At 39.2% G+C, this 144179-nt stretch overlaps 5 protein-coding genes and 1 long non-coding RNA gene across 12 annotated transcripts in view; 3 read left to right on the forward strand and 3 right to left on the reverse strand.

Moving 5' to 3' along the window:
• Positions 1–4876: 4876 nt before the first annotated feature.
• Positions 4877–44916, reverse strand: EXD1 (exonuclease 3'-5' domain containing 1). Its single transcript, XM_069596041.1, has 13 exons — positions 44656–44916; positions 42935–43007; positions 42346–42530; positions 34833–34901; positions 28542–28599; positions 28166–28293; positions 26102–26160; positions 22931–23017; positions 17166–17270; positions 17009–17089; positions 14567–14710; positions 13233–13424; positions 4877–6355 (listed from the first exon to the last, which is right to left on the reverse strand). Exons 3-13 carry the CDS (start codon positions 42476–42478, stop codon positions 5696–5698), a joined length of 1716 nt encoding a protein of 571 aa, XP_069452142.1. The 5' UTR covers positions 42479–42530; positions 42935–43007; positions 44656–44916; the 3' UTR covers positions 4877–5695.
• A 99-nt stretch (positions 44917–45015) lies between these two features.
• CHP1 (calcineurin like EF-hand protein 1) lies at positions 45016–81162 on the forward strand. 2 transcript variants are annotated; one of them, XM_069596042.1, is made up of 8 exons: positions 45281–45621; positions 51759–51831; positions 61912–61992; positions 65748–65875; positions 74869–74930; positions 78045–78101; positions 78929–79051; positions 79199–81162. In XM_069596042.1, exons 1-8 carry the CDS (start codon positions 45555–45557, stop codon positions 79250–79252), a joined length of 645 nt encoding a protein of 214 aa, XP_069452143.1. In that variant the 5' UTR covers positions 45281–45554; the 3' UTR covers positions 79253–81162. The 2 variants fall into 2 exon arrangements, with proteins under 2 accessions (XP_069452144.1, XP_069452143.1); XM_069596043.1 differs by lacking the exon at positions 78045–78101 and having other exon boundaries at positions 45016–45621.
• A 5422-nt stretch (positions 81163–86584) lies between these two features.
• LOC138443512 (uncharacterized) lies at positions 86585–97316 on the forward strand. The gene is made up of 2 exons (XR_011258185.1): positions 86585–86746; positions 93315–97316. It is a non-coding gene; the product is annotated as an uncharacterized lncRNA (long non-coding RNA).
• OIP5 (Opa interacting protein 5) lies at positions 92833–115676 on the reverse strand. Of its 2 annotated transcripts, none has more exons than XM_069596044.1 (5): positions 115215–115668; positions 114923–114989; positions 112334–112456; positions 110077–110158; positions 92833–93505 (listed from the first exon to the last, which is right to left on the reverse strand). In XM_069596044.1, the coding sequence occupies exons 1-5, from the start codon at positions 115534–115536 to the stop codon at positions 93293–93295; spliced, it is 807 nt and encodes a 268-aa protein (XP_069452145.1). In that variant the 5' UTR covers positions 115537–115668; the 3' UTR covers positions 92833–93292. The 2 variants fall into 2 exon arrangements, with proteins under 2 accessions (XP_069452145.1, XP_069452146.1); XM_069596045.1 differs by lacking the exon at positions 92833–93505 and adding an exon at positions 104570–104762 and having other exon boundaries at positions 115215–115676.
• A 139-nt stretch (positions 115677–115815) lies between these two features.
• The window catches only part of NUSAP1 (nucleolar and spindle associated protein 1), a 29212-nt gene continuing 848 nt past the window's right edge, over positions 115816–144179 (forward strand). Inside the window, exons 1-11 of one of the 4 annotated variants that reach the window (XM_069596046.1) lie at positions 115816–116005; positions 121394–121462; positions 122613–122807; positions 124027–124186; positions 128480–128578; positions 129375–129484; positions 133143–133324; positions 134367–134524; positions 137531–137647; positions 142969–143077; positions 144141–144179. The exon at positions 144141–144179 is cut by the window's right edge and continues 848 nt beyond it. In XM_069596046.1, the coding sequence (XP_069452147.1) occupies positions 115913–116005; positions 121394–121462; positions 122613–122807; positions 124027–124186; positions 128480–128578; positions 129375–129484; positions 133143–133324; positions 134367–134524; positions 137531–137647; positions 142969–143077; positions 144141–144179 (1331 nt within the window). In that variant the 5' untranslated portion in view covers positions 115816–115912. The remainder of the gene's footprint in view (positions 116006–121393; positions 121463–122612; positions 122808–124026; positions 124187–128479; positions 128579–129374; positions 129485–133142; positions 133325–134366; positions 134525–137530; positions 137648–142968; positions 143078–144140) is intronic. The other 3 variants (XM_069596049.1, XM_069596047.1, XM_069596050.1) reach the window with 3 other exon arrangements.
• Positions 135905–144179, reverse strand: part of NDUFAF1 (NADH:ubiquinone oxidoreductase complex assembly factor 1) — a 30469-nt gene continuing 22194 nt past the window's right edge. The window contains exons 6-7 of one of the 2 annotated variants that reach the window (XM_069596053.1): positions 143972–144017; positions 135905–136587 (exon numbers count right to left, since the gene is read on the reverse strand). The gene's annotated coding sequence lies outside the window, so the exon portion shown is untranslated. The remainder of the gene's footprint in view (positions 136588–143971; positions 144018–144179) is intronic. The other variant, XM_069596052.1, reaches the window with a different exon arrangement.

Raw genomic sequence — 144179 nt, forward strand, 5'->3', positions numbered from 1 at the left:
TGGTCAAGAAGCAACAGTTAGAACCAGACATGGAACAATGGACTATTCCAAATTGGGAAAGGAGTATGTCAAGGCTGTATATCGTCACCCTGGTTATTTAACTTATATGCAGAGTACATCATGAGAAATGCCACGCTGGATGAAGCACAAGTTGGAATCAATACTGCCAGGAGAAATATCAATAACTTCAGATATGTAGATGACACCACCCTTATATGGCAGAAAGTGAAGAGGAATTATAGAGCTTCTTGATGAATGTGAAAGAAGAGAGTGAAAAAGTTTGGTTAAAATTCAACACTCAAAAATTAAGATCATGGCATCTGGTCCCATCACTTCATGGCAAATAGATGGGGAAACAATGGGAACAGTGAAAGACTTAATTTTCTTGGTAAAAGGTAAGGCCACTCTTACCTTCTGAGATGGCCTACACTCTGTCTGTGGAGTGTGTTTCTCTCTAAATAAATCCACTTGTTACCTATCACTCTCTCACTGAATTCTTTCTGTGATGAGACATCAAGAACCTGAGTTTCATTAAATCTTGAGACCAGGTGTGTGATCTCAATTAAAAGAGTAGGTTCAAGTTCCAATCTGAGTCACCTGGTTTCATGGCCATATAAATTTTGGAATCATCCTGTCAATTTCTATGGGGCTTCCCAGGTGGCACTAGTGATAAAAAAATCCACCTGCCAATGCAAGAGATAAAAGATAGAGTGTTCTATCCCTGGGTTGGGAAGATTCCCTGGAAGAGGAAATGGCAACCCATTCCAGTATTTCTTGCCTGGAAAATTCCATGGACAGAGGAGCCTGGCAGTCTACAATCCATAGGGTAACAAAGAGTCATACATAACTGAGTGTGTCAATTTCTACATAAAGCCTGCTTGGATTTTGACTGTGATTGTAATAAATCTATGGATTTGGAATAAATAAATAAATCTATTAGAATTTGGGAATAATTTACGTCTTAACAGTACTGAGCCTTCAGTGGTAGTTTCCATTTATTTATGTCTTCTTTAATTTCTCTCAGAAATATCTTATAGTTTTCAATACACATCTTGCATATGTTTTATTAAAGGTATTCTTAAAGGTATTCTTAAAGGTATCATGTTTTTGTACATGATTGTAAATGGTACTTTTAAAATTTCAGTTACTAATTGACCATTGCTAGTTTTTTTTATACTCATATTCTTTTTTATATTGGCAGTATACCTTGTAATATTACTAAATTCACTTATGGATTCTAGTAGCATTTTGTACATTTCTTAGGATTTTATGTGCACATGATCATGTCTTGCAAAAATAAATTTTACCTTTAAAATTTCTAATCTATAAGCTTTTTCTTGCCATATTCCACTAGTTAATACTTACAGTACAATTTTAAATTGAACTAGTGAAAGCAAATGTCCTTTCTTGTTCTCCATTATATGGGGAATGCATTTAGACTTTCATCACTGTAAGTGTGATGTTAGTTTTTCCCCCAATTTTAAAAAATGTGCTAAAGCATATATAAAATTTACCATCTCATTCATTTTTATATGTACTGTTCACTGATATTAAGTACATTCATATTGTTGTGCAACCATCACAACCATCAGTCTCCATAAATCTTTTCAACTTGCAAAACTGAAACTCTATAGCCTTTAAATAATAACCTAATGTCTTCCTTCCCCCAGCCCCAGAAACCACCATTCTACTTTGTCACTATCATTTTGATTACTCTAGACACTTCATAGTTACTTTTTGTGACTGGCTTATTTTATTGACCATAATGTTCTCAAGTTTTATCCATGTCATAGAACATTGCAGAATTTCCTTCCCTTTTAAGGCTGAATAATATTTCATAATATGTATATTCCACATTTTGCTTATCCACTCATCTGTTGATGGACACTTAGGTTCACCTTTTGGCTATGTTCATAATGCTGCTATGAACATGTGAAACAAATATCTCTTCAAGACTCTGTTTTCAGTTCTTTTGGGTATACATCCAGAAGTGAAATTGCTGGATGATATGGTAAATATGTTTTTAACTTTTTAAGCAACCACCATGCTATTTTCTACAGTAGCCACTGTTTTATACTACCATCAGTGGTGTACAAGAGTTCCAATTTGTCTACAACCTTGCAAACACTTTCCGTTTTTTTCATAGTAGCCATCCTAGTGGGTGTGAGATGGTATCTCACTGTAGTTCTGATTTGCATTTCTCTAATGATTAGTGATGTTGAGCATTTTTTCATGTACCTGTTGGCATTTTGTATGTCTTCTTTGGAGGAATGTCTATTCAAGCTCGTTGTCCGTTTTTAAATCATTTTTGTTGTTGTTGAATTTCAGGATTTCTCTACATATTTTGGCTTTGATTCCCTTATCAGATACATGCTATATATATATAACTACATACTATATATACATACATACATACTATATATATACATATATATATACACATACATACATATATATATATATAAAACTATGCAGGGGGGAAACCTAAGTATAAACACTTATATTAACAAAAATATTACCTGCTTTTTCAGTGTGGTTAGAGAAATGAATATATTTTTTCTTCAGTTCAGTCGCTCATTCATGTCTGACTCTTTGCAATCCCATGGACTGAGCATGCCAGGCTTCCCTGTCTATCACCAACTCCCAGAGCTTGCTTAAACTCATGTCCATTGAGTCAGTGATGCCATCTGACTAAATTTAGGGGAAGCTAAATTTTTTCTTAGTTTCCCATTTTCCAAATTCTATTTAACAGCACATGAATTTTAAAATGAAACATGCTTAAAATGTTGGTTTAAAAAAATAACTAAAATGTTGGTTGTTAGGATTATAAAATGGAAAAATACTTGATATAAAAACACAATAAATGTATTTATGGTATGGTTATGACTGTGTGTGTGTAGAGATAGAGAATGAGACAAAAAATTGACAGAAAAGTACCAAAATGTTAGGCAGGGTTGTTTAATATGGGATGATTGTTGAGTACTTTTTTTTTCTTTATTTTCTAAATTTTCTGTAAGGTGTTTATTGATGTTACCTTTATAATAAATGCATTTTTATAAGTATACCAGGATAATCATCCTTAGGTCTCCAAGTTTCCACTAGGTCTTATCTTGGCTTTCTGCTGAGACTTGCCTCATGTCAAAACAATGATAGGCCTATATATAGTGCATTAAAATTCTATTGTGTAATATTAGGATTTACCAAGCCCATAGCCAGATCCCAGGCAAAGCTGCTGCAATGATTTTTCACACTATAGTTGAAAGAACATTGAATGGACCAAGAAGCAAGAAACATTGTTTCTATTCTCAGAGCAGGATCCTTCTTCAGGGAACTCATTCAATTCTGTTTCCTAATTCCTAAACCAAAAGGATAGATTGCTTGTGAGACTCTCTAACTGCAGATCATATACTGAAAGGTCAGCTCAGAAAGGTGAGATCTGAGTAGGACAGATGTAGAAACTTGGTGCAGAATGAAGCAAAACTCCAAGAGAGTCTGGAAAAGCACACAGTATGGTTTATGAACTCTCACCTAGAAAAATACTGAGTAAGAACTCAATGAGTTGGGTCAAGAGCCAAAGATTTCCCAAAATTCTGAGCAAACTTTAGACATCTGAGTAATGGCACAGAGCATTGACAACAGGGCTTGAATCACCCAAGAATTCTTGTACATTCTTTTCAGGAAGGGACAGAGTTTCATGGAAGGATCTGACCACATGGAATTTAAGTAGGGACTCTGGGCTAGAATGGAGAAATGTATGGTGAAAAATGCAGTTCCAGTTATATAAGTGTTTCACTAAGAAAATACTACACTGAAACCCAAAAGTTTCATTTAGTTCTGGGAGTCAAAGTACTTCTCAAAATAGCGCTGTCCATTAGAATTTGTTGAAATGATGGAAATGTTCTGTATTTGTGATATTCAATACAGCTACCCAGGTAGCTCCTGATTATATGAAACTATTGAGTAGCAAGCAGTAGCCACTGGGTTTATGGAAACATATAGCAAGTGCAACTGAATTTTTATTTCATTTTATCAATTTAATTTAATTTTAAATGTAAATAGCCACATATAGCTAGCGGCTACCATATTGAGCAGTACAGCAAAGGTCCAACAGAATCCTGTTGTTCTTTACAGTCATAGAACATAAATAATGAAAAAATTCTTTTTTTAGATATGAAGAACATGACATTTTTCTTTGTAGCCTGTATACAAACATGTATAAATGTCATGTGTGGTATGGTTCCATAAGGTGCTAAATCAGTTCTACATTTTTCACAAAAATCCATGCCCTTCCCAGAGTAAACCTAGATGAACCACTTTCTGGGATCAACCTGAAAATGCATTCATCCAAGATGAACCAGAAATCACCTTTGCTCCAAATGAGCTTCTAAACTATGGACAAAGTGAGACATAGCACCCACAAGGCTGAGCTGACAGCTCTTAGGCCTGCCTTCATCTTAAGCTCAGGCCAGATCTGGGCTCTGGGGTTTGGAAGGCACAGCAGGACGTTCTTTCAGTGGTACTCACAACAGAATCAATGAGCACAGACAAGGATGTTCCTAACTGAAGACTGTCTCTACGTTTTCCCTAAGTGCAATAAATAATAGAGGGCTGTATAGCAGTCAAATTAGCAAATTTCTAGGGAATTCCCTGGTGAACCAATAGTTAGGGCTAGGCACTTTCACTGTTGGAGCCCCGATTCGATCCCTGGTCAAGGAACCAGAATTCTACAAGCTGTGTAGTGTGGACAAAAAAAAAAAAGAGAAAAAAAAGATTTCTACCCCAGATTCTAGACTTAGAAATGCAGAAACATTCCAATTTATTCCTGCTGCTGCTGCTGCTGCTACCCTGACACAATGAAGAAAAGTGAGAGATAACCTAATGCCAAAACAGGTTTATTGCTTATTATACACAAAAGAATGTGAGCAACTTGCAAGCATTCAACATAAAAAGACTCAGGACAACTTGCCTTGTTTTCACCCTAAGAAAGCATACCATCTCCAGGCAAACAGAGTACAATCAAAACTTCAAGTTTACATAATAGACATACTTTAAAGAAGTCCCTGCTTTTTAGGGAAAAGGAGAAAATTGTCTAAAAGTAAGTGAAATGAAAAGAAACTAGAATAGTTATACTGATTCCTGTAGTAACATTAACTATTGTTTGTCTATAACATAAGACAGACTGAAAATTTAAATTGAAAAATAAAGTTGGATTTTTCAGCTTTATTGAAGTATACCTGATAAACTTACTTATTAGTATTTTTAAAAGGAAAAAAGTTCTGATAAACTTGTTGAGTATCATTTTTTTTAAACTTCTGGCTAAGAGTTTTATCAACCCCCTTCAAACCAAAAAATACAACAAAAAATTTTAAAGTATAGGTTCTTCCAGACACTAAGTCCAAAATTTTTCCCTTCAAATCTTTTAAACCCAAATTATGAGAAATAATTTAGTCTGGCCACAGGGAACATTTCTACAGAATGACATAATCAGAAAATCTACTTCTTCCATTATTTAACTTATTCATTCCTATCCTAATCAAATTCCAGGAATACAGAAAGTAAGAGGATGCAATTTTCCCTAAAGGCTGTGACTGAGGCAAAACTGAATTTACAACATGAGAAACTTAAGCACTGAGGAAGGCCCTGATGACAGAGGAAATAAACCACCTTAATGGCCTCAAAAACAAATTGCAGATCTCTAAGGCAGATTGGGAGAATCTGGATTTAACCAGGAATCAGTCTTTTCCGAAGCTGGGCAGGGAGGAAGTGTGGGAAGCACAGCTTTTCTAAAAGGATGAAAAATGTCACTTGGAGACACTCTGGTTTCCTGAGGAAGGGAAGGAGACACTGAAACATCTTGTTTTGTACCTTTTAGATCTTCCTTGTTTTCCGCCATCAATAACTGTTCTATCTCCTCTTTCAAAGATAAACTTGTCTGAAACTCTTGTTTAGGTATCTTGAGATGTTTTTTTTGAGTTATTCTCTGGTCTTTAACCCCCTCTGACTCAGGATAATTTAGGTTGTAACTGGAATCCTCGCTGGCATCTTCCTTTGTGGGAAGTAGATATTGAGGCTCTACTGTGGTTTGTTTACTCTTAGATTCTTCTTTCAGTAAATTTACATCCTCATGAGATGTAATATTTGGGGCTTTATCTTGTGTAGAATTTTTACAAAGTAAGAAACCTCGTACCTTTCCCTCTTTCCCTGCTGTCTCTGTCACCGATTTCTTTGGATGTAGTACTGTCCTTATTAGGAGTCCCTGAGCATTTACTCTATATTCTTTTGCCGCTCGCTCTCTGCGCTGCTTCTGGAAGTCCTGGAGTTGAAGCAGTTCCTCCGGGAGCTCCATACATGTAGGCTAAGAAAGAAAATTAACACAAGTCTACTATAACTAAACTTCTAAACATAGCCCTTAAAATCACTTCTACTGAACAATATTTGGCAAGCAAGCATCTATTCAAATGTGTTCTTATGGCACCCTCTAGTGTCTTCAACTATAGTAGTATTATTTTTTGAGTAATTTAAATATGTTGAATCCAGTTTTGTATGTTATGCATGTGTGTATACATAAAGATTATATGAAAAAAGTAAGGGTCCATTCCAATCTTGCCCCAACTACCTTAGCAGGTGTACCCTGTAAAAAGCAGCTGCTTGTGAACCTCCCAGACAGTCTTTGCATATTTGATTTCTTACTAAATATCTTTTCATTGGATTTCATTTTTCAATTTTTGTTTTCCTCCAACTTTTTATTTTGATAACTCTAAAAATATTTTATACAAATGGCAATATTATATTTTTTCCATCTTGATTTTTCCAACTAAGAAAATCTGTCTTAAGAGATTTTTCCATGTTGGCAATTTTAATGGCTGTATGGATATACCATAATTTGTTTAACCAAACTGTTATGGATGGATATTTGGGTTGTTTCCAGTATCTTGTCATCACATAAATGCTACAATAAAGGATATATTAAGAAAATGTGCTCTCTGTTATGAGACAATTTTTCCCAGGTTGCTTGCCCTTTGACTTTGTTCACAGTATTTTCACTATACAAAATTTTTGAAGTCAAATTTATTTATCTTTTTTGAATTCTGAGTATTTCTGTTGTGTAGAAAAGCATTCTCTCCAACAATTCAATAGCAAAAACATAATTAATTTAAAAGTGAGCAAAGGACTTGAATAGACAATTTTCCAAAGAAGATATTTAGATGGATAACAGGTACATGAAAAGGTACTCGATATCACTATTCATCAGGGAAATGAAATCAAAACCACAATGAGATATTATTATTAACATTTCTTAAGATGCCTATTATCAAAAATACAGAAAACAAGTATTGGTGAGAATGTGGAACAAAGGGAACTCTCATACACTGTTGAGAGGAATGTAAAGTGGCACAGCTACTATGGGAAGCAATATGGAGGTTTCTCAAAAAATTAAAAATGAAACTATTATATGGTTCAGCAATCCTATGTCTGGGTATATATTTGAAGGATTATGAAAACAGGACCGCAAAGAGACAGGTACATTCCTTGTTTACTGTGTCATTATTAACAATGGTCAAGAAATGTAAACAACCTGTGGCTATCAACAGACAAATGAATAAAGATGTGGTGTATATATACACACACAATAGAATATTATCCAGCCATTAAAAAGAAGGAAGTCCTGCCATTTGCAATAATATATTTGAACCTGGAGGGTTATGCTAAGTGAAATAAGCCAGAGAGATAAAGACAAATGATGCATGTAATCACTGATAGATGAAACCTTAAAAAAAAAAAAAAGCACCAAACATGTTACTTCTTAAAAACAGAAAATAAAATGGTGGTTCCCAGGTGTTGAAGGAAAGGGAAATGGGAAGATGTAAGTCAGAGAGTAAAAACTTTCAGTTTTAAGAAGAATAAGTTCTGGGGATCTAATGTACAGCATAGTTACTATAGTTAATACTTGAAAGTTGCTGACAGTATACGTTAAACATTCTCAGCACACACATAGAAAAAAGGTAGCCGTGAGGTGATAGATGTGTTAATTATTTTAATCTTGGTAATGATTCCACAATGTATATTGTATCATAATGATGTACACTTTCAGTTTAGTTCAGTTCAGTCCCTCAGTCGTGTCCGACTCTTTGCGACCCCATAGACCACAGCACGCCAGGCCTCCCTGTCCATCACCAACTCCCAGAGTTTACTCAAACTCATGTCCATTGAGTCAGTGATGCCATTCAACCATCTCATCCTCTGTCGTCCCCTTCTCCTCCTGCCTTCAATCTTTCCATCATCAGGGTCTTTTCAAATGAGTCAGCTCTTCACATCAGGTGGCCAAAGTATTGGAGTTTAGATTCAACATCAGTCCTTCCAATGAATATTCAGGACTGATTTCCTTTAGGATGGACTGGTTGGATCTCCTTGCAGTCCAAGGGACTCTCAAGAGTCTTCTCCAACACCACAGTTCAAAAGCGTCAATTATTTGGTGCTCAGCTATCTTTATAGTCCAACTCTCACATCCATATATGACTACTGGAAAAACCATAGCTTTGACTAGACGGACCTTTGTTGGCAAAGTAATGTCTCTGCTTTTTAATATGCTATCTAGGTTGGTCATAACTTTTCTTCCAAGGAGTAAGCGTCTTTTAATTTCATGACTGCAGTCACCATCTGCAGTGATTTTGGAGCCCCCGAAAATAAAGTCTGCCGCTGTTTCCACTGTTTCCTCACCTATTTGCCATGTTCTTAGTTTTCTGAATGTTGAGCTTTAAGCCAACTTTTTCACTCTCATCTTCCACTTTCATCAAGAGGCTCTTTAGTTCTTCACCTTCTGCCATTGATGTACTATGCATATAAGTTAAATAAGCAGGGTGACAATAGATAGCCTTGATGTACTCCTTTTCCTATTTGAAACCAGTCTGTTGTTCCATGTCCAGTTCTAACTGTTGCTTCCTGACCTGCATTCAGATTTCTCAAGAGTCAGGTCAGGTGGTCTGGTATTCCCTCTTTCAGAGGGAATTTTCTTTCAGAATTTTCCAGTTTGTGGTCATCCACACAAAAGCTTTGGCAAAACCAATAAAGCAGAAATATATGTTTTTTCTGGAACTCTTTTGCTTTTTCAATGATCCAGCAGATGTTGGCAATTTGACCTCTGGTTCCTCTGCCTTTTCTAAAACCAGCTTGAACATCTGGAAGTTCACAGTTCACATATTGTTGAAGCCTGGCTTGGAGAATTTTGAGCATTACTTTAATAGCATGTGAGATGAGTCCAACTGTGCGGTAGTTTGAGCATTCTTTGGTATTGCCTTTCTTTGGGACTGGAATGAAAACTGACCTTTTCCAGTCCTGTGGCCACTGCTGAGTTTTCCAAATTTGCTGGCATATTGAGTGCAGCACTTTCACAGCATCATCTTTCAGGATTTGAAATAGCTGTACTGGAATTCCATCACCTCCACTAGCTTTGTTCATGGTGATGCTTCCTATAAGGCCCACTTGACTTCACATTCCAGGATGTCTGGCTCTAGGTGAGTGATCACACCATTGTGATCATCTGGGTCATGAAGATTTTTTTTGTAAGTTCTTCTGTGCATTCTTGCCACCTCTTCTTAATATATTCTGGTTCTGTTAGGTCCATACAATTTCTGTCCTTTATTGTGCCCATCTTTGCATGAAATGTTCCCTTGTATCTCTAATTTTCTTGAAGAGACCTCTACTCTTTCCCATTCTATTGTTTTCCTCTATTTGTTTGCACTGATCACTGAGGAAGGCTTTCTTATCTCTCCTTGCTATTCTTTAGAACTCTGCATTTAAATGGGTATATCTTTCCTTTTCTCCTTTGCTTTTTACTTTTCTTCTTTTCACAGCTATTTGTGTAAGGCCTCCTCAGAGAGCCATTTTGCTTTCTTGCATTTCTTTTTCTTGGGGATGGTCTTCATCCCTGTCTCCTGTACAATGTCACGAACCTCCATCCATAGTTCTTCAGGCACTCTGTCTATCAGATCTAGTCCCTTGACTCTATTTGTCGCTTCCACTGTATAATTGTAAGGGATTTGATTTAGGTCATACCTGAATGGTCTAGTGGTTTTCCCCATTTTCTTCAATTTAAGTCTGAATTTGGCAATAAGGAGTTCATGATCTGAGCCACAGTCAGCTCCTGGTCTTATTTCTGCTGACTGTATAGAGCTTCTCCATCTTTGGCTGCAAAGAATATAATCAATCTGATTTCGGTATTGCCCATCTGGTGATGTCTATGTGTAGAGTCTTCTCTTGTGTTTTTAAAAGAGGGTGTTTGCTATGACCAGTGCATTTTGGCAAAACTCTATTAGCCTTTGTCCTGCTTCATTCTGTACTCCAAGGCCAAATTTGTCTGTTACTCCAGGTGTTTCTTGACTTCCTACTCTTGCATTCCAGTCCCCTATAATGAAAAGGACATCTTTTTCTAGAAGGACATCTAGTTCTAGAAGGTCTTATAGGTCTTCATATAATTGTTCAACTTCAGTTTCTTCAGCATTACTGGTTGGGGGATAGACTTAGATTACTATGATATTGAGTGGTTTGGTTTGGAAACGAACAGAGATCATTCTGTTGTTTTTGAGATTGCATCCAAGTACTGCATTTCGGACTCTTTTGTTGACTTTAAGTATAAATAATTTTGTCAACTCTTCCTCGATAAAGTTGGTGAAGACATTTTCCTACTGTGAGATAATTTTCTTTTAATATTTTTTGCCAATAATTTCATGATTCCATTTTTTATATAAATACTTGATCTATGGCATTTACTGCAGCAAAAGATGTAACAATACAACTCTGATTCTCCTCCTTCCACAATGGTTAGTCAACTGTCTAAAGCCATTTACTAAATAATCTTTTTCTCACTAGAAATTCTACCTTTATCCCAATCATTACTGATATATATGAGATCTATGTTGGGGTTCTCTCCTCTCTTCCACTGATCTGCCTATACATGTATCGCTGACATTTAACGTAGACATATAATATGTTTTAATATCTGACAGGACTATTCTTCTTTATGCTTATCTATCCCTATAAACATTATAATCACAGTTTACCAAAATAATTAGTTTTAATATTTTTCCTAGAATAAAGTTAAATTTAAAAGTTAATTCAGGAATAACTGATAGGCAAAAATATTTAATGTCCCCACACATTTAAATCCTCTTTTACACCATTCAGTAATACTTTAACATTTTTTTCATCTCTATATAATCTATTTTTTGTTACAATTATAAATGAAGGTTTTTCTCCCATTATATTCTCTAGCTGTATAAATGGGTATAGGAAAGCTATTAATTTTATATTATATTTATACCCTTTACTAAATTGCCTTTTTGTTTGTGGCAGTCTTTTCCAGTCGATTCTCTTTAGTATTCGAATGTATCATGAGCAAGTCATAATTCTTGTTCCTCATGTTCAGTTTTTATAGCTCATTTTTTTTCCTAATCCCACTGGCTAATAGCTTCAGAAACTACTAAAGTAGTGGTTATAGTCACCAATTTTGTATTTTTCTTAATATTAATGTTCCTAATCAAATATTATATAGTCTTCTTATTTGAGATATGTTTTATCATGTTAAAAGTATCTATTCCAACTTTAGTCAACAATGTACATAGAAAATTATCAAATTTTTTCAGCAAATAACAGTGAGAGTAAAATATTAAAAAGATAAAAAACTGTCCTTTACAGTGATAAATGAAAAACATTAAAATTCTCCAATCAAACTAACTATACAAGGACTTTCATGTTGTTCTTTTCGTGTTAAACAGTGAGAGCAAAATACATAAAAGTTGCAAAATAACCTTCTCAGCATTTATGAGATAATCATAAGACATTCTTGGCCCTAGTGAAATACTGAATTTAACATAATATAGTCTCTCGGTCATGTCCAACTCTTTGTGACCCCATGGACTGTAGCCTGCCAGCCTTCTCTGTCCATCGGGATTCTCCAGGCAAGAATACTGGAATGGGTTGCCATGCCTTCCTCCAGAGGATCTTCCCAACTCAGGTATCAAACCCAGGTCTTCCGCATTGCAAGCAGATTCTTTACCGTCTGAGCCACTGAGGAAGCCCATAATATTTTCTATCAATTACTAAATATTATGAACATAATATTAAAGCATGCTTGTAACTATAATCCAGAGACATATTAATAAAATAGAAAAGTATAGGGTTTCCATGGTGGCTCAGTGGTAAAGAATCCACCTGCCAATGCAGGAGACATGAGTTCTATCCCTGATCCAGGAAGATTCCACATGTGACAGGGTAACTAGACCTGTGCACTACTATTACTGAGCCTGTGCTCTAGAGCCCAGGAACCCACAACTACTGAGCCCATGTGCCATAACTACTGAAGCTCATGTACCCTAGAATGTGTGTTCCACAACAAGAGAAGCCACAACAAGAAGTCCAGATACCACAATGAAGAGTAGCTATTCTTCTCTGTAAGTAAAGGAAAGCCTGTGCAGCAACAAAGATCCAGGACAGCCAAAATAAAATAAGTATTTGTAAAAATAAAAAAGCGTAATACATCGAATGGAGTTTGTATCAAAAATGCTATTGTTTTATTTAGGACTTTGCATCAATATTCCTAAATAAGAATGGTTTAAAGCAGCAGCCTGTGAACTTTTTATGTAAGGAGTCAAATAGCAAATATTATAGGCTTTGTAAGCCACAAACATGGCTTCTGAACACTTTTTTTTAACAATCCTTTAAGACTCTACAAATCATTTTTAGCTTGTGAGCTGTATAAAAATGGGCAAGATTTGGCCTTAAAGCAATAGTCTATCAACAATATAAGTTTTCTTATATTGTGCTGGGTTCATAAAAATAACTAATGAAATATTAAATTTATCCTTTCCTTGAAAGATATATTTACTGAAAATATAATTTAATATTGTGAAAAAGTTTTTACAATATTTAACAAAGGAGTTAGGACTTCCAGCACATCAACTTTTAGTTTGATTGAAATGCATGTCACCAGGTGTATCATATGAAATAAGTGTCAGTGATCATAAAAATATATATATGTATTTATACATATATAAATACATATATATATATATGGTTTTAAAAAAAAGTGCTCAAGTAGCTGTATTAAGCCCTTCAAGAATATTTATCACCAAGTCTGCTGAAAAAAATCTGGTGCAGCTGTGAAGAGTGGGTATCACTGTGACCCCTCCATGAGAAAGCAGAAGTCTTGAAAACAAAGCAACCGAGTGGGTACCTACCTCCATGCCTCCCAGTCGGTCTGCAGACCCTTCTCGGTAGGTGTTTAGGTATCCGTCCACCAGGGTAGTTAGGTCAGACATCATTTCATCCAAGAGTACCAAGCGAAGGGGGAGCAGGTAGGTAGCTTCCAAAGCCAAAATTTTCAGCAAAGAAGGTGAAAGAGGTCGTGTAAACCATAGTTCTGGGTTTTTCTAGAGATATCAAAACAATTTTCTCAGAATCTTAAACAAAACTTTAAAGAATGGTTTGTTTAAGTGTTGCTTAACTTAAATCACCATTACGGTCATTTTCTTCAGTTATTACCTTCTAATTTCACACTATGGGTAGCCTTCTGAGAATATACACACATACACAAACATACTGTGTATACACAAAAAAAATCTGTATACATTTGAGTGTGAGTATGTAATAGGGGAAAGATGTGGGGGAGAGAGGGGAGGGAGGGAATAAGGTGGATAGGGGGAGAGCGAGGGCTTGAGAGAGAGATCAGGGCTTCTCATGCAAAACTGGAAGCAGCAGGACTGATTATATGGTCAAAACTGCAGCCAGTATGATTATGGCTTAAGTTTACATGCAAGGCTGTTAGAAGCTGAAGAAAATCTATCTAACTTTGGGAGAAGTAATTGGCATGATTTTTGTTCCAGTGCCTTAATTCAAATTCCCAATAAAATCCCCTCTTATCCAACTTGAAAATTTATTTTCCTGTGGTCATGTATGGATGTGAGAGTTAGACTGTGAAGAAGGCTGAGTGCCGAAGAATTGATGCTTTTGAACTGTGGTGTTGGAGAAGACTCTTGAGAGTCCCTTGCACTGCAAGGAGATCCAACCAGTTCATTCTGAAGGAGATCAGCCCTGGGATTTCTTTGGAAGGAATGATACTAAAGCTGAAACTCCAGTACTTTGGCCACCTCATGCGAAGAGTTGACTCATTGGAAAAGACTCTGATGCTGGGAGGGATTGGGGGCAGGAGGAGAAGGGGACGACAGAGGATGAGATGGCTGGATGGCATCACCGACTCGATGGACGTGAGTCTGAGTGAACTCCGGGAGATGGTGATGGACAGGGAGGACTGGCATGCTACAATTCATGGGGTCGCAAAGATCGGACACAACGGAGCAACTGAACTGAACTGAACTGAACTAACCAACAAATCTGGATGCTGGGTTTTTCCCACTTGACACCACAAACTGCTCCCATTTGAAACAACCAAGATTTTGGCAATGTCCATATGCTTTTCATAGAAGCTGTCATATTTCTATATAAAATGCTAATAATCCCACTCACAAAACACTTGAAAATATTAATGTCATATGAGACATATTTTAATACTCACTTGAATCCATTTTTGTCTCACTTCCAGAAAGGAGAGATGTTTAGGGGCTATTTTAAGGTGTCTGATTAAACTTTCCTGTAAAGTACTAATGCAGTTTGGAAGAAAGCCTCCCGTTTCCACGGAAAATTGAAGGACATCTGCTACCTGTGGCATTCAAAAAGAACAAACAGACCAATCCATAAAATATATTACAGAGAGCTATCTCATGACAGAAATATATTTGGAGAAATGTCTTTAAATACCATTTTTCCCAAGGACTCATGTGACAGACAATGCCATCAGAAAATTTTAAGTTGTTAGGTTAACTTATTCTGAGAAATTAGAAAAGAAAAAGGACCAATTTTAATGTGTCCCTATTTTCTCTTCCACTTCTTTTATTTGCCTGCATTATGGTTATTTATTACTCTTTGGTGCCTTCAATGAATGGGGAAAGGAAAATAAAATTAAAGGCTCACTTCTATTATTAGCAACTATGGTAAAGTTTTGGTAAGGAAAGCTAATAAAATTAAGAATTATAATCATTATTTATCTGTGTATGGTATGCTAAATAATGGCCCCTGAAGATATCCACATCCTAATTTCTAGACCTGTGAATATTCTCATAAATGGCAAAATGGACTTTGCATCTGTGATTAGTTAAGGATACTGAGATAGGGAGATGAACTTGAATTATATGGGTGGGCCCTAAACATAATCACAAATGTTCTTATAAGATGAGGCAGAGGGAGATTTTATTACAGTCAGAGGAGAAGATGATGTGATGATGAAAGAAGATTTGAGTGATATACTTGGAAGATGGAAGGAGTCACAAGCCAAAGTACAGGTGAAAGCTGAAAAGGCAAGGAAACAGACTGTTCTCTCAGAGCCTCCAGAAGAAACCAGCCCTGAGGACACCTTGACTTTCACCTGGTGAAAATGATTTCAGATGTCTGACCTCCAGAACTATAGGAGAGTAAATTTATGTTTTAAGCCACACAATTTATGGTGATTAGTTACAATAGCAACAGAAAATTAATACACTGTGTTAAAGAAAGACAAATTGAAATAATTCTGAATTCCTGCTTCTTGCACTATGAAAATCTGAAAAGAAAAATATGGAAAGACATGCCAGGGATTTCTTGGTGGTCCAGTGGTTAAGACTTCGTCTTCCAATGCAGGGGATGAGGGTTTAATCCCCGGTTGGGGAGCTAAGATCCCACATGCCTCATGACCAAAAAAAAAAAAACAACACCCCAAAACAGAAAATAAAAGCAATATTGTAACAAATCCAATAAAGACTTTTAAAAATAATTTTTAAAAAAGACATGACAATTTCTTCATTAGACAACATATATGGGCTCTAATCAAGAAGCTGAATGGCCTCAAGAAAATGATAAGCAATTTTTTTACATTCTGGAGTTAGCAAAGAAGCAATCCCTATACAGTGAATGCTCTTGAAAGAAGACCCACAGGTCCTCTGGCACAAAGTTCATTATAAGCAGATAAATAAAGAGCAAACTTCAACCACATACAATAACATAAAATTGAACTTTTAGGAATTTCTGTTTAAAAATAATTGGCTAACTCATTTTTTAACCCCCCTCAAAGGTTCTAGGTTTATATATTCAAGATCTTCTTTTCATGGCATTAATCTAGAAGATTAGAAGAACTTAAAGAATACATAATGAAAATTAGTAGTTTTATGGCTCTCATAGACAAATCAGAAACCCAGATCAGCTCTAAATCTAGTATAGTCTAGGAATTTCTCTAGGTCCTTTAAACCAGAGAAAAATCACTTATCTTCAGGCTATTTGGGGCCAGAATAGGCTTTGGGGGCACATCTAGGACAACCTGCATCCCTGAGCTAGAAGCCCATTAGCCATTTGCCTTAACTGATACCCGGTGGCTTAGATGGTAAAGAATCTGCCTGCAATGCAGGAGACCCAGGTTCAATCCCTGGGATGGGAAGATCCCCTGGAGAAGGGAATGGCTACCCACTCCAGTATTCTTGCCTTGAGAATTCCATGGACAGAGGAGACCGACAGGCTACAGCTCATGGGGTTGCAAAGAATTGGACACAGCTGAGCAACTGTCACTTTAACTGATACATGTGTGGTAAAGGCATAGACATGACTGTTCACCTCACAGTAAGAGTCCGTGTCAGATTTCCAAATAGCCCCCAAATTGTTCGAGTTTCTGAATGTTATAGAGCTTAGAGCTTGCTTCTTACTTGAAAAATTCTGGAGCAAAATGAAGGGGGAAAAACCCTAAATATTTACAAATAACTTTTCTGCAGTGCTTCTACAGTTCACCAAATGTTCTCACATATTGTACAAACATATTACAGGAAAGTGGGCAGGAATGAGGCACACACAAAAAGACTTCAATCATTCATCAGACAACGCTTATTTTCTACAGAAACCATATGTACAATGGATTGATTTAGAGTTTCCCTGTGTGTACCTGGGTGTCAAAGACATTATTCAGCAAAATTCCATACTGATGAGAGAGGCAATCAGAAAGCCAACGACAATCATGAATAACCTAAGGAATCAGAAGACAGAGTTATTAGAACCTTGTTATCACTCTTACTAGCAGATAAATCAGCTAACACACTCACCTTCAAAATTCTCTTGTCTTCTAATACCATCTGAAGTCCATTGTTGAAAGCGCGACTTCCCAGAAGGAAAATGTCAAACAAGTAAACCCGGCTATTTGTGGCCACCTGCAATAGACCATCCACATATTGTAAGACAGAACTAGGGAAGAGGAAGACATGAAAGAAAGGGTCAAGAAAGACCTGAAAGTAATATTTAACATCCATATTTTTAAAGTAAACAATACACACTCATTGACTTTTAGGGAAATAGGTTTAAATTTATCTTAAGTTAAAGAAAAAAACCCACACTGGGATCAATAAGTCCACATTGCTATTTTTTTTCACACTGCTATATTTAAAATGGATAACAAACAAGGTCCTATTGCATAGCACAGGGAACTCTGCTCAATATTATATGGCAGCCTGGATGGGAGGGGAGTCTGGGAAGGAATGGAAACGTATATGTAGGAGAGTCCCTTTGCTGTGCACCTGAAAATGTAACATTGTTAATCAGCTACACTCCAATATAAAATAAAAAAAGTTTTTTAAAAACCCACAAATACACTCTCTCTGTGATCTTTCAAAAGAAAGAAAAGGACAAGTTGGTGGTTTGGCCTTTAGCTTTTTTCTTTTTTAATGTTTTATGTTTCACCTGTGGCATCCTAATATTCCAGAATTATAGGTTTAAGGGGAACTAACAGTATTTAATTCTCAATAACACAAAATGCTATTTGTCTGAATTCCATAACATGCATGGTCATGTTAGGTGTTACATAAAATTACTCAGAAGATCCTTGTCCTCTGGCAGTTTAAAACAGGCTGGCACAAATGGTAGGATGTGAAATACTGTCACTTTGATCAATTTTATACAATTTTAAGAATTATAGGTTGTTTCTGATCGTAAAAGTCACAAAGGTTATATGGTTGTATAATGTACTGAGTCAAAGAATAAAGGTAACAACAGATCCAAATAGGGCTTGAGAGCCAGTTATGAGACAGGTGGATGGCATCTTTGTAATTTCAGGAGCTACTGTTGGTACAGTTACAATTACCAGGCCAACCAGGCACCCATTCTCAAATCTTTCATGTTGTTGCTAGAATGTGACACCTGAAATAGTCAATCTCTGCTCTTTCTCTACCTCTTTAATTATAAAAATTGAATAGACACATTATAGAAGCTTGGAAAATAATTCTTTGCTAGACTGTAAACTCTGTGAGAGAAGAGATTATGTCCACCTCACTACTCGTAACTGAAGCAGCAACTAGAACAGAGCCAGGCCCATGGACGACTGTTGTCCATCTTTTCAGTGAGTCAGTGCATCATGCAATACAACACTCCCTTCCTTTTTTTCATATAAAAATGTACATGACTCAAATAATATGCATTCAGATCTATACCCTGCTTTTTTCTCTCATAAACTTTCAGACATTTTTCTATACTATATTTTTCAACTTTTGGCAGCCACATAAGATCTATCAAATATACTGTATTACCTCCTACTGTTAATTATTTAAGTGGCTTTTGACTTTTCATCACTATAAATGCTGCCAAGATGAACAGGTTCACACAGAATTTTTTCTCCATATTTTGAATTACTTAGGATAGATTCCCAGAAACAAACCTGAGAAGTGTGCCAAATGATTTAAAAAAAAAAAAAAAAAAAAAAACCTTTTGACTCTAAACAAGTATTTGCTACCTTCACCTTAGGACACAATGTTATATCTGAACATATTTGACCACAGATGAAAGTTAAACATTTAAATAATTTAAAGAAAAGCAGTGGGAAATATAGAAAGATTGCAGATTAGGAAAAACAGAACAGAGAAAGAAACACAAAATGAAAATAAAGATTTAGGAACTGAAGGTGCCAGATACTAAGAAAAGTGAGGAGCTAGAAATAAGGCGATAGGCTGAAGGTCTGTATAAGTAAGTCTCTGAGTTATCCCTTTCCATTCCCATGGAGGACAGAAGATATGTTCTCTGGATAAACCCAACAAGAGAGGCTCTAGGGTTGGGAACATAAGATATAGAAGAGGGCAGGGGGTTGGTAATGGAGTCAGAAATGAGTCTGCACACTGAATTCTGAGCCTCCAGGCCTCTTCCCTTGTAGCTTCCAGCTTGACATCACCAGCTGGCATTGGAACAAGAGGACTGAGGGTTCCAGGGAAGATGGCTTCAAGACAAAAATGCAGCCCAGGTTATCAGAATAAACGTAAGCCTGTGAAAAACTATACTGAGGGGAAAATATGGGAAGGCTTAGCCACAAATGAAAGGAAAACAAAGCTAGTAAGATGGCAATTATCAATTCTATGAAAAACAAAAAGTTGGGCAAGAAAAGAATAATCTTACTGGCTCAACAAGGAGCAATGGTTACATAGTCATAATCACATACAGCCTGAATCCTGTCTTAATCAAAAATTGGGATATAAATCCCCCCACCCAAAAAAAAAAAACACCCCACCAGAAACACTACTTTAAAAAGACACACAACCCAATATTCAAAGCAGCATTATTTACAATAGGTTATTACCTGGAAATAACCTAAGTGTTCATCAACAGGTAAAAGGAAACAGAAGTGGTAGGAGACACACACACACACAATGGAATACCACTCAGTTATAAAAGAGAACACACTTTTGTCATTCACAGCAACATGGATGGACCTGGAAGGCATTACCAGACACAGAAAGAGAAATACTATAGGATATCACTTATATGTGGAATCTGAAAAATACAACAAACCAGTGAATATAACAAAAAAAGAAGTCAACTCAGAGAGAACAAACTAGTAGGGGAATACAGGGGTAGGGGAGCAGGAGGTACAAACTATTGGGTGTAATACAGGCTCAAGAACATATTGTACAACATGAGGAATACAGCCAACAATTTTGTAATAACTGTAAGTGGACAGTAATCTTTAAAAATTATATAAAAATATGGGTTTCTCTGGTGGCTCAGTGGTAAAGAATTCACCTGCCAATATAGGAGACACAGGTTCAATCCCTGATCCAGGAAGATCCCACACACTGAGGAGCAACTAAGACTGTGCACCACAATTATTGAGCCTGTACTCTAGAGTTCGGGGGCTGCAACTACTTAGCCCACTTGCCCTAAAGCCCAGGCTCCATAAGAAGAGAAACCACCACAGTAAAAAAAGCCTGTGCACCACAGCTAGAGAGTAGTCCCTGCTTGCCACAACTGAAGAAAAGCCCATGCGGCAATGAGGTCCCAGTACTCCCAATTAAATAAATTAATCAAATTATTTTTAAAAAATCAGTTGTATTCTTATAAAAAGTTATATAAAAATAAAAATTCTTAAAAATTGGGATATAGCTACATTGGTAGGTTCTACGGAATGTGGGTGTGATAGCAAAATCTTTATTTAGTATAATAAAAGTTAATAATTTGTAAAACTAATTAATAAAGAGAACAATGACCAATTACTAGAAAAAGGAAAACAGAAATATTTCAATATGTTAAAAGGCACTGCCTCTGTATTTTATGTGTCTGGTGCCCTGGTTTTTGAGGCTGCTACCAGAGGATGCCCCTTGATGGCATGGCTCTGGTGCTGGGGTGGCTTGTATTTGTAGGTCCTACAGGACTGTGGCAACTGGAGGGACAGTTCTTGGCAGGCTCCCACAACCCCCGCACAGGGCACTACACAGACAGTGGACTGGGGCACATGCTCCAGTCTTTCTGTGAAGGGGAACTCTTTGCTTGTCCTGGAGCTTCAGCCTGAGGGCCAGGTTCCAGGGTTGGTACACTTCAGTGGCCTATGGAGCTACTCTCAAGGAACATAAGCTTTGGACTACATCTCGACGCTTTCCCTCACTCCAGTTTGCCGATGTCACCCAGAAGAGTGCCTAATACACTCATCTGGAACCCTGATTTCTGTAACTGCCATGTAGGGGACATCTCCAGATTTCCCAGCTCTACTGGCCAGCAAGGTTTATGCTTGTGGTCCCATCAGTTCAGTTCAGTTGCTCAGTTGTGTCTGACTCTTTGAGACTCCATGAACCGCAGCACACCAGGTCTCCCTGTCCATCACCAACTCCAGAGTCCACCCAAACCCATGTCCATTGAGTCGGTGATGCCATCCAACCATCTCATCCTCTGTCATGCCCTTCTCCTCCTGACCTCAATCTTTCCCAGCATCAGGGTCTTTTCAAATGAGTCAGCTCTTCACATCAGGTGGCCAAAGTATTGGAGTTTCAGCTTCAGAATCAATCCTTCCAATGAACACCTAGGACTGCTCTCTTTTAGGATGGACTGGTTGGATCTCCTTGCAGTCCAAGGGACTCTCAAGAGTCTTCTCCAACACCACAGTTCAAAAGCATCAATTCTTCGGCTCTCGGTATTTTTTTATAGTCCAACTCTCACAACCATACACGACTACTGGAAAAACCATAGACTTGACTAGACGGACCTTTGTTGACAAAGCAATGTCTCTGCTTTTTAATATGCTGTCTATGTTTGTCATAACTTTTCTTCCAAGGAGTAAGCGTCTTTTTATTTCATGGCTGCCGTCACCATCTGCAGTGATTTTGGAGCCCCCCAAAATAAAGTCAGCCACTGTTTCCACTGTTTCCCCATCTATTTGCCTTGAAGTGATGGGACCAGATGCCATGATCTTAGTTTTCTGAATGTTGAGCTTTAAGCCAACTTTTTCACTCTCCTCTTTCACTTTCATCAAGAGGCTCTTTAGTTCTTTTTCACTTTCTGCCATAAGAGTGGTGTCATCTGCATATCTTAGGTTATTGATATTTCTCCCAGCAATCTTGATTCCAGCTTGTGCTTTATCCAGCCCAGCGTTTCTCATGATGTGGTCCCATAGGACTGTATATATTTGCATACTTTAAAAAGCTGATAGCTAAGGGTTTCGCTTCCAGTCACTCTGAGTCTATGTGCTGAGATCATCTCCATGGGGACACTGACAGGTCTCGGGATATCCTCAACTAGTGGGAGTTATTAAAAGTGTAACAGGCTGCTTAGACAGCAAAGAGGTTTGAAAGACAACCAGGAGCTGAGGCAGAGCTGAATAACAACGTAGGCTGATATAAGTCTTCATTCAAGAGATGGAAGACATTGGTTGGGAATTCAGCTGGCTTTTTTGGCCCACTCCCCCTTTAAATACCAACCCATGGGGCCTGAGTGGTGAAGAACCCACTTGCCAATGCAGGAAACTAAGAGACAAGGCTTCAGTTCTTGGTCCGGGGAAATCTCCTGGAGGAGGGCATGGCAACCCACTCTAGTATTCTTGCCTGGAGAATCCCATGGACAGGAGAGCCTGGCAGGTTACAGTCCATAAGGTCACAAAGAGTCAGACATGACTGAAGCGATTTAGCACACACACCCCTTAAATACTGATACTGCTGAGTTTGATCCCAACATGGTTACCCATCCTCTAGCTATTCAAGGCTCAGTACAAACTTCTTTGGATATAATAGAGACCCTCATCTGACATCTCCTTGATCCAGGAAAATGAAAATGATGTGGCAGAAATCTACTGTGGAAAGTTACCAACCAGAAGGAAAGATAAGACATTCTCTATATATCTAAGGCAAGAGAACAGAGCTGAGAAAGAAGACCTTAAGTAGAGTCTATGAGACATCACCGATGATTATAAAGCTCTTTCCTTTTGAAAATAATAAACTGAGTACGAGGAAACTGAAAGACATTCCAAACAAGTTACAGGACAGCAACACTGGGGTGACATAAAAAGACAATTACAGTAAATTTACCGGTGAATCTACAATTATTTCAAAAGTTTGAAGAACTCTCTCACCTGAAGCCAACATAGTTTCCCATGACGACACACATTAGCTCCTTCTGCAGCCACACTCAGGACACTTTGCTTCTTGATGTGGAGCATCTGGTGAGAAAAGGAAGAAAATAAAAATCTCCAGGAAATAAATGCTGCAATTATGATATCATGAATGGCACAAGTAAAATTGCTAGAAATAAACAAATTGGATCATACTTTTTAAACTTACAAAATCCCAAACACATTTGCTTCATACACACACAAACACACACACACACACCACACTGAATACCTCTGATCTTCTTTTCAGTGTTCACAAAGTTATTCCACAACTGGAAAATAAATCATTCATATTGCAAATGCTAATAAGAGTTGAAAACTCAGATACTTTTGTCACCACTGATGTTACAGTGAACAACTTCTAGTCCTTATGGCAAGATTCTTCATGCAAAAAACAGCAAACTAATACAGGGCAACTTACTGTACCAAAAGGGAACTCACACGGTGGCTGAGTCTCACAGTATCTACTGCTCAGAATGAGAAAACAGACTCAACAGATCCTTTAAAGTCTTGGATTCATTAAATTACTCAAAACTGAAATAAGAGTATCCCCAAAACACACGTTGGTCCTCAATTTAAATCTACAATTTTATATTTCAAAACATTATACAATTCTAAAATCCCTACTCCATAATCCATGAAAATATCTATACGGCACAAGATTCTCCCCATTTTACAGGTAAATAAATTACTCAAGAATAGAAGGGCAAAGCAATGTACACTAGCACAATATCTTTCTTTTTAGAGCATAAAGTTTTCTATACTCTGAGTATCTTTCATCAATGATTAAAAAAGGGGACTGAATTTCAGTTCCATTCTCAATCAATAAGAAGGCTGCAAAACCAGGAACAAAGGCTGTATTTCCCTATTGATAAGAATTTCCAACCAGCTCTTTAAATTTCCAGAGCAAAGGTTCTCATCTTATTTTTTGCTGCTGTCATGGATCCTTTAAAGCATCTGCTGATATATTTTAAAATTCTTATAACAGTTAAAATGACAATGGAATAGATATTTCTCTAAAGAAAATATACAATGGGAAAAGAATCTTTAAAAAAAAGTAGGTATATGTAGAACCAATTTACTTTATTGTACACCTGAAATTGACACAACATTGTAAGTCAATTATACTCCAGTAAAAATTTGTTAAAAATAGCCAATAAGCACATGAAAATATGTTTAATGCTATTAGCCTTTAGGGAAATGCAAATCAAAACCACAAAGATGTATTATTACTTCATATCACTAGGATGGCTATAATTAAAATGACAGATAATAAGTGTAGATGAGCATGTGGAGAAACTGGAACCCTCATGTCCTGCTGGTAGGAAAGTAAAATGGTGCAGCAGCTTTACAAAACAGTACCGTCTAATCCTCAAAGAGTTAAACACAGAATTATTATATGAACCAGCAACTCCACTTGTAATTATCTATCCAGGAGAAACGGAAACATATGCCCACACAAAGACTTGTACAATGTGTGTTCACAGCAGCATTATTCATAACAGCCAAAAAAGTAAAAACAACCCAAGTGTCCCTCAAATGGTGAAAGGATAAATGAAATATGGTATATACATACAAAGGAATATTATTTGGCAACAAAAGTAAATGAAATACCAATATGTGCTATAACACAAAATTTGAAAGTATTATTCTAGATGAAAGAAGCCAAACCAATCACAAATAACCATACATTGTATGATCTCATTTATATGAAATATCCTAAACAAGCAAATTCACAGAGGCAGAAAATAGATAAGTGGTTGTCAGGGGCTGGGGGACTGAGGAGGGATTGGAGGTATTGACTAGGAATATGGGGTTTCCTTTTGGGGTATTAAAAATGTTCTAAAATTCATTTTGGTAATGGATGTACAGTTCTGTGAATATGCTAAAAGCTGGTGAAGCATACATTTTAAATTGTCAAATTTTATGGCATGTGAATTATATCTCAATAAAGCTGTTTAAAAAAAAGAATATAGTTGAAAGTTAACCCTCCATTAAAAAATATACCTGGGCATACATGGCATAAGCTTGTATCTAAACAGAAAAACCTAATGACTTCCCTGACATCTATCTGTGAATCATAACCTAGGCTGAATAGTTAGTTACTGCCACATGTCAAATTAATGAATCATAAAGAAATTGCCTAAACATAGATCCAGTCTTTTTAAAATTATAAGTAAAAAAATTTCTGACTCTCCTCTAAAACTGCCAATGACTCTCCATCTTACTCAAGTCAAACTTGAAATCTTTATGTCTAAAAATCCCTACCTGATCTGCTTCCTGCCCACTTCCATTTCTTAACACTCTTTCACTGTGGTCCTGCCACAAGGACCTCCCTGCTGCCTCTGCATACAAGTCAAGTGTGTTTCAGCTACAGGGCCTTAGCTCTTGCTAATCATGCTTTCTTTAACTTTTTTTACCTATTTATCCACATGATTACCCTTACTTCTTTTAAGGTTTCCGCTTCACTGTCACCTCTTCACAGAGGTTTTCTGTCTGCCCTAAATAAAATAGAAACTCTTAACTTTCTATTCACCCTACTATACTTTTGTTTTCTTTATAGCATTTATCATCAATTGACATATAATTATTTACTTTCTTGTATTAAAATAAGCTCCTTCAGGGCTGGAACTTTATCTTTTGTTTTTTTTCTGTTTTTCATATAGAATTTTTAAAATTAATTTTTGGTCATGCTGAGTCTTCATTGCTGTCTTTGGGCTTTCTCTAGTTGCAGTGCTTGGGCTTCTCACTGCATGGGTTCTCTTGCACAGGCTCTAGGTGAGCAGGATTCAGTAGTTGCAGCGCATACGCTTAGTAGTTACGGCTCTTGGGCCCTACAGGGTATGCTCAGTATTGTGGTGAATGGGCTTAGTTACTCTGATTCAGGGATCAAACCCATGTCCCCACCATTGGCAGGCAGATTTTCGTCCGCTGCACCACTAGGAAAGTCCTAGAATTTTATCATTATTTTATCCCAGACCTCAGAACAATGCCTGGCACAAAGCAGGCACTCAGGTATTCTGTTAAATTATTAGGGAAAACAGTGATCTTACAATAAGAGAAAAATTTATGAGACATAGACATGATATCCATTTGCAGACAATACTGAGGATGACTAAGGGCAGTACTTACTGCAGCACCAAACTTCTGCTGGAACTGATCAATGACTGTGTATGTCACCTCCTCTTCCTCTACAGGAGAACGATATTATATATATTTGTCTTCCTTGGCAACAGAATAGCCCTCCCACTAATTTTAGCCATACTCCTAAACTCCAACTCAACTGAACTCGAATGTCTAGAACTACTGAGACTATGTCTAGAATACTGAGAACTATTTCATTATCACCTGTATTAGTCCATCCCACTATTAGCATCTGACTTGTCAACTGAGAATAAACAAAAGCCCCAGTGATCATAATCTCATAAAGTGAAATATTAACTCATTTCCTGTGATAATACATGTTTCCCTCATCATAGGTTTATGTTTTAAATATTTCAAGACAAGTACTTCCTTTTTTAAAAAAATTTTATACAATTGTAAAGGTTACACTCCATTTAAAGTTATTACAAAATAGTGACTGTATTCCCTGGTGTTATACAATACATCCTTGTTGCCTATCTTACACACAATAATTAGTACCTCCCATTCCCCCACCCATATATCACTCCCTAAACTGGTAACCATTAGTTTATGTTCTGTATCCATGAATCCACTTCTTTTTTTGTTATATTCACTAGTTTGCTGTAATTTTTAGATTCCACATATGCGATATCATACAGTATTTAAGGTGTTCCTATATTAGGCACATATATATTTATATTATATCTTCTTCCTGGATTGATCCCTTGACCATTATGTAGTGCCTTTTTTTGTCTCTTGAAACAGTCTTTGTTTTAAAGTCTATTTTGTCTGATAATGAGTATTGCTACTCCAGCTTTCTTTTGATTTCCATTGTTGTGTAATACTGTCTTCCATCCCCCCATATAGTATTTAAGACATATGCTTTCTAAAAGCACATTCATAATAAAAAGTAGCATTTTAAATTAGTTCTGGTGATGGGCCGATGTCCACATATTTGGAATTCTCTGAATCCTGAAAATTATTTTTCTAATTATGTAATTTAAAATATTAGAGGTATAGCATAACATATACTAATGTGTCTAGAAGGAAACACAGGAGGAAATCTTTGTGACTTTGAGTTAGGAAAGATTTCTTAGATATGACATCAATAGCACAATCCATGAAAGAAAATGGATAAACTGTACATCAAAGTTTAAAATGTCTTCTCTTCAAGAGATTCTTGAAGACAATGAAAAGGCAAAGCATAGACTTGCAGAAAATATTTGCAAAGCATGTATTTTAGAAAAGACTTGTATCCAGAATATATATAAAAAAACTTCCAGCACTGAATAATAAGAGAACAATCAAATAAGAAAATAAACAAGATATGAATAAACATTCACCAAAGATGTTCAGATGTCAAATAAGCACATTAAAAAATCCTCAACATCCTTAGTCATTAGGGAAATGAAAAAAACAACCAACCAACTTCCAATGGTTTCTCTTCTCACTGCAGAGTAAAAACCAAGTCCTTTTAATGATCAACAAAATCTTCCATGATCCACTCACCCCACCTCATTCCAAATTGCTCTCCTTACTCCAGCTATACTCATTTCCTTACTGTCCCTTCAAATTGTGGCATATTCCTCTTGTGGGCCTTTGCATTTATTCATTATTTATGCCTAAAAACCAGTTCCTCTGATATTCATACATTTTGATCCCTCACTTCCTTCAAGATTTTACTTTAAATGTCACCATTTCATTGAGACCTTTTCTGGACACCCCAAAATTGTAAAACCGCCCTCTTCACACATTTCTTCTCATTCATTTTTTTTTCTACTTAACATGTGGCACCAGCAAACTACACAGTATACTAATTTATCTTATTTAGTGTGTTTCATGAACCATAACTCAAGGAGTGCAGAGATACCAAACTTTAGTATCCCCAGTGTCTGGCAGATAGTGTGCATGCAAATATTAAATAAACAAATGAATCACAATCTTTTATTTGGACCCTAGAAACAATGTCCTAGCTGAGAGTTCCATATAGAACTCTGACTTTGGTTTATATACCAACTCTGAAGAACTCTGAATCACAAAAAAGCCTAGAAAATTCAGAGCCCTAGTACTCACCAGATGGGCTGTACTTGAGGTCATTCAGAAGAGAGGTTATTGGCACCTCAGGGGCAGGAGAAGCAGGCTTATGTACATTTAGGTCTTCATCTTTTATTGTATCCATCTTGGTTCTTTCTGTATTTAGACTATACTTACAAAAAACAACACTTAGGTGAACTTGTTCTTTGTTGTTAATGCCATACACACATCAGTGGTAAGGACTCTAGACCTTTCATAGAGAACCCATTCATCCACAGCTTACACTGATTTGAAGATACCATCTACCTGTTTCTTCATTTTAGGAACTACACAACTAGTGAATTAGAGTTAAGGTTTCCTACCCTAATGTGTATATTTGGGTAACATCATAATTAAGAAAATCATTCCATCATACCTAACAGATGAAGTCTTTTCTCTTACTGCACCTTGTTCCACTTCATCCAGTAGTTCCACTGTAAAATAACCAGATGGATTTCAACAGGGCTTCCAACCTGAAAGCAGTTTACTACTCCTCTCTCACCTACACCCACAGTTTGATTAAGTAACACAGACAGTAATTGGGAATGAAATGTTAGTCCATAGAGGACTTCACTGACCAGTAACAAATAGAGCAGAAAAGACTAACCAAAGTACTGAAGACCCCTAATCTTATATCTCTACATAGCTTTCTTGGTCATTTAGCAGCATTAGGAACCTCTCTACATGTCCACTTTACCCTTTCTGTTCCAGGGCACAGTTGTGGTCAAGCAGATTGGTTCTAAAGACATCTTTTCTTTCCTTTTTATTCCCATCCTAATGCATCTTCCCTCATACTATGAACTGTTTGGGGTTTTACTCTTAAATCATTCACACTGACTCTTTCACAGGCTGGTACAGTAAAGGTCAGAAACAAAAGGTAACAAAAGGTAAACTGGAAATCACAAAAGAAATATGAGAGAGACATTCCACAGAGACTCTGAAACCACTTTTTTTTAACCTAATGGTTCATGGAATACAGGGAAATGTATTGATACATCATTGATTCTAAGATGCACATTTTAAACAGCTCTGAAATTGGCTATGACTTACAGTAAATACATATGATAATTAAACTGGCAGCTTTTTTCTTTCTTAGAGTGGAAAAGGAAATAATGCACCTTATCGTTGATGGCATCTAAGATTCAATTAAGTATACTTGGGTACTACTCAGTACCGGGAGAAGCTTCTCAGGGGTCACTATGTTTCAAAATGTCTCTTTTTCCTACATTCTAAAAGTAATGAGTTTTGGTCAGAGAAAGCAAAATTCACTGAAAACAGGTATTAGTCAATTATTATCCTTCATCTTGACAGTTCTTATTTGAGTGCTTTCAGCACCTTGGAGACCCCTCCATGGCTGACTAAGCCACAGAGCAAAGAAAGAAGGAGATGACCATTCTCTGATCTTAAAATTATGAATGAAGTCCAAATCGTGAGAATGAATTTAGGAAGAAATGAATCCATCTGTACAGATCCCAAAGCTGGACAGTGGTTAGGCTTCTCCTGAGTTAGGAGATGGTGGGAGTGATTCCTTCATTTATTTTTACAAACTCATCTACAGCCTAGCTTTGTTCCAGTCCAGAACTCTGCTCTATTGCAAAGTCTAACAGTCAAAACAATTAAGAATCACTCTACTACTACCACCATCACTGGCATTTTGAAAAGGTGTTCAAGGGACAAAAAGTGTTTCAGCAGCGTTCAGTTCGGTTCAGTCGCTCAGTTGTGTCCAGTCTTTGTGACCCCATGGACTGCAGCACGCCAGGCCTCCCTGTCCATCACCAACTCCCAGAGTTTACTCAAACTCATGTCCATTGAGTCGGTGATGCCATCCAACCATCTCATCCTCTGTTGCGCCCTTCTCCTCCTGCCTTCAATCTTTCCCAGCATCAGGGTCTTTTTCAAATGAGTCAGTTCTTTGCATCAGGTGGCCAAAGTATTGGAGTTTCAGCTTCAACATCAGTCCTTCCAATGAATATTCAGGACTGATTTCCTTTAGGATGGACTGGTTGGATCTCCTTGCAGTCCAAGGGACTCTTAAGAGTCTTCTCTAACACCACAGTTCAAAAGCATCAATTCTTCGGTGGTCAGCTTTCTTTATAGTCCAATTTTCATATCCATATATTACTACTGGGAAAACTATAGCTTTGACTAGACGGATCTTTATTGACAAAGTAATGTCTCTGCTTTCTAATATGCTGTCTATGTTTGTCATAGCTTTTCTTCCAAGGAGCAAGTGTCTTAATTTCATGGCTGCAGTCACCATCTGCAGTGATTTTGGAGCCCCAAATAATAAAGTCTCTCACTGTTTCTACTGTTTCCCCATCTATTTGCCATACAGTGATGGGACTAGATGCAATGATCTTAGTTTTTCTGAATGTTGATCTTTAAGCCAACTTTTTCACTCTCCTCTTTCACTTTCATCAAGAGGCTCTTTAGTTCTTCTTCACTTTCTGCCATAATGGTGGTGTCATCTGCATATCTGAGGTTACTGATATTTCTCCAGGCAATCTTGATTCCAGCTTGTGCTTCTTCCAGCCCAGTGTTTCTCATGATGAACTCTGCATATAAATTAAATAAACAGGGTGACAATACACAGCCTTGACTTACTGCTTTCCCAATTTGGAACCAGTCTGTTATTCTATGTCTACTTCTAACTGTTGCTTCCTGACCTGCATACAGATTTCTCAAGAGGCAGATCAGGTGGTCTGGTATGCCCATCTCTTTCAGAATTTTCCAGTTTGTGGTGATCCACACAGTCAAAGGGTTTGGCATAGTCAATAAAGCAGAAATAGATGTTTTTCTGGAACTCTTTTGCTTTTTCGATGATCCAGCAGATGTTGGCAATTTGACCTCTGGTTCCTCTGCCTTTTCTAAAACCAGCTTGAACATCTGGAAGTTCATGGTTCACGTATTGCTGAAGCCTGGCTTGGAGAATTTTGAGCATTACTTTACTAGCGTGTGAGATGAGTGCAATTGTGCGGTAGTTTGAGCATTCTTTAGCATTGCCTTTTTTTGGGATTGGAATGAAAACTGACCTTTTCCAGTCCTATGGTCACTGCTGAGTTATCCAAATTTGTTGGCATATTGAGTGCAGCACTTTCACAGCATCGTCTTTCAGGATTTGAAATAGCCCAGCTGGAATTATATCACCTCCACTAGCTTTGTTCATGGTGGTGCTTTCTAAGGCTCACTTGACTTTACATTCCAGGATGTCTGGCTCTAGGTGAGTGATTACACCATCGTGATTATCTGAGTCTTGAAGATCTTTTTTGTATAGTTCTTCTGTGTATTCTTGGCACCTCTTCTTAATATCTTCTGCTTCTGTTAGGTTCATACCATTCCTGTCCTCTATTGTGCCCATCTTTGCATGAAATGTTTCCTTGGTATCTCTAATTTTCTTGAAGAGATCTCTAGTCTTTCCCATTCTATTGTTTTCCTCTTTCTTTGCACTGATTACTGAGGAAGGCTTTCTTCTCTCTCCTTGCTATTCTTTAGAACTCTGAATTTAAATGGGTATATCTTTCCTTTTCTCCTTTGTTTTTCACTTCTCTTCTTTTCACAGCTATTTGTAAGGCCTCCTCAACCAGCCATTTTGCTTTTTTTCATTTTTTTTTTTCGTGCAGATGGTCTTGATCCCTGTCTCCTGTACAATGTCACGAACCTCCACCCATAGTTCTTCAGGCACTCTATCAGATCTAGTCCCTTAAATCTATTTGTCACTTCCACTGTGTAATCGTAAGTTTGATTTAGGTCATACCTGAATGATCTAGTGGTTTCCCCTACTTTCTTCAATGTAAGTCTGAATTTGGCAATAAGGAGTTCATGCTCTGAGCCACAGTCAGGTCCCGGTCTTGTTGTTGCTGACTGTATAGAGCTTCTCCATCTGTGGCTGCAAAGAATATAATCAATCTGATTTTGGTGTTGACTATCTGGTGATATCAGTGTGTACAGTCTTCTCTTGTGTTGAAGACAGTGTTTGCTATGACCAGTGTGTTCTCTTGGCAAAACTCTATTAGCCTTTGCTCTGCTTCATTTTGTACTCCAAGGCCAAATTTGTCTGTTACTCCAGGTGTTTCTTGACTTCCTACTTTTGTTTTCCAATCCCCCATAATGAAAAGGATATCTTTTTTGGGTGTTAGTCCTAGGACATCGTGTAGGTAGTCATAGAATTAATTGTTCAACGTCAGCTTCTTCAGCATTACTGGTTGGGACATAGAGTTGGATTACTGTGATATTGAATGGTTTGCCTTGGAAATGAACAGAAATCATTCTGTCGTTTTTGAGTCTGCATCCAAGTACTGCATTTCGGACTCTTTTGTTAACTATGATGGCTATTTCATTTCTTCTACGGGATTCTTGCCCACAGTAGTAGATATAACAGTCATCTGAGTTAAATTCACCCATTCCAGTCCATTTTAGTTTGCTGATTCCTAAAATGTCGACGTTCACTCTTGCCATCTGTTTGACCACTTCCAATTTGCCTTGATTCATGGACCTAACATTCCAGGTTCCTATGCAATAGTGCTCTTTGCAGCATCGGACTCTGCATCTATCACCAGTCACATCCACAACTGGGTGTTGTTTTTGCTTTGGCTCCATCTCTTCACTCTTGAGTTCAGTTCAGTTAATTCGCTCAGTCATGTCCGACTCTTTGTAACCACATGAATTGCAGCACACCAGGCCTCCCTGTCCATCACCAACTCCTGGAGTTCATTCAGACTCACATCCATTGAGTCAGTGATGCCATCCAGCCATCTCATCCTCTGTCGTCCCCTTCTCTTCTAGCCCCAATCCCTCCCAGCATCAGTTTTTTCCAATGAGTCAACTCTTCACATGAGGTGGCCAAAGTACTGGAGTTTCAGGTTTAGCATCAGTCCTTCCAAAGAAATCCCAGGGCTGATCTCCTTCAGAATGGACTGGTTGGATCCCCTTGCAGTCCAAGGGACTCTCAAGAGTCTTCTCCAACACCATAGTTCAAAAGCATCAATTCTTCAGCACTCAGCCTTCTTCTCAGTCCAACTCTCACATCCATACATGACCACTGGAAAAACCATAGCCTTGACTAGACAGACCTTTGTTGGCAAGGTAATATCTCTGCTTTTCTATATGCTATCTAGGTTGGTCATAACTTTCCTTCCAAGGAGTAAGCATCTTTTAATTTCATGGCTGCACTCGCCATCTGCAGTGATTTTGGAGCCAAAAAATAAAAAATAAAATAAAGTCTGGCGTTAGTTCTCTACTAATCTCCAGTAGCATATTGAGCACCTACTGATCTGAGGAGTTCATCTTTCAGTGTCCTATCTTTTTGCCTTTCATACTGTTCACGGGGTTCTCAAGTAGCATACTCCAGTAGCATGCTGAGTGAGAAAGTGCAGTTAGATAAGCTGGCTGGACTTGTCTGCTTTAAAGTAGGTCTGGACTGGCAGTCATTAATTTAGTGAGATTTTCATCTCTCCCTAAATTCTATTTAGCTCACAAAACAATCTTTCAAGAAGTAGTAATCTCTCATTTATAGGAGTCCTTTTCCTTCCTCGCATTTGCCTCAATGATCAGAAATGCACAGTTCTATGAGGTCTTAGGTCTTCCATTCCCCCAATCCCTTCCACCCAATACTGATATTTACTCTTCCTTGGAGGGCTTTTTGCTTTTGTGTTCTTGAAAGCAAGAACAGCTCTTGTTTGCAACCTTTTTCCTGTTATTTCATTTGGCTTGTCTGAAGCACACTGACCAGATGAGTGTCTATATTCCTTTAGGCAAGTAATTGGATCTATTCTTGCTAAATGGTTTTTGCTGGCAGAAATACAGAGTGGGGCCGCTTCCTGTAATTACAAAACCCCAAAAGGTCTGAAAACCAAAAATTTTGTGTAACTCTTTTGGGAGCAAAATCTGAACTGTCATACTACTAATAGTCCTATTTTATCCCACTTAGTATGATTATCCACCCATTTTTCTGCAGAAATGTGTTATTAGAGTACTGACCAGACCCACTTGAAGTGTTATGTAATTGACCAGTATATACCCTTTGTTATTGTTTAGTTGCTAAGTAGTGTCTGATTCTTTTGCAACCTCATGGGCTCCATAGGAGTCCACAAGGTTCCTATGTCCATGGAATTCTTCAGGCAAGAATTCTGGAGTGGGTTGCCATTTCCTTCCCCAAGAGATTTTCCCTACGCAGAGATCGTACCCGGGTCTCTCTCATTCCAGGCGGAGTCTTTACTGTCTGAGCCACCAGGGAAGCCCCCTTACCCTTTGTTAGGTTTTCAAAAATCCAGAACTAGACTTGGGTTCTGAAACATTTGGCTCCAAGGTTTCAAACAGTGTACTGTGGATGTACTGTGAACATGTGGTAAACTCACTTGTTGAACAAGGTAACTCCTCTCTGTTCAGACTGATAACTCTGCTTGCAAACTGACCTCTAATATTGAGAACCAGCTGTCCTCACATTGTAAAATCAAGATGATTAAAATTCTTTAAAGACAGTTCTGTTCACAGTACCTACTACAACAGTAAGATAAGGGACACTTCTCAAATACCAACTTTAAGAGTTCGTAAGTGCAAGACAACATCTTGAGCCACCCCCTCACCACCAAATATTGGAATGAGGCAGAGCAGTGAGCTTCCTGCTACTGCAAATCCTGATATCAGCAAGTAGGAAACATGAAGCTCTCACCATTCACAATCTCATGTCCAAAAAACATCTTCACTCCTGGGACACTTAGACCAGTCTCTACGTTCTTCACTGTTATAGAAAACAATTCATTTAATTAATTAAAAAGTAATATTCCCTAAAACTGTAAGAAAGTATGACACCTCTCAAAATTGCCCAAATCTGAATTTTATAAAAATCACCAAACTATCTTCCCTAATAAATAAAGAGTCAAAGCTAAAATATAGCTAAATTACAAAGCTATAACATTGAAACAAGTAGTATAAAGAAGAGAGGGAACCCCAGAATGATCAAAGATCATTCACTGAAAGAGCTGTAGTAATAGACCAAATTTAAACTTCTGCCAAGAATATTCTAAGGCCTTTGGAGCTAAAGACTATCTATTTATTATATTTTTACTGATTTTTTATTCCACTTAACTCCAGGAAAAAATTTAAGGCATCTGACTACTTCTAGAGTCCACACCCTTTTCATGCTACATGCCTGATCTATGAATTTTCAGAGACAACAGCCCAACTCCTGGCCCAATTACAGGCTCTTCCGTGAGGAAGTAAAGGATTTAGAAGTTTAGATGTCATGTTTACAACACTGTCATTTTTTCTGGTTGGAAATGCTCACAGCATCTGTATATCTCCACATCTCTCAGCAACTGAAAACAATGGAGTTTCACTCTCACTAGTCCATTGAATATATTCTTTGCTGTTGTTGCTGTTCAGTCACTAAGCCATGTCTGACTCTGCAACCCTGCTGATTGTAGCACACCACGCTTTCCTGTTCTTCACTATCTCCCAGAGTTTGCTCAAATTCATGTCCATTGAGTTGGTGATACTATTTAACCTTCTCATCCTCTGCTGCCCTCTTCTCCTTTTGTCTTCAACCTTCCTCAGCAGCAGGGTCTTTTCCAATGACTCAGCTCTTCAAATCAGGTGGCCAAAGTACAGGAGTTTCAGCTTCAGTATCAGTCCTTCCAATGAATATTCAAGGTTGATTTCCTTTAGGATTGACTGATTTGATCTCTGTGCAGTACAAACTCTGCAGACTCCTAAAAGGCTTTTCCAGCACAATTCAAAAGCATCAATTCTTTGATGCTCAGCCTTCTTTATGGTCCAATTCTCACATCTGTACATGACTACAGGAAAAACCATAGCTTTGACTATACGGACTGTCTTAATTTCATTGCTGCAGTCACCATCTGCATTGATTCTGGAGTCCAAGAAAACAAAATCTGTCACTGCTTCCACTTTTTCCCTATCTATTTGTCATGAAATGATGGGACAGATGCCATGATCTTAAGTTTTTTGAATGCTGAGTTTTAAGCCAGCTTTTTCACTCTCCTCTTTCACCTTCACCAGGAGGTTCTTCAGTTACTATTCACTTTCTGTCATTAGAATGGTATTATCTGTATATCTGAGGTTGTTGGTATTTCTCCTGGCAATCTTGATTCCAGCTTATAATTCATCCAGTCTGGGATTTAACATGATGTACTCTGCATATAAGTTAAATAGATAGTTTCAATATACAGCCTTGTCATACTCCTTTCCCAACTTTCAACCAGTCTGTTGTTCCATGTAAAGTTCTGACTGTTGTTTCTTGATCTGCATGCAGGTTTCTCAAAAGACAGGTAACTGGTCTGATATTGGTTTTCTGATATTTTCATCTCTAAGTGTTTTCCACAGTTTGTTGTGATCCACACAGTCAAAGGCTTTATTATAGTCAATGAAGCAGATGTGTTTTTTTTGGAATTCCTTTGCTTCCTCTATGATCCAACAAATGTTGGCAATTTGATCTCTGGTTCCTCTGCCTTTTCTAAACCCGGCCTGTACATGTGGAAGTTCTCAGTTCATGTACTGCTGAAGCCTAGCTTGAAGGATTTTGAGCATAACCTTACTAGCATGCAAAATGAGCACAACTGTACAATAGTTTGAACATCCTTTGGCACTGCCCTTATTTGGGATTGGAATGAAAACTGACTTTTTCCTGTCCTGTGGCCACTGCTAAGTTTTCCAAACTTCCTGACATATTGAGTGCAGCACTTCAGCAGCAGCATCTTTTAGGATTTTAAATAGCTCAGCTGGAATATATTCTGAGGTCAAAGATCACCAACTGCCTATTTGTAAAATCCCCTGGAAGTTTACTATCTTATACTTGGCTCTCATGCATCCTTTGACAATACTGTTCTCTACTTTCTTGACTTACAAGACATTCTTAGTGTTTATTTCCTTTCCTACTAATTATCCAGAGTCATCATACTAAGCACCTAAGTGAGACATCATGCTAATTAATTGCCTATGTTTAATTTCCAGTAACATAATGAGACAGGCATTTCATTATCTTCATTATGGAGGAATCTGAGGCTCAGAAAGGTTGAATAACTTGCTCAAGGTCACACTACTAGTAAAACAGTCAGGATTCAAACCCAGGCCTCAGTGATTTTAAAATGCATCTTGTAACCAGCATTCCAGCATCTCCCTGATTTGCTCCTTCTGGTTTCAGCTGCCTCTACCACCACTGCTTGCCGCTTACACACTGACAGTCCCTAAGGTTATGTTCTTCATCCTTCTACCTTCTCCTTGAGTGATCATATCTACTTCCTAGTTATCCTAATCCCTCATTTCTACAATATGGATTATTTCTCTGAGGCCCACTTGAATTTTCAACTAATGGAAGACTTACTGCAAGATTTTTCAAACTGATCATTATCTTCCTGCAGTAACCAACAAACCTGTTCCTCTTCCCATTTCTATCAATAACAGTATTATATGTCAAATCTCAGTCATAAATGTAGGAGTCATTTTCCATTGCTCTTTGACTATCTAATTGATTACTAAATTACTAATCCCCTCTCTTAAGCATTTCTAGAATCTGTCTTCTCCATTCCTTGACAAGATTAAGCTCTGACTCCCATTACTTCCTCTTTACTGGGTCCCTTGATTGCCTGAATAGCTCCCTGTCTATTCTCCTTGTCTCTTGTGTCTCTCTACTTCAAAGTTTCCTTCACACTGCTATCATAGTGATGTCACTCCCTGCTTTACCCAAATAGTACATAAAAAAAGTAAATCCATTCAATTCATTCATTTAGTCAGGTCCAACTCTTTGCAACCCCATAGACTGCAGCACACCAGGCTTCCCTGTCCATCACCAACTCCTGGAGCTTGCTCAAACTCATGTCCATCGAGTCACTGATGCCATCCAACCATCTCATCCTCTGTCGTGCCCTTCTCCTCCTGCCTTCAATTTTTCCCAGCATCAGGGTCTTTTCCAAGGAGTCAGTTCTTCACGTCAGGTGGCCAAAGGACTGGAGTTTCAGCTTCAACATCAGTCCTTCCAATGAATATTCAGGACTGATTTCCTTTAGGATGGACTGGTTGGATCTCCTTGCAGTCCAAGGGACTCTCAAGAGTTCTCTCCAACACCACAGTACAAAGCATCAATTCTTCAGCATTCAGCTTTCTTTATGGTCCAACTCTCACATCCATACATGACTACTGGAAAAACCACAGCTTTAAGTAAATAGGTATAAAGAAATACATTCAACTTCCTTAGGAATATTTTTTAAAACATGCCAAAATAAAATATCACTCTTTGCCTATAATACTAACAAACGCTGAGAAAAGATACACATACACATTTGCATTTCTTAAAAACTCAAGGCTAGGTTATTTACTGAAATTCACTCACACATTACTAGTAGCGAAGTAAAAACACATAACCTTTTGAAAAACTATTTAGAAACATGCATCAGAAACATTTAAAATATCTGTAATTTTCACCCAGTATTTTCACTTCTAGGAACTATTCCTAAGACAATAATTATAAAATATAACAAATATCAAAATGTATTTTATAAAATAATTCATTATAACTCATAATTATAAAATATACAATTGTATTGTAAGTTACTATAATTTATAATTATAAATATTACAAATTTTTTAAAGTTTTTAAGCTTTTCACTTTAAAATGTTTAGCCATTATACTGAGGTTTCAAATAATATAAGAAAATGTTACACTGTTAACTAAAAAAATGCGTATATGATATACCCAATTTCTTAAGTCAAGTACATTGCTGCTGCTGCTGCTGCTTAGTCGCTTCAGTCGTGTCCGACTCTGTGTGACCCCACAGACGGCAGCCCACCAGGCTCCGCCGGGCTGCGCCGTCCCTGGGATTCTCCAGGCAAGAACACTGGAGTGGATTGCCATTTCCTTCTCCAATGCATGAAAGTGAAGAGTGAAAGGGAAGTCGCTCAGTCATGTCCGACTCCTAGCGACCCCATGGACTGCAGCCTACCAGGCTCCTCTGCCCATGGGATTATCCAGGCAAGAGTACTGGAGTGGGGTGCCATCGCCTTCTCCGGGTAACTTTCTAGTCATTCATTATTGCTGTTGTTCAGTCGCTCATTTGCGCCTGATTCTTTGCGACCCCACGGACTGCAGCCTACCAGGCTCCTCCGTCCATGGATTTTCCAGGCAAGAGTACTGGAGTGGGGTGCCATTGCCTTCTCCATCAAATACATTAAAACTATGTAATTAAACACTAGAAAGAAATATACCAAAAATTTCATCAGAATTGAACACTGTTGAATGAGCATGTGGCATTTACTGACTATTATCTACTTGGTGCCATTTATTCAGGCTACCAGTGTGCTCATTCTCCCCAGACAGTGGTGTCTATTAAATTTCCAAGACATCTCTTTAAGATAAGAAACAACCCCCTACCCTATCTTTCCTCTTCCTCCTGTGTTTAATTCCACCAGCTACTACCATATGCCCTTGAGGTTTGAAGCCACATGGTGAAGATGGTACTACAGAAAGATAAAGAACAACTTTGGGGAGAGTCACAGTAGCTCTGGGATACCTCTCTTCTTTTACATGATTTGTTTAGGCCACTAGAAGTGAATCTGTTTCTAGCAGCTGAGCACAGTTCCTAACTGATACAGCATTAAAAATTTCAGGCAAGTAATTTGAAAATCTATATGACTCCCATTTAAAAGATATTTCAGACTGTTCCTCTTTGCTTTCAGAAGTTCCAAATGTTATGACATGTGAGGTCCTTCTGATCTGCCCCATGCTTATTTCTCTTCTCCAGCCTTATCTCTCACCATATCCTCACACTGAAATTTATTTCGATTGTCTTTTGAGGTTTTTTTGGCTGCACCATAAGGCATGAAGATTCTCAGTTCTTTGACCAGGGATAGAGCCCCTGTCTTGGGCAGTGGAAGTGAGGAGTCTTCACCACTGGACCTCAGGCAACTACTTAACGTTTTCTGAATGCACCAAGTTTTCAGTTCTCTACTTTTGCATATGCTGCTACTTCTTCCTATAACAATGGTTCTCTCAAAGTGTGTTCCCCAGCACAGAATCAGCATCACCTGGAAACTTCTTGGAAACACAAATTCTTGAACCCCACTTAAGACCATAAGAATCAGAAACTCTTTGAGGGGGTGGAAGGCACCAATCTGTGTTTGAACAACTCTTTCAAGTGATTCTGAAATATAGATGAAGTCTGAGAATCATTGGCTTAAAACAACCTTCCCCGCTTTTCCCAACCAGTTAACTCTTGTGAAGTTACATCTAACTCCAAATACATTTCCAACATCAATTCCTCCTTTGGGAAGCATTCCTCACTGTCTCAGGTCTAAATTAGAAACTTTGTGTTTCCATAGTATCCTGTGTGTCCTTCTATCAGAGGATATCACACTGCATTATATCTTTCTACTTATTTATCTGTCTCCTACAGTTCAGTTCAGTTCAGTTCAGTTCAATCGCTCAGTCATGTGTGACTCCTTGACACCCCATGAATCGCAGCACACCAGGCCTCCCTGTCCATCACCAACTCTCGGAGTTCACCCAAACTCATGTCCATCGAGTCACTGATGTCATCCAGCCATCTCATCCTCTGTCGTCCCCTTCTCCTCCTGCCCCCAATCCCTCACAGCATCAGGGTCTTTTCCAATGAGTCAACTCTTCGCATGAGGCAGCCAAAGTATTGGAGTTTCAGCTTCAGCATCAGTCCTTCCAATGAACACCCAGGACTGATCTCCTTTAGGATGGACTGGTTGGATCTCCTTGCAGTCCAAGGGACTCTCAAGAGTCTTCTCCAACACCACAGTTCAAAAGCATCAATTCTTCGGTGCTCAGCTTTCTTCACAGTCCAACTCTCACATCCATACATGACCACTGGAAAAGCCATAGCCTTGACTAGATGGACATTTGTTGGCAAAGTAATGTCTCTGCTTTTGAATATGCTATCTAGGTTGGTCATAACTTTCCTTCCAAGGAGTAAGCGTCTTTTAATTTCATGGCTGCAATCACCATCTGGAGTAATTTTGGAGCCCCAAAAAATGAAGTCTGACACTATTTCCACTGTTTCCCCATCTATTGGCCATGAAGTGATGGGACCAGATGCCATGATCTTAGTTTTCTGAATGTTGAACTTTAAGCCAACTTTTTCACTCTCCTCTTTCACTTTTATCAAGAGGCTTTTTAGTTCCTTTTCACTTTCTGCCATAAGAGTGGTGTCATCTGCATTTCTGAGGTTATTGATATTTCTCCTTACTAGTCTAATTTTTTCAAGGACAGAGACCATATTATTCTTATCCATATCCCTGGTACCCAGCACTGTACCTGGGATATAAAACTTAATAAATGATTACCAAATGAATTAATATTGCAAAAGCCTGATATAGTCCCAACCTAGCCTACAAAAGTTTAACTAATAATATGGCTTAACAATAATACTAATCTCTCAATTGTCACACATTTCAATTGTGAACTTGAAACTTACTGTGCCAGGAAAACAACTACCCTAATAAGTCAATATTCTAGCTGAATAAGAACCCTACATTGAGGCTTCAAGGTGAACACATGGAAGAGGCTAAAAAGGTGGTATGCTTAGAGACAGTAGAAACTCTGAGCCCGTTCCCACAAACCTTGCCCTATATATCTCCTCCATCTGGCTGTTCCTGAATTATATCCTTCATAAAGGAACTGGAATTGAAAGTGGGAGGTGCAAAGGCTACACTGTGACCATGAGGATAATAGGCGATCACTGAAGTGGCTGAATAGGAGCACAAGATGCCTTATCTCTCCCAGAATCTTTCAGCCACTGCACTATTTCTCAGCAGTCTACCTCTGGGCTTCTTTGTGCATGACAAAAATTAAACCCTTACCATCTTTGGAATTTGTCTGTTGAAGCTAAAGCAATTCTATCTAATACAGTGTTCATTTTTAATTTCAAGGTGCATATGGAGAGAAATTAAAAGATGTACACAATTTTAAAAAAACCTATATACTGAAATTTTCCACTATCATGTCAATAGAAGTACAGAGGTGGACAAGCCAGCATGCACAGTCATATGGCTCCGTTAGGGAAAATAACATTCTAATCTTCCTCCCACCTTTCCTCTAAAATAGGAATAATGCCACTCTTCCAGTTGCTAAGAGAGCCCAGAATCATCACCCAAACACACTTATTAGTCTCCTAGAAGGCAGGAGATTATGAGAAATAAAATGAGACCTTTCTTCAGAACAACAATCTTGTCAGGGTCCACATGCTGCAGCACTCCTTCAAAAATGCCACAAACTAATGTGAGTCTCACTCTTCTCCACAAAATCTGGTTGAGGAAATGGTAGTCACTGCTGAGATCCATGCTATTTGATTCCAAAAGGAGTCTTCAAATAATCTTCTTTAATATCTAAACCCTTGAAAATAAAAGAGATCTATGATTTTTTTAAATATTTTGGGAGAAATTAGGTTATTTTTCCTTTCCTCATACTTGGGACAAGAAAAATAAAAATATTTGAGTAATTCTGCTTATCGTTTATAATTATAATGAGAAAAAGATCATTGCAAGTATCAACTCTAACTTATACATGGGAAACTGAAAATTATAAGACTTCAGGCAAAGAGGGTTTGATTTCTTTGTCTATAAAATGGCCTAATATCACCTATCCTTCCTTAGCTAAATGGAGCAAGAACATTTAGAGGCCTTTCAAAAGCATATACATACACCATTTTAACATCAGCCAAAAAACTAAAAGAGCAAATGAAAAAACAAATGATATTGGCAAACACCTGACAACACATGTTGCAATGAATTGTTTACCCAGAAATGTCCAGGATCTAATCTCTTCTGGATATAACCTCTTCTAGATTAATAACATTTCCAGAGTTTCACACTGTTAACAACGAAAGAATAAGTGAGTTAGAATTATCACAATTTCTGCATTACCAATCCAGTTGCCATGTCACTCTGAGGGTCATTCCACCCCACCCTAGCCACAGCTCAGGGACGGGGCTGCTGTGATGTCACCAACCAGTCATGTGCAGCCTGACAGATTAAACCGTCACATGCTACACAATGGTTTTCTAAAATTCAACTGTTTTTGTAAAAATGATGTATGCTCATTATAAAAAGGAGAACAATGCAGAAATGCACAAAAACTTTATCTTGCAGAAATAACTATCATTCACAGTAGATACTCTTATATTCCGTAGTGTAATACTGTAATTTAAAAGATGAATTCTTTTTTTAAAAAAAGATCTTTTAGAACAATCCTGTTATTTGGATGTCTTTGTATTTTGAACCTCAGCTAAGTGTTCCTCCACAGTGGTGTAAATTCAAAAGCGGCTTGCCTTCACCACACTTGGAATAGTCAACTAGTGAATTTTGCAACTTAGTTTAACTACAAAACATTGACCAAATAACTAAGGCCCAATTCATCTAGGAAGAAGGTGAGAAGTTACATAGTGTTTTTAACCAGATAAATAACTTACACTTTAATATTTTAAGGTCTAGCAAGTGTTTTCACAACTGGTATTTGTTGCCCACAACTGCCTGATTTACATATGTAGAAACTGAGGCTTAAATTAAGATTTAAGACACCTGCCCAAGGTTAGACAGCTAGAAAGTAGTGGAACCTGAACTAAAACCAGGCCCCTAGTGGAGATGAGTCCAGTACCGAGTGTTATGCTTCCAGAGGGAACACAGAACAAGTCACCAGAGTGCCTGGAAAAATCATTCTTCCTTGTCCCAGTCAATCCAACAAGCAAAAGGGGAATTTTTACAGAAATAAAAGAGAATATAAAAATGGAAAAAACAGCCCTTACTAGAGACAAAAATTAACTTACATTTTTAAAAGATACGTAAGACATAAGCTTGTGAAATGCTTGGGGAAAGAGGAAATTTAAGAAATGTTAAAGTAAATCAGAAAAACATTAACACAAAGCAAAGATAGCTCTACTGCGGACGACTGCAAAAGGTAAGATTCAAGATTGGTAAGGAGCAAGGTCAGGATCCAGAGATGGGCTTCACGGCACACTCAGAAAACGGACACTCAAGTTGCTGACAACACAGATTTTTCTACCGTACTTATACTCTCAAGAAAAAAAGAAGCTCCTGTGGCCGAGACGGGCATATCCAACATGTCACCCTTTGCTGATGAAGGCAGACATCATTAAGTCAGAGGAGGCCAAGTCAATCATAAAAACAACTCAGTAAAACTGGAACCTCCGTAACCTAAGCTGACTACCAGCCCGCTAAGAGAGTCTTCTAGGACTTAAGTACTAAGTGAGATCTGTCAGAATTTGGTTCTTCTGTAAGTGAAACCAGTTTTGTACAAAATAACAGGGGTGGCAAAGGCGTGTAAAGGCATTGAAGCCACAGCAAATGAACTGATTCTCCTGAGAAGGTGTACTAATTTGACAGGTGGCTTTAAACGTTTTCAAGAAAACAAACAAAAATATGCCATAAGAACCAAATGCAAATTCCCTCATTTTTCGGGCAAAATGAGAAACTTGTTTAACGCCGTTTAACGGCGGCCATACGTTAAAAAGTCTGTCCTCCGCCGTTAGGTTTTTTTTTCCTCCAACGGAAATTTGTGCCTATTTCAGCCAAAGGGTAAATTCCTCGAGCTTCAGTCTTGAACTGAAAAGAGAAGGACTGCTTTTAAGGAAGAAATCTCGGGAAGTTCCAAACCCTCAGCAGCAGTTACCAGAGGGCAATCCCGAAATCAACTGGGGAAAAGTACGCAGCTCGGGCGCTGACACTCTGGAGCCGACGCCTGCCGATTGTTTCCCGAGGAGCCAATCGGCGCGCGGTCCCGGAACTGGCTCACGAGCTCCCCCTGCGGCTTGGAGGAGAGAGAGCCTCCAGGAAAAAAAGAGGTGCAGTGCAACTCCCAGCATGCAGTTCCCAGGAGACACACCCTAGCGTTCAACCAAGCCACGTTTTGCCTCTCTGTTTTTGTTTCTCTCCGCAATCCATACTAACTGTAGGGTGGGATTTCTAATGTTAGAGTTCTGTGAGAAACAGATTGGCTACACCAACTGCCACAGGTCAGTGTGTTGTAAAACAGTGGCGTTGCCCTTTTAGTTGCGGGCTCTAGGGCCAGCGTGGCATTGCCCCTTTAAGACCGGTGGCATCATGGTTCCGGGGGCGTGGTCCGCTTTTAGTTAGACCCGGCCGGGTGCTGGGCTAATTCATTCGGGGCTGGAGCTAGAAACGTCGACGTCGGCTCCAGCGCTGAGCGCAGCCTCACTCGCAATTGGCTGGGCCTCCGGCCTGCCCATCGCCGCGCACCACCCCTGGGTTCCCTTCCCAGTCCGCAGTAGAAACACTGCCCTCTCCCTTCTTTGACCCCGGCCCTTCTTCCCCTTCGTCCCTCCCTCTTACCGCCTCTGTCGCTTCAGGCGCCCCTGCTCCCAGCGGAGCTCCCGGCTTGGTGATGGGGTCCCGGGCCTCCACATTACTGCGGGACGAAGAGCTCGAGGAGATCAAGAAGGAAACTGGCTGTGAGTTCGAGTAGCGGGTGGGAACGCGGCCGGGCGCCTCCGGCTGGCCTCACGACCGAGGGCGACTGTCGCTGAGATCTGCAGCTGGGGTGCCGAGAGGTTGGGGGTTCCTAGGCATCCTCCAGCGCTCGAGCTTTGGGGATGATGGAGGACCTGTTCTTACAGCTAAGGCTACCCGCGGTGGGACTCTGGCTCTTGTGCGGCTCCCCTTCTCATCAAAGACAGGAGTCGCGATGACCCGTAAATCACTGATCCCGCTCTTTTCTCCTTCCCCTGCTCTTGAAAGTCTCCGAACTCTTTTCCTTTGTCTTTCCTCGCACCAAACTTAAATTCAGGAACTCTGGATAGGTCCTGTAGAAAACATTGTCTTTCCTGTGACGTTTCTAGACAAGGACTTAAAAACTTAAAACCCCTGACAACTGTGGGAAATCAGACAAATTCTTGCCGCAACTGGAAAAATAAATCCAGAAAGTGAGATCGTGTAGTAAGGTTTTGGAAAACGTGACCTGGTGATGGAACACCGTAAAGAACCAGGGGTCTGAGAGTATATTTCTTTCATTCTGAGCTTGTGGAGAAAAAGTGCAGTGGTTGTGACTACCAGTTTTTTATTTACACTGAGGATGCTGGCTGTCCTAATTTCAGATATATTGATTTTTACTATGCTGGTGTATTTCATGCAGTCGCCATGGAAATTGGATGTGCTCCAAAAATTTCAGTGAATTTGTAGAGGAACTGATTTTTATAGTCTAATTTCTTCCTCTGAATCTGAAAGGGGCAACAGGGTTTTGTGAATTCAGAAGCCCTGTAAAACACCATGGTACATTTGTGTAGCCCTTGATAATGGATACAATATTTCTCAGTAATCCATTATGACTCTTGTATTTTACATGGGTTATGTAAGCATCTGGGCTCTGAGTCTTCATAATTTCTGTTTTTGATAATGAGATGGCCACAAAGTAATTCAGTGATTCATTTGCAGATAATATTGAGTGCTGGGGGAACCTCAGAATCACCCAGGCAAAGGTGGCCTGAGATCAGTTGAATAAATACTGTCCCATGCTTTCTGATAGCCCAGCTTTCTAGAATCTTCAAGTTGGAAGGGATGTTATTTAGCCTCATCCCTTGTCGTATTGGCTTACTGTTTTCAGCATCTCCTAACTTAGTCATTAAGCCTCTCTATAAAGATTTTAAGGAGCTCACCACCTACCAATGAGTCCTTTTTATGATTTTGAATGAAGACAAGAAAGTAGGTAGATGTTTATAATGTGCAGTACTTGTTTAGCCACTTCACCTTGTGGTCATTTTATTACTTACTCTGATTCCAAGAGTAGAAACATAGACGGTTTGGATTCAGCAAGCATTTTATTACATCTTGTGGCTATGACCTCTGGCCACACTTGTAAACATAAGAACTACTTTAGGTCTAAGGTGACACCAGAATTAAAGCATTCTTTCTTAAAATAAAGAGTCACATAATGAGGGAGTATAAACCAGAGTGCTGGTGGGGAAAAGCTGTTTTTCCCTCAAGAGGAAAGGAGCAGTAATCCCATTCTGGTTTTATTACATTTGACCAAATGAAAGAGGCCTTGATTGCCTTAGGACTCTAGGTTTTTTCGCTGTGTGACTGTGAGAATGGAGTACTCCTGTAGAGCTATTTTCTTAGTTGCCGAAAAGAGAATCAAGCCTGAGGGAGAGTCTCAGCCACACCAGGACAAATGTACATATAGAGCCAGAAAGCGTAATGAAACAAGTACTTATTGAATTTTTGCAGTGTCTATACTCAAAAGGAAATGGCAACCCACTCCAGTATTCTTGCCTTGAGAATCCTGTGGACAGAGGAGCTTGGAGGGCTGCTGTCCATAGGGTCGCATAGAGTTGGACACGACTGAAGCAATTTAGCATGCATACATGCATTGGAGAAGGAAATGGCAACCCACTCCAGTATTCTTGCCTGGAGAATCCCAGGGACAGAGGAGCCTGGTGGGGTGCCATCTATGGGGTCGCACAGAGTCGGATACAACTGAAGCAACTTGGCAGCAGCAGCAGCATACTCAGTACGATAGTGGGTATTCAGAATAAGTAGTGACAAAAGATGCCCACAACCACGTCATGGAGATAAGCCCACAAGAGTTAGGATTAGCGTCAAACATAAGATACTGAAATTGTGTAACACCCCTTCCAGAACTCAGGGAACAGTCATTGTGAACTGGCCTTGAAGAGGATAGGAATTGGGCCATGATATATGCATCAATTGATTAGATTTGGATAAATTAAGCTAGAGCATTTTGAGTGGCTTTCAGGCATGTCCCCTGACCTGCTACACTGTCATTCTGCTTTGGGAGTTGAGCTGTCAGTTTATCCAGTTTGTGCCGTCAGTAGAATTGATTTTTAAAGCAATAGTCTTAGCATGATGCAAAAGGTTTAGAAGAATAAAAACAGCAAACACCTGAGGGTGGGGTAGAGTGATGCAATTAGCCCTGTTTTCCTCTGCTGCTTGTTCTATAAAGAGTTTGGGGAACTGTCATTCCGAAACACTTCAAGTTAAGAACAAGACATTTCACTACTCCCTTTGCAAGAAGAAAATGTACCATAAATAAGTAAAATTGACTTTATATTCGGTATGAAAGCTTTGTATTTGTAAGTCTAAATTGGTTAGAATTCATATATGACTAGTTTATCTGGTATTTGAAATGTAATCTCTTAAGTGTTTAGAAAAGTACTTCTAAGTAAGAATTCCTTGTACACCTTTAGTTTCATCATCTGTAAATGAGAATAAAAATAGTACAACTTTTTGAATTCTTAGGATTAAATGAGAAAAATTATGTAAACTACTTAGAATAGTGTCTGGGTATGTAATAAGCACCAGATGCTAGCTATTTTCATTTTGAACTATAGGTAACAATCATCTTATTGTGAAAACACTATTACCATATGCTAGTTATAAAAACCATGTCTAGTATGTAATTGGAGAGGTGACAGTATTTTGCACTTTTCCTGTTTTCAGGGGACATTGGACTAGGAATCAGGTTTTCCCAATTTGAAGAAATAAAACTTTGGAAGGAGTAGAAATCTTGACATATCCAAGAGTTTAAAAAAAAATACTATCCAAAAACACGAATTGGCATAAAACATTTGCAATATTGTCTTAGTTCTGTTACCTTCTTTCACACTTCAGCATTTCCATAAATTAAAGTCATTTGAGTAAAAGCTGTCACTAGGGGAAAGGTCACAGTGTCTTGAGAGTTTATGAAATCTCCACCCTTAGTTCACTTAACTATATGGCAATAACCTGGCTGTGAATTACTTAAAACCTTTACAACAAAAAATAGCCACATAATCCTTGAGGAACAATTCACACCAGCTGGGTAGTGATAAATTCCGATTGATTTATTTTTAGTCTCTGTCTTCTGGTATGTGTCACGTGATATGGCAAAGGTGCTGAACAGGTTTGGGAAGTAAGTTCTACAGGCCAGTGAAGTTCTGTTTGTTTGAAAGGGTGTAGTGATCATGGCACTAGTGTGGATTTCTCTGTAATTGGAACAAAGAGCACAAGCCTGGCAAAGGCAACTGCTTGAGAATAATTTCCTGAGCTAGAATGTAAGTGGAAGTTCAACTGAAGGCTGTTCCTGCCTCATGATACTGGACACATTCATGACCCTCAGCTGCCTTGCCGTAGTGCCTGAGGGCTCTGTAACCGCAGAAGACCCTGCTGTCTCCCAGCTCCTACTGAAAGAGCATTGCACATATTACTAACATTTTCAACTGGTTTTGGATTAAGTGATTGGCAAAGCTCTGTACCTCCCCCTCCCTGCCCCCCACCTTTTTATGATGAAAAATTTCAAACATACAGGAAAGTTAAAATAGTATAATGAACATCCATATAATTTTAATTCAACAGTTGTTAACATTTTGCTATATTTGTCTATTTGTGTGTGTGTGTGTGTGTGTGTATATATATTCTTTTTGATGAACCATTTTAAAGTTGCAGATAGCCAAACTTTTCACCCCTTAAGCCTTAAGCATGTATTCCTGAGGACAGGGATTTGTTTCCTGCATAACCACAATAACATAACCACAGTACTATTATCACACCTAAGAAAGTTTGACTCTGGCTAGGAAGACTGAGGAATTCGGGTGTTGGGGAGACTTTTCATTACGTACACTTTTTGTACTATTTTTACCATGTGGATAGATTGTTTTCTCAAACTAAAAAAAACCTAGTATAAAAAGAAATACAATTTGAATGTGTTCATTGTTAAAAGTAACCTGAAATATAATACTCTAAGTATTAAAAACTGACCCCGTGGGCTAAATATTATGAGGTTATTAAAAAGCACTCCAAAGCAATATAGAAAAATAATGAATTAATAAATGAAAAATAAGCTATTATAACTGTAAACTGCACAAGTGACATATTAGGTAATATACAAAGACATGAAAACAGTGGCATTGATATTGTAAACAAATTTTGTCTTTCCAAAAAAATCTTTTGAGAAAGGTAGTCATTCTTGAACCAACTTATTTTGTGAAAACTAAAAAAAAACTTTAGTTCTAGAGCAACATTTGAGGCCTGAGGCCAAAGCCTGTTCAGGTTCCTGAAGAAGACGGTTGTGGCTGGCAGAATCAAGAGAAAGGTGGAGATTAATTAGTACAGCAGTAAAATTGTACCTGCAGGCTCACAGTATTAGGATAATGATAATAGCTAACCTGGCATGCTTACCAGGTGCCAGACGTTGGCCAAGCACTTTTCTCTCCTGGACTTAGTTCACTGCACAACCCCATTCACTCAGCCCTCATTGGTGAGCCAGGTTGCCATGATTGGAATCAGAATCGGTCAGCCTGACTCTCAGAGGAGTGTTTACTGAGCTGCGCACACCTGCCTTTCAGGCAGAAAGGTCCCCACCAGCTTCCTCAGTGTCTGGGCTCCTGCTGGCTCTGCCCTGGCAGGGGTGGTTCTGCCTCCTCCTCTGCTCCCTGCTCTCCTTGAGAGCTAGTACAGAACAGAGCCCAGGCTGGCTTGAAACCTGAGGCTGAAGAGTTTACTGCTTGGCCCGGTGTGTCCTCTCATACTAGCTTTGGGCCACTCACTTCCTGTTTCTCCTGTGCATGCCCCTGTTAATTTTTTTTTTTTTTTTTTTTTGCCCCTGTTAATTTTGTCCCATTGTTCCCAAAACTGCGAGTGGATTTCTGTTGCATGAGCTGGGGGAGGACAACTGTCAGAACTCTCTGAGCCACCCCTCTACCCGTGAAGGTACAGCCTAGGACAGAGTCCACACTGGTCACGCCCTTTTTGGCTGTTGTCTTTTCTCCTTTGATAACTAATTTTTTCCCTCCTATCTCCAGTCTACCACAAGATTAAACTATTTCCCAGAAATTCCTTTTTGCATTTTCAAAGTTTCATTGTCTACCTGTGGTTAGTGCCTCATTTTAATTGTCAGCTTGTACCTGAGTTAGTGCAAAATGAGGAACAAAGTAACTTCCTGGTATATGTCATCTGAAGATAGCACAACCATTTTACAGATTGCCTAATTTTCTTTCTTAGAGCCCATTCCTTTACTGGGAACTCAGTGGAGCTCATGCAGTTGCAGAGAAAGAGGCTGACCCAAGGCTGTAGTTATCTTTTACCCAAAGATCAGCCCTGAGGGAAAAGATAAATCACTGATGCTTGAGGAAAAGTAAACTAGATTCTAAAAATACTGTCTGTTTCACATGCCCCAGTCCTTAATTCAGCACATGTTACCTACCCCGCTGTGCCAGTCTGAAGCTGGAATTTTCATACCTTCTAAGTCAGGGTACTGAAAGATGAAAGTTTCACACTTTCTTTTTAAACTAAATTTAGCTTTGTTTTATTAAATCTTAACCAACTGATGTTTAACAGAGTCTTAATTAAGCCTAGCCTTCACTCTTGAGAGTCTATTTTGTTTACTCTTGATTTATTTTCTAACTCCTTTCATTCTTTCTGCTTTGACACACTAGAGGTGAGTTAGTTGAGACATCGCACCGCTTTACTGACTTTGAAGTGTTTAATGGTGAGCTGGGACCAAGAGTGCAGCTGGTTTCCAAAGGGTCACTCACATTCAGGTTCAATTTGAGCAGAGGACAACTTCTCCAACTGCAACTAATTCTGTGTTCTTTAGTTTCCCACAGTCAGATCACCCGCCTCTACAGCCGGTTCACCAGCCTGGACAAAGGAGAGAATGGGACTCTCAGGTAGGCATTTCCTTTCTTTATTTCCTGCTAGTGGCTGAACAGCTGCTTTTATCCAGAGAGCTGACATCTGGCAGGCAGAGAGCAGGGACCATATCTTCACACATCTTGAAGTGTTATCGATCCACAAGGGAGTTAAACAGAACAGTGGATTTGCATTTATTGCTAGGTGCTTGCTGCTTTACCCCCGCTCTCCTTAGTTTGATTGGCCATTACTCTGGTCCTGGAAATGTACCTTCGGGAATTTCAACTCTCTCTGCTTGAATTTTCCCACAGCCCTTCCCCAAACATGTTAGCTTTCAGGAGGCTGATCCATGGCAATCAAAGGTGGTCTAAGTTGTTTTGTCCCCTTTTCTCTAATTTCTCAACTCAACCCAACCCCTAGGGTACATCAGTTTATATGTATTAATGTTAGATAAGGTGGTCAGTATATTTATCTAGAGCAGTGTTTCTCAACTAAGGGCTATTTTCTCGACTGGCCAAATATCTGGAGACATTTTGGATTGTCACAACAGGGGAATGCTACTGATGTCTAGCAGGTCAAGGCCAGGAATGTTGCTGAACATCCTACAATGCACAGGACAATCCTTCCTAAATGTCAGTAGTGCCAACGTTGAGAAACTGGTCTAGAGTAAGTGTATGACTTCAGATTTACTGTAAAGCTCTTTCATTTTATATTTGTAAATGTCTTGTCATAGTCAAATGAAATATCTCCTGAGCACCACCTCCCAACCTAATTCTTAAGTAGCACCTAACTCTTGTTACTATTGTTTCTCAGCTTTGATTGACTGATAGAACAAAGCTGTTTGCCTTTCTGGTGGATGGCAAGAAATAATATAGGCTTCTAGCACAGGTGTGGGCTTAGCATAAAAGGGGAAAGAATATAGTTGCTAAGCCTTTGTGTATAATCCTCAGGCAGAAGAGCTTAGAAATCTATAGGACCATGTTTGTTTAGAGCCATGTCTGGTTTTGCTGGAAGCTGGAGTTGACCAAGATCATGCTGTCCAGTCATTAAAGTCAACGACTATGGAGTACCTATCATATGCAAAGACCATACTTGGTACTTTGTATTTTTAATTTAATTTTACTTTTGAGGCAAAAGACACATAACATAAAATTTACCATTAAAAAGTGTCCTTTTTAGTGGCATTAAATACATTCACAACACAGTTTAATATGTTCATGTATTACCGCAGTCTAGTTCTAGAACATTTTCATCAGCTCAGATGGAAACCTCATACCCATTGAGTAGTCACTTCCCATTCCTCTTACTATGGACATTTGATATAAGTGGAATCATACAGTATGTGGCCTCTTGTTCACTCACTCTTTGATTTTACATGGTGTCTTCAGAGTTCTTCCATAGTGTGTATCAGTACTTCTTTCCTTTTTATGGCTGAGTAATATTCCATTTTGGGCTTCTCTGGTGACTCAATAGTAAAGAATCCACCTGCCCGTGCAGGAAATGTGGATTTGATCCCTGGGTGGAGAAGATCCCCTAGAGAAGGAAATGACAACCCCACTCTGCTATTCTTGCCTGGGAAATCCCATGGACAGAGGAGCCAGGTGGGTTACAGTTCATGAGTTTGCAAAAGACTTGGACAGGGCTTAGCAACTAAACAGCAACAACAATATTCCACTGTATGCATAGACTATATTTTGTTTGTTCATTCATCATTTGGTGGGGATTTGAGCTGTTAACATCTTTTGCCTATTATGAAAATTTTTGTGTGGACTTATGTTTTAAGCATATAAACTTAAGCATATGTACTTGAGCATATACCTAAGAGTAGAATTATGGGTCCTATGATAATTTTATGCTTAATTTATTGAAGACCCACCAAATTATTTTCCACAGCTCTGTACTATTTTACATTCCCACCAGCAATGAAATGCAAGTTCAAATTTCTCCTCATCAGCACTTTTTTTAAAATTTATTTTTAAAATTGAAGGATATTTGCTTTATAGAATTTTGTGGTTTTCTGTCATACATCAAGAATCAGCCATAGGTAGACCCATGTCCCCTCTCTCCCCAACCTCCTTCCCATCTCCCTCCCTACCCCACCCTTCTAGATTGTCACAGAGCTTATGTTTGAGTCCCCTTAGTCATACAGCAAGTTCCCATTGTCTATCTATTTTACACATGGTAATGTAAGTTTCCATGTTACTCTCTCCATGCATCTCACCCTCTCCTCCCCTCTCCCCGTGTCTATAAGTCTATTCTCTATGTCTCTTTCTCCATTACTGCCCTGAAAATAAATTCATCAGTACCGCCTTTCTAAATTCCATATATGTGTGTTAGTATAAGATATTTATATTTCTCTTCCTGACTTACTTCACTCTGTATAATAGGCTCTAGGTTTGTCCACCTCATTAGAACTGACTCAAATGTGTTCCTTTTTATGGCTGAGTAATATTCCATTGTATATACGTACCACAGCTTTTTTATCCATTCATCTGTTGATAGACATCTAAGTTGCTTACATGTTCTAGCTATTGTAAATAGTGGTGCAGTGAATATTGGGGTACATGTGGCTTTTCAATTTTGGTTTCCTCAGGGTATATGCCTAGGAGTGGGATTGTTGTGTCGTATGGTGGTTTTATTCCTAGCTTTTTAAGGAATCTCCATACCATCTTTCATAGTGGCTGTATCAATTTACATTCCCACAGCAATGCAAGAGGGTTCCCTTTTCTCCACACCCTGTCCAGCATTTATTGTTTGTAGACTTTTTGTTCATTAGCACTTATCATCTCTCTTTTAATTTTAGTAGATGTGAGTGGTAGATCATTTTGGTTTTGACTGCACTTCCCTAGTGGCTAGTGATGTTGAGCATCTTTGTGCTGCTTGACCATTTGTATGTCTTCTTTGGGGAAATGCATATTCAAGTCCTTTGCCTGTTTTTCAACTGGAGTTTGTCTTTTTTGTTGTTAAGAGTTCTTTTATATCTGAGATACCAGACACGATTTGCAAATATTTTCTCTTATTCTCTGAATTGTCTTTTCACTCTCTTTCTAGTGTTTTTTGAAACATATAGCTTTAAAAGTTTTGAAGTCCAGCTTACCTAACTTTTCTTTTGGTGTGCATGCTTTTTGTGTTGATTCCGTGAAACCGTTGCCAAGTCCATGGTCATGAAGATTACCCCTATGTTTTCTTCTAAGAGTTTTATGATTTTAGCTCTTATATTTAGGTCTTTGATTCATTCTTCATCACACCATGTGGACTGTGAAATCTGAGTTCCCCTACCAGGATTTGGACCTGGGCCCTAGCAGTGAAAGGGCCAAGTCTTAACCACTGGACCACCAAGGAATTCTCTCATTTTTGAGTTTCTTATTTGTATATACACACACAATTTTTTGGTATATTTACACAAAATGGAAAAAAAAAAAGGCAGGCTTCCCTGGCAGTCTAGTGGTTAAGACTCCTTGCTTCCACTGCAGGGGATACAGGTTCAGTCCCTGGTGGGAGAACTAGATCACACATGCTGTGCAGTGTGGCAAAAAAAAAACCCAAGCAAAGCAGTGTTGTGTGTGTGGCAATAGATAGAAAGAAATATGAGTCAAACCTTATTTTTTGACCTGTGGATATCTAGCTGTTCCAGCAACATTTGCTGAAGAGACTATATATATTTGTACTTGAAAAATAAATCAGACTAGAATATCTATATTTCCTTAAGGTCAAATACTTGAACAATTTACTTGAGTTTGGGATTACGTCTTTCTCATAAATTTAGATTTAACCATTAAGTGAAGCTATAGAATTCACATTAGTTTTGTGTCCTTTTCTTTTTTCCAGAAAGTAGGTGATTTGTAAATCTGTATATTTTAATCACTTTCATGGTTTGCTGGAAAAAAAAATGGAACATCTTTTGTAAAAGGAGCTGTTTTTCCTCAGAAAAGGTGAAACTTTTCATGTGTCAGCTAGTGTTACCTGCTCCTTAAAATGTAGGCAATATTTGCTCAGCCCCTAAAACGTAATTTCACACTCTATGAAAAACCAGTGAACTAACTCGCTCATTTGATGTGTATTAATTAAATACCTGTAATGCACTAGACACTGTTTCTCTTCTGGTTTCTACAAATTCTTGGTAAAGGAAAAGGTGGTAGGAAGTGATGGGGTAATTTTTTATTTCGTGGTTACCTAGATCTAGCTGACTTTTTTGTATTCAGCTTTACAAAGTACTTGGTCTAAATTCTGTGCTTTGATCTCTGTTATGGATGTGGATGAAAATGTGGGGAAAACCCCAAGCCACCTTGAGTGCAAGAGAACGTTACCCTGTTGTTCTACACAGTAAACAACTGGCATGTTTCAGTCAACCCTTGAACGAGGCAGAGTCAGAGACGGTGGCCCTCTGCACAGTCAAATCTGAGAATAACTTGTAGCCTGCCCTTAGTGTACGCAGTTCCATATCCGCAGAGGCATCCAATGACGGACCTGTAACACTATGATACTGGCTATTGAACAAATCGCACATAGATGGAACCATGTTCAGGGGGCAGCTAAGTATGTAAATCATTTTGTTGTAGCCACCCATTGTCAGGAATTTCACACTGGCTGTGCCTCCTGACAGTGGCCATCTCAGCCTCTGGCCATCTTGTTAGATTGTCTTCCCCTTTCTCTCCCTCCAGCCTTAGAGAATACCTGGTAAACTCAAAATTCTTTTTTTTTTTTCCAGATTCTTTTATGGTAATAGAGTGATTTAGCTGTCTCCTTTACTGCCTTTAGTGCCAGACTCAGCTCAAGTCCTGTCTTGACCTTTCAATAACCCATCAGGGTACTCAGCTGAATACAGGTTACCTCCAGTCTTCTGTTACCTGTAACAGACCCCACTTTCCTAAGAAAGTTATTAGGAGAAATTTTTTTCTTCCATATTTTCTTCACTTTCTTCTCCCAAGATGCTTCTATGTCTGGGGCTTGAAGCCAAATTCTCCAGAGTGAGAGACTAGAGTGTACCGTCCAAGACATTCTGTACTCCTTTTTTAAAAGTGTCAGTCTGTGAGAGCATGAAGCAGAAACTATGGAAGGCTTTGGTTAGAAATGGAGCTTCAGCAAAGTGCTTTCAAAGGTTCAACCCCAAAGTATCTTTTATAAAACACTACGTCCATGGCCTACCCATAGGTATTAAGTTAAAATGATTGGTAATCTTCAGATTGATATTTCATATACTATAACTTCACAAATCTTACTTCCTTCAGGTGCCATTATTTTGAGTGAAATATTTCTATCTCTGCCATTGAAATTGGTCTTTGAAAAGGCAACTGGTCTTACAAGGTGCCCTGAAATGGTCCTTTGTAGGTCAGGTGAAGGTGAGAGCCTGGTCATTATCTGAATACAAAGAAGGCTTCTTTTGTTTAAATATCCTTGAAAAAGTGAAAGTCACCTTTGAAAAGGCAACTGGATCCGTAAGATGCCCTGAAATGGTCCTTTGTAGGACAGGTCAAGGTGAGAGCCTAGCCATTATCTGAATACAAAGAAGATATCTTTTGTTTAAACATCCTTGGTACTGATCTAATCTGTGGGGTTAGATGTCAGGATAATGACTACCCTTTGGGTTGGGGATCAGATTGACACAAAGGGAACATGAAGGAAGGAAGGAAGGACAATATCTGGGTCCTGATAGTGATTGATTCCTTGATTTGGGTGCTGGTTATAATCTGTGCTGGTGAAATGTCATCATACTGAATGCTTGTGATTTGTACTCTTCCCTGTATGTAAGTTATACCTCATTAAAAGTTTACTTTAAAAATATCCTGTGCATTGAGCAAGTTTAACATTGGATCTTTGTCAGATACTTTCTCTGATGTAATACCATGATGAAAAATATTCCTGGGTATTAAGTCATGCAGGTTAAATTGACTGCAGGGAGCAGTACAGACCAGTTAAACCCTGCAAGGAAGTTATTACTGAAACTACTAGTTGGCTGTGTTGTTATATATCACTTTTAAAAAGATTACCTATAATTTTTAAGAGATTGTGTCCTAAGTGGTAGCCATTTATCTGCTTAAAAACTGAGTGCCTCTGAGATTGATTTTCTTGTTTGACTTTATCCAGAGGATTGATGATTTCAATATCCTGGATAAGCTCTTGCTTTGTACAGAGTGCTCTCAGTCATTCCATAATGGAGTTTCACAGATGCGAACCATGATGCCAATCCAATTCTCATTTTTTTATTATAGTAGGTAATCTTTTTTTTTTTTAACTCTCTTGAAAGCTTCAAATATATCTTCCTGATGTTCTGAAATTTCACAAAATTGTATCTTTTTGTGGGTTTTCATTATTCATTCCTTGGTATCAGGTGAACTTGCTCAATCTAAAAATATGTCCTTTGGCTGAAAGTTTTCTTCTGTTATTTGTTTATTTCCTCCCTCTCTTCTTTCTTACTGATTTTTATGCCTTTTCTATTGGTTGGCTATTGGACCATCATGACTCAGTTTTCCCATATTTTCTGACTGATTTTTTTCCTTTGCTTTCTGGAAGATATCCTCAAATTTATTTTATAGACCTTTTGATGAACTTGTCTACAATCACATTTTTAATTTCCAAAAAACTTTCTTGTTCTCTGACCTCTACTCTATCATAGTAGCTTATATTTGTTTTATAGATGCCAAAATTTATCAAATGTCTATTGGGTTACTTATTAGAATATTTCAAACTCTCTTTTGTTCCCTGAATTATCATTACATCTATTCATTTTGGGGGGCTTCCCTGGTACTCAGTGGTAAAGAATCTGCCTGCCAATGCAGGAGATGCATGTTCAATCCTGGGATGGGGAGGATCCCCTGGAGGAGGAAATGGCAACCCACTCCATTATTCTTGCCTAGAAAATCTCATAGACAGAGGAGCCTGGCAGGCTACAGTCCATGGAGTTGCAAAGAGTCAAACACAACTGAGCATACACGCACGCTTTTCATCTTGATCTTACTCTTTTATGTTACTAATTTTTCTAAAATTCTGGTGAGCCTTAATTGTCCATTCCTATTTATGAAAAAGCCTGGATGGGGTAATGTAGAAAATGGGCATAGGTTTGTTTGTGGTTGGTTTCTCACAGGGCTTTCCCTGGATGGAAGGACTGACGACAAGCCTTCTATACTCTGAACAGGACCAGTAAGTTGGTAGACCTTACTTTAGGGCAAGTGGTTAGGGAGCAAGGGGACAGATTTGCAGTTCTCTTCCCCCAATGAAAGGACTGTGTTCCTGGGGAGCCAGCCTCCCATACTTGGCCAAAACCCTGCCCAGGTGGCTCTTCCAGTTTCTTTCCATAGCAGCTCCCCATTTTTATCCTGGGGACAAATGGTTTTATGTTCCTGGGATGGGTGCTGGCAGCAGTGGGCAGCTGGCCCATTCTTTAAAAGTTCTGGTAATTAATTTCCCTGAATGCTGTTAATACTTCTCTCGCCTGGCAATTCTGAGTGTGGTGCCTTGCTGAGGCTGCAGGGCAGAATGGCTATCATCAACTCTTCTACTCTGACTTATCACTACATTTATGTCTGTCTTCTAACTTCCAGAATTGGTCAGAGTTCCTTGTCTACTAACACACTCCTCCCACCCTGATTATTTATGTCTTGGCTATATTCCCATGTGTAAATTTTTACTGACATTTCAGAAGGGTTTAGAGAATGAGAGAAGGTAAATATGTGTGTGATCACTTTCTCAACCAAAAGTCAGATGCAGCTTTGCAAATAAGTGACTGGCCCTAGAATACCCAAATAAGTAGCAAAGGCTGGGTTTAGAACTTTGGCACTTTATATGAAAAATTCTACTATAAAACAGAAAACCAAGATCATTTTATCAAGATCAGTCAACAATAAGAAACTGTATATTGTTTAATAGTTTATAAACTGTTTCTTAATACTCTTTTATTTTTGTGTTGATATTTTCAACTGTATTCCCCTTGATCTTAGAGACCTCATTGTATATACAATCTAAATTCTAAGAGTAGAGTTAAAAAATGTCAAAAGACAGGGTTTAGAACCTTACTGATGTTGGAAATCCATGACTGGATTCCTCATGGAGACTGACAGAGTTAGGCTAGATTGTGAACTCACCACTTGACACTAGACCTGGTATTTTAAACTGTGTCTTTTTGCAGCTAAAATTACTTAAGCTTGTTAGACATTAAACTGAGGTATGTGGCCTTGCAATTCACATTAGCCTTAATCTTCTTTTAAAAGGAAGTAGTTATTGTTTCTTAACCACTGTCAAACAAGAGGAGCTTACATTGTGTTGATAGTGTGGACTTTGTATTACAGAACATATTATGTAATAAGAACTTAGTACATGTTTGTTGAATTATATAATCACGACCTCCATAATTTTCTTCAATAATTTTAAGCAACCCAGTTATCTTATGAATGTCTTCTTCTAGTTCATTTATTGATATAAAAATTATTACTCTAAATGATGGAAGATTAGAATCCAGAGTTATTATACCAGAGCTTTGCGCTTAGTCGCCTGGGTCATTTCTTCCTTTGTCGCCACCAGATGTGGTGGTGTTTAATTACTTAATTAAGCATCCTGTAAATGTTAAACCACAAGAGGATCAGAGAGAGATAGTTGAAGGCACCTGGGTAAAATATGAACATTTTGTTAGCATCTTATACAGAGAAGGTAGAGGAATGTTCTATCTCTTCTGTTAGTAAATGTCTTGAAAGCAGGAATCATTTTTTTGAGTTTATATCCTTTTTACCCCCTTCTTATCTGGAAATAATTGCAAACCTACAGAAAAGTTACAAAAATAATGCAAAGAACTTCATATACCCAGTACCCAGATTTACCACTTGTTAACACTTTGCCACATACTTTCGTGTGTATTCCCTATAATTAGGAGATTCTCATAGCAAAATCAAGAAGTTTAGCATTTTCTACGCATTATATAAAATTCTGTATTCTATATGGCCCATATTCCACATTTATTTATTGACTCAGTAATCTCCTTCACACAGTTTTGTTTTTTTTCCTAGTCTAGGATCATGCATTGAGTTCTGTTGTATGTCTCTTTAGTCAGTTCTCTTTGATCTCAAACAAGCCTCTGCTTTTCTCTGTCCTTCATGACATTGATATTTTATAGATATATTATCTCTGTTGTAGATAGCTTTGTATTTCTGGCACAGGATATCAACCCAGGAATTTTTTTTTTTGAGAAGATAGTTACTAAACATTTTTGGGGAGAGCACCTTTCTTTCAAAAAGTTTATTTAATATGGGAAAGAAGTGTAGGTTTTTTAGGAAAAAGAGCATATGTTTTGACTTACAGTTGTTATTTAGTCACAGACTTAGTTTTAAATTATAGTTCTTCCACTTTTTACCTTTGTAAGTTGGACAGGTTACTTTATGTCACTGTCTCACAACTTCCTCCGCTCTGAAAGGGTACAGATAAAGTGTTGACATGAAAAAATGAGATAAAGTTTATTAACAGAGTAGCACATGATGTGTATAGGGTGAATGGAAATTAACAATATTCACTTTAACAGACTTTAAGTTGTGAGAGGATGACTGCTCTTGCTGTGTTCAAGGGTTAAATACTTCTCTAGCTCTAGACTGTAGAAGGCACTGGAGAAAAGTCCAATCAGAGCAAGGAAGCATGGAATCAGTTAACGCATTTTGTTCTCTACTGAGATGTAAATATCATCTAAGAATTCCTTGCATTTCTTAAGTGCTATATATCTTCTTACCAAGCTATGGAGGCCACTCTGAATTTTTCCTCCGATGTTCAAGCTCTTTGGTGTTTGATACTTTGCAGTTGCTGTTCCTTCTACAAACTTAATAACTAAGTGCAAAATGGTCATGTTCAAAGAATCATTTACAAGGACAGCTTACAAGGATTTGCTTGTTGGTTGATTTACTGACATAACCTGTGTGCTGAATTCATTGGAATGTGACATAGTCAAATCTGGCTTCTTCCACTCCTGAGCTGGTGCAAGAAACACTTGGCAGCTATTAAAGTGCTATTCTTTGCAGTTATTTGGTATAATTTGCCACAGAAGTAAATTCCAGGAGGTAATATTCTTGCTCGGTTGTACTCTTGCATGACCGAAGGAGTTCATGCAAGGGCCAATGGTCTCTAACCCAAGGTGATTCTCTTGGCAGCCGGGAAGACTTTCAGCGGATTCCAGAACTTGCCATCAACCCATTGGGGGACCGGATCATCAACGCCTTCTTTCCAGAGGGGTGAGTCCTTGCAGGTGCTGGACTTCCTTTTGGAGGCTAATCTGGAGTATTAATATTGGTTGGGTCATCTCAGACCATGATCTTCCTCCTATTGGACATTCCTAACTCAGTCATATCTATAATATCTCTACCCTCTCCCTGTTTTAAACTTCAAATAGGTATGTTAGCTCATTTTCACAGTTCTGTCTTTAATCTCTGTTTATCTTTGATGTAAAACTAAACATTTTAAAAACTATGAGATAATTTCAAATTTATAGAAAAGTTGCAAAATTTGTAAATAGTATGATGAACACTTGCATGTCTTTTACCCAGATGCATCTGTTGTTGTATTGTTAATATTTTGCCTCATTTGTGAGTGCTCTCTGTCTCAGTCCTAGACAATAAAAACATCATTCAAGCCACATACATAGTTCCTACCAATTTTCTAGTAGTCACATTTTAAAAAGTAAAAATAAACAAGTTAAGTTAATTTTGGATAAATAAGCTAAATTAACTTTGGCAATGTATATTTTATTTAACCCTGATATATCTAAAATGTGTAAATCAGTATTTTAAAATTATTGTAGTATATATTCTTTTTCATAAGTCTGGCATCTATTGTGTAATTTATACTTAACCATACCTATCAAGTGCTATAAGAATATTAATATAAAATATGTTTCTTCCAGCTTTATTGAAATGTGACTGACATGTAACATTGTATAAATTTAAGGTGTACAACTTAGTGATTTTATATATGTATATATTGGAAAATGATAACCATAATAATATTAATGAACACATTCATCATCACATATAGTTACTTTTTTCTTGTGATAAGAACTTTTAAGATCTCTCAGCAGCTTTCAAAGATACAATTCAGTGTTGTTATCTATAATCACCAGGGTATATATTTCACCCCCAGAATATATTTATCTTAGAATTTGATACCTTTTGACCACCTTCATCCACTTCCCCTATAGTCTACTTCATTCTAATATATTATTGATATTCCAGTTTTCTCAGTTTATCCAACAATCTCCTTCCTCCACCATAGGATCCAGTCTGGCTCAGTTATCATATATTCTTAGCCTCCTTTAATCCAGAACATTACTTTTCTTTTCTGACACTGGCTAAGAATATAGTTCCCCTACCACACACACACTTTCTCAAACAGAACTAGGCATTTGATATGCTTCACTAAAACTAATATACTGCCTTCAAAGTACTGAGTCAATATTTAATGAATCGATTAGGTACCTTTTGCTGAATAAAGCTTATCATATAATCTTGTTTTAAGTAACAGTCTCTTTAACAGTGTCTTCCTGGTTCCTTGTGACTTGTTTATGTGACCCAGAGGACTTTTAAAATGTTACATGGTTGCCAGTTCTTAACTAGACTAAAGTGTCAGTGAAAACACTCAGGTAAAATAAGTGGAGACGGAATTGTAGAACTCTGAATTGAAAACAAAGGAATTTGCAAGTTGAGAAGTTGGTCCCTCAGTAAGCTTGAGTGACAGAGAAGACTAGCAGCCAGTTCCTGTGAAGACAGCACTCAGAGACTGAGAGCTGCCCTTTTCAGGTTCACGTTGACCATGAGTGATCATCTATTCTTCCTCATTTTCTGATTTTTTGTCTCCCTGAAATGCCCTGTTTGTTTCAGTTGTGGTTTTAGTGCTGAATTCTTGTCTTTTTTAAACTTCTTTTCTTTAGCCCTTGCAGAGAACTGAACTGTGTCCAGGGATGACTTTCGCTGCTGTGTTTTGTTTCTAAACCTTTTGCAGTGCAAAGTAAACCCTGCAGAATCATTTGCCAACCTTTTTTTTTTTTAGTGTTCACTAGTCACATTGATCATTTGAAAAAGCAGCTGTGGAAAGCTGTTTTAGAAAGGCCAGACCACCTTCATCGTGACTGTAGTGGTGCCTGTCATCTTATTAATTGATCTCTTGTTAAGGACACAATGAGTGCTGATGTACTCGAGATATATATGAGGAGGCTGAGGAGGACGCTGAGATACACTGCTAGGCAAGCCCCCCTCTGCTTCTTGCTCTGTCACAAATAGATATTTGACTTCTAGGTTGTATGCAGGTTCAATTTGGTTTTGGTTTTTTTAATTTAATTTTATTTATTTATTTTTCACTGCACTGAGTTTTTGTTGCTGCACTTGGTCTTTCTCTAGTTGTGGCAAATGGGGGCTAGTCTTTAGTTGTGGCGCAGGGGCTTCTCATTGTGGTGATTTCTTCTGTTGTGGAACCTGGGCTCTAGGGCTTAAGAACCTCAGTAGCTGTAGCACGTGGGCTCAGTAACTTCAGAGCACGGGCTCTAAAGTGTGGGCCAAGTTGCCCTGCGGCATGAGGCTTCCTCCTGGGACTGAACCTGTGTCCCCTGCATTGGCAGGCAGTTTCTTAAGCACTGGATCACCAGGGAAGTTTCTCAGTTTGTTTTTTTTTTTAATAGAATGAGATTTGAAAGTAGGACATTGGTATTTAGTTTCCTTTTACTCAGAGACACTGTGTCAGTGATATATGTTTACCTATTTGTTCTGGCATATGACTCCAGTCTTATTACACATTCCATGATTCCTCAACTCTGACTCACATTTTTTAGAAGTAATGAAAGATCATTCTTTTGAGTACAGAGGGTTCATGACCTAGCATTTGAACTCTGCCTTTAGAAGGTCTCCGATCTGTATGTCTGCTTGTGCTTGAGACCCGATATACCACATCTATTCAATGGGGACAAAGACTAGGGTTTATTTTTAGGTAGCCGCAGGAACCAGACAACCTGTTCTCTCCATGACTGCCTTAGATAAATAACTATTCACATGGGACATTCTTTTTCAATATTAAAAAGCATTCTTTATTCATTCAAGTTTTTGAATTATTTCTTATAAGGTTACTGATTAACTGTGGCACAATAAAAAGATTTTCTCTAATCTTCAGTACTGAAAAAGCTTTATACATAAAGAGGTCTTTCAAAGCATTATGAGGAAAATATCTATCCAACTATGAGAGAATAATAAAATCATAATACAGCCACACAATTATGCAGATGGTTAAAATGTTTTGAAGTGTTTATATTGGTTAGAGACATGCCTAAAAGTTTTTAAAAAGCCAGCTACAAAATTATATATGCAGTATGTTCACAATTCTCCAAAAAGCATAGAAAAATTACTGGAAGATATATTAACAATGATTCTAACTGATTGGTAGAACTAGAAGTGGTGGTTTTCTACTTTTAATCAAAATTTCAAAATGTATTTATTGATTCTGTGACTAAATAAACTTTATGTCAAAAGCAGTTGTTGTATAATATGCCTTAACTTTAAAATATCACTAGATATATATGACTGCAGGGGAGATATGCAAGGTGGATAGGGAGACATTTGGATGAAATGGCTAACTTGCTGTTCACTTCAGAGCCTGAAGCAGTGAGTTCAAGTGTTGGCTTGTCTGATAGCACAGCCCAGCTGCTACTTATAGTCCTCTTTGGGAAAAGAAATTTAAGTAAATTTAATAGGTAACTGACTCTGGTAAGTCCTATTACCTTTCTAACTCTGGTTAATCATTTATAAAGTAAGAATAATAATACCTACCTCAAAGGATTGTAGCAAGACTTAGCTGAAAATATTTTATGAACTCTAAAGTACCATGCGTATGGAAAGAGACTTCATTAAATGGACCTTCAGGCCACTCTAGCTATAACTGTTAATATATTAAATTAATAATAAATAATCACCTTGATTGACATGTTCTTTTTGTTATCTTTCTTGTTCAGAGAGGACCAGGTGAACTTCCGAGGATTCATGAGAACCTTGGCTCATTTCCGACCCATTGAGGATAATGAAAAGAGCAAAGATGTGAACGGACCAGAACCACTCAACAGCCGAAGCAACAAACTGCACTGTAAGGAGATAGTCATCTGGCTTAAAATATTTGCTTTTCATTTCTTACAAATCATTTTTTATTTGTTCATTTACTAAACAATCATTTATTTGAACACAGTGGTTAAGAGCTCAGACCCTGGAGCTAAACTGGCTGGATTTGAATCCTAGCACTGCCACTTTTCGGCCCTGTGATGTTGGGCAGGTTACTTCAGATCTTTGGGCTGCAGTTTCTTTTTCTGTAGAATGGGATATTAAGAGTTTTCACACAGGAAGGTTGTAAAGATTTGATGACAGATCTTCATCTTCATCAAGTGCTAGAGTAACAGCAGTGAAAAAGATCCAGCCCACCTTAAAATTTGACAGATGCTGGGATGTCACTTAAGAGGGGTGGACAGCCAGGTTAGTGAAAGATTTCATTTTTCTCCCCATGCCTCTCGCCTCCTTTCTTTGGGTACTTAGATTTCCCTCTGTCCTTTATTGGTTTGTGTAGGATATTGCCTAATCCCTTATAATACTTCTCCAAGAAATTGAAATTGATTTCTCTTTTCATTTAACACAAGTTGAAGTTAAAATTATATTGAATTGGTTTTGCCAAGCTTCTGTTACTGGGGTGCCCACCAAATTTTTACTAGATGACTTAAAGAAAAAAGGCTTTATAACATTGAAACAAATATGGATAAACTATAGGACATAATGCTAAATTTATATACATTTGAAAGATGGTACATGAAACTTAAAGCTTTAATTTGTAGCCCTTGGCTCATATCCCCAGATCTCCCTTTCCATAGGAGTATGAGTTCACTCCTCCTCTATTTCAGGTAGAGTTTGAGAAGGACTGAAATAAATATTGTTGTATAAGACAAGAAAGGTTTTTGAACCCAAATAATAAAACACTGCTCTTCTTCACTACAAAATTGTATACCTTAGTGAACAGCAAAAGACTTGAATACAAACAAAATTGAATATAGAAGAAAACAGAATTCTGATGAATTGTTCTCAAGTTTATTGGATACTCTGTGTTTATTAGTGAATTTCCCTTTCTTTTTTCAAGACTAAGTACTGTTTGAAACAAAGCCTTGTGTCTTAATGTTTTATGAGGTTTAGTGTATATTTAGTACAAGTTTGCCTGATGCTGGCATTAGTATAGGAGATTATTTTCTTATTCATTGTTGTCAGACCAGGAGTTGATCAGTAATTGAAAAAGTTGGCTTTAGCATGGAATCAGAAAAGGATACATGGCTTAACATTTTAATTTACCTTAAAATATTTAAAAACAGATTCATTGGCCAACCTCTGGATGTAGGACCAAAAGTTGTTTTGGTTTGTTTTTTTAGAATTATTTCTTTCCTTTTATTTATTTAGTTTTTAATTGGAGGATAATTGGTTTACAATGTTTTATTGGTTTCTGCCATACAACAACGCAAATCTGTCTTAAGTATATATTGTTTTGTTTTAATAAAGTTCTGTGGATGGGAGTCGTGTGACATCTTTTGCACAGAACCTATCTGTAATGTATGGTCTAAGGTTTCTGGTTGCAGTTTCTTTTCAGTGGAAAGAGGACTTAAAGGTACTTGGAAAGCATTCTGAGAATAGAATTTTCCAGGTGTTTACATTTCTTCCTTCATCTTTTACACTTGTCCTGCCACACTTTCACAACAGTTTGGTTTTGGTTTTTTTTTCCTCTCTTCAGTGACTTGATTTTGAGTCTTTCAAAAGCTGTTTAACTAATTTTCATTTAAAAAATAACTTTTCACATATGTTTCATTTCCTATTAAGTTATACAGTGTTATGAAAAGTACAGATAGCACAATTCTAAGAGAGTTGACACACCTGACTCTTGGTAAGGATCCAATTCAGCAGGTGGAGTAGACACTCCAGAGTCGCCCATTGGCTGCAAGAATGCTGTGTGCTGTCAGCTGGAACGACTGCAGAGGGGAGGGGAATGTCTGTGGATCAGTGAGTTGGTTAAGGAGAAAGCAGTTCAGAGACATTCTGTGCTCTACAAAACTATGCTTACTTTTAGGTTATCAGATGTAATACCGACCCATTACCTGAATTCCCATTACAGCGTGGGCTCTACCTTTTTCAAGTCATGAATTCCCTTAGCAGTCTGGTGAATACTAGCAATCTCATCTCAGAATGTTTGTGGAAGTATAAAGTGAAACACATACAATTATAAAGAAAACCAATTATACTGAAATACTATTAACAAAATGTTAAAACAACTTTGTGATGCAGTGATACTTCCGTATTCTATGCTAAATAACAGGATGTGATTTGGAGCCCTTTGGCTATAGAGCAGCTCTGTATCTTGATTGTAGTGATGGTTACTTGAAACTACATAGGTGATAGAATTGCTTACTCCTTGGAAGAAAAGTTATGACCAACCTAGACAGCATATTAAAAAGCAGAGACATTACTTTGCCAACAAAGGTCCGTCTAGTCAAGTCTGTGGTTTTTCCATTGCTCATGTATGGATGTGAGAGTTGGACTGTGAAGAAAGCTGAGCCCCGAAGAATTGATGCTTTTGAACTGTGGTGTTGGAGAAGACTCTTGAGAGTCCCTTGGACTGCAAGGATATCCAACCAGTCCATTCTAAAAGAGATCAGCCCTGGGATTTCTTTGGAAGGAATGATGCTGAGGCTGAAACTCCAGTACTCTGGCCAGCTCATGCAAAGAGTTGACTCATTGGAAAAGACTCTGATGCTGGGAGGGATTGGGGGTAGGAGGAGAAGGGGATGACCGAGGATGAGATGGCTGGATGGCATCACCGACTCGATGGACATGAGTTTGAGTGAACTCCGGGAGATGGTGATGGACAGGGAGGCCTGGTGTGCTGTGATTCATGGGGTTGCAAAGAGTTGGACACGACTGAGCAACTGAACTGAACACACGCTTGCACATGTACACATGTGAAGCCTGGATAAACTCTGTGGGTTGTACCACTGTCGGTTTCCTGGTTTTGATGGTATGTTATAGTTATGCAGGATGTTACCTGCAGAGAGCCTGGAGTGAAGGGTATATACAGAAGCTCAGAGAGATATTTGTACATCCCCATTTGTGGTGGCGTTATTCATAAGAGCTAAAATGAGAAAGCAACCCGTATTCATGAGTGAATGAATGGATAAGCAAATTCATTAATTCACATTGACCCTAAAGAAAATATTCCAAGTAGCGTTAGTGGATATGGTAGTTACTTAGTGTATCAGCTAGGATACCTTCAGCTGAGTCAGCTGACTTCAACAGTAAGGAGCTGTATTATCGCACTTTACAAGTGAAGCAGGGCACGTGTCAGGGTTGATTGTGTTGTCAAGGACCCAAGTTTTTCCTGCTGCTCTGCTCTGCCATCCTTAGGGTCTGCTTCATCCAAAGCTGTGGCTCCTCATGGTCACATGATGGCTCTAGTGGCATTTAGGCTATGTGCTTCCCTGTTCATATCTGACAGTGGGGAGACAGAGACAGACAGGATGCCCCCTCAGCCATGGATGAGCTTCTGTTAGGAAGGGAGACGTCCAGGGTGCCACAGAAATGGCAGAGTTTAGGGTGAGATAGAATAACAAGTGCAAGTTATGCATAGTTCTTACCATTACTTTAGTCTTGGCTTTCAGATCGATTTTTACAGAAAGCTGAGCATGAATTAGAATGCGGTTTAGGATCACATTCATGTGAGGAGACCAGTGAGACCAAAGCTACAGGAGAAGTCCTTGATGTCTGCTTCTCTGTCTATAGATTGGTTTTTCTGAATTTACCACAGAGCTGTGGAAGCAGCAAGAAGGTGCTTCTTGTTGTCGACCGAGGAGAACAGCTGAACATCATATACCTAGCAACACGTCTGCTACTAAGGCAAATTTGTTTACCGTCCATCTTCCTCAGAGGATAGTCTCTTCAGGAACTCTGAGCGCATGCTTTGTCCTATCTGTTTTTCATGCCACAGTGAAAGAATGTCAAGGATAGTTAACAAGGCTGAGCTGTACCTATGTAGGCACAGGCCCAAGCACACAGAGTACTGCTCTTCTGTCTGTCTCCAGGAATGGTTATTATTCCCTTCAGGTCAGTGAGGTTATAATGTCTTACATGGAAGGTACAACCCATCTTAGAATGTTCCAGAGCATGGTAAGCAAGGGAGGGGTCGATAAGCTTCCATTTTGGTATTCTGTTGTCCTCTGAAGTAATTTGTTTTTTATAACACATAATGAGTAATGTGGGAAATGAGTCTGCATGAAGACATTTTATTTGGATGATGAAGAGTATTGGTGAAGTGGAGTTTGGGAGAGTAGCCAGGAAGAAACTGAGCAGCATTATTCACAGTGGCTAAAAGGTCACAGCAGCCCAGGTGTCCATCAGCAAATGAATGGACACAAAATGTGGTATGTGCATTCAATGAAATATTAATTGGCCTTATAAAAGGAAATTGTGTCACATGCTACAACATGGATAAATTTACTTGATACTAAATAACAATAAGACCAACACAACAAGGATGAATATTATTTGATTTCTCCTGTGTGAGGTTCCTAGGGCAGTCAAATTCATAGAAAGTTGCCAGGGCCTAGAGGCAGCGGGAAATGGGGAGTTATTGTTTAATGGGTCAGAATTTGAATTGGGGAAGATGAAAAAGTTCTGGAGGTAGATGGTGGTGATATTTACACAACAGTGTGAAAAGTACTCAGTTGTATACTTTAAAAGGGTCAAGTTTATTTTACTACATTTTTTTTTAAAGAAGTAACAGTGATTAAAAGGTAAAAGTCTGACTGAGTGCTTTCATTTTCTTTCATTAAAACCAAATTGAATGCCAGACACGATTTTAGGCCCAGGATACAATCAGGAAAGGCCTTTACTTTCATAGACCTTATGATCCAATAAGGGAGACAGACTATTTGGAAAAAGACAAATGAATAAACAGAATTTGTGATCATGGAAACTTCTGTGAAGAAAATGAATATGGTGAGAAGAGAAATGGATGGGGGTGTCACTGCTTTAAAATGAGGGGTTGGGGAAACCTTTGTGAGGAGTTGAAGCTTTAGCTAAGAATGAGCCAGCCATGCCAAGAATAGAAGTATAGTCTAGGCAGAGGGGACAACTGGTGTAAAGGTCCTTGGGTAGAAATGAGTGCTTGATGTTCATAGGACAACGAAGCATGATCAAGAAAAGAGAGAGAGGACGGCAGAGGAGAGAAGAAGAAAGCTGAGAGGTGACACAGGTACATGACACTGATTGAGCTCTTCCTGTGTGCCAGACGCTGTTTAAGATGCCTTTCATGTGCTAACGCATTCAGTCCTCAACCCTCTGAGGTGGATTCTGTTACTCTCACCTTGCACCTCTTGGACAGCTGGGGAACAGAGAGGTTAAGTGACTTGCTTGCTTAGACATAGTAAGTAGGCTGTCAGAGGCAGGACTCAGCAGAACCAGAGTCTTAACCACTGTGCTATATTGCTCTGATGTCAACATCAGGAGCTCAGAGGAGGGAGCCAAGCTGGAGATGCCCATTTGGGAGCCATCAGCATTAGATGGCATGTAAAGCCCTGAGGCTAGAGGTGAGAAACTATACTTCTGGAGACAGGAGAGTCCCAAGTCACAGACCAAGAATGGGGGAAAGGGACAGGGAGAGAGGAAAGAGAGAAGGTAACCAAATGTCTCAGTCATTTGGCATTTGACCATTAGTTATCTCAGGGAAAATGCTGGTTCTACTGGTTCAGGACCAGAGCTGATTGACGGGAATCCAAATCAGTTAAGAAATTACTGTTAACTGCAGTTTTTTCTAGAAGATTGTATCATGTGATCTCTCTAGTTACCCCTCTGCTGCTGTCTAGTCTGTTCAAGCTGCTTTAACAGAATACCATAGACTAGGTGACCTAAGCAGACATTTGTCCCAGTTCTGGAGACTAGACTCAGATTAGGTTGCCAACATGGTCTGGTTCTTGGTAGAGGCCCCTCTTCTGGTTCACAGTCTTCTTGCTGTCTTCTCACATGGGGAGTGAGGTGGAGACAGAAAGAAAGAGGGATAAAGAGATCTCCTGTCTCCTGTTTTTATAAGGGCATTAATCTCATCATGAGGGCCCCACCCTCATGAGCCAGTCTAACCCTAAAACATTGGGGTTAATGGTTCCAACACAAGAATTTGAAACATTCAGTCCATGGCAACTAGGTTTCAAAAATTAGCTTTTCAGGTTTCTCTAAATACTTGGTCAGAAAGAAATGTGTTTATTCCAGTACCCAATTAAGTAATTCAGAAGCATATTTATGGGTTATATAACAAACAGATTTCTATCCCTGCTACTGCTGTTGCTAAGTCGCTTCAGTCGTGTCCGACTCTGTGCGACCCCATAGACAGCCTCCTACCAGGCTTCTTTGTCCCTGGGATTCTCCAGGCAAGAACACTGGAGTGGGTTGCCATTTCCTTCTCCAGTGCATGAAAGTGAAAAGTGTAAGTGAAGTCGCTCAGTCGTGTCCGACTCCTAGTGACCCCATGGACTGCAGCCCACCAGGCTCTTCCGTCCATGGGATTTTCCAGGCAAGAGTACTGGAGTGGGATGCCATTGCCTTCTCCGTTTCTATCCCTAAATCACCCTAAACATTCCTTAGTAAATAACACATTTTGTGTTATTTTAGAATGATAACAGCATTTGCAGAAGAAAGAGGGTGTGTGTATGTGTTTAAATTTGTATTCTATATTGAACTATAGTTGATTTACAATGTTGTGTTAGTTTCAGGTGTATAGCAAAGTGATACAGTTATGCATGTACATTACATTCGTTCTTTTTCAAGTTGTCAGTACTGTATTAAACACACATTCATTGTGGAGCACTTATGATCCTGTCCCTTTCCTGGGAGTCAAAAACTTCCTAATCATATAAATCTCAAATTTGGTAAACATAGTTACTCAACTAACCAAATTAAAGAAAACTGACAAACATCAGGAAAAGTCTTTCCTGTTTATTCCCCCTTTGAGAATTTTAATATGTACCTTACAAAAAATAAGTTGGATTTTTCTAAAATTTTTACCTGGTCTTTTAGTGGACTCACCGCCCTCCTCCCTCTTTTTTTTTTTTCCTTTTGGTGGAGGCAAGGGGCGATGTTTAAACTTACAGATATTCATCCATGTTTTCGTGCCTTTGCTCTCAGTGTTAGCTCTTCCTGGAATCCATCCTTTATCAGATTTCTGTTTATCTTTTAATACCTTGTTCAAATGTTACTTGAACCAGAAAGACACATCTGCAGTGTGCTGTGTTCCCTGGTATTTCGTATGTATGACAGCATTTAGAATGTAGTAAAGTGCATAGTGCGTGGTGTTCTCTACTGGATTGTGAATTCCAAGGACCAGATCTAACTCTGTGGATCTTGATAACTATAAAGCAACGGATATGGGCCTTTTAGTATTTTCAGTAACTTCAGTACCTTCAGTACCTTTTGGTTTTCAGTACTGAAAAGCAAAAATCTTAGCAGCATACTTGAAGTGATTCAAAGCCTCGAAAGTACAACATTCAGCTATTGTGTGGTAGTCACGTCCTCAGTGTGACGTCTCACAGTGCCTATAAAATCATCCAGTGTTACCACACTGTTCACTTGGTGGCCCTTTAGGAACATGACAGTGTCTGAGTGATTTCTGCTCCTCTGAATCCTCTCTCTCAAATATCCTAGTTTCTAAAAGATCTATCTATTATGTTAAAGAGAAAGAAGCATGAAGAGGCCAGGACACCACCAAATGCTTGGTCTTTCTGTTGGAGACAAGTTCTTTACTTTCAGGACTCCCAAGTGAAAGAGGATTATGTCAAGTCTTATGTGAGGTAAAATGAAGACTATAGCCTGGGACACAGCATTTCAGATAGCTCTGAGAAACTGCTCCAAAGAGGCAGCGGGGAAAACCAGTATATATGTGATTTGGGTGAAGGGGCAGTACTTGCAGTCAGGCACGTATATTTTGCAGAAAGTTTTTGCTAGTCTTGTGAAGGTTAATGCTCATTATGAGGAGCAGACATCACCATGAAGGATTTCAGTGCTTTTCTAGATATGAGAAGATGCAAGAATTGGTCTCATAAAATTGGCTCCTGAAAATATATAACTATCTGAAGACCTGTCCTGCCAGTTTTCCCCAGAGCACAGAGTACCTCATTTCTGCTGTCCAGCCTGAACTCCTTTCACAGGGTGTTGAAAATCAGCGACTGCAGAAACACATGATTTAATCTTGTAGAGGTGGATGGCAAGTGCCAATTTGTAGCTGACAGTTATTTGAAATGTGACACAAATTTGCCGAAGAGGTCATTTCCCACAGTGATAGGTCCTGTAGTCTGCTGCTTGGTGCCTGTATGGCTCCTGCTGTTGACTATCCCTTATGGTGGTGCCCGGAAGACTTGACGGGCTGGATAGAGACAGCCTAACTGACAGAATCGCTGATGGGATTTGGGTTTTTTGTGTGTTGGGGGAGGAGGGGTTAACATTCTAAGTTAAGAAAAAGGACATTCGATTTATTAAGTTTTTTGATTTGTCCAATGAAAGGCCGTTTTTCATCCATGCTAAGATGCCATCATTTATGAGATGCATCCCAGTTCCTTAAAGTGTCTTAAAATCAGTTACAGTGTCTTTAAATCTCTACAAGTAAGGGCAGTTGCTCTTGGAAAAACTATTAATTCATTGTCAGTTTTCTGTCTGGTGTCCTTTATATACTTGGTTCTTTGAGAAGGGACAAAACATTATTGCTGCTGCTACTGCTAAGTTGCTTCTGTCGTGTCCGAGTGTGTGACCCCATAGATGGCAGCCCACCAGGCTTCTCCGTCCCTGGGATTCTCCAGGCAAGAACACTGGAATGGCTTGCCATTTCCTTCTCTAATTCATGAAAGTGAAAAGTGAAGGGGAAGTCGCTCAGTCGTGTCTGACTCTTAGTGACCCCATGGACTGCAGCCTACCAGGCTCCCCTGTCCATGGGATTTTCCAGGCAAGAGAACTGGAGTGGGTTGCCATTGCCTTCTCTGCAAAACATTATTGAAGTTCCACTAAATTCTTGTTTTTTCCTACCAGTTGCTTTTCGACTGTATGACTTGGATAAAGATGACAAGATCTCCCGTGATGAGCTGTTACAGGTATGTGGGAGAATTCTAATGCACACGGCTAGCTTGTGTTGGGGCCCTGCTAACTTAGTGATATGGATAGGAATTGTTCTTTCCTTCAGTAAGCTTTTATTTAACACCTGCTATATGCAGTGTCCTGTCCTGCATATATAGGATAAAGCAGAACAGATGACCTGGGGAAACTTGAAATGGCTCATTGAGTTCTCACAGATGTCACCACTGTTTAAAAGGTAAGCACTGAAGAATTGATGCTTTTGAACTGTAGTGTTGGAGAAGACTCTTGAGAGTCCCTTGGACTGCAAGGAGATTCAGCCAGTCCATCCTAAAGGAGATCAGTCCTGGGTGTTCATTGGAAGGACTGATGTTGAAGCTGAAACTCCAATACTTTGGCCACCTGATGTGAAGAGCTGACTCATTGGAAAAGACCCTGATGCTGGGAAAGACTGGGGGCGGGAGGAGAAGGGCATGACAGAGGTTGAGAAAGACTTCGCCTTCCAGTGCAGGAGGTGCCAGCTTGATCTCTGGTCACGGAGCTAAGATCCCACATGCTTCATGGCCAAAAAACCAAAACATAAAACACAAGCTATATTGTAATAAATTCAATTAAAAATTTTAAAATGATCCACATCAAACAAAAAAACTTTTAGAAATTTTATGAATCTTTAGGATCCTAGGGGGCTAACACATTCAGGAATTTCCATGGGGAGATTTCTCTATTTCAAGATAAAACTAAAAAGTAAAGTGCTTTCTAGTTCCCTTGAAGTGAGTCTGAACTCATTGCTTTGAGAACTCTTCTCAGTTGAAATTAAGGACCAACCCAGGGCATTCCTATTAATTTCTGAGTCATAGTAGAAACCAAAACAGTCTGCAGGTCAATGATTGTGTCCTCTGGTTTTGAACTGGGGACATCTTTTTTTGTAAGAAGATTTCACTTTATTTAAAATTGCTACATATGGCCTTCTGAGTTCTGGAGAGAAACATAGAGGCAGTCACTCTGTAGTTGCAAGTTTTTATCCTCTGGTCCAGATCTAGCTGCCAGAAAGATATATTTTGGAATGGAAGGTTGATTTTTTCTTTTTTCCTATTATTAAGATAAAAGAGCCTGCGGCAGGGTATGAGGAGGAGATCATGTGGCCAGAGTGCCAGTCAGTGACTAAAGTGTTCCTCAGGCCTGAAATGACTTTAGAACAAATGTGCTTATGGATTATTGAGGTGTCAGAAGACTAATGTTATCCTAGCAAGAAGAGAATTTGAACATTTTACCAAAGTTTACAAAATTAACTTTTCTAAACTCTGCCATTTCTAAGACATTTGATAATATTAAGTTCTTAATTACTAGGTGGATATTTTAAAAAAATTGCTATTTGTCGTAAGGAAAGTCTGAGTGTTCTTATTTTCCTAGTTTGATTTTTATAAAAAGTTCTGACTGAACTTTTAAGGGTGATGGATATGTTTATTATCTTGATTGGGGTGATGGTTTCACAAGTGTGTGTACATATGTCAGAACTTATCAGGTTGTACATTTTAAATGTGTACAGTTTACTGCATGCCAGTTATACTTCAATAAAGATAGTTGCTATACTCATTTTATGAGAGTAGCATAACTTGGACATGAAAATATTGTAAAGACTATAATAAAAAAAAATTACAGTGCAGTCTCTTTTACTCACATGGATATATAAATCTAAAACAAAATATTAACACATCAAATCCAGCAGTATATAAAAGGAATACTATATTGTAGCCAAGGTGGCTTTATACCAGGAATTTGAAGTTGGTGTAAAAGTAGAAAACCTACCAGTAGTATTTCTCCATGTTAACAGATTAAAGAAGAAAAATCAAATGTTCTTTTTCATAGAATTTTTATAAAATTCATCATCCAGTCATGATTTTTTATGGTAGGAATATTGACTTTACATACTTTTTGTAATTTTTAAATTTTTATTGGAGTGTAGTTGACTTACAGTGTGATGCTAGTTTCTGCTGTACAGCAAAGTGAATCAGTTACATGCATATGTCCTCTATTTGTTAGATTGTTTTCCCATATAGGTCATTACAGAGTTTTTAGTAGGGTTCCCTGAGCTATAGAGTAGGTTCTTATTAGTTATCTATTTTATATAAAGTAGTGTATATATGTCAATCCCAACCTCCCAATTTTTTCCTCTCTTTCCCCCAACCCCAATTCATGATTTTTTTTAAAGTCTTAAAACAGAGAGAGATGGGAGCTTTCTTAAACTAATAAAAGATATATACAGAAAACCTCATCACTCATTTTAAAAACAGCAATAATAAAAGTTCCATTTGCTAATAAACTTCTGACTGGAGCTAAAAGTGACACTGTGGAGAGGTGGAAAGGGCATTGGCCAGGTGTGGAGGCCTGGGTAGACAGCTTGGGCCACTGGCTGCCGGGACCCGTGTCCAGGCACTTCTGGACCTGTCTGTCCTCACTGACAGACTGAGTGATTTTTACTACACCCCCACTCCTATACCCACCTCACTGTACACATATAGCACATAATTCTAAAAATAAAACACTTCAGAGAATAATTGGACTGGGACCTGAAGAAACTGCTCTTTGAGGATGGATTTGTCTAGTTGGCCATACACGGTCACTGTGTGAGTGCTCAGTTGCTAAGTCCTGTCCGACTCTTTGCGAGCCCATGGACTGTAGCCTGCCAGGCTTCTCTGTCCTTGGGATTTCTCAGCCATAAATACTGGAATGGGTTGCCATTCCCTCCTCCAGGGGATCTTCCTGACCTAGGGATTGAACCCACATCTCCTGCATTGGCAGGTGGCATGTTTACCACTGAGCCACCTGGGAATCCCAATCACAAGGAAGATAACAAATGGCTTGGCCAGTTAAAAGTTTTTGCTAACATTGCCTCTTTTTATTTATCCTTTAGTTTGTATATATTTCTCCCCAAATGTACAACTTCCAGTTTTCAAGAATTGATTTGGGGATCAGGGTGTATTGATACAAATCAGTATTTCAGTTCTTTTTTTTTTTTCCAGAATATCCCATAACATACTTTTAAAAGTCAATTTCAAGAGATTGGGGAAGTGTATAAAGGAATAGGGCAAAGGGAGTCCCGTGAACAGCTGGCTGAGAAGGTCTTTCTTTCCTAGGGGAAAGCTCAGCTCTTACCTGTTGAAGACAGAGGTGGTAGACTAGGGCAATGCAAGGTATCATAAAAGCACCCTGTCCCCCATTTCATGTTGTTTTAAAAGTCATGTTATTAAGAGTTGTTTGTTTCATTTAAGGTAGCAATTTTCAATGTATATTCACACCCTAAAAATGTTAGCAGAATAAGTGAGGAGGTGGCGGGTTTTTTGATACGTTTGGGAATAAATTTGGTGAAAGTGTTTTTTAATTCTCTTTATCACAGTTCTCACAGCCCTTTAACTATGCTTGTCATTTTTCTAAAATAAGGGATTTAGTATTTAACCCTTCAAGGATCTTTATGTTCTTTGACCATACTTTAGGAATAGCTGAGTTAATGCACTGTCAAAGCGAACTGTATTCTGGTAAGATTCCAGAAAGTCTTACCAAACTGACTTAAACCTATAAGTGACTAGTTTGCCTCATGCAACAGGAAGCCTGGGAATATACTGTCCAGGTTTGTACAGTACCTAAATGATATCCAGGAACCAGGTTTCTTCTTACTGTGGCATCCACAGTACATTTGACTTTCACCTAATGGTCCCAGGATGACTGTTGTTCGGCATCATGTCTACATCCTGGGCAGGAAAAATGGAGAAGACCAAAATGCAAAAGACTTTCCCTGAGGTGAAGGTCTGCCTTCCTATTCAATAACTTTGCCAAAGAGTTCTGCTCATATTATTGTCTAAAATGGCCTAGATGAGAAGATATCCTTTGAGGCTTTTTGGCTGTTATATTAGAGGACATCAAAGGAACAGAGGGTGCAGGTGGCTTTTTATTTTTCAAATTTTAGTAAGAGAGTCCTCGTGACCCCTAAGTCTCTCGTAATTCCTGGCTCTCGGTCCTGCAGGTGCTACGCATGATGGTCGGAGTGAATATCTCAGATGAGCAGCTGGGCAGCATTGCAGACAGGACCATCCAGGAGGCTGATCAGGATGGGGATAGCGCCATCTCTTTCACAGAATTTGTTAAGGTCAGTCACTTACCTCTTCGCTTGAAGAACTTAAATACTACTATGCAGGAGAGAGGGAGAAAAACATTAGAGAAGAGCTTGAAACAGCATCTCCTGTTGTAACCTTCGTAACTGTAGCTGGGTTTGTTTTTGTTTTTTTTTAAACAGGTTTTGGAGAAGGTGGACGTAGAACAGAAAATGAGCATCCGATTTCTTCACTAAAGGACTGAGACCAAACTATTCCTTGCTTTCTAGTATTTAAGAACTGGAACTTGAAACCCCTCCTATCCACCAGCCCCACCTCCACCCCATCATTCCCCTTCTCCCAAAGTACTACTGCTGTTGCATGACAACCCCAAATATGTTCTGTCAACGCAAACCTGCCTTTGGTGTATAAATAGGGCATTACAGAATGGTACAGCCAGTCTAATTCTGTTTAGTGTTGTTTGCCGGATATCTCCATTTCTAAATGTCACCTTCCCTTGTTCTGCTGCTGAGTGCCATGCATCCATCCAGTCTGAGAAAGTGAGAGGGAATCAACCAAAGAACAGCCAGCAAAGCTCTTTGGCTGGATGTGAACCGTAGCCAGGCTGCCTTTCCACCAGCTTGGCTTTGGCATGCTCCTTCATCCTTTTTTGTATGTTCTTTGCTTCCACTTCTCTTCTGCCCAACCTACCACTCTCTTAGTCTTTCAGTATCCCTGGTTTTTATTAAGCTTCCATCCTCCCTGTTCTACTTGGCATCCTCAGTTACGCCTGTTAAATATGTTTCAGACTTGGCAGTATAGTTCAGTGATCTGGCAGTTTTTAATCTACCTTTACTCTTAAATGGGTATCTGGGATGTTGCCTCCCCAGGAGCTCTTTAGTAACCAACACTTCTCTCAGAAGAATGTCTTGACCATCTCTTGGTCCCCTCTGCTCTGTCACCAAAGGGCTGTTGGTTAGAGAAGCTCTTGAAAGATAAGAAAGATAAGAGGTGTAGAGCCAAGTCTTCTAGGTGGCTTGCCCAGGTCACTCTACCTCTGGCCTCTGACTCTCAACACACATACCTACATGGCTGCTCTCGTTAGTACAGTGTTGATTCTCTAGAAATTAGCCGTATGCCTGCAGCTTGCTTCATCTGAGGATAATGTCACCACCAGAATGGCTGCTCTGACCGTTTGCTTGGTGTCTTTCTCATGGCTTTTCGAACAAGGAGGCTGGGCACCCTAAAATATTCCCACCTCTACAGCATGGTTTATGCCTTAGTGTGATGTGCCCTGGAATTCTTTTCACTTCACATTTCTAAGTAGAAAGATAAGTGCCTAACTTATCCCAGGCCATAAGATTTAAAAATTGTCCTCAGTGTCTTGAGGTTTTGCACAAAATTCTCTCTGAATTTTACACCTGGAACAAGTTAATGCCGGATGCCATAGTCAGGTCTTAATATAGGTCCAAAATATTGAATGTATTGTATCATTAGCAGCCTGGTTACATGGACTTCCTAGTTCCTCTCGTACACTACTGCTAATCCCTTAGGAATGAGAGCTCTGGCACTGGTGACACAACCTGAAGTGGCATTACAAGCCTTTGCTTGAACCAGAGCAACTCCTCTGCCCCAAGGAAGCTTAGTATGGATGTCACTGAATCAGGCTGTGGTCATCCTAAGATCTGTCCTTATGCATCTCTTCATCCATATATCTGTCCTTGGCTGATTCTCTCTGACTCATTGCTTGCTTGCTTCTTTCCTTGCTTTGGAAGGCTATCCAAGATGTATACACACTACTTTATGAAGGGAATTGCTTAAAAAAAAAAAAAACTGCAAAGGGTTTGGGAAGAGTGCTTAAGAAAGAGTGGCCAGGCTGGATGACTCAAGTATAAATGAGAGAGGATTTCATAGAGAAGTATCAGTGTGACTTTGTGATCAAGTGATGTAATATAGGAATTGTATAAAAGGGAAGAACTGTCCAACACTGGTCTGTTCGTGAGGTACTTCAGAGGCTCCTTGACCTGCATATTTAAAGTTCCTAAGATGATGGCCTTTTCCTCCTCTTGGCTGTGTAGCAAACTGTTTTAATCCACGGTTGTGCCTTATTGTTCCATTAAAATTGTACTCTTCGATCCATCAATAAATACTTGTGGTTAAAACAAAACAACATGGTTGATTTTTGTCCTCATGTTTTATAAGTATTTTTCATGACTCAGTCCCTTTCTTCAGGTTTGAAATCATGTGTCTTCTTTACTTGGCTTTATGTCTGTGCTATCAAATGCATTTATTTGAACATAATTGAGCATGATGTGAGATTCTGTCAGCATTTATATCTGCTGCTGCCTGGACATACAAGGCAGAGGTGTTCGTCTAGTGGCCAGCACTGAATGCATCTGAATGTGATTGACAGCCTCGGCCACTTCCCACTCTTTCCAGGTTGGATTCTATTTCTGTTCTTGAACCCCTGACTTCTTAAATGTAGAAGAGGTCTAAAATGGGGTATCTGTCTATTGCTTGTTATTAATTTGTCCACAGTCTAAGTGACATAGTATGCCCAGCTATTCAGTTCAGTTCAGTGGCTCAGTTGTGTCCGACTCTTTGTGACTCCATGAACCGCAGCACACCAGGCCTCCTTGTCCATCACCAACTCCTGGAGTCCACCCAAACCCATGTCCCTCAAGTCAGTGATGCCATCCAACCATCTCATCCTCTGTTGTGCCCTTCTCCTCCTGCCCTCAATCTTTCCCAACAAAAGGGTCTTTTCAAATGAGTCAGCTCTTTGTATCAGGTGGCCAAAGTACCAGAGTTTCAGCTTCAACATCAGTCCTTCCAATGAACACCCAGGACTGATCTCCTTTAGGATGTACTGGTTGGATCTCCCTGCAGTCCAAGGGACTCTCAAGAGTCTTCTCCAACACCACAGTCCAAAAGCATCAGTTCTTTGGTGCTCAGCTTTCTTTATAGTCCAACTCTCACATCCATACGTGACCACTGGAAAAACCATAGCCTTTTCAGACTGTATTTTTTGGGGCTCCAAAATCACTGCAGGTGGTGACTGCAGCCATGAAATTAAAAGACGCTTACTCCTTGGAAGAAAAGTTATGACCAACCTAGATAGCGTATTCAAAAGCAGAGACATTACTTTGCTGACTAAGGTCCATCTAGTCAAGGCTATGATTTTTCCTGTAGTCATGTATGGATGTGAGAGTTGGACTGTGAAGAAGGCTGAGCACTGGAGAATTGATGCTTTTGAACTGTGGTGTTGGAGAAGACTCTTGAGAGTCCCTGGGACTGCAGGGAGATCCAACCAGTCCATTCTGAAGGAGATCAGCCCTGGGATTTCTTTGGAAGGAATGATGCTAAAGCTGAAAGTCCCGTACTTTGGCCACCTCATGCGAAGAGTTGACCCATTGGAAAAGACTCTGATGCTGGGAGGGATTGAGGGCAGGAGGAGAAGGGGACGACAGGATGAGATGGCTGGATGGCATCACTGACTCGATGGACGTGAGTCTGAATGAACTCCGGGAGATGGTGATGGACAGGGAAACCTGGTGTGCTGCGATTCATGGAGTCGCAAAGAGTCGGACACGACTGAGCGACTGAACTGAACTGAACTGACTAGACAGACCTCTGTTGGCAAAGTAATGTCTCTGCTTTTGAATATCCTGTCTGGGTTGGTCATAACTTGTCTTCCAAGGAGTAAGCGTCTTTTAATTTCATGGCTGCAGTCACCATCTGCAGTGATTTTGGAGCCCAGAAAAATAAAGTCAGCCACTGTTTCCCCATCTATTTGCCTTAAAGTGATGGGACCAGATGCCATGATCTTAATTTTCTGAATGTTGAGCTTTAAGCCAACTTTTTCACTCTCCACTTTCACTTTCATCAAGAGGCTCTTTAGTTCTTCTTCACTTTCTGCCATAAGGGTGGTGTCATCTGCATAGCTGAGGTTATTGAGATTTCTCCTGGCAATCTTGATTCCAGCTTGTGCTTCTTCCATCCCAGCGTTTCTCATGATGTACTCTGCATATGAGTTGAATAAGTAGGGTGACAATATACAGCCTTGACGTACTCCTTTTCCTATTTGGAACCAGTCTGTTGTTCCATGTCCAGGTCTAACTGTTGCTTCCTGACCTGCATACAGATTTCTCAAGATGCTGGTCAGGTGGTCTGGTATGCCCATCTCTTTCAGAATTTTCCACAGTACTGTGATCCACATAGTCAAAGGCTTTAGCATAGTCGATAAAGCAGAAATATATGTTTTTTCTAAAACTCTCTTGCTTTTTCGATGATCCAGCAGATGTTGGCAATTTGATCTCTGGCTCCTCTGCCTTTTTAAAACCAGCTTGAACATCTGGAAGTTCACGGTTCATGTATTGCTGAAGCCTGGCTTGGAGAATTTTGAGCATTACTTTACTAGCATGTGAGATGAGTGCAACTGTGCAGTAGTTTGAGCATTCTTTGGCATTGCCTTTCTTTGGGATTGGAATGAAAACTGCCCAGCTATTATTACATGGCTTTTCACACTTTCAAGTTTCAGTCCACTACATAGGATATGAGTAATTTCTTATTTTAAAGTTTAGTGTCATGCCACAGGACTCAAAGAAGTAACAACTGGAGTCAATCCTATAACTTCTAACACAATACCATCTTCTTTTCCCATCCCTCTGCCTCAAAAGTCCATTCAAAATAACTTGCACTGTTTTAGCTTTGCTTCACTTTGAGTAATTTTACAATCTGGAGAAAGTGAAAAATAGTTGGAGTAACCATAACATCAGTTTTGGAGGAACTTTAATATTACTGACCATGCCATAGGTATACAGTCTATGACTAAAATAAAACAATTGATACTGTAAAAATAATTTTAAGAACATTACAAAATTACTTGCAGTTTGAAAAGAATCCCCTTAATCAATTTTATCTCCCTTGCTCCCTTATGGTCTATACATCCATTACATATTTTTAACATAAATGAAACAAACATGAGATACCAGCTTTTAGAAATTAACATTGTGATATTTCCCTATATGAACCGTTTTTCCCTGTTTATATTAATGGTTGCATAATATTTTGCCAACTTGATGTATATTTACTTAGCCATTACCTTGTTTGCTTAGTTTCCAATTTTATGTTTGAAAATAATAATACAATGAGTGCCTTTCTACCTTAATTCTTTTTTTCTTTGGAAACATTTTCTTGAAGTGGGATTATTAGAGCTAACTTTGGGCATATACTTCAAGCTTTGATAAAGAGAATGCCACAAGCAATCTAATTACTCTCCTTTACCGTCAGTGTTCTTTTTAGAATGTGTTTCATGGTCATCTATTTTTTTCAACTTAATTATAGAATCATGTTGCCAAGTTTTGTGTTTAAAACACTATTCGTACTAATTGTCTTGATGGGGATTTTTTTTTTTGTTTTTTATGTGGATCATTGTTAGCTTTTATTGAGATTGCAGTATAGTTTCTATTTTGTTTTGATTTTTTGCCATGAGGCATGTGGGATCTTAGTTCCCCAATGGAGCATCCAGGTATTGAACCCATGTCCCCTCATTGCGAGGCAGATCCTTAACCATTGGGCCACCAAGGAAGTTCCTAGAAAATCTTGAATGATCATTTCTGTCAGAGATCGTACAGAATTCCTAAAACAATGGCAGATTACCTGGATGATTTATTGATAGAATTCCTGCCTGTTAATTCATAGACTTAACTAGGTTCTCCAACTAGCTATAATACTATTTTGCAAAAAAATTTTGGTATTTGTGTTTGTTATTAGAAATACACAAAAGAATATCTGCAGAATTTTATACATGAAAGGGGATGACTGTCAGGAGAAACAAATAAGAGACAGTCTGCACCATCCCAGTTGACACTTTATAGTTTTTTGTTCTTCCTTAGTTTCCTGTACCCCAGGAAGAAAAATACCTGTTATTAGGGATTGCATTGACTCTAATCAATTTGAGAATTGCTATCTGAACAATATTGAGTCTAACAATCCATTTTCATGGAAAGTCTCTATTTATTTAGATCTTCCTTCCTCTAGGCTTGTTTTGTAGTCTAAAGTGTAAAAAGCTTGGACTTGTTTTATTAAATTTTTCCTAAGCATTTTATCCTTTGGGATGCTATTTTGAATGCAGTTTTCTTAGTTTCATTTTTGTTATTAGTATAAAGTTGATTTTTGTATACTGATCTTATATCCTACAACCTGCTCAACATATTCTAGTATGTTTTATTCATTTTGTTTTTGGGGTGTGTGTGTGTGTGTGTGTGTGTGTGTGTGTGTGTGCTCAACATATTCTAGTAGTTTTGTTTTTGGTGTGTGTGTGTGTGTTCCTTACAACTTTCTACAAAAGATCATGTCAGCCAGTACAATGTAGAGTAGCGGTGGTGGGAGATGGTGTCCTTACAGTGTTTCTGATCTTAAAACCAAAGTATCCTCTCACCATTAAGTGTAATATTAACTGTAGGTTTTCCCATAAATGCTCTTTATCATGTGAAAGTTTTAAGTGTCCTAGTTGGGTCAAACTCTTTGCGACCCCAAAGACTGTGGCCAACCAGGCTCCTCTGTCCACGGAATTCTCCATGCAAGAATACTGGAGTGGGTTGCCATTCCCTTCTCTAGGAAATCTTCCCCACCCAGGGATCAAACCCTGGTCTCCCGCATTGCAGGCAGGTTCTTTACTGCCTGAGTCACCACTTCTGTAAAAGTAAGATTTCTTGGCCTCATCTGAAGACTTAGGAAACTGGATCTCAGCTGCAGCGGTAGGGAATCTGTACTTCTAGGAATTAGCTCAGGTGACAGCCTTAATGGTGTTTGAGGATCTATACTGCCCACCTATGGTTTTTCCAGTAGTCATGGACCGATGTGAGAGCTGGACAACAAAAAAGGCTGAGGACCGAAAAATTTATGCCCTCGAACTGTGGTGCTGGAGAAAACTCTTGAGAGACCCTTGGAGGCAGAGAGATCAAGCCAGTCAATCCTAAAAGAAATCAACCCTGAATGTGCATTGGAAGGACTGATGCTGAAGCTGAAGCTCTAATGCTTTGGCCACCCGATGAAAAGAGACGACTCCTTGGTAAAGGCTCTGATGCTGGGAAAGATTGAGGGCAGGATAAGGAGGGGGCGGCAGAGGAATGAGATGGCTGAATGGCATCACTGACTCATTGTACATGAGTTTGAGTAAGCTCCAGAGACGGTGAAGGACAAGGAAGCCTGGTGTGCTGCAGTCCATGGGGTCGTAAAGAGTCGGGTAGTACCGAGCGACTGAACAACTGTTAAAAGTTCCTGGGCCCTGAAAATGAAACTAGTAGTAGCATATTTTAACCTAACGATGGCTTAAAATAGTCACGCGGCCTAGCCATAGACTACCTAACGACGAAGTTCCGCCGCTTAAACGCGGAAATAATTTTACACTCTTAAGAAATTAATTAAGAAAGTATTTTTCCCTATTACCTCAAACCTGAGACCCAATCACAGGCCAAAACAGGCCGAAAGAGTGAGGCTAGAGCTATTGATTGACACACATTCCAACCAACCTACAACGGAAGAAGAGCGCGCCTGCGCAAGTCATTATCCAATCTGTACTCAGCATTAGCGGAAGAGGCGGGGCGCCTGGAAACGGCCGCCGTAGAGTTGGCGGACTTGAGAAGGAGCGAAGATGGCGGAGTGAAGCACATTGAGGCTGTCTGGCCTTTGGGCCAGGGGGCGGGCCGGCCCCCGGGCGCTGGAGTGCTTCTGCCGGCCCGCGCGAGGTAAGCCGGGAAGGCTAGGGACGGGGAACTAGCAGGAGGTGGCGCGGCCCAAACCATCCGAGGAGCAGAGTGCAGAGCCTGCCTGCAGCTGGTGCGGGCCTTGGCTGGGCGCTGGTTTCCTTCTGAGCTGCCCTAGGGCGGCCGACCCTGCCTTTGAAGGTGTGTTGCACCACTTCTCAAACCCGTTCCGCCACTGACCTCAGTGCCTTGGGCTTGGCTGCGTTTGTGCTTTCGGCTCGTTCCCCAGTGGTTGCACCCACGCTGTATATCTGGCACGTTGTATATCTGGCGTTGTGTGTCGTTTATCTTTGAAGAATATCTTAGTTTTATTGGTTTGTTTCTGTTCCTCGTCTCACAACTTCTTGCCCACTGTTTTGCCTTGAGTCTCGGGTTTCAATCGAGGCCTGTCCGAGTTCTGAGTATTTTGTGTGCCCGTCCCGTTGACCTTGAGATTTGATGTAACAGGTCAGGTTCCTCACCCTCCCACACCACCCCGCCCGGGGATTTCAGTTTGAGTCTGTGTATCGTGTATGTACTCTTGCTTAACTCTGTTACATCCATTTATTCCCACTACCACCTCTCAAACTTTTTTAAGGTCTGAGAAAGCAGCTTTGTCCTTGTATGACCTGATAGTTGCCTATGGCGCATTAGTCTCGGCTGACTAGATAAAATTCACCGTAGTTTTCCAGAGCTGAAAGAGTCAGTATACAGTTTAATTTTTATATATATATATAAATATATAAATTTTTTTTAGAATGAGGAAGAGTTTGGGGAATTATTATTAGAAAGTAATTTGTTTAATGGGGGCAGGTTGCAAAGTATAATACTCAGGCATTTCTATTCTGTTTTTGTTTAACTTCATGGGATGTATCTTTTTGTAATTTGAGTTGTTATGACCCCTCACATTCGGTCTTTCAGTTAAATTGTGGGAAGGGTTCCTGTTACTAGGTTTCTGAGTTGGTGAAGCCTGTTTGAAACTGGCACTTTAGTTAGGCCCGGTTCAAATGACGTGTCCTACTACAAATGAATGTGACTGGTAAACACTTTGTGCTGGCTCTGGATTTAGCAGACCTGAAAATACTGGGTGAAGAAATAAAAGCTTTTTGTTGCTTTTGTCTGGAGTAGTTTTTTCCTTTCATTTAGGAAAATAAAGAAAATATGGTGCAGAACATTCTTCTTCCTACCTTACAAACAGGGGAGTGGTCATCTTTACTAAAGCAGAGGTCTTCTGTGGGAGGAGAGGGCCCACGGCATCATCAGATTCTCAAGGGGAACCTTCTTTAAAAACTTGAGAACCACTGCTTCAGGAGTTTTGACATCTTTATAAAATTAATGCCAGTGCAGATAAAGAGTAACTTCTTTTCTGATTGTTCCTTCCAAATAGTGTTTTATAATGTTTAAGACTTATTTGTTTCATTTGGATAATTATGCACATGGATGCATGTAGCACACATGAGGGCTATGTCCTTACTGCAATTTTTCTTTCTTCCCCTTACTGCAGGAAGAACAATTTCCTTGCCATTTAGGTGCTTTTATATTCATCTCAAAAAAAAAAAACAAAATGCTGAACTCGGGATTTGGCAAGTGAGTAAAAGTAGCTAATGCTTTTAAATACTGTTAAAGTAGCTCAGAAATAGCTAGATGGAAGTGGAACAAGAAATCATTAGCTTCAACTGAGAATGAATATCACAAGTGAGTATAAATTATTTAAGCTAAATCATTTATTTTCAACAAAACCAATGTATTAGATATAAAAGAAAATAAAAATTTGATCATTTTCCCAAACCAATAATTTTTATTGGATAAGGAGGAAAGATTTAGAGTATAGTCACTTAAATTTGAATTATAAAGCTCTTCAGTACACCTTTATTATCTCTTGGTATGAATCTATTCTTCTGAATTTACCACAGAAGTAAAGTACATTCTGCTGCTCAAAGAGCATTAAGTGATAGTGCTTTCATAGTAGACAGTAACCTTATGTGCAAATTAGGGTTCATAGCTACTGTATTAGTTTCCTGGGCTATAAAAAAGAACTACTAAGTGGGTGACTCAGAAATCAGACATCTAAAATCAAGGTGTTGCGGGGACCAGACTCTCCCTGAATGCACTTGGGAAGGATTTGTTCCAGACCTTTCTTCTAGTTTTTGGTAGTTCTTTGGCTTGTGGCAGCATAACTCCATCCTTCACAGGGCATTCTCCCTGTGTATGTCAGAGTCCTAAATTCTCCTTTTATAAGGACACTAATCAGATTAGGGGCCCATTCAGTATGACTTCATTTTAATTAATTACTTATGCAGTGACCCTGTTTCCAAATAAGGTCACATTTTGAGGTACTTGTAAGACAACATACGAACTTGGGGATGACATTTGACATAGTTCAACCCATAATGTCTACTTAGTCTTACACCTTGATTATTGATTATAATATATGAAAACATTGAACGTTCAACTGCTTTACGGATTAAAATCTTGTATCCCAATTGTATAAGGTGTTTAAATATAGTCGAACTCATAGAGCCTGACAGTAGAAGGATGGTTGCCAGGGGCTTCAGGGAGTGGAAATTAAGATTTATTTAATCAGTACAGAGTTTCAGTTTTGTGATACGAAGAGTTATAGAGATGGATGGTGGTGATGGTTGCACAATAATGTGAATGTACTTAATGCCATTGAGCTGTACACTTTAAAGGGTTAAGATGATAAATTGTATGTTATGCATATTTTACAATTAAAAAATGAAAAAGGTTAGTGAAAAGCTCCAACTATGTATATTTTAATATTAAGAAAAGGAATAAAAACGGAGGAAACAGAGTAAGTGCCCTTTAGTTGTAAGCATCTTTATCTTATGCTTTTAGAGTAAAGGCTTTGTTGCTTGGATTTATAACCTTAATTAATTAAGTCCATGCAGATTGTTGAATAAAAATTCAGCTGAGTTAATCAATTTTAATTGAAGTATAGTTGATTTACAATGTTGTCTTAATGTCTCCTATACAGTAAAGTGAGTCAATTATACATACACACACACACACATTCTTTTTTATATACTTTTCCATTATGGTTTATCCCAGGACTTTGAATATAGTTCCTTAATACAGTAGGACCTTGTTGTCCATCCATTCTGTATATGATAGTTTGCATCTACTAACCCCAAACTCCCACTCCATCTCTCCTACCTCAACTCCCCCTTGGCAAGCACAAATCTGTTCTCTATGTTTGTGAGTCTATTTCTGCTTCATAATAGGTTCATTTGTGTCATATTTTAGATTTCACACATCAGTGATACCACACAGTACTTCTCTTTCTGACGTCACTTAGGATGGTAATCTCTAGTTGCATCTATGTTGCTGCAGGTGGCATTATTTTGTTCTTCTAGCTGAGGAGTACTCCATTGTATATATGTGCCACATCTTCATTCATTCATCTGTTGTTGGACATTTAGGTTGTTTCCACATGTTGGCTGTTGTGAATAATGCTGCTGTTTAACATAGGGGTGTGTGTGTCTTTTTTAATTATGTCAGCAGAGTAAAGATCAGATTGGCGTCACTAAATGATTCATGAGTCAGGCAGCCTCTCATCTAGCAGATAGAAAGGACCTCCACTGAGCTGTAGAAGAGGAAAGGTGGGAACGGGGCAGAAACAGGAAATTATTAGCAAAAAATACATTATTTCAGGGAAGGTCATCCTCCTAAGAGGAACAGAAGGGTTCTGCTGACCGGGCAATTCCAGACTGACTGGTTAAAGGTTACATTTCTGCAGGAGGTTGAAACTGCAGTTAGGTTAGGTATTAAAGTCTTGGTTTGGTGATGTGGGGTTAGCACAAAGGACTCCATATTGGGCCTGAGTAATAGAAATTTTACATTTGTATAGCAACGTATAAATCTATAGGGAACTGATAAGCACTTATCAGTGCTTTTGTACTTAGAAAGTAAGTGCTTTTGTATTTACAAAGTACCTTTAAATTCTGGTACAGAATGATCTCTAGTATACTTTAAAGGAAAAAGCAGGGTGCAGAACAAGGTGTATAGTGTACTTTCATTTATAGGGAGGAAATAAATCTACTTAAGCAGATCTATATTAGTATAGTCTATCCATATTTGGGGGCAGAAACTGTCTAACAAACCCTGGATTTGTTTCAAATAGGACACTTTAAAACTTAATTTGGATGACAGTGAGACCCACTTTGTTTTATCAAATGTGTTCTGGATTTACATAGCAAAGTAAGAAAGTACTTAACTCCTATGGTATATCATTCTTCATGTCCTTAGAGGAAGCAACGTGTATGAGCTATTTATTGTGCATAACTAATTACCCAAAATTTGGTGGATTAAAACAACAGTAAACATTCATTATCTTTCACAGTTTATGTGGGTCAGCAGTTAGGGAGCAGCTTGGATGGTTTCTGGCTTGACATCTCATAAGGTTATATAGTCAAGATACTAGCTGGGATGGTAGTCATCTGGTCTGATTCTGTGGTGGCTCGTTCACATGGATAACAAGTTCATGCTGGTGGTGGAAAGCCTCAGTTCCTTCCACTGTCAGCCTCTTCCAGGGCTGCTTGAGTGTCCTTATGATACAGCAGCTGGCTTATCCCAGAACAAGGCAGGAGCCTCAATCCCACCTCTGACCTTGCCTCTGAGGTTACTCACTCACTTCCTCATTCTTTTGCTCATTGTTTGAACACTAACTAGTATACTGCAATACAGTTTTGACACTAACCATCTGGAATTAATGCAGACCCCCCCCCCCCAAGTCAAAGGACATGACCCCCAGGAAGACTGCCCTTACTTTAGATGTCAGCTGTATTTTGAAGGATCCTCAGGACACTTCTACTTCTGACCAACTGGCTGCAGATTCAGGAATGCCAATGACCCTGTAAGAACCCATTTTGGGTTTTGTTGGTTTTGTATGTTGTTTTTCTGTTCTCCATTTATCTGAGCTCTAATATTTATTTTTCCCTTCTTGCTGCTTTGGGTTTAGTTTTACTCTTTTTCTAGTTCCTTAATGTATAAAGTCAGGTTGTAGGTTTGATACCCTTCTTTTTCAGTTTTACCATTTACAACTATAAATTTCTCTCTCAGCACTGCTTTTGCTGCATCCTGTAAGTTTTGGTATGTTGTGTTTGTTTTCTTTTGTCTCAAGATTTTTCTTTTTTGACTGCACTGTGTCTTCATTACAACATACAGGCTTAGTTGCCATGTGGCGTCTTAGTTCCATGACCAGGGATTGAACCCATGTACCCTGCATTGGAAGGTGGATTCTTAATCACTGGACCACCAGGGAAGTTCTTGCCTCAAGATATTGTCAAAGTTCCCTCGTGATTTCTTCGTTGACCTGTTGGTTGTGTCAGAGTATGTTGTTTAATTTCCACTGGTTCATTTACTGTAAATTCCAGAGATTTGTAGTCTCCCTCTAGGAACAAGGGGCAGTCAAAATTTTTTATTATACAGTGGTTACATAGATCAACCTTGATTCATTTTTAGAACAGATTATTAAAGGGGTTGAATACCAGGGGCAGTAATAAGGGGGGACCATCTTAAAGCTGACTACTACATAAAGTCATTTGACTCAGATCTAGCTGGCACAAGAGCTACATTGAAAGTTCCTGTTCTATCTTTTCATCCTCTTAAGTCAAATTTTTTAATATAAAAAATTTACTTTTATAAATGAAAAGTAAATTACTTTTTTTCCTGTATCAGCAGCAGCAGTAAACAAATGAGTTTAGGGACCCAGAAATGCCTAGTAAAGCACCAACTTTACAGAATGTATGTGTAAGTTTTATAGATCACAGTGTATAGTTGTTATAATAGTAACCTAGTTAGTAGTTACAGTAGTTATAGTAGTAATATATATATTTTATATATTATTATATATATAATAGTAGTTATAGTAGTAACCTCTATTCCACTTTCTTTCTCTATGAATTTGCCTCATCTAGGTACCTCATGTAAGTGGACTTTATACAGTATTTGTCCTTTTTTGTCTGATTTACTTTTGCAGATATTTACAGTTTAAGTGTTATGTTCAATAGCAATAAACTGCTGATGTTTTTACATGTTTGCATTGGGTGATCATGGTACAGTACATACTGTTTTACCTGTGGTTAGTTTACAAACTTTTTATTGTTCACTCTTAATCTTAGGTAGTTGAAGATAATTCTGAGTAAGATGATACACATGGTTTTTCCTATTAAGTATTTAAACATCACCTTTGAAGTACAGTACTGCTTTTAAACACAGATGTTTTACATAGAATCATTTCATGGCTATAAAAACTTAGAATATATTACTGATTTGTGTAACATGAAATTGACATGTATCTCTCATTTTATATAATACTAGTTTTTATATAAATCTAACTTTTTGTGTATACTTAGATATTTTTTCTGGCTATTGCTTCTGCTTTACTGATAATACTGAATTTGGTGGTATGGTTGGATATTTTCTTTTAAACAATATGCAATCCAAGCAGGTTTTTTTTTTTTCTGTTTTTAAATATTACTTTTAAAAAGTAAGCTCCTGTAGAAATACCTATCTTAATCCTTCTGTTTTTTAATTTATTTTGTATTTCCAGGTGCTTCTACATTGTCTTCTGGAGTGGGGTAGTCCTGCTTCTCTTATCCAGTCACCTTCCCTGTTGAAATGTGGATGTTTCTTCTCTACACGTTGCCTCCGTGACTTGCACTGGAAAGGCTGCTCTTCTTTTTGCTCCCACTCAGATTCCGCACAGAGAAGCCCTGGGCACAGTCCTTCCGCCAAGTTCTCCTGGAAGAGAGGAGCAGCTGAATCACAAAGAAATTATTTCAAAAGCTGAAGGCTGATGTCTCGTTTGAAGCAGATGCTATGATGGTGATATTTGTGAATTCTTTACCTTTTGTTCCAAACAAGAAGACTGACTATAAATAGCAGGTATCAGTATCACATCAGGGTTCTGGGTTTTTTTTGTCTTCCAGTTTTAATCACTATCATGATAAGCACAGTTAAGACTTAAAACAGTAAATTCTAGATATATGTTCTAATTTGAAATGAAAGAGATGCTTAAAGAGATGGCTTACATATGTATCTACATCCTGGCTTATCCTTTGACATGGATTTACTAGATAAGAACAAAGGTCCTGATTTGCAATAAAACCGTTGATGTGATAAAGAAGTAAAAAGACAAGATATCACAAGGTTACTTCCATATGTGAATAAACCATCACAAACCTATAAATAGCTGTTTTTACATATGTAAGTCCACAGTTTGGGATGATAAGAGGAATTTTTCTCCTGGAGAAGGAAGCTGTGGTTGACTTCATTCTCAGAAATCTTTGGATATTTGGTATTTTTAAATGTTTTTTCATTCATCTAAGGAATGACCACATTGTGCAGATGCTAACCTTATGAATGCATGCCTGGGTTTAGTGAAAGATTGGTAAAAGGAAACAAGTTTTGACTCCAGTGATGGAACCCTCTTCACCTCTGGAGCATGAGAGACCTACTGTATTACAAAGTGTTTCATTCTTTTTTGTGGAGTCTTATATAGCGCTTGAGACTTGGTTTTACATGCTGCTAAGGCTGGAAGAAAAGTGGCATAAGTGGATTTTCTGTTCAGGGGATGTGATGGACCTTACAGTATGACCTGCCTCAGCTGTGGACATAGAGGAGTGGAGGAAAAAAGGAGGAAACTTTCCGTATTATTCCTTTCCCTTGGAAAAATAAGTGAAAGTGCTTTATGCAGCTCTGAGTTTATGGCATTTCACATTCTTACAGCTCTGTTTTTTGTAAAAGCATAAATAACTTTTTTCCTTTGACCCAAGATGGGTTCTTGGCTATTTGTTTTTCTAGGCAATAGGTGTAATGTCTGACTGAAAAGGCTTGGACTCAGGTAACTTTCTCCAGTTGGAACTGAACTTTCTCATCAGAGAATGGACCTCAGAGGAAATGTACCCAAACGTGATTGGTTCCGTGTAGATTTAGAAAAATTCAGAGTGTGAAAAAAAGTGGGGGAGAAACCCTCAAACAGGAAAAATAATTCCAATAAGAAAAGTAATGCACTTCCTTTCTGTGAAAACATGTATTATCTGATGAACAGTCTATAGGGTAAAGCTGTCCTTGCTTCCAAATCAACAGAGGACCACTGTATGAATTTCCAGGTCTTTACATAAGAAGGAAACCTTTTATAATAAGTCTGTGAGTAGAGAAAGAATTTAAAGCTGCTTCAATGAAATTAAGATCAAATCATCTTAGATTATCTCTGTGATACACAGAATGTTTGCCCAGGGTCATACGTGCTGTGCTGCTGAAATCTTGGGAAAGATTTATCAGAATTTGAGAGTGATAGAAATAGCCAAAATTGGAAAATAATTGAGTATTCTTAATCATTAGTTAAATTGGTCAGCTAGTTTGCATTGACATAAAACATTTTGGCAAAATAATTACATGATAAAGATAAAATATAATTTCTCTTAATTGCGAGCAATTACTCAGTGCTGTAAAACATAGTCAAAGTAGCTTGGATAAAGGTAACTTAAATTTTTCTCTTAGTAACTTCTCAGCCATTTCCTGATGTTTTCTCTCAGTATTTTGGAATTGTTAAAAACTGTAGGAATGCTTTAGGAATGGAACCTGCCTATATAAGTCCCGTTGGTACGTTGAAAATATCAACATTTGTTTGTTAAAGCCATCTCCTCCCCCCGCCCTTTTTTTTTTGGCAAGAATCTTTTGGCAGAGTATAGCAGAGACGTGTACCAGCAGCACCAGTGAAACTGTCTCTTTTCCACTTGTTTAAATATGTGTGTGTATCAGACTCATCTTCTCAAGTTGCTTTACATATTTTCATTTCACAGCTAAGAGACCACTGCTTAATGCTTTCTTTCAAATTGTTTCCGCATCTTCCATGATTTTCATCAGATGGCATTTAACAAAATGGGTATATTCCAGTTGTATTTGCCCGGTGTTTACTTACTGCATCCACATTGTTTTCCTGATGTATTTTGTTCCACTTCATGATGGCAAAAGCTATAATTTTAGGCAGGACTATGCCTCTTTCTGTAGCTGTGCCTACTTCCTTTACTTTGCTTATCCATGTTAGCTGGCATTTTTTTCTTTTAAAAAGTTGAACAAAAACGGGATATGTGCAATAGAAATATATATATGTATATTTTTTTTCTAAATACTTGTGGACAAATGTTACAAGTTGTTTAAGAACAACAAAATCACCAATGTCTTCCATTTTGAGATGTGTATAGTTTTGTAAGCATTAGTGCTTGGTAGCATATTGTAGTGCCATGTTAGGGGTTAGTGCATGAGCTTAGTAATACTTTAAACTTCAGGATGAATTACAGAAAATAATAGTGTAAAAAGATTGGGAAATCTAGACCTTTTTTTTTTTTTTCTCATAAATATCTGAATCTGTGATATTCTCCCTGGGGAAAAAGAGATTAAAGCCAAAAGTACTCATTTAGGAATAGAAATGTGGGGTCACAACATGAGATACTGTCTTTGAGGATATTTAAGCTTTCCATGAGGTAGCTGGAAAGCAGTTGCCTTTGTGTCTTTATGAAACCTTACATCAAAACAAGGCCCTATTTCATGATTTGGCTTTGCTCTCTCAAGTTTGAAGTGAAATTGTTCTTACACTGTTTTCACATTGTATGTCTGGTAGGTTTATTGTTTTTCCACTCCTTTTGCATCAGATTATTTTATATTTTGCATGTTACCAAGATTTTGTGTTTATTGCTCAAGTGACTGTTTTTCTGATCTGCAGGCCATTTATGCTTCCATCTACAGTATGCTACGGGTTAACAGAACAACACTGATCAGTAGTTCAGAGTGTCCTAGATGAATTTCTCATGGGTTTTTCCTGTTTTTAAATCTGCTGAATTGTGTATTGATGGGATTCCAGACCTTTTCATGAGAATTGGAAATGAAGCTAACTGGAGCCTACCTAGGCTGCCATGTGTTAACTCTCTGCTTGGTTATAGTGATTGCCTCAGACAGCTTTCACTTTTTTCTGCTTTCCTCGTAGAAATAAAAGTTTGTTTTGTTCTGAAAGCATAGCTTTCTGTAGAAAAGAAATTCCTACCTCTAAAAGCTTTCTTGAGAACTTGGAAATGGCAGTTTTCTGCTGTGGTTTTTAGATCTCAGGAGAGTTCAGGATAGACACAGATTCTACAGTTAGTATGATAGGAAATGCAAAACATTTTTAATGTGGTGTGACACGTGCAGAAGCAGGCTTAAACAAATTGACTCTTGGGCAGCAGATCTCCAGGGACCCAGGTTTTAGATTCTAAGATTGTACTTAAAAGTGGTTGTACTCTTGGTTCAAGTAGTTTAGTGCCTGGGAGAATCCACTTCTGCAAAGCATTTAAACGTTTTTAAAAATACCTCTGCAAAGGTAATGAATGCAAAATAGCAGAGTATATAGGAAAGGATATTTCCTATTGCAAAAAAAAAAAGCCATAAAACAAGCTCATAATTTTCAAGAGGTAGAATTTCAGTAGCAATAACAGTTTTGCATGTATAATAAGTTGCATTAGCAAGATTGTACAATAGACTACTACTTGAATTTGAGACTGCGATCAACAGAATTCCATGAAAGGAAAAAGATGTTTTAGATAAAGAGTGTATAAAGGTACTTAAAAAAAACTATGAATGTGCATGAATATATCATTATGTGAGAAATAGCAATTTTTGTGTAAGTCAAAGTTTAAATACTTTACTTGGTTGCTAGAGCAGAGGTTCTTTAGAGCCTCGTTAAATTAACCTTATCTGATGCTTAACCTGGAAACATACCCCTGCTGACGTATCCCCACCGAAGCACATCGTGTGGGGATTTTGCTCATGACGTTTCTTTTAGCAACAGGCCATTTATAAAATGGCATACATTTTGCTTTGTCACCTCATCTTTCTCCATTAGTTTCCTGGGTACGTTTTTTAAAAGAAAAGTTTGTTGTGTGTATATATTTATGGTTTAAAAAACAAACCAAGAGCTTGGATAACTGGCTTTTCCTCATGCCTATTAGTATAGGGGAGTTAGGATTTCAAGGTGTTAAGCAAAAGGATTGAAAGGAATGGCCAAAGACAGTACATCATCTAATGTAGATGTGCCAAAGCCTGTGGTTTATGACAGCTTATTTTATCAGGAACCCAGTAAACTAGTTTCTTGATCTGCAGAACAACACAGCTCTCACATCTAGATGTAATTGTGGAACAAGGGCGACTACTTTTACCTCATGTTCATCTTGGCCATTTAGTACCTTGAAGATTCCCCAAAACTGTGTTCCCTTGTTTCCCAGGGGGGAAAGCTGAAAGATAAATAGAGTGGATCTAAGAAAATAGTGCCTCTTGAATACTAAATTCTTAAATGGCAACTCCAAAGGATAGAGAAAAGGCTCTATTATTAAATGATTATAGCTCCTCTTTATATGTCCTATGCCTTCAGTTGGTGTTAGAGGCATTGGAATAATCAAGCAATATTCAGACATCTGCACGATCATGAGGACACCACTGCATGTTACAGTGATGTCAACAGTTGAGTTACTTAGAACAATTAAAGATTACCCGCAACAGCCACATAACAGTTCTAAATGCTCAAATGTGCTCTTGAGTTTTTGTGGTCTCAAAGTATGGTTGATTATTTTCCAATATTGTGATCCCATGTTTACTCTTTATGTACCTGTGATATGCAAAATATGAAGAGACCCTTGGCCTCCAGGAGTTTACATTCTCATGGTGCTGCTGGTACAAGCAAATTGCTTCTAGTTTATTCAGAACATTGCTTGGCTGTTAATTATACCATGTTTGGAAGGATTCCTTGGCCAACAGTTTTCAAAAGCAGAGGGCTATGCTCAACTTCAGGGCACTGATTTTTGAGTTTACATTGTATTAGCTCTGCTGTTCATAAACTCCTTTTCCCCAGGGAGCTGTGCAGGTATGCTCATTAATGTGAATCAGAAACCATTCTGCCTAAGAGCATTTTCACCGTCTACACCACCTATGTATGCTCTTCTATGCCATCACTGTCAGTAAATGGCCAAGAAAACTTAACTGCTCCAGAGGACATCTGTCAGTACTCTTTTCCCAAATTTTTACATTATTCTCTACCCGAAAGGACCAGAATTTGCAATTAAGCCTTTTATAACTGAATAGGGTCCAAATTTTAACCTTTTTGTGTGTGACTTTTATACCTCTGTTCTGAAGCAGCATTGTGATAGATGTGGAGCAGCTGCCTGCATTTCTAAGCAATCACTTTATCAACCTATATTTTCAGTGGAAACTGCATGTATCCCTTGTAATTTCCCCTAATTCCTCTTAGTGAAAGAGTTTACTCTGCATGTTTATTAAAACTGGGTCTGAATGAAAGTACGAGCAATAGTGGCAGGCCCATAACTCTTTAGAGTATAATATTCCTAATGCATGGTTGAAAATGTACAGTGTTAATGTGGTTACTAGTAATTATATATATCCATTTATTAGTAATGAAGCAATAGAGACTTAAACCACTATCTTGAATTTATTGTTTGGATCATTAGTTTTCATTTTCTAAGTAAAGACTCTTTCTTCCGTTGAAAATGGGAGCTAGAACAGGGGCAACCACAAGACATTCAGACTGTCAAGAAGAGAGCATAACAGTGCTCACCCTCTAACTTCTTGCCTGGTTCCATTAGTCCCCAAGCATGTTTAAAAACAAAGCACAAACTAAGCATGTTGAATAAAAAGCTGTTGTGGCTCTAATAATCAAGTGCAGAGTTTCAGAAAGGGTATGGAGTGCCAGTGTGGAAGATGTAACCAGGAATGGGATTTGTCTGATAAAGTTTATGTGGCTTAACTTTGGATCTCTTTAAGACTAGAATCTTGAAAGTGAAGAGAGACAATAATGCATGTACTTCAGATGTTCCAGGATTTTCAGGTAACTGGGCAGCTCTTTGGATGGTACTGCTATTAACCAGCCGTAAGAGTTCCTTCCAGCAAAGGAGCCCTTTACATTTTATGGAGATAGTCCTTAAAATACTCACACACCTGTAGTTTGGTTTCTCTGTTGTTCCTGTATTCAAATTTTCAAAGAAAAGTTTTATAGCCAGAGTTTTATAATTTGTTGCTTAAAGTTTTTTATGCCAGGTAAAAAGGAGCAGCTTTTCCCATTTTGAAGAAAAACCTTGTCATTTATTTTCTTGATGTAGAAAATAGACCAGTTTATTGTGATAGCTTACAATTTTTTGAGATGATTTCTGATTTTGAAATAACCCATGAAAGAACATGTGATCATGACAAATGTACAAATGGGATTCATTGTATCTGAAAGAGGACTAAGTAGAAGAGAATTCAGAATTAGACTGGTTTTCACTAGGCACCATCCAGTTTCACATTCAGTGATTGAAAATTATTTCTACCTGACTTTCATCTTTGCTGTGGGATTTGATTCCAAATACCTTTGGATAACTTTCCAGTAGTTAAAAATTGAATTACTAATAGTCATTTGACTCAGTTCAGGAAGTGAAATGTCATATCCCATATGTAAAGTTTCTCTTTGGTACTTAATAATAACATGTCTGCCAAACAAACCAGTAAAGATTGAAGGACAGAGTTTCTCTAATCTCTGCTTCCATTATTCCACTAGGGCATATTAAAATGTTAATATTAGAAATCCAAACATCACAGATTTCTCCAGGAACTCACAGATTTCTCCAGGAACTCATACTTCTCCAACCTTTAAGTCAGAATAGATATGTTAAGGTTAGAATTTTCAAAAGATTTTGTCTCCTTTGGTGATGGTATGCCACACCATAGATTAAAATGTTTTTCTCCCAGGGATAAGTATTCTGGCAATAAATTATCATCAGTCCTTAAGCAACAGTAATGTTTTCACGCTTACCTTAAAACCACCTATCACTGGTAATTTTAAAAGATTCATATTAGAATAACCTTCACAGAGACTTACTTCAGTAGCTTGTTTTTACTGTTCAGCATTTTCTCCTTCCCATGGTATATAAGATAATGTTAAAAGACTTTCATTGACTGTTTGGAGTTTTACAAAAGGCCACTTACTTTCTAATCTATGCATCTTTGGGATTGTAGATTAAATTTTATTCTTTGCTGTAAAAAGGAACTGCTGTAAGAGTTAGAAACTCTGCACCTGTGTACATATATATTTTGGCAATAAAGCAGCATGGGCTGAGAATGCACTGAAATTTTACTGTTATTATTTGGAATGGGTAATTGTAATAATGCAGTGAATTATGGAGAGTGAAGAAGGAGCCTATTCACAGACCTGTGCTGAGGTAGGCTCCAGATGTCAAAGAAAACAAAGGACCTGGGTTTCTTGATATCAAGTAGCAGTTTCTGGTGTAGTTCAAGGAAAAAACAGGTAACCATATGAATAAAGAGGTACCACATTTAATGTATGCCCTTATGCCATCCCCTTTTTTAACCTAAAGTTAGGGCCAACTTTATGCTAGGTCTGGGAGCAAATGTGTAGTTTCTGGTAAGGAAATAAGTGAGCTAAGTTCAGTAATGACAAAATTATTGCAGATAATCCATCCTATCTGAAATATATAAAACATTTAAGATGCTTTTATATTTAACTTTAAAAAGTTAAATAACTAAAGAGGTTTTAACACTAAGATACCTTGTAGGTTTAGGGAAAAGGAGTCATTTCAAATTTTAGAAAGTGGATGTTACAAGCTTCCTTGAGATTTGGCTATTAACAAAGAACAGCTATGTGGGTTTGTGATGTGACAACTAATGTAGTTTCTTCCTTTGATTTCTGAGACTTCATTTAACACAGTGATACATTCTACTCCCAGGTCCTGTGCTAGATGGTGGAGTTAACAAAAATTGAAGTGGTTTCTGCCATTAACTGAGGAGCTTGAAAGTGTACAACTTGGAAACCTCCAATATGCAATTTTTTTGTTCTTCTAAGTACATAGATTTTTTTTTTTAATACTTTTTGGGTGCACCACATGCCATGTGGGATCTTAGTTGCCCAACCAGGGGTTGAACCCATGTCCCCCACAGTGGAAGCACAGAGTCATAACCACTGGACCACCAGGGAAGTCTTTAAGTACATGGAATTTTGAAAATACTCTTATTTAACACATATACAATGCTAAATGATATCTTTACAGAGTCTGTTAATATCAGCCAGTCATTGATATTACACTTCCCAGAGGAGCTCTTATACCACTAAGGCTTGTTTAAAAGTCAGTCATTTGTGAGTGTCAATTAATACAACATTTATAAAAGGCATATACCAAAATTGTAAATGAACATGCCCTTTGGCTGTTCCACTTTAGGAATCACTTCTACAGAAATACCTGGACAGATATGCAAAGACATGTACGAGGGTCCAGTATAGGAATGGTTAAATACTGATGCATTCATGACTGAATCATATGTAAGTGTTAAGTAATTGCTGAGGCCTGGTATAGAAAGCTGTGACATGTGCTATACAAGAAGCAGGTTGCAGAATAATGTGAAAATATTACTGCCTATTATGTCTGTCCACATGAATTAAAGTTATAATAATTAGCATTTATTGAGCATTTACTATTAAGCACTACTCTTAATTAACATTAGATGTATTCACTAACTCATTTAATCCTCACTGTAGTCCTAGTTAGCTTTTAACCCCTATTTTAAAAGAAGAGTTTAATTCTTTAAGTTCATGGCTAATAAGTACCCAAGCCACAATTTGAATCCAAATCATTTGGCTCCCAGATTGCTCTACTGTGCCTCTCAAAAATATAAGGAAGAGTGTACTTTACCCTTTACTTTGACACACATCTACTATATCTGACTTTGATTCTAGAGTAAACATCTGATTTGTATTTGGGAAAAAAATTTAAAGTCAACCATCTTGATTAGATGTCAAGTCTAAGCATTTAATTTTCCATTGAAAGTTTACCAAAACAAATCCAAAGTTAAAATAGCTACATAAGATGAGCTTAATTTAGATAAAATATGTTCAGGTAGACATACCATACACAGTACAAACCCCAGGATGACTCACTAGAGACTATTGGGTCTCATTCTTCAGGAATAAAGCTTTTCTGGTACTGTTTGTTGCCAGAGGCTTCCTCCTTACTTAACCAAATTTTGCAAACTGTAAAGCATAAAGCAAGTCAGAATTTTCTTTCTCAAATATTTTTAAAGGAAAATATCCTTTATGCAGTCAAAAAGGAAAAGAACTTGCTATTAAACCTACTGGGCACGTCTGAACCATGTTACCCTGTCTGCGCGCCACCCTTGGCTGTTATCATCTGACTACTAGTGCCAGCCCCTCTGGGTCTGCTTGCCACCTCTCACCCATTGCTCACAGGACAACACAATGAGACTCTGAAAAAGAAAATTTGATCCTGTCATAGGGCGTCCTCCTTTAAAATTCTTCCAAGAGCTTTTCATTGTTCTTGGGATAAAAACAAATATCCTTTAGGAGGCCAATATGGCTTTGCAGCCTCTGGTTTCTGGACACTATTACAACTCCTACGTGCCTTTTTAGGGGCCTCACTGGGCCCTCATATAAGCCGTTCCCTCTATCAGCTTATTAACTCCTACTAATCTTTCAGAAAAGTTATGACCAACCTAGATAGCATATTAAAAAGCAGAGACGTTCCTTTGCCAACAAAGGTCCTTCTAGTCAAGGCTATGGTTTTTCCAGTGGTCATGTATGGATGTGAGAGTTGGACTGTGAAGAAAGCTGAGCGCCGAAGAATTGATGCTTTTGAACTGTGGTGTTGGAGAAGACTCTTGAGAGTCCCTTGGACTGCAAGGAGATCCAACCACTCCATTCTAAAGGAGATCAGCCCTGGGATTTCTTTGGAGGGAATAATGCTGAGGCTGAAACTCCAGTACTTTGGCCACCTCATGCAAAGAGTTGACTCACTGGAAAAGACTGATGCTGGGAGGGATTGGGGGCAGGAGGAGAAGGGGACGACAGAGGATGAGATGGCTGGATGGCATCACTGACTCGATGGACGTGAGTCTGAGTGAACTCTGGGCGTTGATGATGGACAGGGAGGCCTGGCATGGTGCAATTCATGGGGTCTCAGACGCAACTGACCTGAACTGAATCTTTCAGACCACTGCTGAAACACTTCAACAGAAAGACCTTCCCTGACCCCAGAACCAGGTCAGGTACCTGCTATATGTTTATTTTTCTATGTCCCTTTTCTTCAAAACCCTTACTACAGTTGTAACTTTAAATGCCTTCATGTGGTTATTTGAATGTCCATCTCTAACTCGAAAGATACAGAAGAGTGGTTTTTGCTAATTTCTAGCAGCTAGCATAATTTATAGCTATTTATTAAATGAATAATATGATAAGCTATTGAACCACAGTGCTACATAAAGCAAAATAATGAGAAAACAGCATTTGGTGAGTATTTGGTGTTTTTATCATTCCTTTCATTACTATCCTATTACTATTCCTTTTCAGTTTACAACTGAAAAGGTAAAGATAAATATATATTATGGAGTTAACTTGTTGAACATTACCTACAGAATATGTATATACCTGTATCTCATGTAAGAAAAAAATGATTTCTCAGTATTCATATGACAATTGCTCCATGTAGGAATAACAGTTAATTAGCAGAAGTACAACTCAGGCCACTCATACATCTTTTGATCACAGCATTCATGGGACATTGGCTCTTAATTCTTAAATTTGCCATCAGAATGTTTTCAAAAATAAATATTATGAAATTGATAAGAAGCCAAAATAAATTAAGACAAATAGCTATGAAACCTGGACAGAAGTCTCCTGTTTCTCATCTTCTAGAAACATCTTCACAAATCACTTGGAAAATCAGTCTAGAGGTAAACATAATAAATCACATTTCCTATCCATTCTTGAAGTCGATGTTTATTGAGAAGTGATCAAACAGCACCTATTGTTGAAGACAGCAAGAAGGCCTGCTTCTGATACTCAACCTCTGATTCTGAATTACTTTGTTTGCTTGGACTGGTCAGGAGGCACTTTCTTCAGAATTTTCATGAGTGAATTTAAGCGAGTATGTGTTAAGATTATCTTCTCTTTCAGCTGGGAAGAGAAATATAGATGTCAGGGCATCTTAATTTTAACTTTCAATCTGATTCTAGAAGCCACTTCAGATTAAAACTAGTGATTCGGAGCTAGTAATATTACAACACATTTCATAAGTACATTTGTTCTATTATGAAAGAACTTTATGCAACAAACCTAGAGCACAGTAAAGTGACAGATACAAAGTTTCCTGTGAAAAAAGACCAGTCACTGATGCTGAGCACTGCTACTTCTGGTCTCCTTCTTTCCTAGCCCTTATCACCAGGTTAGTGTTAACTCCGAAACTTGGGAAGACAAGAACAAAGTACAATCAGAAAGCTTGTGGAGACAGAAGCATTAATGACTCTTTCCCTCTTTTTTCCAGCAGCAAGAATTCTTTAAATTCTTGTTTAGAGTAACATATGTCTGTCTTCAATTGCTAATGGTCTTCAAAGGTAGCTCTGGTTGTCAGGTTTAGCACAGATGCTTCTGGTAGATGATTTTCAGTAGTTTTTTTTTTTTTCCAGCTTAGAATAGCCATATCTAAAACCAAACTTAGTGGTGTTACTCAGTTGCATGAAGTTATCATGGATAAGTCTTAGTAAAAAAAAACAACACCCAACTTAATTTCTGACATAGCACAAATCTACTTTTTATGATTCAAGATACAAGAATATTCAAAATACATCGGGAAGTTCTGCTTAAGCAGGTCACTATAGAGTCCATCAGTCTTATTTGGGTGCCCTTGGACATAATCATTTTTGTTACTTCAAGATTTTTTTTTTTCAGTCTTTAGTGTTCAACATTTTTGCTGTCTGTTGGCTATAGTTCTCTCTGCATTTATCTTACCTGATAAATGAGGTTTATCAAGGTCTTAGACATGTAAACTGTTTTTCATCAAATTCAGGAAGTTTTTAACCATTATTTCCTTGAACATTTTTTCTTTTTCCTCTCCCTTTTGTACTCCCATAACCAAACCATATTTAGGCATGCTTTATGGTATTTGGATCACAATAAACCGTGGAAAATTCTGAAAGAGATGGGAATACCAGACCACCTCACCTGCCTCTTGAGAAATCTGTATGCAGGTCAGAAAGCAGCAGTTAGAACTGGACATGGAACAACAGACTGGTTCCAAATAGGAAAAGGGGTACGTCAAGGCTGTATATTGTCACCCTGCTTATTTAACTTATATGCAGAGTACATCATGAGAAACGCTGGACTGGAAGAAACACAAGCTGGAATCAAGATTGCCGGGAGGAATCTCAATAACCTCAGATATGCAGATGACACCATCCTTATGGCAGAAAGTGAAGAGGAACTGAAAAACCTCTTGATGAAAGTGAAAGTGGAGAGTGAAAAAATTGGCCTAACGCTCAACATTCAGAAAACGAAGATCATGGCATCTGGTCCCATCACTTCATGGGAAATAGATGGGGAAACAGTGGAAACCGTGTCAGACTTTATTTTGGGGGGCTCCAAAATCACTGCAGATGGTGACTGCAGCCATGAAATTAAAAGACGCTTACTCCTTGGAAGAAAAATTATGACCAACCTAGACAGCATATTAAAAAGCAGAGACATTACTTTGCCAACAAAGGTCCGTCTAGTCAAGGCTATGGTTTTTCCAGTGGTCATGTATGGATGTGAGAGTTGGACTGTGAAGAAGGCTGAGCACCGGAGAACTGATGCTTTTGAACTGTGGTGTTGGAGAAGACTCTTGAGAGCCCCTTGGACTGCAAGGAGATCCAACCAGTCCATTCTAAAGGAGATCAGCCCTGGGATTTCTTTGGAAGGAATGATGCTAAAGCTGAAACTCCAGTACTTTGGCCACCTCATGCGAAGAGTTGACTCATTGGAAAAGACTGATGCTGGGAGGGATTGGGGGCAGGAGGAGAAGGGGACAACAGAGGATGAGATGGCTGGATGGCATCACTGACTCGATGGACATGAGTCTGAGTGAACTCCAGGAGTTGGTGATGGACAGGGAGGCCTGGCATGCTGCAATTCATGGGGTCGCAAAGAGTTGGACACAACTGAGCAACTGAACTGAACTATGGTATCCAACAAATCTCTTAAGCTAGTTTATTTTCCTTCATTCTTTTTTCTCTCTTCTTCAGATTGCAAATCTCATCAATCTGTCTCCAAGTTTGCTGATTCTCTAGTCAACTCAAATGTGTTGTTGAGCCACTCTACTAAAATTTTCATTTCAGTTATTTATTGCACTTTACAATTCCAGGATTTCCATTTAGGTTTTCTTTTTTTTTTTCCTCTTTAGGAACATCCTCTATTTAATGAGACACTCATCAGACCTTCTTTTACTTCTTTTTTAAAAAATTTTATTCATTTATTTTTGGCTGTGCTGGGTCTTCTTGCTGCACAGTCTTTCCTCTAGTTCCGGAGAGCAGGGGCTACTCTCAGTTGTAGTACACAGGTTTCTCATTGTGGTGGCTCTTTTATTGCAGAGCGTGGGCTCTAGGGTGCACAGGCCTCAGTAGTTGCGGCACATAGGCTCAGTAGTTGTGGTGCACAGCCTAAGTTGCTCCATAGCATGTGAAATCTTCCCAGACCAGGGACTGAACCCACGTCTCCTGCATTGGCAGGCAGATTCTTCACCAATGAGCCACCAGGGAAGCCCCATACCTTCCTTTCCTTCTTTAAGCATGGTTTCCTTTACCCTTTTGCACATATTTTTAGGGCTTCCCTGGCTCAGTGGCAAAGAATCCACCTGCCAATATGATCACCTGGAGAAAGAAATGGTGACCCACTCCAGTATTCTTGCTGGGGAAATCTCATGGACAGAGGAACCTGGTGGGCTAGAATCCATGGGGTCACAAAAGAATGAACACAACTTAGCAACTAAAAACAACAACATATTTTTAATTGCTGCTTTGAAGGCTTCGTTTGCAAAGTCTCAACATCTGGGCCTTTTCAGTTTTTGATGCCTGTATTTTATCCTGAGTATGGGTCATACTTTTTTTTTGCACATCTCAATATTTTATTGAAAACCAGACATTTTTATTTTTGGCTGTCTGGGTCTTTGTTGCCACAGGGAGGCTTTCTCTAGTTGCAGTGAGCCAGTTGTGGTGTGCGGGCTTCTCATTGCTGTGGCTTCTCTTGTTGCAGAGCTCCAGCTCTAGAGCATGCAGACTTCAGTAGCTGTGCACAGGCTCCAGAGTGCTTGGGCTTCGGGAGTTGTGGCACATGGGCCTAGCTGCCTTGCACCATGTGGGATCTTCCCAAACCAGGGATGTAACCCACGTCCCCTGCATTGGTATGCAGATTCTTAACCGTTACACCAGGGAAGTCCCAAAAAACAAACATTTCAGATAATATATTGTAGCAACTTGGGATATTAAACACCTGCCTACCTCCATCCAGATGGCTCAGTGGGTAAAGAATCCACCTGCGATGCAGATGTGGGTTTGATCCCTTGGTTGGGAAGATCCCCTGGAGAAGGGAATGGCAATCCACTCCAGTATTCTTGCCTGGAGAATCTCATGGACAGTGGAGCCTGGCGGGCTACAGTGGAGCCTGGCGGGCTACAGTGGAGCCTGGCGGGCTACAGTGGAGCCTGGCGGGCTACAGTGGAGCCTGGCGGGCTACAGTGGAGCCTGGCGGGCTACAGTGGAGCCTGGCGGGCTCCACGGACAGGACTGATCTATTCTGACAGTGCCCTGGGACATAAATTGCTCCCTAGCTAATCCAATTAAAATCAAGCCCATTTGTATGGGTAGTCTTTAAGTCTCCTTTTGTTCTAACCCCAGAGGGCTCTTCTTAGCTGTCTGTTTCCCTAAGTCTCTTATAAATTTCTAACTTGTCTAAGGTTTACCTTTTTGTTCATATAGACTACCAGTCGTCTTAATTGCTCACCAACAAAATCTCCATTGTTTTGGGCAGCATCCTTAGATTTGAATATGTCCATACTCTTCCAAATCAAGTTAAATCTCTGGAAGAGATTCACAGCCCCACCCCCCCAACTTTTTTTTAAAAATAATCTGCCTTTTAATATGGGCTCTCAAGCTGGGGTGGAGATAGTGTCTCTCAGCACAATACCTCTGCTTTACCAGCAGGGTCCTGGATAGAGGTAGCTTCTGGTCTTTTCTGCTTGCCTCTGTCAGCATGAAGTGTCTGCCTTACAAGCAGGCTGGAGCAAGGGACTCAGTAGGCTAGCACTTTTAGCCTACTGTAGCTTTGGCAGAACTTGCAGACTATAGATGCCTGTTCTTGCCTAGAATAGAGCTTCTAATGAAAAATGCTGATAGCTAGCCTGAATATCTCTTCATTTCCTTTATTCCTTGAAGAAAATTTCCACAGACTTAAGGTAGCTATTTTATTTGTCATTTGCTTCAATTTTGGCAGTTTTGTTGCAGAGGGGGGGGTCCATGGAGTTACTCAGGCCATTTCAGAAGTTCTCTCCCATACAGATTATTTCTAATTACAGTATTTACTGATCCTGCTGACCAACTTAGTTGCTCAGAACAAGGTTTGGCAAACTATGGACTGTGGGGTAACCTGCTGCCCATCTGTTTTAATAAAGTTTTATTCCAAGAAAACTATATCCATATTTTATATATTGTCTATGGCTGCTTTTGCACTACAATAGCAGAATTGAAAAGTAGAGACTTCATGGTTGAGCTTAAGATATTTGTCATCTGCTCTTTTACAGAAAAGTTGGCCAATTCCTGGATAGAACATGGTTTCTTTCATAAGCTTAATTAACCATGCAAAAAAGAAAAAACAAAACACTGTTCTCCTATCCTAGAAAGTACTTAAACTCTGAAAAATAAATGCCCTGGTTACTAAATGTATAATTACCAAGGAATAAACTATTAAGAGTGCTAAAAACAAAACCAACAGTAAATTCTAAGGTGGTTCTTCTGAGGGTAGTAAAATAATAGCCAAATTCTATTCAGAATAAGTCAGCAAGCTACCAAAACAAACCTGCTTTCTTCAACTCAAAACCATCAAACACTAGTAAAACCCATTTAAATAAGAATCCTTAATAACGGTTTTCAACACTCTTTCCTCCGAGATATCTAAGTGTAAGGTACTTGCAAAGAGGTCAGATTTATGAAGGATGACAGTCCACACCCAGCACAGAAAGGAAGAATAGGAATCTGAAGCTCAGCAGCTCTCCATCTCCTCCTGAACCAAATCTGACAATACGGCTTCACTATTTTGCTTTGTATCACAGATTCAATAAGGAAGGCCAAACCAAGTACAAAGAATTATTAGTGTATCCACCATTTCACTATCCCTAAGTTCATGGGTACAGATTATCAGGAACTGTCTATATTAAAGAAAACACACAACCATCATGAAAATTTACCTCTGCAACCTTTTCTGGTAGAGGGACGATGTGGAGATCCATCTCAGATGCATTTACTATGGCTTTCGTTTTTAAGAGGTAGCTAGATAGAAAGTGTAAAGAGAAAACATTAGTACCATACCACAGTTATGATGATTAAGGAAACAAACTTGTAATACCTATCAAGCAAAGATTGCCTTCTTCCTGATACCCATTTCTTGATTTATAATGTATTTCACAGGAAAAACATTCTCAATTACCAAGTCACCAGAGAGACACTATGCCTCATCTCACCCTTTTCCAGCCCGGAATCCACTAGTCAAAATGATCCCAGGACAAACTAAAGCCAGAAAACCAGGGTCACATGAATAACTGTAATGAGTGTAGGCCTCACACACCACCAGTAGACTACAGCACAGTTAGAAGGAAAGTTATCACATTGTGACAAATACTGCTGGTTGCCTACCCAACAGCCATTCCTCAAGGCTTTCTTGCTAACAGAACCCAGATTTTGTTTAGGGCAGCAGTGTGCCCAGTCCTAAGAGATGAATCATAACTGTTCTAGGCTAACTGTGAAAATCTTATTCCCTACTGTCACACAGTTGCTTTCCCAGCTTAAGGGACCTATTCCCTGCATTCCCACACTTTCCATATCCTTTTCCTTCCAGTTCTGGATGCTGCTCTTTAGAGATGTGATGCTTAAAACCTGCAGCATCCAAGAGAAAAAGCCATGAGAACCAGCGATACTAACCCACAGCTCTGTCATGGCTGAGCTACTAGGACAATCCTGGAGTAGCCAACTGTCCCACCCTGTTCTTAAAGCCACTCTTACGTTTTCTGTTACTAGCAACCAAATTCATTCCAATACCCACAGACATAGACGTATCATAGTCCCAGACTCAGGCTACTGTACTTTCCTAATTTCTTTTTAAAAAATTTTCATTATTTTTATGTTATATTGGACTATAGCTGATTACCAATGTTGTGTCTTCCTGACTTCCACTTAATCAAAAAGAATATATTGACCTTTGAGTCCAGTTCCTCATTTTAAAGACGTAAGACATTACTTAAAATAATGTTTTTTCAAATTTATATTAAAATTTTTTTGTTACTAAAAGGTTACTTCCCTAAGCAAAAACTCAATTATAACTGTGCTAAAGTAATTCCTTATAACTATTTCTAAAAAAGATTTGAGGTTATTAATAGCATATATTTAGAGATACTTTTCCTCATATCTTTAAACCTAATTCTAAATAAATAAAAATTATTTTAAGAATGAAAGAAAATGAAATCCCAATCCATCTCAAGAACATATTTCCTGTTAAAAATCTACACTGAACAACCTCATGATAAAGGGGTTTATCAAAGCACATTAAAAAAAGAGAAGTACACTTCTGTTTTATGAATGGAAAAACAGGCTTTGGAGTTAAGACATACACTCAAATCTCAGCTCCTCCACATTTGCAAGCCTGTTTTCTTAAAAACACATTGAGGGAAGCATAGCACCTCACTGGCTATTTTTGTTTCTAATGATAATGAAAAGACTTTGACAGATGTTTCAATTTGTTGAAATAACAGAAAAGCTTAACAAAAAGTAGAATTTATAATTAGAAATATAAGAAATATCTAAAGTAATTCATAAGAAGGAACAACCAATAGGGAACTTTTTCTGACTTTATAAGGCCACATGATAATTATTTTTTACTTTATCTGCTTCATTCTTTTTCTGCAGACAAAATTTCTCTGCATTTATACACACAACATATAAAATATCTACCTCAAACCAAGAGCTTTCACTTCCCCATTGCAGCACCTACACCATCTACAGATGACCAATGTCTTTATGCTTTTATTTCAAATTATTAGGGTTAGAAATCCTGATTGACCTAGCTTAGGTCAGGTCTGTTTCTGATCCCATCACCTGGGAGTAGCATCACATAGGATACAGATATAGCCACAAGGTCCTGCACTGTAGGAGGCAAACAGAGGCTGGGCACGAACTTGAAAAGTGTCTACCACAGCATTAGTTTGCAAAAACTTACCTTCCAAAAGTTCCTGGAATGAAAGCATATCCTCACAGTATGATTATTAATACGTAGTAGTATTATGAGACATTTATAATAGTCATGTATTATGAGACTTATTTCGGTCCCATTGCCATCTTTTTTGTAAGAGCAGTATAGCACCTGGCTTTAGCATCTTCTCTAATACAAACATTCTGCCTTTTCTGGAAAATGTTCTAAAGTTTATTTGCTGAAGAAAATCTAAGTCTACTTACCACACCATTTTGTCACTGGAAAGGCAGAAGTGGCCTCTCAAGGCAGCCAGGGCAGTACGGGTAGAATATAGGTGGAAACCAATGGGAATCTCACAGGAACTACATAATAAAAGGTTGTAAGTGCTGGAGGGAAAAAAAAAACAGTATATGAGTAAGAAAGAAAATCAGGGAACAAATACAAAATAACGTCTCTGGACTCATTACTAAAAGCTAGACTATAACAGGAATCATGAGACTGAAGAAATGTCACATTCAAGAAAGGTTAATTACACCCTGCTGCTGCTAAGTCACTTCAGTAGTGTCTGACTCTGTGTGACCCCACAGACGGCAGCCCACCAGGCTCTCCTGTCCCTGGGATTCTCCAGGCAAGAACACTGGATTACAGATAACTTTGTGAATTCTGGCTACAAAAGCAATCATGGATACACAACTGTCACTTTGCAAAAGTAATTTATATCTGAAAAGCAGAAAAAGAGCTAACTAATCAGATTAACATTTAAACATATAAAACTACACATAACCATATAAATTAGCCACCATTAAGCCAATTTGCAGTTGAAGTAAAACAATCAAGTTGACTAGGGCTTATTAAGCAATTTATTAATAGAATGCAAATCAGGATTTTTTTGCAGATGTAACCAAAAACAATTTCCCAGACAAAATGAAAAAGAAAGAAATTTTATGATCCTAGCAAGTCATCTACTTTATTTTCCTTTATCCTCTAAAAGAAATGTGGTTTTAGTTCTATTTAAACCATTTGAGTAACTGATTGACCTTATTTGCTAGTATATAAGACAAATCTAAATATTACAAAGAAATGTTGTAAGAAAAAATTAACTGTCGTGCATGTACTAAAAGCGATTTAGAGTGGTTCAATGAGGGAAAAATTATTTGTATAAACATAATATACTATGCAGTAAAACAGTACTAATAAAGTATAACTGCGTGGCTAAAAATAAACAAATTCATGTCAATGGACACTAAACAGGACCAAGGAACAAACGCACTAAACTTATTGGTAGATGAAGTCCCACACTACACACGCAATACTGTGTTTTTGGAAGTCGCACCTTTGGCTCATGGGTCTCAGGCCTGTGGACTTGGACTAGAACTAAACCTTTGGCCTTCCTGTGTCTCCAGCTTGTCAACCATGGCTCTTGGAACTTCTCACCCTCCATAATCAAGTGAACCAATTCCTGACAATAAATCTCTTCTTGCTGAATCCCATGGCTCTCCTTATTTCAAAAACGTAAATACATCAAACTTTCTCTCCAGTGTTTTAAAAGCCATCTAGATCTGTACTGTCTATAAGAATGCAAGCCACGTAAGTAGTTTCATATCTTCTATTAGTCTTGTTTAAAAAAAAAGGGTAAAAGTAACAAGTGAAATTAGTTTTAATATATTTTATGTGACCCAATATTCAAAGACATCATTTCAACATGTAATCAAGGGAATTCCCTGGGGGTCCAGTGGTTAAGATTGGGCACTTTCACTGCCCTGGCCAGATGTGCTCCCTGGTCTGAGAATTCAGACCCCACAAGCTGTACAGTGGGGCCAAAAACAAACAAAAAAACGACATCAACAACAGCAAAACCCATGTAATCAATATTTCTAAATTATTCAATGTTTTCGACTGTTTTCAAAATCTTACGTGTATTTTGCACTCAGCATATTTCAGTTCAGAATGGCCACCGTTTTTAGTGCTCAGTAGCCACCATGTGACAAGTGACAGTACTGGACAGCACAGATCTAGCTAGATGTACTTCTCTCTAAGAAGATATTCAAAGAGCTTCTGCCTCGGGCCCCAAATGAACCAATTCCAAGCAGGCCACCACTCTTTCCAGTTTCCTTTGGGTGTGTAGACACTCCTGGAAGGATAAGGAATCTTTCAGCTGGGAAAGAGGAGCTACAGAAGTCTTCCTGGTTACTGAGTACAGCAACTAAGAATTCCTAAACGTACTCTATTTAACACTAAAACTGGACCAACCAATGGTCAAAATGAATTGTCTTACTGTTAAAATCAACACTGAAAATTGAGGAGCTCTGTACTGAATTCACTGAGTACTTTGTTGTCACTTCTAAATCACAGTACAGACACGATGCAAAGTTCACCAGGCAGTATTCAAGGACCTAACTTTCAACCTGTGTTTTTCTCCAGGTTCCTAGGTTACAGCAGAATTAGTCCCGCTGTAGTTTATTACAAATTCCAGGTGTAAAACAAGTGTATTATGTCCTATTATGTCAAAGTATTGCAGTTTATAAAAAGTGATTCACTTAAAGGTAATTTTCACCTTTTTTCCCTTCCTAATTTTCTTAAATTCACTTCACTTGCACAACCCACGAGGGAAATGTGGCCCTCAGAAGATCTTAAAACCTTTACACAAGTATCTTTGCCATTTCATTAAAACATCAAGTTCGTACAAGACAATCAGGTAAACGGAGCATTCTTCAAGTACACTGTATGAACGAAACAGACATTTCTCCTAGTGGAAGATAGGAAAAAACTTCTGGTCCAAGTAGGTTCCACGCTCTTCAACCACAATAAGTCAGGGAATAACTAGAGACAGTTCTGGAATTTTCAGTACGTACCTGCCTTTGAGCGAACCTTCAACGCCAACTTGGAACTGAGGCTCCAAAACTACATTATTTGTGACTCCTAAAAGGCAAACACAGGTCAGAATGACTACCTGTGAGGCACTGAAAGGGAAAACCTCTCTCAGTCAGAAAAGCTCATCATGGTCACGAATATCGTAAAAAGTTATTCGGCGCCCCCCCCTCCCCCGCCCTCCTGGCAAAGGAGTTAAGTTCCTTCCAAATTTTCATCGTGCTTTCCTCCCAGCTGCTCTCAGTCACCCAGTGAGAAGGCGCCGCGCTCACTCACTGGAGAAGACCACGGCCCCGAGGGACCGCGAGAGGTCCCAGGCGAGATGCACAGAGTCAGCGAGCACGGCGTGGCACTGCGCGCACTGGAACACCGCGCACCTCTCAGGCTGCAGCCATCGCGGCAGCCGCGGGCGGAACGGCAGCTCCTCCAACCCCAGCCCTGCGGGGCCGACCGACGAAGACCCTTTCACCACCTGCGTGTCCCACTCCATGGAAGTCGCAAAAGAAGGTTCATTAATCGCTTTCTTAGTCCCATCACAGAAGTCACCCCGTGGCTGCTTTGCAATCCGAGAAACATGCCTCCGCGGCCGAGCAGCCATCTTCCCGCAGCCGGCGCCACCGTTTCAAAGACTATTAAGGCCCCACCCCAAGTTGGCTCCTGCGTCCTCATTGGACAACGTGAACGGGGGCTCTGCCGCGCACTTTGTTGCCTGGACACGCCGTTTGGCGCCTAGGTGTTAGGGCAGTGTGGAGAAGATCGTGGGTCAGGTGGAAGGGAAGTCAACCATCCTATTGGTCAGTACCAGAAGACCCCGCCTTTAACGGATTTGTAACCAATGGAAGTGCAGCTTACGTAATTTAAACTCTCTATAAATACCGGTTTGCTCAACGCTTTGAGTGGCGCCAGAGCGTTGAGCGGCGCCTTAGCAAATTAAGTGTCGGGCCTCCGCGTCGTTACCTGGATTGCAGTTCGCCATGATCGTTCCCTCCCTGGAGGAGCTGAACTCCTTCAAGTACAGTGACCTGCAGAACTTGGCCAAGAACCTGGGCCTCCGGGCTAACCTGAGGGTACGGAGCCGGTGACTGGGGGATAGGATATGCGGCTTGAGACGCTGTGGGAGGGGACCGAGCGGAAATTTCGAGGGCTGAGGCGACTGTCCCGGCCTTGGGGCGGTAGATTTTGGTTTACCCAAGGGTGCAAGTAACTGTGCAAAACCGAGAGGGTGTCAAAGTTTTCACCTTTGTTGAGGCTGACTCTTACAGGGACTCAGAAAGATGCCCGCCTCCAAAATTGTTTGCTTTGGTTTTATTGGGAGTACTCTGCTATTTATCAGTCCATCTGTTAGGAAACGCAGGCCCTTTAGAAAACTAAAGGAATGCTGCATCTAAACGCCAATTAATAGGCGGTCGCGAAAAACTCCAAACAGCTCACACTTTTGTTAAATTGCCTTTGCTTCTGGAAAACTCCAAACAGCTAACAGTTCTGTTAATTGTAAGAGGTCCCAAAATTTCCTGCTACTTGAATGGAGGACGGAAGAAAGGATAATTTTTAGGGAACCTCCCCCGTGGATAAGTTTTTATTAAGTTAGCTCTGATTCAGTAGGATCGTTCGTCTATTGGTCATTGTTGTGGTAGTGTTCTATTCAAAACCGATGAGGTCTTTGACTCTGATACTGCGAAACGTTTGGGGGAAAATGTTCAATTCTGGATTGGATGTATATATTGTTCTGTATATTTAGTGGAGTTTTCCCACATAATATTAAAGTATATTCTGGAGATTTATTCTGCAAGCTGTAGTGTTTAAACTGAGTGAATGTTTAGATCAGTCCTCACAGATATTTTAAGTGGTTAAATTAATTAAAATAATCAGTACCCAGGTACCAGTTGGGGCTGAAGTATAAAGAACTATCTCTGGAGATATTTTTGAGCTATAGTATTAATATTTAATGGCTTCCCAATATTTCATGAACAAAGTCTTTTAAGTCCCTTTCATTATTTTTTTGCAGTCTGGCTGGAGTCTTTTATTAGGCAGCAGCATCCAGACTGCTGCGTGAACGCTTGGCGTCTTTGTCCATCTTTCCGCCTTTGCTAATTCTGATCCTTTGGCCTTAGATCCCTTTCTCTATCCTTTATCTGCATGAATAAATCCCAATTACTCTTCACAGTCTAACTGAAATGTCATCACTGACCTGGCACCTTTTCTTTTCCCCTCCTCTTCATTCCCTTGGCCACAGGTCCACCGCCCCAGTAATCCCAGGGACCCTCCACACCTTTAAGGCAGTGTAATTTCAAGTACTTTTTCCAAACTCTTGCCAGCTTCCACCATGCACTCTAGTTATTTGTATAGCTATGTTCTCTTCTCTACTGAATGTTAAGTGCCTTGAACAGAGATCTCATCTGTCCACCTTGGAAGTCTTTATAGCACTAAGTGCAGTATGTTTTATTTGGGATGTGTTGGATTGTTATTCAGAACTACGATTTACAGTCACTTCTTGGCAGTGCTAGAGTAATGCACCAGAGGGTAGTTCTTTTGACAAGAGTTACTGTAGAGGTTTCCTACTTCAGTTTGGAGCTCTGGCTAACATTAAGGCCCCATAACTTTTTGGATCTCTGAAGAGCTATTTTAAGTTCGAAAGTGGGGACTCGGGTTCAACTTTTCACTTTTTCTGAAAGTCTCACCTATGTTTTTCTCATAACCAACTGCAGCCATTTTCTCCTTTTAAAATCTAACTTCCACACCGTCAACAGTGTTTATAAATTTATTTTACTCAAGTGTAGTTGATTTACAATGTTGTGTTAATTTCTGCTGTACAGCAAAGTGACTCAGTTGTACGTGTGTATATATATTCTTTTCCATTATAGTTTACCGCAGGATATTGAATATACTTCCCTGTGCTATACAGTACCACCTTGTTGTATATACATTCCATATATAATAGTGAGATACTACTCATAATAGTAAGGGAAAAGGAAGGGACAGTTACTAAGATTTATTGTACAGCCAGTGGTCCTTTTCTCACTATTACAAGCTTAGATTATAAAGACTTCTGCTCTTTCCACTGTATTGCAGCTCTCGTCCCTCACCTGGCAAACTCCATAACTGGTTAAACCCAGCTATACACTTAATCCTTGCTTGTGCTAACCAGCTGACCCTGGCTGGAGAAGATCATCTAACTTTGTTCACTGTTCTTAATTTAAATGTGACCATGAATTTAACTTATGATTTATTTGATTCTCTTACATGTCTTTGGTAGTCATTAATTTTCCCATTATTAAGGATAATTATTTCCAATCTTCCTACCTCAAATTGGCTCCCTTCCAACACTTGATGACTTCTCCTCTTAGGTCATGGAAAAACAGATGCAGTCAAGCTGAGAATTTCCTCATCTTTCCATCCCCAGACCCACCTGTTCTGTGTTATAGTAAAAGGCTGTGCCTAAGGGCAGCCTGGCCATTTGTGCTAGAGACCCCATCGCCCTCTCTGGGGCTACAACTCCTGCGATTATTCCTCTCTGCTGCATCAGTTCCTCTTACTCTGCGGGCTCATTTCCATGATGTGCACAATCACATTTTATGTCAGGTTTTATTTGTATTTACTTTTGTCTGCTCTGGGGTCTTCACTGCTGCTCACCAGCTTCCTCTAGTTGTGGGGAGCAGGGGCTGCTCTCTATGGCGATGCGTGGGCTTCCCACTGCAGTGGCTTCTCGCTGTGGAGCTCTAGGGCACACAGGCTTCAGTAGTTGTAACACAGAGACTCAGTGGTTGTGGCCTGCAGCTGCTAGAGCACCTGCCTCTGCCACAGGCTCCGCGTTTCATCACTGTTTCATGTTTTCACAGCATTTTTTTTTAAATTTCTTTCATTATTTAGCTCTATCAGAATCTTCATTGTGTCATGTGGGATCTTTCATTACTGCACATGGACTCTCTAGTTGTGGCCTGAGGGCTCAGTAGTTGCCCTGTGGCATGTGGGATCTCAGTTCCTGGATCAGGGATCAAACCTGAGTCCCCTGCATTGCAAGGCAGATTCTTAACCACTGGACCACCAGGGAAGTCCTTTCACAGCATTTTAAGATATTCTAGAAATCTGTGCAGCATACAGATTTAACAATACTTTAAAATTTGCTAAGAGGATAGATTTTTTTTTTTTTTTTTCTGCAGAACCACACTACATGCAGGATCTTACTTCCCTGACCAGGAATTGAACCTGTGCCCCTTGCAGTGTAGTATGGAATCTTAACCACTGGACTGCCAGGGAAGACCCAAGAGAATAGATCTTAGGTTAAATGCTCTTACCTCCAAAAAACCCAAAACCCACAGAATCCAAACAGGACAGTAGGCAACCTGGAGATGATAAATGGTTTGGTCGTGAAGACAGGTTCACAAGTGAAGAGCCCTCCTGCCCATGCCGGAGATGCAAGAGATGCGGGTTTGAATGGGCTGGGAAGATCTCCTGGAGGAGGGCATGGCAGCCCGCTCCAGTATTCTTGCCTGGAGAATCCCATGGACAGAGGAACCTGCCTGGCTATAGGCTGTAGGTCACAAGGAGTTGGACACGACTGAGCGACTTAGCACACAAACATGTCAATTTGTATACATTAAATATCAATAATGTCGGTCATACCTCAGTAAAGTGGTTGAGGGGGAAATAAGTCAGAAGAACCAAGAGTGCCTAATTCCGTCCTACCAATTCACCCACTTCCCAAGACAGTTTCAAAAAACAAGTAGAAAAGAATGTATTCCTTTATTGCTACTAGTTGACATGGTGCTTGATAACCTTGACGCAGAGCCTTCAGGTAAAACTCACAGCCTAAGCACAGCCTATCCTGTGCCCAGAAGCTCAAACTAAATTGAGATCTCTGCCTCTCTTGCCTCGTTGTTGTTATTGTTCAGTCGTTACGTCATGTCCGACTCTTTGTGACCCCCTGGACTGTAGCCTGCCAGATCCTCGGTCCATGGGATTTCCCAGGCAAGAATACTGGAGTGGACTGCCATTTCCTTCTCCAGGGATCTTCTCAGCCCCGGGAATCGAATGTCTCCTGCATCTCATCCACTGAGCCACCAGGGAAACCCATTCTTGCCTGGACACATGGCCAGTTATAAACGGTACAAGCAGAGAACAGAGACTGGTAGCTGGGCCCCCCTTGAGAAGGAAGCCTGCATGGCTGGTAGAAAGAGGGAGCCCCGCCATGAGCTTGACCTTCTAAACCACAGGAAAACATAACCCATCAGATTAGTATTCCTCTTTCAGGAAAGAACTGGAAGGAAAGTTTCCCTTGGTGGAAGGAGGAACTCCCCAGAGACCTGTAACCATCCTCCTAAGACTCTGTATTTGGAGTTCTCCATCTTTGGGACTGAGCTTCCCAGGTGGTGCTGGTGGCTCAGACTGTAAAGAAGCTGCCTGCAATGGAGAAGACCTGGGTTGGATCCCTGAGTCAGGAATGTCCCCTGGAGAGGGGCATGGCTACCCACTCCAGTATTCTTGCCTGGAGAATTCTATGAACAGAAGAACCTGGTGGGCTACAGTCCATGGGGTCACAAAGAGACACGACTAAGCGACTAACACACACACACATTTTGGGGACTGCCCACATACCTCCCCCCCCACCACCACCACACACACATATGCTTCACCAGGTACCCAAGCCAGAAGCCTGGGTGTAATAAAATTTCCCTTGCCCTCAGCCCCCACATTCACATTGATTTTACTTACCAGGAAAGTTTTTAATTCGTCCATGTGGCCTCAGCCATGTTCTAGCTCAGGCCACAGTTGTCTCTGGTTTCCTACAATAGCCTCCTTGCAGGTTCCCTGTCTTCCATCCCACCTTCATCAAATGTATCATGCACGTTGTACAGATAGAGTCATCATCCCAAAAAATGCAGAACCCATTGCCCTGCAACAGACTCTGTAGACTGCCTTTAAAGGTCACCGTCTTAATAGTCTCACAAGGCCTGATAAGGTCAGGCCCACTTTCCCATATCCTCTCTCACCAGCTTGTCTAAACAGCTACCTGCTCAGCCCACACTGAACTTTAGTTCTTGAAACTGCACTCATTCTTGCCTTCCCATGCAGTTTCTTTACCTTTTTCCCTACTTCCCAGTCTCCTATTTGTTCTTCTGCCTCAGCATCTAGTGACCTCATGCCTTTATCTTAGAACTGGCATGTACATTTACCTACTGAAGTCAACCCTAGTGCAGCACCTACCTATGTTCTCACACGACATGTAAGCTTCCTTATGCTGGCATTTACCCCACCGCACTGTAATTGCCACTTTCCTCTCTGACTTCCCCATTGTGCTATGAAATCTGTGGGGATGGGAACCAAGTCTATCTTGGTCATCCTACTCCAGCCTGTCTGGAGGACGTTTGATGAATACAGAACAGGAGAAGATGTTCAATGAATCTTTCTTGCTTGTTTGATTTTTGACTCTACTGATAAGGTCTTTCACTTTTCTGCAGGCAGACAAGCTGTTAAGGGCCTTAAAAGCTCACCTTAAAAATGAAGCAAGAAAAGAAAATGAAAATCAGGTAAGTAACATTTTCATCACCTATTAAATAGCAAAGCAGTCAGTTAATGAATGAGAAACACAGTTGGTGATGACTTAAGACATGGTGTTCGTTACCAAAGAGATTGTTATTAGTAGTTGTAAATCCTTTCATTATTCTTATAAATGGCAAAACTGCCTCTATAGTCTGCTAAGTAAGATGTTTCAAATAAATGCAAAAGTTAATTACTAGTTGCTCATTGGAAAAGACCCTGATGCTGGGAGGGATTGGGGGCAGGAAGAGAAGGGGACAACAGAGGATGAGATGGCTGGATGGCATCACCGACTTGATGGACACGAGTTTGGGTAAACTCCGGGAGTTGGTGATGGACAGGGAGGCCTGGCATGCTGCGATTTCATGGGGTCACAAAGAGTTGGACATGACTGAGCGACTGAACTGAAGTGTATGCCGAATTGTATGAATAGGGAGGGAACTGGATTTGAAGTCAGAAAAACCAAGTAGGAGCTCTGTCTTTTGTATGTATGTAACCTTGGAAAACTCAAAGTATTGATTATTAGTTTCCTGTTCTTCGAAATGGAAATAACATCTGCTCTGCTGAATTGAGTGTTATGACAGTCAAATGCAGTGGAGACTATGAGAGTGACCTGTGGTAAACTACTGCTGCTGGGAGTGATTGTCATGGCTGCTGCAGACCCACACCAGAGAGTTTAGACAAGGCTTGACACCTGATTGGGTCAATGATATTAGCTGTCATTGTTATTAGTTATAGCATAAATTAATTCATGCACTTTTAATAATTTGTGGGCATTCCCTGGTGGTCCATTGTTTGGGAATTGGCACTTTCACTGCCGTGGGCCTGGGTTCGATCCCTGGGTGGGGAACTAAGATCCTGCAAGCCGAGCAGTGTGGCCAAAAAACTAGTAATAATAATTTCCTTGTTTACATACACTAATATACCTTTGGATGCTTTGCTAGCCTAGTTTTTTAGCTTGGGTTAAGTGTGATTATTTCTTTTTAAATACTTCATAATTCTCGACTGTGCCTATAATTTCATGCTGGAGAGTTTTAAAATTATCTATTGCATATGTAATATGTTTTTTATTCAGTTTAAATTCTGATTCTTCCTGAGCATTGTAACTGTATACGTGGTAGACTAATGTCTTTTTTCCAGGATGAAATTCAAACTTCTGCATCCTCTTGTGATGAGACTGAGCTACAGACCAGCAGCCAGGAACAAGCTGAGAGGGAGCCGGATGACCATGTCACCAAAACCAGAGGAAGGCGTAAGACTGTCCACAGGAGCCCTGACTCACAGGCAAATGGAAATGTGCAAACTGAAAAGAAGCTACCACCTGTGCCCAATCTGGTATATTATCAGGGAGCTTTCCCTTATTCCCTTATGATATCAGGTGATGGTAAACACTGCCCTGAGATCAGACCCAAGTCTGGCTTTATCATCACCTCAGGGACTGGCACTCAGGAAGTACTTATTAAGTACTACGCACAGGGACTTCTCTGGTGGTCCAGTGGCTAGGACGCCATGCTTTCACTGCCAAGGGCCCAGGTTCAGTCCCTGGTTGGGGAACTAAGATCCCACTAGCTGTGGGGTGCAGCTGAAATAGAAGTATTAAGTTCAAATTAAATGTATGTTAAATAAATAGGAACATTCATTAAGTGCTTACTTAAGTGAGGTGTATAGTAAATAAGAAAGAAAGAGATATCAGTATCGAATACAATATATTTTTTTTCCTCCTTCCTAACTTGTGCTGGGCCTGGTGATCAGCTTAGTCTTTGAGCAGTGTGGTCATGTGATTCCAGGCACTTGCCCCACTGGCTTTGCGAGGATTCTGGTTTTATTATCCTTTCATTCATATGTAACTTTCACAAGTTGGCCCTAACCTTTATGTTCTAGCTTTGTGTAGGACCTTACTCGTCAGCCTGCCGAGGTCTTTCGGTGTTGGTTTCTCCTCCCTCGGAGAGCCTCCTCTGCCAGGTATGCCTTCCAGTTGTCCCTAGTCTCTCCTGTGCCCAGACGCACATTGTCACAACACGTGGCGAGGCAAAGAACCCGATCTGCCATTCAAAAAGAGCTTAGTCTCTTCCTTTTCTTCCTGTAACTCCTTTTCCCCCTCAATTTAGTACCTATCTTTGGAAGACAGGGATTATTTTTTCTTTCCTTTTTTTATGTCTGACTATAGCGGTGTTTTAAATGATATATATTTTTTTCTTTTGGCTGTGCTGGGTCTTTGTTGTGACTTGTAGGCTCCTCATTTGCAGTTCACTGGCTTAGTTTCCCTGCAGCATGTGGGATCTTAGTTCCCCAGCCCGGGACTGAACCCATGTCCCCTGCACTGGAAGCCAGATTCTTAACCACTGGACTACCAGAGAAGTCCCTAATGATATTTTTTTCAATTGAGGAATAATTTGGGGTGATCATTTCACAGTATATACAGTGTCCAGTTAACATCCATCTCCTCTCATAGTTAAATTTTTCTTGTGATGAGACCTTTTCAGATTTACTCATGGCGGTTTTCAAATGTGATTACTTGTCATTTAAATCATTTATTTTGTTTCAAAATTTCTAGCAGAATCATTCAGAGATAAAAATATGTGGCCCTACTGAATCCCAGAATCAAGAAAAGCATGAAAACCAGGTTCTCAGAACTGCTGTAGAAGTTCCTTCTCTACCAAATGAGAGTCAAGGAGATGAGAATGCGGTGTCCTCAGGAAAACATGGAACAGATGGTATGCGAGTAATTTTTTAAAAATCTAAAATTGCTAGGGTGACTGCTTTATTTCCCTAGGACTGCCATAACAAAGTGCCACAAACTGGGCAACTTAGAAATTTATTCTCTCACAGTTCTGGAGGCTAGAGTCTAAAATTAAGCTGTCAGTAGAGCCATTCTCTTCCACATTGAGGAGAATCCTTCCTGGCCGCTTTGAATCTCTGGTGGTGGTTATAGACCTTGGCTTGCAGCTAAATCTCTGCCTCTTGGTCATGTGGCATTCTCTCTGTGTGTTGTTTTCTTTATATTGTTGGCTTAAAAGGACACCAGTTATATTGGATTGTGTGTGTCATGTCTGGTTCTTTGCAACCCCATGGACTGTAGCCCACCAGGTTCCTCTGTTCATGGGATTCTCCAGGCCAGAATATTGGAGCAGGTTGCCATTTCCTACTCTAGGGGATCTTCCTGACCCAGGGATCGAACCCTGCGTCTCTTGCATCTCTGCATTGGCAGGCAGATTCTTTATTACTGCACTACGTGGGAAGCCCAGGTCTATCCCCGTGACCTTGGCTTAAGTTGATTACATCTACAAAGAACCTTTCCAAATAAGGTCATTGCACAGTTACCAGAGATTAAGACTTCAGCATATCTCTTTCGGGAAAACCGTTCCTCCCATTATAGCACTATATAGAATTTCCAAGGGTTCTGCAGTGAGAGCAAAAGTTAGAACCAAGTATAGCAGGCCGTCAGGTCACCTTTAACACCTGGTAGAAACCAGATAAGAGTGATAACTGGCAAGTTTCAGGCAGTTAATCTCTAGGCAGGATGAGGGGAACCCACATTCTACCGATTAGCTCCTTCTGGCCTACTCCAGAAACAGGTACAAAGGCCTGTTAGCCCCCTCGAGTAGGACAATTAAAAGGGATCTTCATGGTCTACCTTCCCAGCAGTGTGACTATTTTATTACGATGAATGTATATTTTACTTAGTCTGTAACCTAAAAGCTTCTTCTCTAAACTTGCTCAACTAAATGTTTGTTTCAGTAAAGCCAGAAGACATCCCTGGCAGTTCAGTGGTTAGGACTCCTTGATTCCACTGAATGGGGCATGGGTTCTGTCCCTGGTCGGGGAATTAAGATCCCGCATGGTTCATGGTGTGGCCACCAAAAAAAAGGCCAGAAAACTTCAGTTCCCCTTTACCTAACAGGACTTGGTGCTTTCTGATTTCATTCCTCAGGAAGCCTGCTAGTGGCAGCAGTGTCTCGGTGTTTGCTTCATCCCAGTAGTCTGTCTGGGACCTGATATCTTCCTGAGGGGACTGAGAGAGAAATGATCCACTCACGTCCACCAAGCAGTTTAATGCAGAATTTCTAGCATTGAGCCTTCCCATCTTCCCCAGCATTTTGAATGTGTTACTAAATTCAGAAAGTTAAAGGAGTATAGGTTCTGATTCAGTAGGTCTGAGGTGAGCTTGAAATTCTGCAGATTTAATAAGCATCCCCAGGTAATTCTGATGCATATGCCTCATAAATGCACTTTGAAATCTTGAGACGAGGAGAATGTAAAGAAATATGACAGAGTCAGAGGTGGGTGTAGAATTACAAATGTCTGGCATTCCACCAGTCATGTTGTCGAGAAGACTTACCTCTAGGACCCAGTTTTGATGGCATAGGAAAAATGAGGGTAGATCCTGTAAGTCAGGTTTGCTCACTGAAGTGCGGGCTGTTTGAAGGAGAAAAATCGGATCATGTAGTTTCTGGTGAGAGGGATTTTTTAAATTTTATTTTGACATAATTTTAGACAGTAACAAGAGTTCCTATATATCTCTCACCTGGATTTCACAAATATTAATATTTTGCCATATTTGCTTTATTCTTATACTTATATACATATATACTAATATGTGTTGTATACATTTTTTTCATAAACTGCTTGAGAGTAAGTTTCAGATATGTGCCTTTTTACCCCTAAATATTTCTGTGTGTTTCTTAAAACATAAGGACTTTTTCTCACAAATGTACAGAGTGCAGTTCATATTCCACATGATAGTTAACCTCTAATAAATAACCACTTGTCAAGGTTTGGTATAGTATCAAAGAAGAATATCCACAATTATCTTAAAAGGCCATTAAATAGTCTTCACTTTTAACCACATAGCTGTATATGGCAAAATTTGTTTTCATATATTACTTCAGTTCAGTTCATTCGCTCAGTTGTGTCCGACTCTTTGCGACCCCCTGAATTGCAGCACACCAGGCCTCCCTGTCCATCACCATCTCCCGGAGTTCACTCAGACTCATGTACTTTTCTTCCAAGGAGTAAGCGTCTTTTAATTTCATGGCTGCAGTCACCACCAACCAGAACAATATATCACAATATAGTGTATGCAGAAGCAGATGAGAGAATTCAGCTGCCTTTTATTATCAGACGTTAAAGAAATTGTAAAAGAAAAGAAAAAATAACCACTCTACTCATTTTTTTTATTTAGAAACTTTTGTCATTTTTAATCACGTTAAGGAAGGAAAGCTATGATCAACCTAGATAGCATATTTGCCGACTAAGGTCCGTCTAGTCAAGGCTATGGTTTTTCCAGTGGTCATGTATGGATGTGAGAGTTGGACTGTCCAAGAAGGCTGAGCACTGAAGAATTGATGCTTTTGAACTGTGGTGTTGGAGAGGACTCTTGAGAGTCCCTTGGACTGCAAGGAGATCCAACCAGTCCATTCTGAAGGAGATCAGCCCTGGGATTTCTTTGGAAGGAATGATGCTATAGCTGAAATGCCAATACTTTGGCCACCTCATGTGAAGAGTTGACTCATTGGAAAAGACTCTGATGCTGGGAGGGATTCGGAGCAGGAGGAGAAGGGGACGACAGAGGATGAGATGGCTGGATGGCATGAATGACTTGATGGACGTGAGTCTGAGTGAACTCCAGGAGCTGGTGATGGACAGGGAGGCCTGGCGTGCTGCGATTCATGGTGTCGCAAAGAGTTGGACACGACTGAGCGACTGAACTGACTGAACTGATAGTGGGTATATTTTTAGTTAATCAAATATCTTTAAATGTCTTAATTTTAAGTCTAGTGTGGTATATATTGATACATGAACAAAAATTCTTTGGGGTCCTCAATTTTTGAGAGTATGGAGGCATCCTGAGGCTAGAAAGTATGAGACTTGATAACTAACCTTATTTAGACAGACCTTATTTAGGTTTCATCCCAGCAGTGTCCCTTAAAGCAAAGGCAGACTCATCCTTGACATTTCATTGCCATGCCTCTTTAAACTACTTTAATATGGAACAGTTCTTCAGCCTTCCTTTGTCTCCCAGTGTGTTGACATTTTTAAAATACAGACCAGTTTCTTGGGTCCTCTGACTTAGTTTGTCTAATGTTGTTGATGGTTAGAATCAGATCATGCCCTATTGGCAGGAATCCCACAAACTAAGACACAGTGTCCTTCATCGTCAGCACCCCAGAGGGCTCAGGTATTGGTTTGTCCTATGACCAGTCTTGTTAACATGCATCACTTGGTTATGGAGGTGTCTGCTAGGTGGTTCCTTTGTTGTAGTTATTATATTTTCATTTATAATAAGCATGCTGTGAAGAGTGGCTCTGACTCTTTACATGTCCTATTTCATGGCCAAGGTCCAAGCAAAAGCCACTGTAGCCCCTCCATCTCTATCCATTCATTCTTTTGTCTTGTTTTTTAGACGCATTGGGAAACATTAAGGATGTATGACTTCATAAGTAGCATTTCTTGAAAAGTCACTTACACAGTATTTAGTAGATTGCCTCAAGCTAAAAATAATATTAGAATGTGGAAGATAAGTAGAGGGAAATAGCAACCATTATACACATCATGATCTTAACTAGATTTAAAGAACAAAAGCAAAACAAGCATAGAAGCAAAAGACTTGAGGAAAATATACCAGAATGATAATAGTGTTTCTTAGGCTAGTGGAATTGTGTGATTTTTATCGTTCTCATTAAAACATCTAGACGTGTTCATAGCAAAAGTTCTGGAAAAGTGTTTTTAAATTTCTGATAGGCTTATATAGCTATACAGGAAGCACAAAATTTCTGTCTGCTTGGAATATGAGCTAAAAATGTGGTGATGCTATAATTAATTCTTTGTGCTCCTTACATACTATTTCTCCCACAACCTTGGCAGAGACTACCACGTGAAAATGCTTCATGTTAACTTACATTTTTTTTAATTGAAGTATAATTGCTTTACAGTGTTCGTTTCTGTTACATTTCTTCATGGGAATAATTTTTAGAAATCTTTCATTAGTTCTGAATCTTTGGATTCAGGTAATGAAGATCCACGGGTACCTTCAAAAAGAAAGAAGTCTCTCTACACAGATGGGTTTTCCAAACCTGGAAAAAATAAAACCACAAGCACTACTCCAAGTAAGTTACTCTGTTGCCTGGCCCATAGAATGTTGGTTGTGAGTATATTTAGAGTGCTTAAAATGCTGCTGAGCATTTTAGAAATTCTATTACTTATTCCTAGAGAATGTAATCAGTTAGAATCGCACAGAGCTGAGGTAAAGTGTTGCCCGTCTTGGCCTGCCTTACAGCCCTGAGCTAAGAATGTCTCTTACAGTTGTAAAGCATTGTATAAAAGAAGGAACATAACTGAGAGACCACATTGTGTGTGGCTGTCAAGCATAATATGTTTATTGTCTGCCCCTTTACAGACAAAATTTGCCAATCCTTGGCATAGAGCTTTCTTAGCATTATGCTTAGTCACTCAGTTGTGTCCAACTCTTTTCAACCCCATGGACTGTAGCCCACCAGGCTCCTCTGTCCATGGGGTTCTCCAGACAAGAATGCTGGCGTGGGTTGCCATTCCCTTCTCTTCTTAGCATTATAAAATGTCAAATTTAAGTAAAGGCCATTAATTAATTGGTGATGTGGAGGACAAATCTGTTAATCTTTTCTTATCCTCTGGACTAAACCAAGATGTCAGTAGGCAGTGAAATGGAGAGATTGTCAGTATTTGATAGTTTATAAGATGAATATGCTTTTCTCCTGAGTTTTCAAAAACTTAATGTTTTGAAATTAAAATTTTAGCAAAAATGATGTTTGAAGTTGAATATTAGGAATGCTGAGATGAGAATGAATGTTAACAGAAAAACATAAGGAAGGTGAATAAATGGATTTTGTCTTATTATTAATTTTCATATTTGGGGAAATATTCTAGACTTTAAGAAGCTTCACGAGGCTCGTTTTAAGGAAATGGAGTCCATTGATCAATATGTTGAGAGAAAAAAGAAACATTTTGAAGAACACAGTTCATTTAATGAACTGAAGGTATGCTGATAAAATTATGTTCTTAGTGGTACTGTTTGATTTTAATGTTGATACTGTGTATTACATAGCATGGTTAATACAACTACCTTTCTATTATTCTATTACTGGAATAGATTTGAGTTTAATGTATCTTTATTATTTTAAGTTTGTTTTTGAGAATTTTCAAAACCCTCCAGATAAAGAAGTGAATCTTTACTATAAAAAATAGTTTAAAAGAAAGAAAAAACATTAAGAAAACATAACTTAAAAAAATTTTTTAAATAGAAAAATATTTAAAGTAAACAGTAAAATAAAAAAGAACAAAAGAAAGGAAGAAGTCCAAAATAGCAATAAGTTACTCTGTTTTCCACAATCAGACATTGCGCCTATCACTTTTGTTGAGGAAAAGCTGATTTATGGCTGAAGCCACCTTCTTTTCCTGTCTCTAACCCAAAGGGAAAAGGGGTGACTAACAGTGGCTAGCTTGAAGGCTTACTGTCAAAACTGAGCTTCCTGGACTGGGTCCCTTAAGACCAGATAGTGCTGAACTCGAACTCTTTTGAGTAAGAGAAGGTGAAGTCAACCCTGAGGTTGAGTTAGCAGAAGCGTAGTGAGTTAATAACATCCCAGGAAGTCGATGTTACTGTCTTACATGGTATCTGGTGTTAAAGGGGTGCCTCACATTTGGATGGGAAACATTTTTTAATTTAATAATACATAATAGTGAAAGTGAAGTCGCTCAGTCGTGTCCGACTCTTTGCGACCCCATGGACTGTAGCCTACCAGGCTTCTCCATCCATGGGATTCTCCAGGCAAGAATACTGGAGTGGGTTATCATTTCCTTCTCCAGGGGATCTTCCCGACCCAGGGATCTAACCGTGGTCTCCCGCATTAGAGGCAGACACTTTAACCTCTGAGCCACCACCTGCCTATTTCTCAAAGAATTTGAGCCAGTTTGTGGTATTACAGCATAATACAGTATAAAGCTGTTCTAAAAAGGGCAGAAAATGAGCCTTGTTAGCAGGTACAATGTCTGCTGTATCAGTTACTGAGTTGAGTTTTGAGTTTTCTGATACCCATGGTAATGGGGAAATGCACTGGATAATAAGCTGTAAATAATTTTAAAAAAATACATGTGGTTCTTAGAGACTTAATCTTGGATAATAAATGTTCAATTGAACAGTGTTTATAAAACCACTGTTACCACAGTTGAAGACAGTGTTATCAACCTTCTAGCAAGTAGGAGCATCTCCACCCAAGTCAAGGCATTAAACATCTCCATCCTTTCATACTGATCTAACAACATGGGTGGACAATCCAGAGAAGAAATACTCAGTATGTCCATAAGGAGACTTTTAAATTTTAACAAGGGCTAACTTTCACAGCATTCATTACTGAATACTGGGACAAGAGGTCCATCCTGGGAGTGAAGGAGAAGGGGAGTGGCCTGCTGATGCTTTACAGAAAGTAGATAGCTTCTTTCTCTGCACAGGCATGAGCTAGCTGCAAATATGCCTGGAAAGAGAGCCACTCATTTTCCTTACCATGAAGCTGAGTCTACTTAAAAACTTTATTAAAAGTCAAGCTTTCTGTACACGATATGGATGAATTAATTTTCTAGGTAAAAGTTAAGGGCAGAACAACTGCTTTAACCATAAACTTGAGTGTAGCCTTGAAGATGTGTTGAATAAATGAGTAGCTTATCTTGTTTCTTAGTTGACAGTCCCATCTGAATGAGTTGAGTTCTACAAATCCCACCCCGGTGTCACTGTTTAATCAGGAATTAGCTGATGAGACGGGTTATTTGGTATGATCTATTTGCAGACTAAACAAAAAACAATGATAGTGACTTCACCATAGCTAATATGGTTTTCTTAACAGTTGATATGTTTGGAGGTTGGTCTTTTGGAGAGTGATGGACAGTAAGAAGTGAGCAGAGTTCTAGAAAGAATCATCTGGCTGTGACTAATGACTGTCTCCATGATTAGTTGCCTGATGGCTCCTCCAGAATGGGATCCCAAACTTTGTGCCCCAAGATGCCTGTTTACTTTGCTAACAGTGGGAATGATCAAATTTTTTAATCTTTGATAATATATGAAAAAAAAATTGAATTTGCATTTCTCTGATCATCAGATGTTACTTGTTTGTGTTACAAATCTTTGTATGATATAATTGGCAGGTTTTCTGTGAATTTGCTTTTTCTTAATTTTTGTCGATTTATGAGCCACTTATCTATATGAATGATGAATATTATGTATTATGTGTTCTAAATACTTTCCCATAGTTTATCTTTTTAACTGTACTAATGGTATCTTACTTTGTGGAAGGTTTTATTGTTTCATTAAACTTTACAACTTTTCCTTTTAAAACTGAGGAAAAGTTTTGTGTTGCCCTTCTTGTCCCAAGATAATAAAAATATGCTTTTATTTTACTGCTTTTATTATTTTCCCTATGTTAATCTTTAACCCACATTTTTATTTTTATATATGTTATGATTGAGCTCCTTGCTTTGTTAAAATAGGATTTTTTTTTGCTAAAAGAAAGGGAGAAATTTATTAGATACATTGCAAACAAAATAGTGCTACTAGAGTCAGCATAATATTCTGCCTGAAAAGCCAGAAAGATTGGTACTCACTGTGAGTAGAATCACTTAAACATTTTAAGTTGCTCAAGCAAAGATGCAGAGTTGGTGGTTTTGGCACCAAGTGAATTGTGAGGAGACAGTGTAGAAAGTGGGAATTTTAGGAGAAAGAAGAAAACAAATGGTGTGATTACATATAACAGTATACTTAATACATCTAACCTGAGTTCTTAGCTTACGGTAAAGATACATATTTACTAAATATTTTATTTTTAAATTTGTCTTACAACATGAATCTCTTCTGCTTGTATGTTGAAATGAGAGCTTAATGTAATTCTCTGCTGCCTTGTATTATGTCACAGGCTATCATCAGAATGTTTCTTTTGGCTCTACATTGTCAATTCCAGTAGTCCTGTTTCTGTTGTCAGTTAGTGAAGTTAGATTTCTTCTGCCTGCAGCAGAGCTTAGACTAATGATACTAGACTAGAAAAACATTCCATCATTCTTTGTGCTTTGACTATATCTAAAAAAGATAACATAAGTGAAACCCTTCCCTGCTGTTTTATAGAGAGCATTCCCCTTCCTCTCTTCTTTTTCTTTAGGTTTTTAAAAAAGAACTTTAAAAAGCTGTCGGAGAGCTAGGGTTGGGTTGGGGAGTAATTATTTGTAGATTTCATAAGCTTTTTACACAGTAGGTTCTTCTTTGAGTTTATATTTAATAAACTGCATATCATGCTGTCAAAGGAACCATCTTTCCAAGAGAACCATTTATCCCCTGTCTCTGGCCATGGGAGACTGTTTGGCCACCTGCTCTCTCTCTTGAGAAAATACCTGGGGACATGGGAGCTGCAAAGGGCTTTCTGTAACACAGCACAACTAGAAGTTTCTGTTAAATCAGAGCCATCTTCGCAGCACAGGTGTAGAAAACTGCCCAGCCTGCCAGGCAGATAGGATGGGGTGAGGTAGTAGACAAGGAAGGATGACAGGGTTAAAAGTGAGGATGAAACGGGATGAATGGGGCACTCTCCTGCACTTTGCCCGAGAGACAATACTGTCTAAGAGGCCAGGCTTTAATGTGCTGCGTTTCGGGTTCTCCAGAGGCAGCCCGTCACTAAGGGAGTGCCGGCAACTCCAGTTCCTGCCCGAGGAAGACACTCCGTGGCTTGTACCCCTGGCAGCCAGCAGCGCTCTCAAGGCCGGCCCCACGCAGGCCGGAGCACCTTGTGTGTGAAGGGGTCAGCCAAGCACTCTGCTCTGTCGGCAGCTAAGATGAATGTCAGGTAAAGAAGAGCTCCAAACTGGAATCCAGGGTGAGGTCTCAAAGGTGTTATTGCTTTTCATACATTTCAGGAGGACTACATCAAATGTTTTAGAGTGGATGAAAAAGGAGAAAGGATTGGAATAGAAAGATCAGCAAACATTTAAGTTAATCTTTTTTCCTTTAAATTTGTGTTTTCTTGTTTTATCCAACTTTCCTAACATTTGATTAATAAGTAAAGATAGAAAAAATAATATGGATATTTTACTTTATTAATTTAATGTATGTCTGCAAAAATGTCTATAGAAATTTTTCCATTGACTTAAATATCAAGTTGAAGCTGAAAATGTCTCAGTATGGTGAACTAAAGAACTGACTCATCCTGAAATGTGAACATTGTAGCCCACTAGGTAGTGCAGCAGCATAGCCATCTCATGCCCTGTTAATCCCTGTTTTCTTTGCTTATGCCTTTCCTGGCATCAGGGTAGCCTTCAACTATGACTGTCTTGAGTTTGGAATTCTATTTATTGAGTTGGCTTGGAATATGAGGTACCTATGCTTGGCAGTTCTGATTATATTTAATATTTAAGAACACCATGGTCAAGGGCTAGTCCTTGCTTCCTGCAGGGTACAGAACAGCCTGGACATGGTAGCAGAACCATTCCTACACATTTGTTTTCTTAATTCTGTTGTCGAGTCATAGTGGTCTCCCAGTCCCTCTGACTTGCCCTCATCAGGAGGAGAAAGGGAGCTTCTCCAAGTACACCTGAAACTTGAGGCCCTTAGGTGTCTCCTTTGAATTCTGCTTTATACTGTCATTGGCCAAGGCAGGGAGAGTAGAGAGTACAAAACCATATTTTACAAGTAACAGAGCTTGATAAATGACTTGCTGTAGCATCATTGTTTAAAAACATTCACATTCTGTAAAAGAGGTTCATTTGTGTAACAGGTTATACTGAGGCCCTTTCAGTGCTTGGTGATGGGTAGGTGGTGGTGTTTATAAGCCCAGCCCAAGTTACTCTTGACACAGGTACTCATGTCTTATTCTATTCTGTCCTATTTAGGTTTTCAGCTGCTACTAAAGATAATGAGCATAAGCGTTCACTGACCAAGACTCCAGCCAGAAAGTCTCCACATGTGACCATGTCTGGGAATACCCCAAAAGGCCAGGCTGTGCTCGGGACACACAAGTTAAAGACCACAAGGGGTGAATCTGTTGCTGGTAAAGAGACAACACACACACACACACACTCTTCTGCTTCATTTTTAAGCCATGTGACATCCTAATAGGATTGTTTCCTTAAAGCCTCTCCATATCTATAGAATCAAAAGCAAAAATTTCTCCATAGCATTTATACTTGTGAGGGAAATGCCAGAGACACAGATGCAAACCTGATACCCCTGCCCAAGGTCTCCATCCTGTCTAAGACAAGCCCCAAGAGGGTGACCCTCCCTGGAGAACGCTTGGCCCACTCTGGTACTCTTGCCTTGAAAATCCCATGGATGGAGGAGTCTGGTGGGCCGCAGTCCACGAGGTCACTAAGAGTCGGACACGACTGAGCGACTTCACTTTCACTTTTCACTTTAATACATTGGAGAAGGAAATGGCAACCCACTCCAGACAGGGCAGCCTGGTGGGCTGCCATCTATGGGGTCTCACAGAGTCGGACACGACTGAAGCGATTTAGCAGCAGCAGCAGAGATTAGGGGGAGGATCACAGCACTCATTATAGCCTCTGAATGGTTCTGCCAGACGCTGAAACTAACAGGACCCAGAGTTCGTGGAATAAATGCCATGCTATTGACTGGTAGTAGGGTGTATAAGCCAGAATGAGCTATATAAACAATCTTCTACACCCTGTCTACTTAATCATCGCCTACAAAGACCAGGTGGTTTTCAAAAGAACAGTGCAATAGCAGTGTGAGGGTTTAAAACATTATCACCAGTAGGTTAAGGCCTGTATTAGAACTGAGTGTATCAACATTCTCTTGAGAGTTCTGCTGAATGTCAGGCAAGAGGGGCCTTGGTTCCCTGAGACCAGAGTAATCCAGCAGGAGTTCAGACTAGGGGAGAATATTGTTGTTGGTAATAACCAGTGTGGAGACTGTGGATTTTTTTCATGCCTTTCACACCTAAATTAAAGATCAAATAGTGAGACTGACAACCACATTTCAAGAGAGAGTGCAGAGGTAAGAACAGAAAATTTATGATTCTTCCTGTGTATCACCTCTGTCATTCCCATTTACCCTTAATCTTTTCTATACCAGCAAGCAAACATCCCCTATAACATGCTAAATCATCTTGTAAAGGGGGAAGAAAGTTTGGGCAGAAAGCAGGGCTTAAAAAATGAAGACTAAACTTCCTTAAGATGGGACTCTTGTCATTTTACATGGGACATGAGCCACTGAGCAGCAGCCACCTGCCTAATACTGAGCAAGGCCCCACAAATGCCCACAGATAAGGACATGAAGAAGAATCCACCTCTATGCCATATCCTGAGTTTTCTCCTCTAGGTTACTCAGGAGTGTGCCCAGCCGGGATGGGATAGTTTTCTTTCCCCATTTATCAAATACAAATTTCATGTAGATGAACTCAAACTGATTTGTTTCTAATGATTTGCTTTATTCACTCTGTATGTTTCAAGAACCATACTGATAAATGAGCTAAAGTTCATTCATTTTCACTGTGTTTTTCAATGGTGTGGATATATTTCAACTTATCCATTTTACTGCTCATGGACCCGCTGGTATTTCTGACTTTTATTTTTTTAATATTTATTTACTCATTTATTTTCGGCTGTGTTGGGTCTTAATTGCAGCACGTGGGCTCTCTAGCTGTGGCACACGGGCTCCAGAGTGCGTGGTCCGTAGCTGTGGCGAGCTGGCTTAGGTGCCCTGCAGCCTGTGGCATCTCAGTTCCCCGACCAGGGATCAAGCCTGAGCCCCTGTGAACAATGTTTATTGTTTTATAGAGTATAACTATGACCACTGTGGAACACATTTCCTGTCCGTGTATAAGTGTTCCTCAAACTAGGAGGCCTGCTGGATAGTAAGGTATCCAGACACTTACGTTACTGGTTGAATTGTACCAGTACATCCTCTCACCAGCAGTGTGACAGCCCCATTGTTCCCCTCCGTACCAAAACTTGATAGCAACACAGTGGAACGGCTTCAGCACCGGGGCTTTCTGCTTTTCTGTGTTGTTTCACTAGGTGTTCCTAGATCCTGGTTACTTGTTCACATATTCAGGCAAGTACCAACATTTGACAGTGGCCTGAATGCAACCTGTAAGGGGAAAGAATTATAAAATGTGTCAGATATATGCTGCCCAACTGTAGCAAAAATGTGGCTTACCAAATTATACCATTCTTATATGTTTTTAACTTTATGTTACAAAAATTCACATTCTTCACATTCACTTTCTATAACAGCCTTCATTAGTGAAAATCAGAGCCATGGATCTTTTAATCTCTATGTGATTATGTTCCCTGCAGGCTTTTATCTCTGTTTGTGTTAATGAAAATGTCACTATTAATAATATATAACTTTTTAAAAGGGTAGGGAATTCCCTGGTGGTCAGTGGTTGGGACAGCGAACTTCCACTGCAGAGTGTGCAGGTTCTATCCCTTGGTTAGGGAACTAAGATCCAGCATGCTACACAGTGCTGCCCCAAAAAAGGGTAAATAATATCAGGCAAACAGCCTGAAAGTTTACCCAGTTAATTTTTTTTAGTTGAAATATAGTTGATTCAGTGTTATGTTACTTTCAGGTATACAGCAAAGTGATTCAATTATACATATAAAAACATATATATATAGCCTTTTTGAGATTCCTTTCCCTATTAGGTTATTATAAAATACTGAATATAGTTTCCTGTGCTATATAGTAGGTCCTTTTTTAGGTTATCTGTTTTGTATGTAGTAGCATGTGTATGTTAATCCCAAAGTCCTAATTTATCCTTGCCACCGAATTAAATCTTAAAACAGAATTCTAAACTCCTGTTGATCCTAAAAAATGTCACAATTTGGGGAGCTGCTGACAGGGAAACAAATCTCAGGGGTTAGTTCTCCTCAGTAACTCTTTTCTCCCCATTTCTCCTTTTTAACCCTACTTCTGTTTCAGGCTGTTCATATTAAATTCTATTTAAGATTGAGCAGTGATACTTTAATAAAATAAAACTTTAGCAGATCTTTTATTCTAATTAAACCCTTGGATTTTGTTATTTTAGTTATTACCCCGTTCAAGTTGACAACTGAGGCAGCGCAGACTCCAACCTCCCATAAAAAACCAGTGTTTGATCTCAAAGCAAGTTTGTCTCGTCCTCTCAACTATGAGCCGCATAAAGGTATGTGGGAACGTTTTGAGGTTCAAGAGTTAAGATTAAACAGTTATGCATCTGACGACATGAAAAATCCTAGTGACTCAGTGGAAGCCATACTTAGCCTAGAATTCCTGCCTCTGCTCTGTGTCCATGTGACCCATAATTTAAAAACTATCCATTGAACAAATACTAAATAATTCAATTATATTTTTGTTAACCAAAAACAGTTTCTAATCGGTGTTGCTAAAAAGCATTAATAAAACTTCAGCTAAAATCAAGAAATTTGAGTATTTGTATGGGTAAATGAATGTTTTCTTTATGGTTTTTAAAGGATCCTAGGCTGAGGACCACTGGTCAAACCACCTGGGACATTTATTGGCCAAATGTCTCTCTTGGGCATATATTAAAGTTCTTCACATGCACTTAAAACATCAGCAATTAATATGATCTATATGTCAGTGCTTCTGGAATTATTTTAAAACAAACTTCCTATAAAAATCACGTTTATGTAAGTGTTTAAATTACTAATCTTAATGCAACAAATATAATAAAAACTAAGTCTTATTTAGAGGTAAGAGTCAAGCTGAACCATGGTTTAAAAAAACTTCTCCCGCTGCATTTTTCCACCCCAAGTTTTCCCATCTGTGGCAATGGCACTTCTCTAACCAAGTGTCAGGGCAGACGTCTGGGAGTGATCTTTGGCTGTCTACTCTCCTTGACACCATATGCAGGCCTCTCAACTCCATCTTTGAAACTGATCTGTAATTTGACCACTTTTTACCCCTTTATGGCTACTGCCTTTGGTCCTAGTCACATCATCTTATTGAACTTCTAGAATAGCCTCTTGGCCCCACTACAACCTTAAAGACGAATCAGAGCACATCAGTACCTTGCTCTGAACCTCCTAAGGTTTCCCATCTCTCTTCCACCCTCATTTCGTTGTCTCCTCCCTTCTCTGACTGTGCCAGTCACACTGGTGTTTCAGCTCCTCAGACACATTCATCTCATTCCCTCCTTTAGGTCTTTGAATTTGTTATCCCTGTGCTCCACCAAGAATACTATTCCCATTGATCTTTGCACAACTTGCTCCCTTTTTCTAACGGGGCATCCACTTGACTGTCACCAATCTAGGAAGGTCTTCTCTGTCCACCCCCCGCCCCCCACCTCACACACACACACTCTTTACTCCTTCAGTGCGGTTCAGTCGCTCAGTTGTGTCTGACTCTTTGTGACGCCATGGACTGTAGCACACCAGGCTTCCCTGTCCATCACCAACTTGCAGAGCTTGCTTAAACTCATGTCCACTGAGTCGGTGATGCCATCCAACCATCTCATCCTCTCTCGTCCCCTTCTCCTCCTGACTTCAATCTTTCCCAGCATCAGGGTCTTTTCCAGTGAGTCAGTTCTTCTCATCAGGTGGCCAAAGTATTGGAGCTTCAGCTTCAGCATCCGTACTCCCAATGAATATTCAGGACTGATTTCCTTTAGGATGGACTGGTTTGATCTCCTTGCAGTCCAAGGGACTCTCAAGAGTCTTTTCCAACACAACAGTCCAAAAGCATCAATTCTTCAGCGGTCAGCTTTCTTTATAGTCCAACTCTAACACCCATACATGACTACTGGAAAAATCATAGATTTGACTAGATGGACCTTTGTCGGCAAAGTAATGTCTCTGCTTTTTAATATGCTAAGTAGGTCATAGCTTTTCTTCCAAGGAGCAAGCGTCTTTTAATTTAATGGCTACAGTCATCATCTGCAGTTAATTTGGAGCCCAAGAAAATAAAGTCTGTCACTGTTTCCATTGTTTCCTCATCTGTTTGCCATGAAATGATGGGACCGGATGCTATGATCTTAGTTTTTTGTTAAATGTTCAGTTTTAAGCCAGCTTCTTCACCTTCCTCTTTCACTTTCATCCAGAGGCTCTTCAGTTCCTCTTGGCTTTCTGCCATAAGAGTGGTGTCATCTGCATGTCTGAGGTTAATGATATTTCTCCTGGTAATCTTAATTCCAGCTTGTGGTTCATCCAACCCGGCATTTCACATGATGTACTCTGCATATAAGTTAAATAATCAAGGTGACAATATACAGCTCTGACATCCCAATTTGGAACCACTCTGTTGTTCCATGTTCACTTCTAACTATTGCTTCTTGACCTGCATACAGATTTCTTGGGAGGCAGGTAAGGTTGTCTAGTATTCTCATCTTTTGAAGAATTTTCCAGTTTGTTGTGATCTACACGGTCAAAGGTGTAATCAGTAAGGGAAAAGTAGATGGTTTTTGGGAATTCTCCAGTGGGTGTTGGCAATTTGATCTCTGGTTCCTCTGCCTTTTCTAAAACCAGCTTGAACATCAGGAATTTCACAGTTCACGTATTGCTGAAGCCTGGCTTGGAGAATTTTGAGCATTATTTTATTAGCATGTGAGATGAGTGCAATTGTGCAGTAGTTTGAGCATTCTTTGGCATTGCCTTTCTTTGGGATTGGAATGAAAACTGACCCTTTCCAGTCCTGTGGCCACTGCTAAGTTATCCAAATTAGCTGGCATATTGAGTGCAGCACTTTCAAAGCATCATCTTTCAGGATTTGAAATAGCTCTACGAAATTCCATCACCTCCACTAGCTTTGTTTGTGGTGATGCTTCCTAAGGCCCACTTGACTTCACATTCCAGGATGTCTGGCTCTAGGTGAGTGATCACACCATCATGGTTATCTGGGATGAAGCTCTTTTTTGTACAGTTCTTCTGTGTATTCTTGCCACCTCTTCTTAATATCTTCTGCTTCTGTTAGGTCCATACCATTCCTGTCCTTTATTGTGCCCATCTTTGCATGAAATGTTCCCTTGGGATCTCTAATTTTCTTGAAGAGATCTCTAGTCTTTCCCATTCTGTTGTTTTCCTCTTTCTTTGTATTGATCAGTGAGGAAGGCTTTCTTATCTCCTTGCTATTCTTTGGAACTCTGCATCCAAATGGGTATATCTTTCCTTTTCTCCTTTGCCTTTCACTTCTCTTCTTTTCTCAGCTATTTTTAAGGCCTCCTCAGACAGCCATTTTGCCTTTTTGCATTTCTATTTCTTAGAGATGGTCCTGATCACTGCTTCCTGTACAATGTCACGAACCTCCGTCCATAGTTCTTCAGGCACTCTAGCAGATCTAATCTCTTGAATCTATTTGTCATGTCCATTGTATAATCATAAGGGATTTAATTTAGGTCATTCCTGAATGGTCTAGTGGTTTTCCTTACTTTCTTTAATTTCAGTCTAAATTTGGCAATAAGGAGTTCATGATCAGAGCAACAGTCAGCTCCCAGTCTTGTTTTTTTGCTGACTTATATAGAGCTTCTCCATCTTCTGCTGCAAAGAATATCAATCTGATTTCAGTACTGACCATCTGGTGATGTCCAATTGTAGAGTCTTCTCTTGTGTTGTTGGAAGAGGGTGTTTGCTATGACCAGTGTGTTCTCTTGGCAAAACTCTGTTAACCTTTGCCCTGCCTAATTTTGTACTCCAAGGCCAAATTTGCCTGTTACTCCAGGTTATCTCTTGACTTCCTACTTTTGCATTTTAGTCCCCTATGATGAAAAGGACATCTTTTGGGGGTGTTAGTTCTAGGTCTTGTAGGTCTTCATAGAACCATTCAATTTCAGCTTCTTCAGCATAACTGGTTAGGGCATAGACTTGGATTACTGTGATATTGAATGGTTTGCCTTGGAAACGAACAGAGATCATTCTGTCATTTTTGAGATTGCACCCAAGTACTGCATTTCAGACTCTTTTGTTGACTATGAGGGCTAGTCCATTTCTTCTAAGGCATTCTTGCCCACAGCAGTAGATATAATGGTCATCTGAATTAAATTCACCCATTTCCATCCGTTTTAGTTCACTGATTCCTAAAATGTTGATGTTCACTCTTGCCACCTCCTGTTTGACCACTTCTAATTTGCCTTGATTCGTGGACCTAACATTCCAGATTCCTATGCAATATTGTTCTTTACAGCATCAGACTTTATTTCCATCACCAGTCACATCCACAGCTGGGTGGTGTTTTTGCTTTGGCTCCATCTCTTCATTCTTTCTGGAGTTATTTCTCCACTGATCTCCAGTAGCATATTGGGCACCTACCTACCTGGGGGTTTCATCTTTCAGTGTCATATCTTTTTGCCTTTTCATACTGTTCATGGGGTTCTCAAGGCAAGAAGACTGAAGTGGTTTGCCATTCCCTTCTCCAGTGGACCAGGTTTTGTCAGAACTCTCCACCATGACCCGTCCGTCTTGGGTGGCCCTACCTACATGGCATAGCTCATAGTTCCATTCCTTACTTAGTCTTATATTTCTTCATAGCACTGCCTGATGTGACCCTACTTGACAATTATCTGCCTCTACCGTTGGAAACCAGCAAGAATTGTTGACTTCTTGGTTCACTGCTCTGTCCTTAGCACCTAGAAGGGTCCCTTGCACACCAGGTTCTCCAGAAGTATTTGACATGGGAATGACTGAGCCCCCTAACTTCTACTGATGGTAGGAAACCTGGTTTAGAGCTTCACCTGTGCTTGTTATTTTAGATCCTAGACAAGTCATTTAATTCCTTTATGAAAGGGAAAATAAACAAGTACTACTTCGGTGGTTACTGAGAGGGTCAAATGATGCAGCAAGTGTGAAAGTCCTTTTTATAAAATGGGAAACACTGCAAATAACAATCACTAGTACTCAGAAACAGGTCACACTATGCCAGTAAAGTAATACATAAACATCTGGAAATTTGGTCACAATTCTAAAGCCAACAAAATAGTCCTCCTTGTTCTGTTCCAAATACACGGCAATAGGTAACATTAATAAACTGCAAAGATGAAATACTGCACTATTAAACATACCTATGCAATCTTGGGATTAAACTACCTAGTTGTTATGGCTGCTTTGATGTGCTGTGTAATTGGATTCAGTATTAAGAATCTTTGCGGGGTTTTTTTGGTATTAAGATTTTTTTGTGACTTTCTAAGGATTAAAAAGTCAAAGAGGGAATTCCTGGCGGTCCAGTGGTTAGGACCCTGTGCTTCCACTGCAGGGGCCTGAGTTCATTCCTAGTTGAGGAACCTAGGATCGCATAAGCCATGCAGTGTGGCAAAAAAAAAAAAAAAAAAAAACTTTTTAAAGTAGAAGACACTTGTTTTTAGAGGAAAAGAAAGTAATGTCTATCTGTGGAATATTAAACTGAAATTAATAGAATTATACTAGCAAATGTCTAAAAACAAAGTATAAACGTTGATAGCAAGCAGGTAGCCACAAATAAGGGAGAATTAAAATAATAAATACAAGAATCTTCTTAAATCTGTTTATCTCTGTCCTAAACTAGGAAAACTGAAACCATGGGGACAGTCTAAAGAAAACAATTCTCTACATGAGCATGTCAACAGAGTTAGCTTCCACAAGAAAACTTATAAACAACCTCGTCTCCAGACCAGGTAAGAACATAACTATTCATTCAGTTCTATAATTCTTTTAATTTGGAAAACTGTATAAAAGCAGAGTCTTTGGGACAGAGTCACAGAAATAGTGGAGTTTAAAAAGAAGGTAGAAGTGGAATCATATACAGCACTTAAAGTACATATGCCTAGGCAGTATCATAGTGGGCTCTAACTCAGCAGGTGTGAGATGGCACCCACACATCGGCATTGTTTCTGAAGCTCTGCAGGTGATTCAGAAGACCCGGATTCAGAGCACTGCTCTTACATGACCTGTCTACCCAAACAATGCACCTGGATGTCCCTCCAGATATCACTCATGTGCCCAGGGCACCTAAGTATGCAGACAGATGTAAATTCTCACACCCAGGGAAACCAGGCTTACTAGGCTTCAAGGCCCTGCACAAGGGGAAACCCCAGTGTGATCCTTAGAGGCTTCTTTCTGCATGAAAACCAAGTTAATGCCAGAGTCTGTCCTGGGCTGCAGCTGGTCCTGGTTTGGTCGATTCCCTATGAGATACCCTCCTGACACAGATTTACCTATCATTTGACTGGACAGCTACCACCAAGACCTAATTATTTGCTATTAAAATCATTAACATGATTCTGGGCCTTTTTTTCCCCTCTTAATTCCTTCCCTCAAAAATCACAGTTGGCTTAAGTCAGTAGATCCTGGTTCCAATGCTAGCACTTTCGTTAGACAATGTGATTTTGAGCTTGAATTCTGACTTCCACAGATAGAGCTTTCTCACTTAAAACAAACTAAAAAAATCTACAGGGGTTGGATTCACTCTCCAAGCTGTCTTCTGGTTCTAATTTCATGCTTGGTTTAAGAATGCTGCTTTAACATAAGGAAAAAAAAAAATTTCTAGCCTTTTAACATAAGTGACTTACATGTATGGTTTCCATTGCACAGACCACTGGTCACAAGCACAGTGTCCTGTAAAAGTGAATTTTACACTGGATGTCATTTTAAGTTTGGACATTATTCTAACCACAGGTGCTTTAAAGTGGTCTGTTTGGAGCTTCACCAGAGCCTAACATATAACCTGTCCTTTTGTAGGGAGGAGCAACGAAAGAAACATGAGCAGGAGCGAAAGGA

This window comes from Ovis canadensis, chromosome 7, assembly GCF_042477335.2.
Source record: "Ovis canadensis isolate MfBH-ARS-UI-01 breed Bighorn chromosome 7, ARS-UI_OviCan_v2, whole genome shotgun sequence".
Lineage (NCBI taxonomy): Eukaryota > Metazoa > Chordata > Mammalia > Artiodactyla > Bovidae > Ovis > Ovis canadensis.

Coding starts and splice junctions, on each gene's coding strand:
- EXD1 (XM_069596041.1), bottom strand. CDS start 42,478: ATGGATCTCAGCAGTGACTACCATTTCCTCAACCAGATTTTGTGGAGA. Junction 28,600..34,832: donor TGGACATGAGATTGTGAATG/GTGAGAGCTTCA, acceptor GTTATTTTACAG/TGGAACTACTGGATGAAGTG. Junction 17,090..17,165: donor AAGACAAGAGAATTTTGAAG/GTGAGTGTGTTA, acceptor CTGATTCCTTAG/GTTATTCATGATTGTCGTTG.
- CHP1 (XM_069596042.1), top strand. CDS start 45,555: ATGGGGTCCCGGGCCTCCACATTACTGCGGGACGAAGAGCTCGAGGAG. Junction 51,832..61,911: donor GGAGAGAATGGGACTCTCAG/GTAGGCATTTCC, acceptor TTCTCTTGGCAG/CCGGGAAGACTTTCAGCGGA. Junction 78,102..78,928: donor GTAGACTAGGGCAATGCAAG/GTATCATAAAAG, acceptor TCGGTCCTGCAG/GTGCTACGCATGATGGTCGG.
- OIP5 (XM_069596044.1), bottom strand. CDS start 115,536: ATGGCTGCTCGGCCGCGGAGGCATGTTTCTCGGATTGCAAAGCAGCCA. Junction 114,990..115,214: donor CGGGGCCGTGGTCTTCTCCA/GTGAGTGAGCGC, acceptor TTTGCCTTTTAG/GAGTCACAAATAATGTAGTT. Junction 93,506..110,076: donor TACCAGAAAAGGTTGCAGAG/GTAAATTTTCAT, acceptor CCTCTCTTCCAG/GAGAACTTGGCGGAAGGACT.